The sequence below is a fragment of the Pseudophryne corroboree genome, chromosome 12 (assembly GCF_028390025.1).
Source record: "Pseudophryne corroboree isolate aPseCor3 chromosome 12, aPseCor3.hap2, whole genome shotgun sequence".
NCBI lineage: Eukaryota > Metazoa > Chordata > Amphibia > Anura > Myobatrachidae > Pseudophryne > Pseudophryne corroboree.
The window spans coordinates 31,002,193-31,141,362 of record NC_086455.1 but is presented as its reverse complement, the minus strand read 5'-3'; the positions used below and the strand labels follow the sequence as shown (position 1 = coordinate 31,141,362).

Sequence of the window (139,170 nt, the reverse complement as noted above, 5' to 3'; positions counted from 1 at the left end):
CCAGCATCCATCAAGGCAGACAGTCCTCGTACCAGCATCCATCAAGGCAGACAGTCCTCGTACCAGCATCCATCAAGGCAGACAGTCCTCGTACCAGCATCCATTAAAGCAGACAGTCTTCATTCCAGCATCCTAACTCCAGGTAAGCCACTTTCTGGTAGTCAGGAGACTAAGGCTGGGTTCACACAACGGATTTTGACACAAAATTGGCTGTGGAATTCTGCATCAAAATCCAATTGCATTCCACTTCCCATTAATTTGAAAGGGAAATCTGTAGCATAATGCACATAGTAATCACATTGATTATTAAACCAAGCTTTCTAAAAATCCTTTTTTTTTACATTCCAGCATGGCTTCTGAAATGTCAAAAAATAAAAACAAACACAAAAAAAGAAAAATTATAGATGAAGGAAGAGTGTTCCAAGAAAAGTGGACAGATGAATACTTTTTTGTTGAGTCCAATAGTAAGGCAATCTGCTTAATTTGCAAAGAATTAGTGCCAGTTTTCAAAGACTACAATTTGAAAAGGCATTACATGACAAGACATGCTGAGAAATTTGCTGTGTATGAAGGAATGTGTCGTAAAGACAAAATCGCTGAACTGAAAAAAAAACTATCATCTCAACAAAATTATTTTAAAAAAGTATTGATTCAATCAGATTCTATTGTCAAAGCCAGTTATGTGGTTGCAAACCTGATAGCCAAAAAATCAAAACCGTATTGCGATGGTGAGTTTATTAAGGAATGCATGGAAACCGTGGCTGATATAATTTGCCCGGATAAAAAAGGGGACTTTTCAAAAATCAGTTTGTCTCACCAGACTGTAGCCAGGCGAATTGAAGATATAGGAAAATCCATCGAAAAAGTTGTGAAGAGTAGAGCTGCTCATTTTAAATTTTATGCTATGGCGATAGACGAAAGTACAGATGCTACAGATACAGCTCAATTGGCAATTTTTATTAGAGGCATTGATGACAAATATAATATCATTGAAGAAATGGCTGCTTTAGTTCCACTGAAAGACACAACTAAAGCAAGAGATTTATATGAAGCTGTGAAAAATACATTACAGCGATTTTCTTTGTCATTTGCTAACATATCTGGCATAGCTACTGATGGTGCCCCTGCAATGATAGGTAACAGAGATGGACTTGTAAAATTGATAGAAGATGATGCAATTGCCTCCCAAAATTTCAGTATGATGAAATATCACTGCATAGTACACCAAGAAAATTTATGTGCAAAAGCTTTAAAGATGGCTAACGTCATGCAGATTGTCATCAAGGCTGTAAATTTCATAAGGTCCAAGGGATTGAATCATCGCCAATTCCAGGAATTCCTAAAATTTATGGATGCTGAGTATGGGGACATCATTTACTTTTCTGAAGTAAGATGGTTAAGTCGAGGGAAAATGCTGGCAAGATTTTATGATCTGAGAAATGAAATCAAGTCATTTATGGAATCTAAAACAAAATGTGTGCCAGAACTTGACGATGAAAACTGGCTCACAGATTTGGCATTTTTAGTCGACTTGACCACTCATTTAAATGAGTTAAACATGCGTCTTCAAGGTGAAAACCAATTGATCAGCACAATGTTTCAAACTATAACAGCGTTCGAAATGAAACTGAAACTATGGCATTCTCAAATGAAGGCAAAAAATTTGATGCATTTTAGCACATTGGCTAAACACGCCTCTGTGAACACGGAAAAATATACAGCCTTGCTTTTCAATTTGGTACAGGAATTTGAGAACAGGTTTCAAGATTTTAGAAAAAATCAGCCATCTTTTCTGATGTTTGCAACTCCATTTTCAGTGGACATTAATATATTACCTGCCAATTTGCAAATGGAATGCATAGAGCTCCAATCTGACATTCAACTGAAAGAAAAATTTGACCATGTCTCTTTAATGGACTTCTATAAGATATATGTTCCCAGAGAAAAATATCCTTCACTTCACAATCATGCCTTATTCATGTCATCGCTATTTGGAAGCACCTACATTTGTGAGCAGCTATTTTCAAGGATGAAGCACACAAAGAATAAAACTAGAACCAAAATATCTGATGAGCACCTTGAGCACTCACTGAGAATTGCAACAAGTTCCATCGAAGCAAATATGGATGCATTGGTGGCTGAGAAACAATGTCAAACATCTCACTAACTTCATTTCCAAGTAAGTTTAATATGTTAACTATGTTTTATATGTTTTTTTTGGATGATCAGGTATCGTTACTGTTATTTTATTTTATGTGCGGCCCAAACCAAATTGTCATCTTCTAATGTGGCCCAGGGAAGGTGAAAGGTTGGACACCCCTGCTATATACCATCGCCCGTCATCCCGGCGGTCAGAATCCTGACCGCGGGATGCCGACAGCAGGGCGAGCGCAGAAAAGCCCCTTGCTGCGCTGCCATCACGGTATTTATTCTCCCTCCAGGGGTGTCGGTATCCCGGCGGTCGGAATCCCGGCGCCGGTATGCTAAGCACCGGTATTCCGACAGCCGGGATACTGAATGCATCCCATATAAAACTTTGCTTTTATTTAGTTTTTTGGTTTATAGCAAAATAAGCAAAAAGCAAGAAATGAAACAATCACGTTTCTTTAGTGGCGCAGCTGGCTAGGGGACACACGTGGGTAGTGCTGGAAGTTTTTTTTTTCCGAAAATGCACCTCAAGCTTCACAGTCCCATCTAAGGCTGTCAGAATGTTTGGAAAGTTTATAGCTGATATCTACAGTCGTTATTGTGGGAATCATTTGTGTCATGTGATGGGTCCTGTTTTATGCAGACATGCAAAGAGACACACAATATATCAGAGTCTTTGCTTTACCAATCATGCCTATAAAAGTATTTAGCAAGGAATGTGAGCTGAAAGCAGAACAGAAGCCTCTAAGTAGAGATAAAAACACCTGCGGACAAATCGTGCTTGACAATGCGTGAGTGGAAGTGTCATAAATCGTCTGCCTGTGAAGAACATTAACAAAGAAATCTTGCAAAAAAGTGTTATCCTAAGGGAATCCGTCCTGAAACATGAGATACGTTCCAGCAGATACACAGGAATATATTTACTAATTGATTTTGGCTTATTTTTTTTGCACAGTTTATTATAATAATAAAGATTGTCCCTTTTACATATCTACAAGTAATAATATTTAATACATTATAAGAAAAGCCAATTTAGATTTTAGGTAGAGATGAGCGCCGGAAATTTTTCGGGTTTTGTGTTTTGGTTTTGGGTTCGGTTCCGCGGCCGTGTTTTGGGTTCGACCGCGTTTTGGCAAAACCTCACCGAATTTTTTTTGTCGGATTCGGGTGTGTTTTGGATTCGGGTGTTTTTTTCAAAAAACCCTAAAAAACAGCTTAAATCATAGAATTTGGGGGTCATTTTGATCCCAAAGTATTATTAACCTCAAAAACCATAATTTACACTCATTTTCAGTCTATTCTGAATACCTCACACCTCACAATATTATTTTTAGTCCTAAAATTTGCACCGAGGTCGCTGTGTGAGTAAGATAAGCGACCCTAGTGGCCGACACAAACACCGGGCCCATCTAGGAGTGGCACTGCAGTGTCACGCAGGATGTCCCTTCCAAAAAACCCTCCCCAAACAGCACATGACGCAAAGAAAAAAAGAGGCGCAATGAGGTAGCTGACTGTGTGAGTAAGATAAGCGACCCTAGTGGCCGACACAAACACCGGGCCCATCTAGGAGTGGCACTGCAGTGTCACGCAGGATGGCCCTTCCAAAAAACCCTCCCCAAACAGCACATGACGCAAAGAAAAAAAGAGGCGCAATGAGGTAGCTGACTGTGTGAGTAAGATAAGCGACCCTAGTGGCCGACACAAACACCGGGCCCATCTAGGAGTGGCACTGCAGTGTCACGCAGGATGGCCCTTCCAAAAAACCCTCCCCAAACAGCACATGACGCAAAGAAAAAAAGAGGCGCAATGAGGTAGCTGACTGTGTGAGTAAGATAAGCGACCCTAGTGGCCGACACAAACACCGGGCCCATCTAGGAGTGGCACTGCAGTGTCACGCAGGATGGCCCTTCCAAAAAACCCTCCCCAAACAGCACATGACGCAAAGAAAAATAAAAGAAAAAAGAGGTGCAAGATGGAATTGTCCTTGGGCCCTCCCACCCACCCTTATGTTGTATAAACAGGACATGCACACTTTAACCAACCCATCATTTCAGTGACAGGGTCTGCCACTCGACTGTGACTGATATGACGGGTTGGTTTGGACCCCCCCCCAAAAAAAGAAGCAATTAATCTCTCCTTGCACAAACTGGCTCTACAGAGGCAAGATGTCCACCTCATCATCATCCTCCGATATATCACCGTGTACATCCCCCTCCTCACAGATTATCAATTCGTCCCCACTGGAATCCACCATCTCAGCTCCCTGTGTACTTTGTGGAGGCAATTGCTGCTGGTCAATGTCTCCGCGGAGGAATTGATTATAATTCATTTTAATGAACATCATCTTCTCCATATTTTCTGGATGTAACCTCGTACGCCGATTGCTGACAAGGTGAGCGGCGGCACTAAACACTCTTTCGGAGTACACACTTGTGGGAGGGCAACTTAGGTAGAATAAAGCCAGTTTGTGCAAGGGCCTCCAAATTGCCTCTTTTTCCTGCCAGTATAAGTACGGACTGTGTGACGTGCCTACTTGGATGCGGTCACTCATATAATCCTCCACCATTCTTTCAATGTTGAGAGAATCATATGCAGTGACAGTAGACGACATGTCCGTAATCGTTGTCAGGTCCTTCAGTCCGGACCAGATGTCAGCATCAGCAGTCGCTCCAGACTGCCCTGCATCACCGCCAGCGGGTGGGCTCGGAATTCTGAGCCTTTTCCTCGCACCCCCAGTTGCGGGAGAATGTGAAGGAGGAGATGTTGACAGGTCGCGTTCCGCTTGACTTGACAATTTTCTCACCAGCAGGTCTTTCAACCCCAGCAGACTTGTGTCTGCCGGAAAGAGAGATCCAAGGTAGGCTTTAAATCTAGGATCGAGCATGGTGGCCAAAATGTAGTGCTCTGATTTCAACAGATTGACCACCCGTGAATCCTTGTTAAGCGAATTAAGGGCTCCATCCACAAGTCCCACATGCCTAGCGGAATCGCTCCGTGTTAGCTCCTCCTTGAATGTCTCCAGCTTCTTCTGCAAAAGCCTGATGAGGGGAATGACCTGACTCAGGCTGGCAGTGTCTGAACTGACTTCCCGTGTGGCAAGTTCAAAGGGCATCAGAACCTTGCACAACGTTGAAATCATTCTCCACTGCGCTTGAGACAGGTGCATTCCACCTCCTATATCGTGCTCAATTGTATAGGCTTGAATGGCCTTTTGCTGCTCCTCCAACCTCTGAAGCATATAGAGGGTTGAATTCCACCTCGTTACCACTTCTTGCTTCAGATGATGGCAGGGCAGGTTCAGTAGTTTTTGGTGGTGCTCCAGTCTTCTGTACGTGGTGCCTGTACGCCGAAAGTGTCCCGCAATTCTTCTGGCCACCGACAGCATCTCTTGCACGCCCCTGTCGTTTTTTAAAAAATTCTGCACCACCAAATTCAAGGTATGTGCAAAACATGGGACGTGCTGGAATTTGCCCATATTTAATGCACACACAATATTGCTGGCGTTGTCCGATGCCACAAATCCACAGGAGAGTCCAATTGGGGTAAGCCATTCCGCGATGATCTTCCTCAGTTGCCGTAAGAGGTTTTCAGCTGTGTGCGTATTCTGGAAACCGGTGATACAAAGCGTAGCCTGCCTAGGAAAGAGTTGGCGTTTGCGAGATGCTGCTACTGGTGCCGCCGCTGCTGTTCTTGCGGCGGGAGTCCATACATCTACCCAGTGGGCTGTCACAGTCATATAGTCCTGACCCTGCCCTGCTCCACTTGTCCACATGTCCGTGGTTAAGTGGACATTGGGTACAGCTGCATTTTTTAGGACACTGGTGACTCTTTTTCTGAGGTCTGTGTACATTTTCGGTATCGCCTGCCTAGAGAAATGGAACCTAGATGGTATTTGGTACCGGGGACACAGTACCTCCAACAAGTCTCTAGTTGGCTCTGCAGTAATGATGGATAACGGAACCACGTTTCTCACAACCCAGGATGCCAAGGCCTCAGTTATCCGCTTTGCTGTAGGATGACTGCTGTGATATTTCATCTTCCTCGCAAAGGACTGTTGGACAGTCAATTGCTTGGTGGAAGTAGTAAAAGTGGTCTTACGACTTCCCCTCTGGGATGACCATCGACTCCCAGCAGCAACAACAGCAGCGCCAGCAGCAGTAGGCGTTACACGCAAGGATGCATCGGAGGAATCCCAGGCAGGAGAGGAATCGTCAGAATTGCCAGTGACATGGCCTGCAGGACTATTGGCATTCCTGGGGAAGGAGGAAATTGACACTGAGGGAGTTGGTGGGGTGGTTTGCGTGAGCTTGGTTACAAGAGGAAGGGATTTACTGGTCAGTGGACTGCTTCCGCTGTCACCCAAAGTTTTTGAACTTGTCACTGACTTATTATGAATGCGCTGCAGGTGACGTATAAGGGAGGATGTTCCGTGGTGGTTAACGTCCTTACCCCTACTTATTACAGCTTGACAAAGGGAACACACGGCTTGACACCTGTTGTCCGCATTTCTGTTGAAATAGTTCCACACCGAAGAGCTGATTTTTTTGGTATTTTCACCAGGCATGTCAACGGCCATATTCCTCCCACGGACAACAGGTGTCTCCCCGGGTGCCTGACTTAAACAAACCACCTCACCATCAGAATCCTCCTGGTCAATTTCCTCCCCAGCGCCAGCAACACCCATATCCTCCTCATCCTGGTGTACTTCAACACTGACATCTTCAATCTGACTATCAGGAACTGGACTGCGGGTGCTCCTTCCAGCACTTGCAGGGGGCGTGCAAATGGTGGAAGGCGCATGCTCTTCACGTCCAGTGTTGGGAAGGTCAGGCATCGCAACCGACACAATTGGACTCTCCTTGTGGATTTGGGATTTTGAAGAACGCACAGTTCTTTGCGGTGCTACTGCTTTTGCCAGCTTGAGTCTTTTCATTTTTCTAGCGAGAGGCTGAGTGCCTCCATCCTCATGTGAAGCTGAACCACTAGCCATGAACATAGGCCAGGGCCTCAGCCGTTCCTTGCCACTCCGTGTGGTAAATGGCATATTGGCAAGTTTACGCTTCTCCTCCGACAATTTTATTTTAGGTTTTGGAGTCCTTTTTTTACTGATATTTGGTGTTTTGGATTTGACATGCTCTGTACTATGACATTGGGCATCGGCCTTGGCAGACGACGTTGCTGGCATTTCATCGTCTCGGCCATGACTAGTGGTAGCAGCTTCAGCACGAGGTGGAAGTGGATCTTGATCTTTCCCTAATTTTGGAACCTCAACATTTTTGTTCTCCATATTTTAATAGGCACAACTAAAAGGCACCTCAGGTAAACAATGGAGATGGATGGATACTAGTATACAATTATGGATGGACTGCCGAGTGCCGACACAGAGGTAGCTACAGCCGTGGACTATTGTACTGTACTGTGTCTGCTGCTAATATAGACTGGATGATAATGAGATGTAGTATGTATGTATAAAGAAGAAAGAAAAAAAAACCACGGGTAGGTGGTATACAATTATGGACGGACTGCCGAGTGCCGACACAGAGGTAGCTACAGCCGTGGACTACCGTACTGTGTCTGCTGCTAATATAGACTGGTTGATAATGAGATGTAGTATGTATGTATAAAGAAGAAAGAAAAAAAAATCACGGGTAGGTGGTATACAATTATGGATGGACTGCCGAGTGCCGACACAGAGGTAGCTACAGCCGTGGACTACCGTACTGTGTCTGCTGCTAATATAGACTGGTTGATAAAGAGATGTAGTATGTATGTATAAAGAAGAAAGAAAAAAAACCACGGGTAGGTGGTATACAATTATGGACGGACTGCCGAGTGCCGACACAGAGGTAGCTACAGCTGTGGACTACCGTACTGTGTCTGCAGCTAATATAGACTGGTTGATAATGAGATGTAGTATGTATAAAGAAGAAAGAAAAAAAAACCACGGGTAGGTGGTATACAATTATGGACGGACTGCCGAGTGCCGACACAGAGGTAGCTACAGCCGTGGACTACCGTACTATACTGTGTCTGCTGCTAATATAGACTGGATGATAATGAGATGTAGTATGTATAAAGAAGAAAGAAAAAAAAAACCACGGGTAGGTGGTATACAATTATGGATGGACTGCCGAGTGCCGACACAGAGGTAGCTACAGCCGTGAACTACCGTACTGTGTCTGCTGCGACTGGATGATAAATAATGATATAAAAAATATATATATATATCACTACTGCAGCCGGACAGGTATATATTATATAATGACGGACCTGCTGGACACTGTCTGTCAGCAGAATGAGTTTTTTATTTTATAGAATAAAAAAACACCACACAAGTCACACGACGTGTGTTTAACTTTTACAGGCAGACATTCACAATACAATATAGTATACTATATACTGGTGGTCAGGTCACTGGTCAGTCACACTGGCAGTGGCACTCCTGCAGAAAAAAAGTGTGCACTGTTTAATTTTAATATGTACTCCTGGCTCCTGCTATAACCTAACTGCTCCCCAGTCTCCCCCACAATTAAGCTGTGTGAGCACAGTCAGATATTATACATAGATGATGCAGCAGCACACTGGGCTGAGCACAGATATGGTATGTGACTGAGTCACTGTGTATCGTTTTTTCAGGCAGAGAACGGATTATATTAAATAATATAAAACTGCACTGGTGGTCACTGGTCAGTCACTAGTATAACTAACTAATACTATCAGCAAAATTCTGCACTCTCTGTCTGAGTACTCCTCCTAAGCTCCAGTAAATGAAGTGTCACTGTCTCACTCTGTCACTAGTATAACTAACTAATACTATCAGCAAAATTCTGCACTCTCTGTCTGAGTACTCCTCCTAAGCTCCAGTAAATGAAGTGTCACTGTCTCACTCTCACTCTCCTATCTATTTCTTCTCTAAACGGAGAGGACGCCAGCCACGTCCTCTCACTATCAATCTCAATGCACGTGTAAAATGGCGGCGACGCGCGGCTCCTTATATAGAATCCGAGTCTCGCGATAGAATCCGAGCCTCGCGAGAATCCGACAGCGTCATGATGACGTTCGGGCGCGCTCGGGTTTACCGAGCAAAGCGGGAAGATCCGAGTCGCTCGGATCCGTGTAAAAAAAGCTGAAGTTCGGGCGGGTTCGGATTCCGAGGAACCGAACCCGCTCATCACTAATTTTAGGTATATTAAAAAGTAATGTTAGCTGATGCAATCTTGCTATGGGGCTGATATATCAATTTGCACATATTTCCCCATTAAATATGCTTCTTATCACTGTACTACACTTCCATCACCATTGGGCCATGCATATGCAAGGGATGATTACATGAGATGGATCCCAAAGAAAAATTGTAATATTATATCCTTCAGGATACAATGGCTAATGGCCGGATTGTAACAAATGCTGTGTGGCAGAGGGGCCGAAATGGCTCCATGCCCGCTTGCTTGCCCACCAGCTAATTGCAGCAGAATGCGTGTACATAGGGGGTCATTCCGAGTTGATCGCTAGCTGCCGTTGTTCACAGCGCAGCGATCAGGCTAAAAATCAGCATTTCTGCGCATGCGTATGCAACGCAATGCGCATGCAACGCAATGCGCATGCTCGAAATACGGGTACAAAGTCCTTTGTGGTTTTGCACAGGTTCTAGCGAACCTTTCAGTCGCACGGCTGAACGCAGGAAGATTGATATGAAGTGGGCGTTCTGGGTGTCAACCGACCATTTTCAGGGAGTGCTTAGAAAAACGCAGGCGTGTCGGGAAAAACGCAGGTGTGGCTGGGCGAATGCTGGGCGGGTGTGTGACGTCAAAAGCCGTCCCTCCGTCATTAGAATCAACGCACACGAAGAGTAACTACAGGCAGTGGCGGATCTAGACTTAACTTTTAGGGGGGGCGGTTTAAGAATTATGACTCCTCCCCCTAATCATAGCCCCTCCCACTTAGTAATGCCCTTCCCGTTCGCTTCTAAAATTTCCTATTGTTGCCATTACTAATAAAATGTTGCCAGTAAGTGGAGAGAACCCTGCGCACTGGTGATACAGACTGCCAAATCGCCATTCCTTCCATCAGGGGTGGTAGAGGATAAGACAGTAGGGCAATTTAAACATGCATGGGATAGACATTAGGATATTCTTACAAAGAAATTCAACATTGAAGCACACTGTATGAGCTGAAATTCACATTATAGCACACTGTATGAGCCAACGTTATAGCACACTGTATGAGCCAAAATTCACTTTATAGCACACTGTATGAGCCAACGTTATAGCACACTGTATGAGCCAAAATTCACTTTATAGCACACTGTATGAGCCAAAATTCACTTTATAGCACACTGTATGAGCCAAAATTCACTTTATAGCACACTGTATGAGCCAAAATTCACTTTATAGCACACTGTATGAGCCAAAATTCACTTTATAGCACACTGTATGAGCCAACGTTATAGCACACTGTATGAGCCAATGTTATAGCACACTGTATGAGCCGAAGTGCACATTATAGCACACTGTATGAGCCAAAATTCACTTTATAGCACACTGTATGAGCCAACGTTATAGCACACTGTATGAGCCAAAATTCACTTTATAGCACACTGTATGAGCCAAAATTCACTTTATAGCACACTGTATGAGCCAAAATTCACTTTATAGCACACTGTATGAGCCAACGTTATAGCACACTGTATGAGCCAATGTTATAGCACACTGTATGAGCCAAAATTCACTTTATAGCACACTGTATGAGCCAAAATTCACTTTATAGCACACTGTATGAGCCAACGTTATAGCACACTGTATGAGCCAATGTTATAGCACACTGTATGAGCCAAAATTCACTTTATAGCACACTGTATGAGCCAAAATTCACTTTATAGCACACTGTATGAGCCAAAATTCACTTTATAGCACACTGTATGAGCCAACGTTATAGCACACTGTAAGAGCCAATGTTATAGCACACTGTATGAGCCGAAGTGCACATTATAGCACACTGTATGAGCCAAAATTCACTTTATAGCACACTGTATGAGCCAAAATTCACTTTATAGCACACTGTATGAGCCAAAGTTCACTTTATAGCACACTGTATGAGCCAACGTTATAGCACACTGTATGAGCCAATGTTATAGCACACTGTATGAGCCAAAATTCACTTTATAGCACACTGTATGAGCAAAAATTCACTTTATAGCACACTGTATGAGCCAAAATTCACTTTATAGCACACTGTATGAGCCAACGTTATAGCACACTGTATGAGCCAATGTTATAGCACACTGTATGAGCCGAAGTGCACATTATAGCACACTGTATGAGCCAAAATTCACTTTATAGCACACTGTATGAGCCAAAATTCACTTTATAGCACACTGTATGAGCCAAAATTCACTTTATAGCACACTGTATGAGCCAACGTTATAGCACACTGTATGAGCCAATGTTATAGCACACTGTATGAGCCAAAATTCACTTTATAGCACACTGTATGAGCCAACGTTATAGCACACTGTATGAGCCAATGTTATAGCACACTGTATGAGCCAAAATTCACTTTATAGCACACTGTATGAGCCAAAATACACTTTATAGCACACTGTATGAGCCAAAATTCACTTTATAGCACACTGTATGAGCCAACGTTATAGCACACTGTATGAGCCAATGTTATAGCACACTGTATGAGCCGAAGTGCACATTATAGCACACTGTATGAGCCAAAATTCACTTTATAGCACACTGTATGAGCCAAAATTCACTTTATAGCACACTGTATGAGCCAAAATTCACTTTATAGCACACTGTATGAGCCAACGTTATAGCACACTGTATGAGCCAATGTTATAGCACACTGTATGAGCCAAAATTCACTTTATAGCACACTGTATGAGCCAACGTTATAGCACACTGTATGAGCCAATGTTATAGCACACTGTATGAGCCAAAATTCACTTTATAGCACACTGTATGAGCCAAAATTCACTTTATAGCACACTGTATGAGCCAAAATTCACTTTATAGCACACTGTATGAGCCAACGTTATAGCACAGTGTATGAGCCAATGTTATAGCACACTGTATGAGCCGAAGTGCACAATATAGCACACTGTAAGAGCCAATGTTATAGCACACTGTATGAGCCGAAGTGCACATTATAGCACACTGTATGAGCCAAAATTCACTTTATAGCACACTGTATGAGCCAAAATTCACTTTATAGCACACTGTATGAGCCAAAATTCACTTTATAGCACACTGTATGAGCCAACGTTATAGCACACTGTATGAGCCAATGTTATAGCACACTGTATGAGCCAAAATTCACTTTATAGCACACTGTATGAGCCAAAATTCACTTTATAGCACACTGTATGAGCCAAAATTCACTTTATAGCACACTGTATGAGCCAACGTTATAGCACACTGTATGAGCCAATGTTATAGCACACTGTATGAGCCGAAGTGCACATTATAGCACACTGTATGAGCCAAAATTCACTTTATAGCACACTGTATGAGCCAAAATTCACTTTATAGCACACTGTATGAGCCAAAATTCACTTTATAGCACACTGTATGAGCCAACGTTATAGCACACTGTATGAGCCAATGTTATAGCACACTGTATGAGCCAAAATTCACTTTATAGCACACTGTATGAGCCAACGTTATAGCACACTGTATGAGCCAATGTTATAGCACACTGTATGAGCCAAAATTCACTTTATAGCACACTGTATGAGCCAAAATTCACTTTATAGCACACTGTATGAGCCAAAATTCACTTTATAGCACACTGTATGAGCCAACGTTATAGCACAGTGTATGAGCCAATGTTATAGCACACTGTATGAGCCGAAGTGCACAATATAGCACACTGTAAGAGCCAATGTTATAGCACACTGTATGAGCCGAAGTGCACATTATAGCACACTGTATGAGCCAAAATTCACTTTATAGCACACTGTATGAGCCAAAATTCACTTTATAGCACACTGTATGAGCCAAAATTCACTTTATAGCACACTGTATGAGCCAACGTTATAGCACACTGTATGAGCCAATGTTATAGCACACTGTATGAGCCAAAATTCACTTTATAGCACACTGTATGAGCCAAAATTCACTTTATAGCACACTGTATGAGCCAAAATTCACTTTATAGCACACTGTATGAGCCAACGTTATAGCACACTGTATGAGCCAATGTTATAGCACACTGTATGAGCCGAAGTGCACATTATAGCACACTGTATGAGCCAAAATTCACTTTATAGCACACTGTATGAGCCAAAATTCACTTTATAGCACACTGTATGAGCCAAAATTCACTTTATAGCACACTGTATGAGCCAACGTTATAGCACACTGTATGAGCCAATGTTATAGCACACTGTATGAGCCAAAATTCACTTTATAGCACACTGTATGAGCCAAAATTCACTTTATAGCACACTGTATGAGCCGAAGTGCACAATATAGCACACTGTAAGAGCCAATGTTATAGCACACTGTATGAGCCGAAGTGCACAATATAGCACACTGTATGAGCCAAAATTCACTTTATAGCACATTGTATGAGCCGAAGTGCACATTATAGCACACTGAATGAGGCAACAGAATGCAGGGACACAATGCTGGGAGAAGAGAGGAGGGGGGAGAAATGGGACACACACACACACCTAATCATTGATGGAGGCCGGGTCCCGCCGCGATATTGGGAACGGGTTCCGAGCGGTGCAGCGAGGCGGAGGACGAAGACAGAGAGAGAGCGCCCTGACGCGCGACGCGCGTACAGGAAGGAGGGGGCGTGCTCAGATCAGAGGTCACTGTACGCGCGTCAGGACGCTCCTCTCTCTCCTCGTCCCCCGCCGTGCTGCACCGCTCTCCAACCCGTTCCCAATACCGCAGCGGGACCCGGCCTCCATCCCGCTGCCGGTATATGTAGGGGGGGCGTTCGCCCTGATCGCCCCCCGCTAAATCCGCCACTGACTACAGGGCTGGTCTCGTTTTGCACAAAATGATTTTGCAGGCGCTCTACTGCACAAGTTTTCGCACTTCTGCAAAGCAAAAATACACTCCCCGGTGGGCGGCAACAATGCGTTTGCACGGCTGCTAAAAGTAGCTAGCTAGCGATCAACTCGGAATGACCCCCATAGACATTTGCTAAAGGGTGGTCTGAGTTCCATCCCTTTGTTAGAACTGATGTTACTTTGACAATTTGCCATCCTCTCTCATGACCATTATGCAGTTAAGTTTTCTAGTGTCATCAAACATTTCTGTAGTGCCCACAGCTTAAATGACACACATTGCAGAACCAAGTGGAGGCCAAGGTGGCCCAAGAAGATTTACAGTTTTGATAAGATGAAATTAATTGTAGGTGGGTTTTTTAAACTCTTGTCACCATTTGACAATCAAATATTAGAACACATAAAAAGTAGTTATCTGCTTATATCAGTCTGCTCCACTTTCTCATCTTCCTGAGTGCCTCCCCTCCCCTTTCTCAGCATGTTTCTCCTTTCTTCCTCTCCTCTTCCCCTCACCTCTATCTTTCTGCTATTGTCTATTAGATAAGCTCTTGAAACTCCAGGCATCTGGTCTGAACCCAGTGGTGCAAGTAGAAAAAATGTCCTACATGTACTGTGTGCGCGCGCCGAAGCCGCGCGCGCAAAATAATGGGTGTGACCTAATGCACGTGGGGTGTGGCCAATGAAAATGGGGGCGTGATACACATATGGGGGTAGGGGAAGATACACATATGACCCCAATAGTGCCAGATACACGTTGCCCCACAGTGCCAGATATACATTGCCCCACAGTGCCAGATATACATTGCCCCACAGTGCCAGATATACATTGCCCAACAGTGCCAGATACAGTCACAAATGCCCCCAGAGTGCCAGATATACATTGCCTCGCAGTGCCAGATACACAAATGCCCCCAGAGTGCCAGATATACATTGCCTCACAGTGCCAGATACACATTGCCCCACAGTGTCAGATACACAAATGCCCCCAGAGTGCCAGATATAGATTGCCTTACAGTGCCAGATACACAAATGTCCCCACTGTGTCAGATATACATTGCCCCCCAGTGCCAGATACAGAAATCCCCCCCCCCCCACAGCGCCAGATATGCCCCCAGTGCCGGATACAGAAATGCCCCCAGTGCCAGATACACATGTCCCCCCAGTGCCAGATTTGCCCTCAGTGTCAGATACACATGTCCCCGCAGTGCCAGATATGCCCCCAGTGCCATATATGCACCCAGTGCCAGATATGCTCCCAGTGCCATATACACATGTCCATGCAGTGCCAGATATGCTCCCAGTGCCAGATATGCACCCAGTGCCAGATATGGTCCCAGTGCCAGGTATACATGTCCCCCCAGTGCCAGATATGCCCCCAGTGCCTGATATGCTCCCAGTGCCAGGTATACATGACCCTCAGTGCCAGATATGCTTCCCCAGTGGCAGATACACATGTCCCCCCAGTGCCAGATATGCCCCCAATGCCAGGTATATATGCTTCCCCAGTGCCAGATATGATCCCAGTGCCAGGTATACATGCAACCCCCTCCCCCCCCCCCGCACGCGTGCGCTGCTGCTGCTGTCCTTTGTGTGTGTGTGTGTGTGTGTGTGTGTGTGTGTGTGTGTGTGTGTGTGTGTGTGTGTGAGGGGAGGAGAGCGCAGCCTGCGCCTCTACTTCCCCTCAGTCTCCGGCGGGTGCAGGTGTCTTAGTTCAATTCAGCGCTGATCCGTGAACCAATCTTGGCTGCCGGTCCGCGAGCTCTGATTGGCTCACGGGCGGTGCTGAATTGAATGAAGACACTGAGGGGCAGTAGAGGCACAGGCTGCACTCTCCTCCCCTTACATCAGCGGCGGTGAGCAGCAGAGGGAGGGAGGAACAGAGCGGCGAGGAGCGGCGTCCCGTCGGCATGGGTACAGCGTACCCACGGCTAAATTCTTAAGGGTATGCCATACCCACCCGTACCTGCACACTTGCACCGCTGTCTGAACCCCAGCATGGCGATTGGTCTCCATAGCTGTGACCAATCGCCGCACTGTACATGACCTAGACATACAGCCAGGCCCTCCATCAGGGGGGTGCCGCGGGCACAACTGTCCCAGGCCTGGCCTCTCTAACAGAGAGGGGAGGGCCTGGGCCGCTCATCCCGCTGCCTGCCCGCCGTCGATAGTCCGCCGACACTGCTGTTGATTGCCCAGCCTCGGCGCCCGCAGGCTATTGGAATTGGTCCCCTCTCAAGATGGCCACTGCCTCAGATGAGACAGTTATTAAAGATACTAGAGGAGGCTCTAGTATCTTTAATAACTGTCTCCTCCGAGGTGTCAGACATTTTGGGAGGGACACATTCAATAGTTTTAATTGAAGCAGGCTGCAGAACAGTCTGCTGCGGCGTCGGCGGCAGGGGGGAGGGCGAGCAGAACTCTGGGCTCTGACAACAATACCCCTGAAAATGAGCAGGTACAGGGGCATTATTGTGTGGGGTAGCATAATATGGTGCTGGGGGGTTTGGGTGGCAGTCGGGGGGGGCCATGCCTATTTTGCCAGTCCCGGGCCCCATCATTTCTGATGGCAGCCCTGCATACAACTACCACAATTATATTATGGTTTGTGATGATGGACCCATATATATGTGCACTTGGTTATAACCTCACACCGAGACAGATAAAATATGTGCACCTACAGTAGGAGTGTCAGTACACAGATCTCAGTCATCCCATTTCTTATATTTCCTTTGCAGACATGCTTCATTTTATGTACATGCTATGTATGTGTATAATCATAAGACTGTGTACATGACCTGGGTGTAGTAAGAGATTGGCAGGTGTCCTGGTGCAGAATCATGGATCGTGTAAGGGCCAGGTATTAATCTCCAACCAAGTAAAAGATCTTACAAAAGCGAAAATGGAGGTTGGAGTGCAGGAAACAGATTAACGGCAGGCTTCTACATGGTGAGAGATCCCAGAAGGATGAGATCGCATGGAGACAGACAGGTGACCGACGTCAGGGGTGGCGATTCGCCCGTCACCTGTTGGAGAGATCGGGAAAAGCAGGCATATCATGGTCATTTTAAGGCCCGTCATATGACACTGACATGGCGGTGGTGCCCCTGCCTACGCGGCCAAGCTATTCAATGCGGCATCGCGGGGCGGCACAACACATGCTGGGTGGCCTTGCCCTGTGCTGGGCGGCTCCCAGCATGTGAGTACAGATGGGTCCATGTTTATCTTGACCTTTAATAGGATTAATTGAGACTGGGCAGTCGGACTTAATCCCCTGCTGTAATGACTTAATCCCCTGCTGTATTGTTCTCTGTATTGTATTGCATCTGAGAACAATAGATAAAGGGTTTATGTTAATAAACCATGGTGTGCCTAGACGCAGCAAACTAGCCAAGATAACCGTGGACCCATCTGTATATCGAAGCAGATTTTGCTGCAAGAGCAAAATATGCATCCATCTCTAAATAGCTCCCAATATTCAGAATGTGGACAATGAGAAGGATGACTGTATTACTGTATATCGAAAAATGACAGGTGGACATGATGTGAATGCAATATAAAGCATTGTAAGTGTGTTGGCTTTAAAACTTTAAACATAATGGTATTGCATTTTTTTTACATTTACAGTAAAAGATGACATGGTTACAATGCTTTATGTTGCATTAATGTCATAGTAACATAGAAACATAGAATTTGACGGTAAATGTGAACCACTTGGCCCATCTAGTCTGCCCCTTTTTATTTATCCTTTAGGTATGCAGAATTCAACTTGGGGGTAAGCATCAAAATTTTCTTGCTCTATCTTTAAAAAAAATTGTTGGAATACATACTAAATGGGGTAATATTAGGGGATTCTGTATTGGAAATAGACTTAGGGGTTCACATAGATAACAAATTAAGCAGCAGTACCCTAAGTAGGAGTGCAGCAAAGAAGGCTAATAATATATTAGCATGCATAAAACAGGGAATTGATGCAAGGGACGAGAGTATTATACTCCCATTATATAAATCACTAGTGAGGCCACATGTTGAATACTGTGTGCAATTTTGGGCACCATATTACAAAAAGGATATCCTGGAGCTAGAAAAGGTTCAGAGGCGGGCGACCAAACTAATCAAGGGCATGGAGACGCTGGAATCCGAGGAAAGGCTTGAAAGGCTAGGCATGTTTACATTGGAAAAGAGGAGACTAAGAGGGGACATGATCAACATCTACAAATATATAAGGGTTCAATACACAGAGCTTGGGAGGGACCTGTTTTCTATAAGATCAGCACAGAGAACACGTGGTCACTCGCTTAGGTTAGAGTAGAGGAGTTTCCGCACATTGAGGCGAAAAGGTTTTTTCACAGTAAGGACAATACGTGTTTGGAATTCCCTGACTGAGAGAGTAGTAACGGCGGACTCAGTCAACACCTTTAATAATGGGTTAGATAAATTCCTATTGGATAAAGATATTCAGGGTTATGGTGCGGAGGCACGCATTATAGTTAATATAACTAGTCCTAACATAAAAATAACCAGTCCTATAATAAGACTGCATAGGAGACCACAAATAGGTTGAACTCGATGGACAATTGTCTTTTTTCAACCATAGTTACTATGTTACTATATCAAAGAATTAAAGCAGCAAATAATATACTGTATCTATAGCAATATAAACAGTGGCTAGTTGTATTTCCTTTACAAAGCATACTTTGGTCCTGGTGCTGTGCTCGTTTGCCTTTTACATGTCATGTGACTCATTTTTAAGTAACATTTTCAATTGAGTGACTAGCAGGATGTCAGCAATGACTTTGCAGATAGTACCCCTCCCCCTGACTCTACAGCCCAGTAGATAACAGCCACGCTTTATGTTATGTGAAACACGCGCTTTCCACGGAATTACTAGCAAATTATTGTTGAAGTAGGCACTAATATTTAATGAGGTTACTGAATATCAAATTACCCAGAGGAAGACTATCTTTGTGGATTACTCCCAAAAGAAGTAGCCAGATCTTTAATTAGTCACAATTGAGTTGTTACCTAACAGTCTTCAGACAGCAATTAATACTGTGCTTGTTATTTTAGAATTATGTAAATTATGGAATGATTTCCTTCCTGCAGGCTTGGACTGATGATTGAATGCAAATAAGCAAACAGATGAGAGGAACAGTTTAGGCTTAAATTAAATGATGTTGTACCAAGGCTACTGTGTGCTTGTACTGTACAGTGCCCCAGCCAACTCCCCCTCTATCCAGTCTCCATCTCCATCTCTTGTTGCGGTAGGTAGTCACTATGTCAAAATTCAGAATGTCAACGTCATAGTTTAGACATGTTATAGATGTCGACATTCAATGATGACATGGACATAAAGTTGACATGCTTATCATGCCAACAGCCAGTTTATTTTTAGTGTTGTGGTTATGTGTAGGCAGTGGTTAGGATTAGGGCTAGGGACAAGCTGCTGGTTAAAGTTAGAGGTGGGGTTGGGGCTAAATTTGTCTGACAATGCTATGTCGACATGCCGACTGTTAATATGAACACTGTTAACATTTTGGAAATGATGACATTGTGAATATTGACATCATTCTGAATGTCAACATTTTGTACCACAACCCTTGTCGCTACTCTATGGTTTAACTTCCAACACCATGGGCGTCATTTATGAACGCCTTTCCTCAGATAACGTGTAGAAAAGGCTGTATGGATGACAAGAAGCAGTCAGATGATGTCACTTTTGCAGCACAATATAGCAAATGAAAGCAAAGGTCTGATTGATGACTTTTGGCAACATGGTCTTTTTTTAATTCACTGCTGATCAGTTTTCATAAATGTGGCTCCAGGATCTTCTCTTTATGTTGGAAACAGAGCCGCAATGCTCTGTTTTTGAACTCAGTTACTACAAACAAGCAGAGCTGATCTCCTACACCTTGGAAGAGAAGGGGGATTTCAGTGCATAGAGGAGGGAAGGAAATGGCGCAATACATGACATTGTTTTATTTTGTTTTATTGCTATCTCTTGCTACAGCTTGACTGCCCCTCTGGCCACACATCTCCATAGATGCCACACAAAGCTGCATTCTAGAGGCAAATTTCTCTTTGTCTTTGGCTTCTTTTTTTTTTTTTGGGGGGGGGGTATTTTTCACCAGCCTTTCCATTTTGTTGCAGTAGTTACCCTTGGATATAATTGGATATACCCTTGGATATAATAGTTGCCCTTGGATATAACAAAAAAAGTGTTCAGTGGTTACAATTGCATCAAATTCGCAGGACAGAGGTGATATTATATAGGCACAGCAGACAGAATTATCGAATGATTTCTGTCCAATACAGTAAATAATGGTGGCTCACTAGTTTTAGATGATGTCTGGAATGCAATGCAAGGGACTGGTTACCTGGACAAAACCTTAGAAGAAGCATCTGGGTGCAACTGTTGCAGTATACAGCCAAATGATATCAAACGATAACTAAAGGACACTGCTCAGACAAGATGATAACATCAGAAAAGAGAATACTGTAGATGTCATTCCAAAAAGTAGTTTAGAGATTGATTGAAGAAGGGTGCAATTTTTTATGTCCTGGTGATCATGGATGTGAGTTATGAAAGGCTGGGTGTAATTGACAGATAGCAGAGGGTGATTTTTACAGTATTTCAAGATAAAGTTTAGATGCTGTACCTGCTTACGCTGTAACCACACATGCAGCTGTCTCTAGAGCAAACACAACCTCATTTCACACATCCTCAAAAGTGCTGGAGTTTTAGCATTAGTGTATGATATCAGCAGGGTGCCTTCTTACTCATCGAGGCATACTGTGCTTTATTTTAGAAAATCCACTTTTATTGTGTAGTCCTTGTTTGCTCCCATGACTGGAGGTAATGCATTAAGCATATCTCCTACTTTGTAATACTATAACTTTTGCTCTCTTTTTTTGCTTTTTACACAGTTTTCTCTCTTGGGGGTTTATTAACCTGATACTTCCGATTGTATATATGCCTAAAATGTAAAAGGACATTGCTTTTACAAGATGTATTTTATTAGTACTGGCCTTTTCAATTTCGAACTTAAAAAAAAAACAACGTTCAATAAACTTCTTGGATTCCAGCTGTTGCTTAACTGTTTCCCAACTTATATTATCCAGTGTGTATAGGGGTGATATTGGGGACCGATGAACGATGCGCTCTCCAGCACCTTGTTCGGCGATCTCTAATATTGAGATGACATGCAGCTCAACCCGTCAATGTCGGGCTGCGCTACATGTTCGGGAATGGCGGCGGTGACGTCATTGATCATTTTCATTGAACGATAACGTTCGTTGTGTTTGTGCTATATTGTTGAACAGTGCCGTAACTAGGTGTGTGCGAAGGGGGCAAGGCACACAGCGCAGTTAGGCTGTGGGCGCACCATTCGCACACACTGATTGCTCCCCACCAGCTGCAGCGCTGCCTGCTGTAGTGTAGTGTAATATTAGTAGCGCTGCGCCCGGCACCTTCCCTGCCAGAGGCAGCGCTGCTAATATACATTACATTACAGTCACAGCAGGCAGCGGCGCGCTGTCTGTGAATGTAGACTCTCTCCCCATGATCATTCCCCCTCTGCTTAGTCCGCCCCCCTCCTCCTGCTCTTCTCTGCACTGTGTGCACACACTTCCGGGTTCTGGAGATGACTGCTAGACGGCTGCTGCTGCCTTCACACGAGTGAAGTAATTTTCTTTCTCCTCTCCCTCCCCTCCTGCAGACTCCATAACATGTAGGTACTGTACACCAGTATTTGTATATTAATGTTCTGGCCAGTAAACTAAACAAGATTAAGATAGACTGGCCTTGTGGTTGCTCATCCGGGACTGTATCTCAGCAATTTTAAAAACAAATCACTGTGTAAAATACAGCATAAAGATTTGTTAAAAAAAAAAAACCCTCCAAAAACTGCACATACATTAATCTGTGTTTGTATGTGTTTGTATGTGTGTGTGTGTGTGTGTGTGTGTGTGTGTGTGTGTGTGTGTATATATATATATATATATATGTATATGTATATGTATGTATGTGCATATATATGTATGTGTGTATATATATATATATATATATATATATTATAAGTACTACTGTCTGTGACTATCGGACGCTGCCATGCTGTGTAATGTGACTGACTGATGCTGCCATGCTGTATAATGTAGCCGATGGACGCTACTGTGCTGTATAATGTGGCCGATGGATGCTACCTGGCTACCGCGCTGTGTAATGTGGCTGATGGACACTACCCGGCTACCGTGCTGTGTAATGTGCCCGACAGACGCTGCCATGCTGTGTAATGTGACTTATGGACGCTACCGCGCTGTGTAATGTGATTGACCGAAACTATCGCACTCTGTATTGCGACTAATGGATGCCACCGCTCTGCGTAATGTGACTAATGGACGCTACTGTGTGGTGTAATGTGACTAATGGGTGCCACCGTGTGGTGTAATGTGACTAATGGATGCTACCTTGTGGTGTAATGTGACTAATGGGCGCCACCGTGCAGAGTGATGTGAGTAACAGACGCTACTGTGCGGTGTAGTGTGAGTAAAGGGTGCTACCGTACGGTGTTACATAACTAATAGATGCTCCGTGAAGCCACACCCCTATTTTTTGATGCCCGCAACTTGCGGTGTATGATTGATCGGGGGGGGGGGGGGGGCGCCGATGCTATTTCTTGCACACAGCGCCAAAATGTCTAGTTACGGCACTGTTGTTGAATGCTATATCAATCAACGATTCATCATCGCCGGCATTTCAGCATCACCTACTATGTACCCGGCTTTACTTATCTCACATTTAGCATTTAGCATCTAACTTTTCAATCAGATCTTGGTCAATTCACTGGTTTGTATCACTCTCTTGCATATATCTCTTTGAACTCATGCATTTAATGTAACATACTGGAGGTCATTCCGAGTTGATCGCTCGCTAGCAGTTTTTAGCAGCCGAGCAAACGCATTGTGGCCGCCCACCGGGGAGTGTATTTTCGCTTTGCAGAAGTGCGAACGCCTGTGCAGCAGAGCGCCTGCAAAATCATTTTGTGCAAAACAAGACCAGCCCTGTACTTACTCTTCGTGTGCGTTGAGTCTAATGTTGGAGGGACGGCTTTTGACATCACACACCCGCCCAGCATTTGCCCAGCCACGCCTGCATTTTCCCTGGCACGCCTGCATTTTTCTAAGCACTCCCTGAAAACGGTCAGTTACCACCCAGAAACGCCCCTTTCCTGTCAATCTTCTTACGGACGCCAGTGCGAATGAAAACGTCGCTAGAACCTGTGCAAAACCACAAAGGCTTTTGTACCCTTACGTCGCGAGTGCACAATGCTGTGCATATGCATGCGCAGAAATGCTGATTTTTAGCCTGATCGCTGAGCTGCGAACAACAGCAGCTAGCGATCAACTCGGAATGACCCCCACTATTACAACAGAAAATAACACAGATACATACATATTTGAAACATTTAGCAATTAATTGTTGCAAAGGGGAAGAATAATGTAGCACGCTCTACTAGCACTGGAAATGGTATTCTACCCCCAAATCCTCTGGTTTTAGTGTCCATGACTGGTTAATGGAAAAATAGTTAATTGGGGATTGACAGTTGCAGCTCCTACGTTTTTACGTGAAGGGGGCTGCCCATTTTGCATTCTGGTTGGTGGTCCAGATGGTCAAGGCAAAACTGCTGAACTTTTTATTATCATCTATATTTTTATGGGTCTACCCTACATTACTTGAGACATTTCTACAGTGGATACATCATAAGATTTGCTATATATTGACAATTTGTTAGAGTATTGATTCTTTTTTGTATCTTGATTATAACTCGATAAGCACAATTGACCACTTTTATTATAAGCTCCCCGGAGCATTTTTATTTTGTGTTACAGATTTGTTTAATAAACATATTTTTATTAATACATAGTAACATAGTAACTAAGGTTGAAAAAAGACATTTGTCCATCGAGTTCAACCTATTTGTGGTCTCCTATGCAGTCTAATTATAGGACTATTTTTTTTAATGTTAGGACTAGTTAAATTAACTATAATGCGTGCCTACGCACCATAACCCTGAATACCTTTATCCAAGAGGAATTTTTCTAACCCATTCTTAAAGGTGTTGACTGAGTCCGCCATTACTACTCTCTCAGGCAGGGAATTCCAAACACGTATTGTCCTTACTGTGAAAAAACCTTTTCATCTCAATGTGTGGAAACTCCTCTACTCTAACCTAAGCGAGTGTCCACGTGTTCTCTGTGCTGATCTTATAGAAAACAGGTCCCTCCCAAGCTCTGTGTATTGACCCCTTATATATTTGTAGATGTTGATCATGTCCCCTCTTAGTCTCCTCTTTTCCAATGTAAACATGCCTAGCCTTGCAAGCCTTTCCTCGTATTCCAGCGTCTCCATGCCTTTGATTAGTTTGGTCGCCTGCCTCTGAACCTTTTCTAGCTACAGGATATCCTTTTTGTAATATGATACCCAAAATTGCACACAGTATTCAAGAATTGCACACAGTATTCAAGATTTGCACATAGTATTCAAGAATTGCACACAGTATTCAAGATTTGCACATAGTATTCAAGAATTGCACACAGTATTCAATAATTTATGTGCTGAGATTTTCCCTGTTTAGCTGACAGTGCAGAAGCTATTTTCTCTTTAATTTCTTCATTTGAGGGGAATGCCAACTCCCCTTGCTTCCAGCAGCAGGTGATATTATTGGGATCATCTGATTGTCAGCAAAACCTTAGGCACTCAGTAACTATTCTGTTTCATTCCAGATGGTCATTGTGACTACCAGTCCCATTTCACTTGTACAAAAACAATAACATATTGGGTCTGGGACCAGCAGATGTGCACAAAAACCAACTTTTAGGGACTGCATCAACGATTCCAGCGTGGTCCCGGTGTGCTGCGGCTTCTGAAAGCAGCTCACAGCACGGGTTGTGAGAGAGGAGGTTGCCAGGGATAGCTGTTGAATGCCATGTGGTAGCCAGCACACAGAATACATACACAGGGTATGAGGCTATCCATTCTTAAGTGCTGTGTTTTATTGTATGTCCAAGAATAAATATTTTTATGCACCATGGGGCACCCCCTATCCATTTATTGTTAAAACATGTTGCAGTCCTGTGGGATCCCAGGATTATTCAGAAAGGAAGGGGAGCTGCAGTCCTATAGAAGAGTGGACTTTGGTGTGGTGTCCCTATAGCAATTAGGGACTACAGTATTTGTGGAAACATAATCCATTTTTCCACAGAACATTCAAGCACCCATCCTACATATTGTCATTATACCAGATGACACTGCAGTATAGATGTGATGGATCTGCGGCAAACTCCATGTCTGTATGCATCCATGTTCCAGGTGTGATGGACCTCTATCTAGCCCATAGCAGTTACTCACGGAAAGCAGGGATGCCCTGTGCCCCTCACATATTCTCCCTTACCCTCTTTCTTTCTTTCTTTCTTTCTTTCTTTCTTTCTTTCTTTCTTTCTTTCTTTCTTTCTTTCTTTCTTTCTTTCGTCAGGGAGTTAACACACATAGCAAAATAAAAAATAATTTTCTTTATAACAATTATGAATTGTAATTAATTAAAATGTATTACAAAAATAAAACTGTATTGTTGCAGAGTTTATTATGCTTTCTTGTATTGCTGTCATATACAGTATTCACCTGTACATTGGCTTCTGTGTTATATAGTCAGTCACAACCATGTAACATTTTTTATATATTGGGGATTGTGCGGACAAAGCTCCAATTTTTGTGTCACCTATAATTTAATTTTCATTTAACTCTGTTTTTGCTTCTTCTTCTTTTCATATGACAAAGTATGTTCCAGCTCTGATTTATAGCAATAATCAGTAAGAAGTATGTCTCCCAAAATCTATTCACATTGCTCTCGAACTGTTGCAGTAAATCATTTTATTTCATTGTTTGTTCCACAAAGCATCAATTTTATTTTTAGAAAGAATATGAAAATAATTGACAGATTGTGCTTATATGAAGTTTTCCTGTACAGCCAGGTCTTGTTCTGAAAAGCCCACAATCTCACTCTTGGTGTTCCTGGGAACTAAAATTTATTCTATTTAAGAACCGAAATGGAGCATGAATGGAATGTTAGATTAAGTACTTTACTGTGTATCCAGGAAGCCTTGTAGCTCATTTTTTTTTTAGTAAAGAAAAAGAAAATATTCAGAATAAAATAATGAACTTTGTAAAGCTTTAACAGTACATTGCATATTTTGTTATACAAATGTTTGTTTTGTCACATTGCAAATGCAAGACTATGTAGGCAATGTACACAGTGGTTTAAGCATTAATAGATCGACAGTCAGGGGCGGATTGGAAACAAAAAGTGTCCCTGGAAAAATTTGTACTAGTGGCCCCACATGGGCAGCACCAGAGGTGTAAGGTCTAGCCATGGGCCATGGCAGCAGCACCCTCCCCACAAGACTTTCCAGATAGTGGGCATGTCCAGCATCAAGGGGGAAGTTAAAAATAAATAAAATTAAATATTATGAGCACATTATATGATACACCTTCAGAATTTAGGAAACTATATCATTCTTTAGAAAGATATATTTTCTTGCTTATTACACCAACTATATACCAATCACTATTCACTCAATCTTATATGTCAGCCAAGCAGGCAGACAGAGCATACACTAGATCATCTGCAATCACAGGCTAAGTGGCAAAGTCATTTTCATATATGCAAATTATTTTGCATCTTATTCATTATGTCTATAAAAAGGACCACATGTCCTCACACAAAACAGGCCCCGCGGGTGCGTTGGCCCACCGGGAATCTTCCCTGTAAACCCTATGGCCAATCCGCCTCTGTCGACAGTATGTGTTCATGTAGAGTTTCTTTTTATTTATTTTGTGTTGTGTAAAAAAAAAAAAATATATATATATATATATATATATATATATATATTCCTAATATTTTGTACTGTACAGTACATATATAATGCAGATTTGGCTGTGTCTTACACTTGCAAATCCTTACACAAGTAAAGAATTAGGTAGGTAGACAGACATACAGTAGGTGAAAGGCAGAAAGGGCATTTTTTTTTACAAATTCACTGAGTCAGACCGGTCAGTAGTGTATTTGTAGGGGAGATGTTTCAAGCTTTATAAAGAGTGTACATTTGGACAATTGGACAATCAATCATCTTCTAGATCAGCGGTGGCCAACCAGCGGCTCTCGAGCCGCATGCGGCTCTTTCATCCTCCGCATGCGGCTCAATCCGCACCTGGCCACCGCTGCCCAACACACACTGCCCAGCAGGTCTCCGGTGTGTGAGGGGAGGGGAGGAGAGCGCAGCGTGCGCGTCTCCTGCCCCTCTGACTCCGGCAGCGGTATTTTTAATTCAGCGCTGGCCCATGAGCCAATCAGAGCTCGCGGTCCGGCAGCTAAGGCTCCTGATTGGCTGCCGGACCGCGAGCTCTGATTGACTCACAGGCCGGCACCGAATTGAAGATAAACACCACCGCCGGAGTCAGCGGGGCAGGAGAGGTGCATGCTGCGCTCTCCTCCCCTCCAGCAGAGCAGTGAGCAGCACTTGGGGGGGGGGGAGCTGAGGCACTTTGCGGACATGTGTGTCTGGCACTGGGGGCATGTCTGGCACTGGGGCATATCTGACACTGGGGGCATGTCTGGTACTGGGGCATATCTGGCACTGGGGGCATGTCTGACACTGGAGGCATATCTGACACTGGGGCATATCTAGCACTAGAGGCATGTCTGGCACTGGGGCATATCTGGCACTGGGGCATATCTGGCACTGGGGGCATGTCTGGCACTGGGGCATATCTGGCACTGGGGCATATCTGGCACTGAGGGCATATCTGGGGTATGTGGGGCATGTCTGGCACTGGGGCATATCTGACACTGGGGGCATGTCTGGCACTGGGGCATCTCTGGCACTGGGGGCAAATCTGTCACTGGGGCATATCTGGGGCATGTGGGGCATGTCTGGCACTGGGGCGTATCTGACACTGGGGGCATATCTGGCACTGGGGCATGTCTGGCACTGGGGGCATATCTGGCACTGGGAGCATGTCTGGCACTGGGGGCATATCTGGCACTGTGGGGACATGTGTATCTGGCACTGGGGGCATGTCTGGCACTGGGGCATGTCTGGCACTGTGGAGACATGTGTATCTGGCACTGGGGCATGTCTGGCACTGGGGCATGTCTGGCACTGTGGAGACATATGTATCTGGCACTGGGGGCATAGCTGGCACTGTGGGGACATGTGTATCTGGCACTGGGGGCATAGCTGGCACTGTGGGGACATGTGTATCTGGCACTGGGGGCATGTCTGGCACTGGGGCATGTCTGCCACTGTGGAGACGTATGTATCTGGCACTGGGGGCATAGCTGGTACTGTGGGGACATGTGTATCTGGCACTGGGGGCATAGCTGGCACTGGGGGCATATCAGGCACAGTGGGGGCATGTGTATCTGGCACTCTGGGAACATGTGTATCCGGCACTGTTGGCATATCTGGCACTGTAAGGACATGTGTATCTGGCACTGTGGGGCATATATGTATTTGGCACTGTAGGGCATATATGTATTTGGCACTGTGGGGGCATACATGTATTTGGCACTGTGCGGAATATATGTATTTGGCACTGTGGGGCATGTACCTGGCACTGTGGGAGCATGTATATCTGCTACTGTGGGGACATGTGTATCTGGCACTGGGGGCATATATTTATCTGGCACTGTGGGGACATGTGTGTATCTGGCACTGTGGAGGCACCCATATTTTGGCATTTTTATATGTATGTGGCACTGTACTGGGGCATTATATGTATGTGGCACTGTACAACATGACTAAAAACGGGGTTATGACACAAGGTCATACTCCTACAAATGTGATACCGAAAGGTGTGATCACAAAAATGGGGTGTGGCTTTGCGACAACGAGGCCACGCCCCCATTTTTGCACGCACGCCTACGGCGCGCGCATGATATTGGTTCTTCACCTTTACTGTGGATCTTTTCTGGCTCTTTGCCTATGACTGGTTGGCCACCCCTGTTCTAGATAGCTTTTATTAACTTCATTCTATGGGCGGTATTCAATTCTTTTCATCCCCTTCCACACCTATTCTGTTTCTGCTGACGGACGTGATATCTTCATTTCAGCTCGCTACCCCCTGGGTAGCGAGGGTGACCAACCCTTTATGCAGCTACTCCTGATTACTATGGGTGCGATATGCGCAATAACGGGGATCACTTTAGAAAGTAGATTGGGTGTGATATATCTTTGAATACCACCCAATATATATCCAAAATATGAGCTATACAAAAGAAGATCTACACAAAATCTGCACTGATGATGATGATGAAGAAGAAGATAAGTAGAATTAGATTGCCCTATCTGATTGGCTAATGGTGTCTTTGCCACTTCCTTTCTAGGGGAAAATATATGACACTCTTATAAGTGTAAAACTAATTTTCCTTTTGCTCTTAAGTATATAGATATATTTTTATCCCCCTACTACTTTGGAAAGGAAAAATATATCCCTCTTGAAGGTTAGGTTATTCAGAAAACAGGTCTTTTTTATCTCATGATTATATTCATTACTGTGGGATAGAGAAGAGATAAACAAGTTATCATGTGGCCAGTGTAATATTCAAGTAAATTTATCCTGATTCAAGAAATATTAGTATTAAGAAAAATGCAAATGAACCTAAATCAGCCCATGTATCAAACAATCATTCTGCCAATTTTATATTAACAATGAATGATCATCAGTAGGAGATTTCCAAGAATAAAATAGCACCAGGGTTTTAGAAGGATAACAGACATATAGGAGTAAAATAGATAGGGACTGGAGAGAAAAGAGAGAGGGTGGAGGGTTCAGGCAGATAAGGACTAGGGAGAGAGGAGAGGGGTTGGGGTAGATATGGACTGGGGAGAGAGGAGAGGGGTTGGGGTAGATAGGGACTGGGGAGAGAGGAGAGGGGTTGGGGTAGATAGGGACTGGGGAGAGAGGAGAGGGGTTGGGGTAGATAGGGACTGGGGAGAGAGGAGAGGGGTTGGGGTAGATAAGGACTGGGGGGAGAGGAGAGGGGTTGGGGTAGATAGGGACTGGGGAGAGAGGAGAGGGGTTGGGGTAGATAAGGACTGGGGAGAGAGGAGAGGGGTTGGGGTAGATAGGGACTGGGGAGAGAGGAGAGGGGTTGGGGTAGATAGGGACTGGGGAGAGAGGAGAGGGGTTGGGGTAGATAGGGACTGGGGAGAGAGGAGAGGGGTTGGGGTAGATAGGGACTGGGGAGAGAGGAGAGGGGTTGGGGTAGATAGGGACTGGGGAGAGAGTACAGTGGTATTGGCAGATAGGAACAGTGGAGAGAGAGATGCAGAGTTTTTCAATATAGTCACCTCTCTGTTGTCGCCAAATGCCACTGGAGGGTGCCTGATGGATTTCCGTTTGGGGTCACAGACAGACACACACACACCCTATGTACACTGCACTCCCCACAATATACTGCCCTATATACACTGCACCCTCATCCTCTTTCAAATTCTGTACCCCCCACCATATACTGCCCCTATATACACACTGCACTCCCATACTCCTCCATATAGTGCCCCCTATGTACAGGGCATCTCCCTCCTCCCTATACTGCTCCGGCCATACACCACATACTCTGCACCCCCTCCTCCATATACAACCCCAGATTACTTGCCATCCCAGGACTCAGCAACAAATAGCAGCAGTAACACAGAATCAGATGCAGGAACCACGGTCCCTCAGTGCTCTGAGCACAGGCACCGGGGACACGTGTGGCCACTTACCGACGTTAAGAGATGGTGAATCAGTCCAGCAGGAAGGGGTGAGATCCTGTGTGGGGTGAGCAGTGTGATAACCGGGAGGAGTAGGGGTAGGTGCTGGGGCTGCAGATGATGTGGGTGAGGAGGAGGCAGATAATCGGCTCAGTTGCTTTATATAAACTCTGCGGCAGTGGAGGGCTGGAGTACTGTGCTCACCACTCCAACACCCCACACAGGCCATGCACCTACCCACGGGCCAGCTGCTGGCGGCTACTGTTGTCCTCTACCCCCCAGACTGGCCGGGACCTGTGCTGGGACTGGTGAGCTTACATGTGCCAGTACTGGTCTACAGTATATATTATATATATAAAAGGCTAACACTACACAAACACACACACACACATACACACACACTCACACTCACATACTCTCAGCAAACAGAGCCCCAGCTCCCAGCAGCAGGACTTCCAAAAACCGGTGAGTAGAGATGCTCCCCCTATTATCCGGCCCAGGTGTCCATCGTTTTGACAGTCTTTTAACTAATTAAAAATAATGCACAATGATCTTTTATTTTAAGGTTTAAGGTCTTAATTACATTTATACATGAAGCTATGCTTAATTTTAACAGACACATGTGGGTCCAACATCATTCCTAAAGCAAATGCATAATTTAATCTTCTGGAAACTGTTCAGCAATTTCAGCATTTCTATCAACTTTAATTGGCTTTGCAATTTATAGCAAAAATTATTTATTTATGTTAATACAGTTTCAGATAGGGCCATATTGGTACACCCAAGCAATATCGAATCTGTTCTGTTCATTTAATTACATTCTAAAATGCAATTGCGGTAATAACATTAAAACACATTTTCACTTGATTTTACAGGGCAATATTTTACAAGAAGCATGTTAGTCCAGATCTGTTCATTATGAACACATTACCTTGCAAGTGACCTCGAATGCTACACCACTTTTATTCTATGTCAAGCTATAAATATACTCTGAGACTCATTATTATATTTAAATATAGAAATACAATTTATTGATGCATATACGCGATGTTATGAAAATTGCATGCAGTTCAAAAGAATAATAATCAAACAAGAATCAATACTCAATTTCTATGTGAAAGTTCTTAAGTATGTCCTTCATATCTTCATTCTGCTGAGGGGAATCCTTCACCAAACATGATGCTCAGAATCGATGGTCAGTCATCGCAGATATATGGAACTAAGCACAGGTGTAAAGTATACATTGTGGTGGTTGTTGGTGTAAGACCACTGGGAGTTTAGTGTTTTCACAAGGATAGAAATTAAGAAGCTATATAGATATATATGGATCTGTATATCTTCTTATTTTCTACCCTTGTGGGAACTTTAAGTGCCCAGTGGTCTTACACCAACTACCTCCACTATTACCTTCCACTAAAGATCCATCTGGAGATCCTAGGTATACGGTCAATCCGTGGCAGCTTAGAATAGGTAGTGCTCCAGAACCTGACTATTCTTTTACCACAGATATATATATATATATATATACAGATGAAGCTACGCTCATGATGGGTACTCTGGGCATGGTTAAGAGCGCCCACACCCAGCCGTGCCCAACTGTGGCAATTGCTGCTCCTATTTATGCAAATGAGGTGCATGCACGTCTCAGATGTGCATACGCCCCAGATGTGCATGCGGTTGCGCCGGGCAAGATGTAGCCACGATGAGTGTGACTACATGTGTATCATTTGAATCCCTTAGGTAAATCCCAATAAAACACAGGGAAGACCTCTATCATATACTGTATTTTTGCTTATGGAGGAACTTCCTATAGTTGGTTTTAATTGGTATTTAGACCATAGGCCAAATGTATTAAGCTTTAACAAGAGATAAAGGGGTATATTCAATTGAAGTCAAAAAGCTGCCGTCTGTCGAAAAGACTGCAGTTTTCGACTTTTTTAGGTCAGAAGGGGTTCAGACCTATTCAATCTAACCCCAAATTATTCAACAAGTCGAGGAATTCGACTTGTTGAAAAGCAAGTGGATCAGTGGAATAGCTGGTGATCTGCGTGATTCTGTTGAAAACGGGTCCAAAACCGATAGGTTTTGGCCCCTTTTTCAACCATCTCAATTAGACTTTAAAAAAAGTTGAATTGAGATGCGGGAGCAGAGACAGGGAGAGGAGGAGACGGGGGGAGCCGCAGGCTGACGAGTAGATGTTAGGGTCTCCTGCCCTGTGCTGCCACGTCGTCATGGCAACCGGGAGACAAGTGCTAGTGGAGTAACCTGAGCGCAGCTGATACTCCGGTTCGGGTCTTTTGCTGTGCAGTGGTTATAGGCTCTGTGCACGGCAGGGGATCCGGTGCTGGTTTTTGTGCTCACAGTCTGTGAGGTCTGAGTGGGGCGTGGACAGCACCTGCTTTATAAGGCCTCTTTTCAGGGTAAGCAGATGCTGCTGAATCTTTGTTGGTTAGTCAGTTCATGAACGTTAGCCAGTACTGTGTAGCTTTGTATTTGTTTGTTGCTTACTGCAAATAGGCCTGGGAATTTGGTATTACACTCTGCCAATCCAGACCTAGCAGTAAGACTGGAGTCAGTCGTTTAGCTTGCTGGGGTTCTGTTACTACTCTGTGAACTTAGCAAGTTTGCGGCTGTATTCTAAGACTTGCCTGTCTAATCCTGTCTCACTGTGCTAGGTGTCAGGGGTCAGTTTAGTGGCAGTAAGCTAAAACCTGTGCACTGCAAGTGAGAATTTGGATTGTGGAGATTCTCCTTGTGTCTATCATTCCATCTCAGACCAAGGAGTTTACTGCCACACCCGTTGGTAACCCTTTAGGGTTTTGCTGTTGCCCTTAGCAACAGCATTTCGGGTACTCTACGTATTAAAACACAACATCTTGCTTTTTCCATCTTAGCAGTTCTAATACAAGGGAGATACCCAGTTCCTTAGCCTCTGGGCTTCTCTGTTCACTTTGTGTGTATTTTGTTACCCTATCACCTTCTGTGTACGTTATGTCATATCCCCCAGTTTGTCTGTGAGTCCATCTGTTTTGCATAACAGTTCAAACACCAGTACATTCCTGCAGACACTGGAGTGCATAACAGTTCTGACACCAGTACTTTCCTGCTGGCACTGGTGTGCATAATATATTCATCAGCCTAATACTCCTGTTGAAATTTTGTGGGAATATGGAGCATACCCCTCAAAATACGTTGCAACAGGTGGTCGATCAGGTGCAGGTCCTGACTCGACAATTTAATGATTTGTCCATTAAAATGCACACCTCCCAGGCTGCTGGCGGAGCTCCCGCAGCAGCAGCACCTGCCGGGGTTAAGGAGCCGAAAGTAAATCTCCCGGATCATTTTTCTGGAGATCGCTCGCAGTTCTTTTGTTTCAAGGAGAGCTGCAAGCTATACTTCCGGCTTAGGCCTCAGTCTTCTGGGTCGGAGATTCAGCGGGTGGGCATAGTGATTTCCTTGCTACAAGGAGACCCACAGGTCTGGGCATATGGGTTGCAGCCTGACTGTCCGTCGCTTAAAAGTGTTGATGCTTTTTTTACGGCACTGGGCATGTTGTATGATGACCCTGACAAGACGGCCTCAGGCGAGGCTCAGATTTCGATCCTTAAGCAAGGGCGCAGGCCAGTTGAGGTTTACTGTACGGAGTTTCGGAGGTTGGCCCATGATACCCAGTGGAATGACCCAGCCCTGAGACACCAGTACCGAAGAGGTCTTTCTAACCAGATAAAGGACCAACTGGTACAATATCCCTTGCCTGATAGCTTGGATCAGCTCATGCAGTTATCCATCCGGGTGGATAGACGGCTGAGAGAGCGTAGGCTTGAAAGGGAGACTGAGATTTCCTTCCTTCCCAAGGGAACCTCAGACTCTGAGGAATTTTCTGAGGAGCCTATGCAGATTGGGACTACCCGCCTCTCCACGCGTGAGAAGACGCGGAGGAGACAGCAGGGGTTGTGTTTGTACTGTGGGAATAAAGGTCATGTGGTAGTATCATGCCCAGAAAAGCCGGAAAACTTCAGGGCCTGAGGGTGATGGGAAATATCCTGTCAGGCCAGAAGTCAGAATTTCCCAAGAAGACTTTTATCATTCCGGTGACCTTGAAGATCCTCGGTCAAACTGTCAAGACTGAGGCCTTTGTGGACAGTGGGGCCGACGGGGTTTTATGGACCGCCAATTCGCCCTGAAACACTCTGTTCCCTTAGTACCCTTGGCATCGGAAATTGAGATTTGTGGGTTAAACGGGGAACCATTATCCCAAGGTAAAATTACCTCTTGCACTAGCCAGATTTCTTTGTTTATTGGAGCCACACACTCTGAAAAATTGTCCTTTTATGTGACTGTCTGTACTTTTGCCCCATTGGTGTTGGGGTTACCCTGGTTAAGGGCCCACAATCCTCAATTTGACTGGGTCTCTGGGGAGATTCTTAGTTGGGGTACTGATTGTTTCAGGAGTTGCTTGAGCCTTCCAGTCAGGCTCTCGCAGCTAAGTTTGCCAGGATTGCCAGGGTGTTATGCAGATTTTGCGGACGTGTTCTCCAAAAAAATTGCAGAGGTACTACCTCCCCATCGCCCCTATGACTGTGCCATTGATTTGTTGCCAAATGCTAAGCTTCCCAAGAGCAGGTTGTACTCCCTGTCACGTCCTGAGACTCAGGCTATGGCAGAGTACATTCAGGAGAACTTGGCTAAGGGATTTATCAGACCTTCACAGTCTCCAGTTGGGTCGGGGTTCTTCTTCGTGGGTAAAAAGGACGGTTCGTTGCGACCCTGCATCGACTTCAGGGAATTGAACCGTATCACGATTAAAAACTCATACCCACTGCCTCTCATTTCGGTCTTGTTTGACCAGCTTCGTACTGCCACCATTTTTTCTAAGATTGACCTACGCGGTGCGTACAATCTAATCCGAATAAGAGAGGGGAATGAATGGAAGACTGCCTTTAATACCCACTCAGGGCATTATGAATATTTGGTGATGCCTTTTGGGCTCTGTAATGCCCCGGCAGTCTTCCAGGATTTCATGAATGATGTGCTCAGGGAATATTTGGATAGATTCTTAGTTGTATACTTAGATGACATCCTAATCTTCTCCCATTCCCTGGAGGAACATCGGAAGCATGTACGCTTAGTCCTCCAGAAACTCAGAGACCACCGGCTTGGGGCAAAGCTGGAGAAGTGCGAATTTGAAGTTCAGCAAATCGCATTTCTAGGATATATTATCTCCCCAGAAGGTTTCCAAATGGAGGGTTCCAAGGTACAGGCAGTCCTGGATTGGGTGCAGCCCACTAGTTTGAAGGCGCTTCAGCGTTTCCTGGGCTTTGCGAATTTTTATAGACGATTTATCGCTGGATTTTCATCTATAGTGGCGCCCTTGGTGGCACTCACTAAGAAAGGGGCGGATGTTGCTCACTGGTCTTGTGAGGCTAAAGCGGCTTTTGCCCGTCTCAAAAGGGCATTTGTTTCGGCCAAGGTGCTGCGACACCCAGATCCAGAGCGTCCTTTTGTGGTGGAGGTGGATGCCTCTGAGATGGGTATTGGGGCAGTGCTTTCTCAGATGGGAGTGTCTGATAATCGCCTTCATCCCTGTGCTTACTTTTCCCGTAAATTTTCGCCTGCCGAGATGAATTATGACGTGGGTAACCGGGAATTGTTGGCTATTAAGGATGCACTCGAGGAGTGGAGACACTGGCTTGAGGGGGCTAAGTTTGTGGTCTCAATTCTCACTGACCATAAGAATCTGGCATATTTAGAGTCAGTGAAGCGTCTCAATGCCAGGCAGGCACGATGGGCTTTGTTTTTTGCTCGCTTTAATTTTTTGATAACATATCGCCCTGGGTCAAAAAACATCAAGGCTGATGCGCTCTCGCGGAGTTTTGCTCCAATCCAGGAGACCACCGAGGAGCCGTTGCCCATTGTTTCCCCATCATGTATTAAAGTGGGCATTACCCAGGACCTCTTATCATTAGTCCTTAGAGCACAGGAGCAGGCTCCTCCAGACCTTCCGGTAGGTCTTTTGTTTGTGCCTCCTAGGTTAAGACAGCGAGTGTTCCTGGAATTCCATGCCAAGAAGTCGGCAGGTCACCCGGGTATTGCCAGAACTCGGGAGTTGCTATCTAGGGCGGTGTGGTGGCCCTCGGTGGCTAAGGATGTGGATCAGTGGGTTCGGGCATGTGACATCTGTGCCCGAAATAAGACTCCTAGAGGGGTTCCTGTTGGCCCATTACATTCACTCTCTATCCCATCTAAGCCATGGACCCACATTTCAATGGATTTTGTGGTGGACTTGCCCAAATCCTCGGGGATGACAGCCATCTGGGTTGTCGTTGACAGGTTTTCGAAGATGGCGCACTTCGTTCCACTGGTTGGGCTGCCATCAGCCAGACGCCTGTCTGAATTATTTATGCTGCATGTTGTGCGTCTCCATGGGTTGCCACTTGATGTGGTCTCTGACCGCGGATCCCAGTTTGTGGCCAAATTCTGGAGGGCATTTTGTTCCGATCTCCAGATTTCTGTCAGCTTGTCGTCAGGCTACCATCCGCAGTCTAATGGGCAGACTGAAAGGGTGAACCAGTCCTTGGAGCAGTTCCTCAGGTGTTATGTCTCCAAGTGTTAGACTGACTGGGTTGCTCATCTGTCCATGGCGGAGTTTGCCTATAACAACGCGGCTCACTCTGCTACAGGGATCTCTCCCTTCCTTTGTGTGTATGGGCATCATCCTAAGGCCAATTCTTTTGACCCCGTGGACTCCACGCCTGGTGGTTCCTCTGTGGTTTCGGTCCTTAGAGGTATTTGGCGGAAAGTGAAGAAAGCCCTTGTGTCTGTGTCATTAGTGACCAAAAGGGTTTTTGATAAGCGGAAAAGACCCTGCAGCTTCAAATTAGGAGACTTCGTCTGGTTGTCTACCAAGAATTTGAAGTTGAGACAGCCATCTCATAAGTTAGGGCCCCGGTTCATCGGCCCTTATAAGATCACCAGGGTTATCAATCCGGTGGCATTTCAGTTAGATCTGCCCCGTTCTTTGGGTATCAATAAAACATTTAATTGTTCCCTTTTAAAACGGGCGATTAGTAATCCTTCTACCAGTGGAAGACCTTCCCCTCTTCTGATACGTGGCCAGAGGGAGTTTGTTGTTGAAAGGATTCTTGACTCCAAGGTGGTTCGGGGTCGGCTGTCATTTTTGGTGCACTGGAAGGGGTATGGCCCGGAGGAGCGGTCGTGGGTGCGCAGTTGTGATCTTCATGCCCCCAGACTGATACGCTCTTTCTTCTCGCAGTTCCCCGATAAACCCGGTGGTAGGGGTTCTTTGACCCCTCGTCAGAGTGGGGGTACTGTTAGGGTCTCCTGCCCTGTGCTGCCACGTCGTCATGGCAACCGGGAGACAAGTGCTAGTGGAGTAACCTGAGCGCAGCTGATACTCCGGTTCGGGTCTTTTGCTGTGCAGTGGTTATAGGCTCTGTGCACGGCAGGGGATCCGGTGCTGGTTTTTGTGCTCACAGTCTGTGAGGTCTGAGTGGGGCGTGGACAGCACCTGCTTTATAAGGCCTCTTTTCAGGGTAAGCAGATGCTGCTGAATCTTTGTTGGTTAGTCAGTTCATGAACGTTAGCCAGTACTGTGTAGCTTTGTATTTGTTTGTTGCTTACTGCAAATAGGCCTGGGAATTTGGTATTACACTCTGCCAATCCAGACCTAGCAGTAAGACTGGAGTCAGTCGTTTAGCTTGCTGGGGTTCTGTTACTACTCTGTGAACTTAGCAAGTTTGCGGCTGTATTCTAAGACTTGCCTGTCTAATCCTGTCTCACTGTGCTAGGTGTCAGGGGTCAGTTTAGTGGCAGTAAGCTAAAACCTGTGCACTGCAAGTGAGAATTTGGATTGTGGAGATTTTCCTTGTGTCTATCATTCCATCTCTGACCAAGGAGTTTACTGCCACACCCGTTGGTAACCCTTTAGGGTTTTGCTGTTGCCCTTAGCAACAGCATTTCGGGTACTCTACGTATTAAAACACAACATCTTGCTTTTTCCATCTTAGCAGTTCTAATACAAGGGAGATACCCAGTTCCTTAGCCTCTGGGCTTCTCTGTTCACTTTGTGTGTATTTTGTTACCCTATCACCTTCTGTGTACGTTATGTCATATCCCCCAGTTTGTCTGTGAGTCCATCTGTTTTGCATAACAGTTCAAACACCAGTACATTCCTGCAGACACTGGAGTGCATAACAGTTCTGACACCAGTACTTTCCTGCTGGCACTGGTGTGCATAACAGTAGAGCAGCTCTACAGCAGCGGCTATAGCAGCATAGCTGGAGAATCTGTCACAACCGCCGCTCACAGCAGCGTCCACCCGGCTCCAGCAAGCGAGACCTCGCTTGATGGAGCTGGGTGGATGCTGCCTTGAACGGCGGCTGTGACACATTCTCCGGCTATGCTGCTGTAGTCGCTGCTGTAGCACTGCTCTCCCCTGTCTGCCCGCAGCTCTCCCCCGTCTCAGCTCCCGTATCTCAATTCAACTTTTTTTAAAGTCAAATTGAGATGACATTGTATGAATAGCCCTGGTTGGATCCATTCCGACAAATGAATGTCGGAATGGATCTGACTTCAATTGAATATACCTAAAAGTGGAGATGGATAAAGAGTGATAAATGACCAGTCAATCAGCTCCTAACTGTCATTTTTCAAACACAGCCTGTGACATGGCAGTTAGGAAGCTGATTGGCTGGTCATTTATCACTCTTTATCAGTCTCCACTTTATCTCTTGTTAAAGCTAAATACATTTGAGGCCATAATGCTTAGTGTGCCTACTATGATAAAGACAATACCATAACTCATTGTCTTATCTCCAAGGGCTGTTTACCATTATGACACAAAAATATGGCCTGTAAGGTTTATATACAGATTCCACAAGGCCTCAAGTACTAAAACTGCAAGGGATGGCGGCATGACCTAACAATGTAACAATGGCTAGAGAGACCCTATCTATTATAGGTTTTTCACTGCTACCACCCAAGATGCAACAGTCAATAAACAGTGAGAACATAATTTTTAAAAACTGTAAATCCCATATAGACGGGCTGATGCGGGAGAGATGTGTGCTGAGCGAACCGCTCAGCACACATCTCTCCCGCCGCTCAGCACAGCGCGATCTGTGCTGAGCGTGCGGGGGGAGATGGGGGGTGGGGCGCTCATTTCACCCAGCGGGTGAAGTGAGCGACCCGCTAGATTGGCCTGCATGCAGGCCAATCTAACACCAGCGATAGTGATGCGCGGGGCTGCGCATCGCTATCGCTGTAGGGGGTACACACGGAGCGATAATGCTCAAATTCTAAGCAATCTAGTCAGATTGTTTAGAATATCGCTCCGTGAGTACCCCCCTTAAATCTCACACAGACGCTCACTAGTGTGGCCTCCCTAGTGTGGCTTTTGTTCTTGGACCTCTCCTATTCTCCCTCTATGTCTCCTCTTTCAGCTTTTTTAATCTACAATATTATCTCTATGCTAATGACACTCAGATCTACTTTTCCTCTCCTGACCTGCCCTCCTCTCCCCTCTCTCATATCTCCAACTATCTCTCTGCTATTACTTCCTGAATGTCCCAGCACTATCTTAAACTTAACATGTCTAAGCCTGAGCTGATCATCTTCACACCCTCCGCATAACCTCACCTCCCACAATTACATTATCTATTGACAGCACAACCATCTCATCTAGCCTTCAAGTGTGTTGTCTTGGAGTTATCCTTGACTTCTCCCTCTCCTTCAAACAGCCCATCCAATAACTATCATACCTGCAGCTTCCATCTCAAAAATACTTCTAGGATCAGACCTTTTCTCACCTAGGATGCTACTAAGACCCTCATCCACTCACTGGTTACCTCCAGATTGGATCACTGTAACCTCCTCCTATCTGGCCTCCCTGGCTCCCACTTCAATCCACCCCACTCTGTCCTCAACGCATTTGCTGGCTCATCTTCCTCTCCAAATGTACTATGTCTGCCTCCCCTCTCTACCAAGCCCCATACTGGCTCCCCTTTTCTTCCAGAACCCAATTCAAGCTTCTTACACTCACTCAATCATCTCCCAATTACCTCTCTGACCTTATTTCCCTTTACATTCCCGCCTGCCCTTTTCACTCCTCAAAAGAATGGTTGTGCTGCTCCCTACCTCTAGAATTTTCTCTCTTTCCTTACCAGACTCTCCACCTCTCTACAAAATGCCCAATGGGGTCTCAAGATCCATTTCATCAAAGTCATCCAGCTCTTATCCTAACTCTCTGCCCCATGCTCACTGTCTACCACAACTATGTCATCCCTGTCTGTCTTCCACTCCCCTTTATAATGGGCCCTCTTCCCTGTGCTTTTCCTTCCCTCACTTATACTGTACTATCATCTACTGTACTCCGTACTTGCTATGGCGACATCTAACCCTTAGCTTCTGCCACCCTACTGCTTATCTGAGTGTTATGACTGCTGATGCAGCAATGTTTGTAAACCATGTGCTTCTTGTCCTGCTATGTTCTGTACTTTAAGTCACTATTTTCTTGCTTTACTTGTATGTTTTATGTACTTTGTTAGGTGCAGTGCAACACTTGTTTTGCAATATAAATAAAGGATAATAATAATAATAATAATAATAATAATTGCATGAAGTTGTAGTCATCTGTTTACATTACTTTATTGATAATTGCATTAGAATTAGAATTTTAAAGCAGAAGACATCAGAAACTTTATTAATAATAATAATAATAATAATAATAATAATATTTAAATTGTACTTCATTTTGTATTTGCATTTGTATTTAATAACAATAAGGTATAACTAAAGTCATTCTATACCACAGGTTGTAGCTACAGTACAGTACATTTAGCACCTGACCTAAAAGGTGATAATATAGCAGCAACTACTCTACTAGTTAGGTGTCTGATTAAATAAAATCTTCCAACAAAACCCTATAGTCATTTGTTTGTTTTTTTCAGTTATGGAAATTTAAATTTGGTAATATGCCATTACATGTTTTATACCATGACATTCCTAATGTGATTAACAAGCTCCAAGATATTGAATTTTAGAGATTCTCAAAATTTGAATTTAAAAATTTAAAATACCATAAAATTTAAATATACCATATACTGGCAAAGCACACTGCATAAGTGCATAGCCACATTTAGATATACCTGAAAAGAGAGGCTGTATCTCCTAAACTCACAGGAAATATAAGAGCCTTTTTATTTCAAGAGTTATTGCAGCAATATGTTTTCATGATATTATTGCAGAACAATTCCATATTGAATGAGGACCCGTGTATTTTAGTCCCTATTAAGTTCTAAGTGCATTTTAAATATATCAGAATTGATTTACCAGCTACCCTTTCCATCAGATATTAGTAAATTGGTTTGGTTTGAAACGCACAGATGAGTTAATATTTCAATAGCTCACAGACCATTAAGTGTAATTAGCACAAAATCTTTGCAGATGGCAAATTGAGAAATTAAGTCATTAGGAAGTCAGTCAGAGAACTCCACAAGAACAGTGGGAAGGAATATTTCTCAGTTGTTAAATAGAATGGAATTTTAATGCTATTCTACCATTGAATTTACTTGAAGGTCCATTACTTCCCTATCTTGTCTAGTAAAATAGGAAGTTTTCCTCTCTCATAGCACCACAGAACATAACATAGTCATTTAATATCAATGACTATTCTTTCTGAAGGTCAACCACAGATCAGCCTATCTTCTGTATTTTAAACTAGCTATTAATCAGGAGCGGGAAAATAAATATTTAGTGGTATCTCTTATCAGCCATTAAAAAAATAATATATATATATATATATATATATATATATATATATATATACAGTATATATATTACGTATAATGTGCAAGTAGTGCTAACCTTATATTCTAAAGAACTCAAGTGTAATAGATAACCACTAAAACCTTGTGACTAAGTTAAACGTAAAAACACTCCAAATATATATAGTGGCAGCAGCCAGATTTCAGAGTTTTTTCCCCCTTTGGAAACATTTGACCAACCAGAATGCCGATGTGAACTTGTTATTTAAAACCACCAGGAGTGCTGCACCTCTTGTAAGTATTGTAGCCATAATTTTCATATTTTTGCACATAGCACCATAGCACTTTTTTTGCACCTTTTTTGCATGTTTCTTGCACTTTTTGCATGTAAGCACAATGTCACGTTACATTAGGGACAGTGCACTTTATTGATATATTTTTTTCCATCCTCTACACATGTGTAACATCACGTAACGTCTGGACGACTATAAGAAGAGGTTAATGTTAAGGAGAAGAAAACTGCCTTAAAGATATCTTTTACAAGCCAATAATTCCAGTTGATTCTGGTACGCACATTTGGTTGTTATTTGAGGATATTTTGAACAGATTTTATTTTGAACACTAAAGGCGCAGCTGATTTACCATAATATATATATATATATATATATATATATATATATTTATAACAAACACATAGCAAGTCTGGCTCTCCTTGTAATAAATTCCACGAAGGGTGCCCGCACAATATGGGTACAATACTTACAAGAGGGGCAGCACTCCTGGCGGTTTTAAATAACAAGTTCACATCGGCATTCTGGTTGGTGTGCGTCGAGCTATTTTTCGGGTTTTGTGTTTTTGTATTGGATCTGGATATCTTTCATGTTTTGGATCTTTATCGGTTTTGCCAAAACCATCCTTGCGGGTTTTGGATCTGGATTTTTTAAAAACAAATCATAAAACAGCTAAAATAACAGAATTTGGGGGTATTTTTGTTCCTACAGTGTCATTAACCTCAATTACATTCATTTCCACTCATTTCCAGTCTATTCTGTACACCTTACAGCTCACAATATTGTTTTTATCCAGTTTAGGCCAATCGGTTGCACTAAGGTAGGTGGATGACTAAGCTAAGTGACAGCAGTGGGCAGCAAACATGTGGCAGTTAACAATATATTTTTAAATGCTGAATCATGTTACAATTATTTTAAAATTAGGATCAAGTTCTTCTGTTCCTCAAAGATATCCTTGACATGGAGAAGGTTCGCTAAACATCTGGTAAAAAATATTTTCAAATTAGGATTACGTTCTTAAATTACTCAAAGTTATCTTTGACATGCAGAAGGTTAGTTATATTAATTTAATTTAAATTTAGTTAATGTATTATTATTATTATTATTATTATTAATAATAATAATAATAATATTTATTTGAATTAATCACAGTGTGGTGATAAGAATTATGAAAATCAGTTATAACATACGAATATAAACTACGGACACAGAACCCTGAAATGGACAGAGCACATCTGGATATATACTGGGAGGATACCGCACAAAATATAAAAAAATATATATTTTATTTTGGGTTGACTGACAGAACACCCCTAGATGGATGGAGCAGCTGCAGTCACTGGATGTGTACTGGGATGACACAGCACAAAAAAAAGAATGTATCTTTAAAAATGACGCATTAGGCAAGGCTCAAGATTTCAGTTCACAAAAAGATGAATTAGGCAAAGAATAAAAAAGACAATATTTTAGATGCTGTAATCATGATTTTAATTTGTTTTGGATCAAGTTCTTCTTTTCCTCAAAGATATCTTTGACATGCACAAGGTTAGTTATATTAATTTAATTTAATATACATTTAATTTATATTTATTATCCATAATATTAATTTGAATTAATCACACTGTGGTGATAAGAAGAATTATGAAAATAACATAAGAATATGAGCTATGGACACAGTACCCTGAAATGGATGGATGTATTCTGGATACAGCACAAAATATTTTACGAAAAGATGTCTTTTATTTTGGGTAGACTGACAGAACACCCCTAGATGGACAGAGCAGCTGCAGTCCCTGGATGTATACTGGGATGACACAGCACAAAATAATAATTTAAATAAAAAAAAAAAAATATATATATATATATATATATCTGTGTGTATAAATATATATATATATATACACACATATTGCAGTGTAGAATGGCACTCACAGTTCAGTCGGTTTTGCCACACCTTGATGAAAAAGCCGTGGGCTTTGAAACATCAGTTACAAGGAATAGAATCACTTGATAAAGACCGGACGAGTGCCGCCTCATCCATTCATGTGGAGACCTATATATATATAGGGATGTTAAGTACCCACTGTTTTATTTCATATGCTGCTATCTTCATGTGTGCCATATGCTTGCTGTCATAAATAGCACTTTTTCATTCTGAAATCAGTAAAAAGTTTTTGCATTTAAGCAGTGTGCTGGTCTATCTGAGTTTGATCCCTCTTGGTGGTTACTCTTGGAACTTTCTACATTATTATACTGACCGAGCACCAGCATCAATCATTATAGAAAGTGTGAAGCTGCTTCTTTTGTGGATTTCTATATATATATATATATATATAATTTATATCACACACTACCGTTACAGTGTCTCATAAATGAGTCAAAAATATGTATTATTTTTTACAGCACACACCGGCAGTTACAGTGTCGCACAAATGAGTCAGAAATATGTATTATTATTTTTTAGATCACACACTGTGGTTACAGTTCCGCACAAATGAATCAAATATGTATTTTTTTATATAACACACCGGCAGTTACAGTGTCACACAAATGAGTCAGAAATATATATTATTACACACTGCGGTTTAGCTTCACCAACAGCGTTGCACAATACGTGGATGAGTAGGAAATAATATACTGCGGTCTGACCGGCAGTGTCACAGTACTTATGAAAATAAAATAACGATTTTATAGTACACTGGGGTACAGCACAAACAAAAAAATATATATTTTTATAATTATAATTTTAGGCTTATTGTTTTTAGCTTTTATTATTTTTATTTTACACTGGGGCAGAGCATCTGGATGGGGCAGAGCCTCTGGATGGATCACCCCTTTCAGATACAGCAGATAGAGCACCCCATTTTCAGATACAACAGGCAGAGAGAGCACCCTTTTTTCAGATAGAGCATACAGAGCACTCCTTTCAGATACAGCAGACAGAGACAACACCCCTTTTTCAGATACAGCAGTAAGAGAGAGCACCCCTTTATGATACAGCAGACAGAAAGAGCACCCCTTTCAGATACAGCAGAGAGCGAGAGCACCCCTTTAAGATATAGCAGACAGAGAGAGCACCCCTTTCAGACACAGCAGACAGAGAGAGCACCCCTATCAAATACAGCAGACAGAGCACCCATTTCAGATACAGCAGACAGAGCATGCACCCACGTCCCACGTCAGACAACACAGTACTGAGACGGTCACATCTGTCCAGTAAACTCTCCACAGTCGGAGTGAAGGTGCCGATCACCGGGGACTTATAGAGAATCCAAAACCCGCGAGACTTCGACAGCTGGAAGATGATGTCCGGCCTCGCTTTGGGATCTGAGTAAGGCGGGAAGTCCCGAACCGGACTCAAATCTCAACTTGGATCCCAATGTTCTTCGAGAACCAAACCCGCTCATCTCTAGTTATGGGGAATGGTATTTAGTTTTGTTTTAAGCTTAGTACTGAAGAGTACACTGGATGCATTTGATTGTCACCACTGTTTTGAAAAAATGTGAAACACTGTCTCTAAATACAGTAGGCAATGTCCCCAACTGATGTTATAGCATTTTAACAGAGGTAGACAGTAGAGACTTACTACTGTCTTGATATGCAAAAATAAGTCTATCCAGAACAAATTCAAAGAGGTGCTGTTCATCACCCATTAAAACCGTAAAGCAAAGTACATAAAATCATAAATAGGCACTAGAACATTTTGTTAAAATACAATGCTTTGAATGATATAATACCAAAGAAACTATAGAATGTACTGTATATTTCAAAGCAGCAGATCTTAAATGCAAAGTACTTAAGAATCACTTTAAACCACAAAAAAACCACAACAACCTAGAATGGGCCCACATTCCAGTTACTACACCTTTCGGGTTGGGTATGGGATCCTGACCATCTGGGTGCCGATGGTCAGAATCCCGACAGCAGCATCCTGACGGTCAGAATCCTGACAATTCTTTGTAAGTAACCTACCCTTACTCCTTACCCTTTCCCTAACCCTGTCAGGATGCCAACTACATCCCCACTTATCCAATACAAAGCACAATACAAAATTGAATAACAATAGATGTGATTAATCACCAATACAAGCTAACAGCCCAATGTACTGCAGATGTGTCCTCATACATCCTGGGCAGTTCTCCTAACTCCGGGCATCTTTTTTTGCTGAAAATGCATCTTATTCGCATCGCCATCAACAACTACACAGTACTATATAAATGTTGTAATTGAACTTGAATCGAAACATGGAGTGACTTAATATAACACCAGAACAATTCATAGAAACATCAAACACATTTTGAGGTTGATGTTTTACACTATAGGAAGCTATCATAAATTAGAACTGATTAGGCTTTTTACCTATTTAGAGACAATGTTTACTATGATTTGACAAAAGTGGTGAGAATCAAGTGCATCCAGTGTACTCCTCAGTGTACACACTCAAAGATACCTCAGTTGTTAATTTCTAGCAATTACATGTATATTCAAGCAGAGGTAATTAATATACTACAATATATACTTTGTGGCTACTTCTGAATTGGACGGATATCTGTGCACAGACACAGATGGGCAACTACTCTCCTCATCCTGTCATCATAGCCCACTCGATAGGGGTGGGGCGGTTTGGATGGAGTCCTAGGGTGGAGCTTTCAGCCAGCCTTTCCAACACTGAACCCTTATGAGGGTTATGCATTCTTTTCATTGAGTCTTAACTGAGGGGTCCCCTCAGATGGGCTTCTGGCGGTGCCCTTACATGCAAGATTCTGGTGAGCACATACCTATAATGCCAACTCTGCTAATGTGGGGTTGGCAGGGGGAGGGTGACAGGAGGCTGTCAGCAGGGGCCCACCCCTTTTAGATGTGTCAGTGAGCAAGGGGTTGCTTGTGAAGATTGGAGGTGCTTTGATGTTGTTTCATATACACACAGCGTTGATGGTTCCAGGGCTTCTGTTTCATTCAACATGGCTTTCTGTATTGTACAGTAAGTACAGTTGAGGCCACTGGTTCAGCTTGGTCAGGTTTGTATTCTTAGTGTCTCTGCCTCTGTTTCTCCTCCTTCTATTTATTTCTAGCATCAAGGAAAGGGTTCTGTCCAGCAACCTTTGCCTGCTCCTGAGGCTGCTTATGTGCAAGATTATTTATCTCCTTAGATGGAGAGGTTTCGGAATGACAGACATGCAATGCTCCTGTTTCCGCTGATGTCAGGCATTCCCCTGCTTTCTCTTCAGGTCCTCCTGCCATTGAGTTTTTGTTGCTTGGCCTTGAGGAGTGTCCGATTTCATCTTCTTCTTCCACATATACTGGCAGCTCTTGGCATGCCAAATGTACGCATGCAAAAAAAGACCAATCAGGAGCATTTGGGGGACTCTAATGAGGACCACCAATATTCTGAAAGCAGTAGCAGATTCACAGAAGGTTGGGTGGATTGCTCAAAAATGGCAGTTCTCTGAAGTATGTGTGCTAGTAGGAGGGAGAGAATTCTGAGGTAGAAATAAATAAATGTTTTTACCCTGACATATAACACTAAGAAGGCTTTGGAAGTTGATAGCTCAAGAAATGGTGTTGGAGAGGACTTTTGTGAATTGCAAACCAACTGGTTAAATGGCTCTATGCTATTTGAAAATGTGATTCATTATCTCCATTAAACAAACAGCCTGCTTTAGTCATCAAGAGGTTCCTCGTAACTTCAATATGATGAGGAATTTCAGTGAAGTCAGGACAGTTTAATCTACATGAGTTTGGCTTGATAGATCTTTAGTTTTAGATAGATCTTAAACAGATCCTCATCCTATCTTCATTTTCTCAGCATCCTAATGTGGGTAATACACCTAAAGGCTGCTGTTGTGCTTTAACAGTCGCACATGTAATCAGGAGCATGATGTTGTTTTCAACACCTCTGTTGTGTTGTAGCGCCTCTTACCCTATTATAGATTACTCCAGGGTCACAGAGGAACCCTGTACTCTGCCATTGCCCTGACTCTCAGACATCCTGGGACCCAGGTACATACCTCCCAATGTGACCCTCTCCAGGAGGGACACAATGCTCTGCTTCTGGACTTTTTTCTTAATTTATGAATGCCGGCACCTGTGTTGAACAGGTTAATGGATAAGAAAGGTGTTTCAGTACAGGTGATGGCAATCATACAGTAAGAGGGAAGTCCAGGAGCAGAGTATTCTGTCCCTCCTAGAGAGGGTCATGTTGGGAGGTATGCAGGTATCTAAGTAAGGTTCAGTCCCCTGTTAACATGGACGCTATGTCTAATCTGTATCCTTTGTGTGAAGATCCTGAATTTTTGCATTAAGGATTCTTCAAAAATTTCCACTCCCTGATTCAAGCATTGTTCTTTCCACTTATTCTTGGAAGTTATGGCCTGTGGATGACTTGTCCCAAGTAAACAGTACAGTATTGCAGGCTACAGTCCTCAATGTGTCACAGGGGGAGATGTACTCAGTGGTGCCGAGAGGAGGAGGGGGAGATACTAATTACCGGGGCCCAGGTCTGATGGAGAGGCCCAGTGGGGGCCGAGGTCCTCCACCCCTTACATAGCAGCAGCTGCTGCATCTCTTGTGGCCAGGGAGGTGCTTATAATACAATTTTCTCTATATTTTGTTTTGAAGGGTGCACGATCATGTCTCCTGTGATTAGGCAATGCCCCCCTGAAATGTACCTGGGCCCAGCCAGGCTCTCTGCTGCCCTGGATGTACTAAGCCTTGGAGAGCGTTAAAGTGGCGATTGATAAAGTACCCGCCAATCAGCTGCTAAATGCCATGTTACAAGCTATGTTTAAAAAAATGACAAGAGCTGATTGGTAGTTTGGGGCTAATTCAGACTGGATCGCTGCAGCAGCGATCGCAGTCTGAATCCTTTTGTGGAGTGCGCATGCGCAGTGGCCGCACTGCACATGCCCCCTCCCCAACCCCCCGGGAGACCAGTGAGATGTTAAAAGCATCTCAGGGCAGTTGCTGGGCAGGAGGGGGCATGCTAACGGCATTAGAATGCCGTTGGTGGTGCGCAGTCCAAACAACGGTGGCATGTTCAGACCGCTGTGGGGGCGGGTCATGGTGGCTGCATGATGTCACACGCAACCGCTGCGACCTGGGATGTGGCGGGTAGCCCCCTGCAGTTGCGTAGGAGCTGCGCAGGCAGGGAGCTACTCGCCGTGTGCAAAAGCATGCTGCCTTGCAATGCTTTTTCACCCTTGTGGGAAGGGGGGATGGTCAGAGCCAGACATGCTGGACGGACTAGCCCTGTGCTGCGTGTCCCCCGCATGTCTGAGTAAATGATCGAAGATATGCTAAATTTAGCACATCTATGATCAGATCTGAATTACCCCCTTTATCTCTCTTCATCACTCTTCAAGGCTTAAGGGCCCTACTCATCCTTTTAGAAAGATATAAAAGATATCATGAAAAAATTAATGATATATCATTCATATCGTTCAGTGTGGAGGCACCGACGATGAATGATGCGCATCCCCACAGTCGTTCATCATTAGTCTATCATCGTTTATCATTGCAAGCCAATTTGGACGATATTGATGTTTGCAATGTCAATTCGTTCATATCGTTCATACTAATCGTTCAGTGTGTTTGCAAAAAAATAGTTACTGAAAAATCATTCATGGGGGGTCATTTTGAGTTGTTCGCTCGTTAGTTTTTTTCGCTACGGAGCGATTAGTCGCAAACTGCACATGCTCAATGTTCACAGTGTGCCTGCGCCAAGTAAATTAGCACAAAAGTTTGGTATTTTACTCACGGCCTAACGAAGATTTTTCATCGTTCTGATGAGCGTAGTGTGATTGACAGGAAGTGGGTGTGTCTGGGCGGAAACTTGCTGTTTTATGGGAGTGTGCGGAAAGACGTTGGCATTTGTGGGGAAAATGCGGGAGTGTCTGAAGAAACGGGGGAGTGTCTGGGCGAACGCTGGGTGTGTTTGTGACATCAAACCAGGAACGAAACTGACTGAACTGATCGCAGTGTAGGAGTAAGTCTGGAGCTACTCAGAAACTGCTAAGAAATTTATATTCGCAATTCTGCTAATCTTTCGTTCGCAATTCTGCTAAGCTAAGATACACTCCCAGAGGGCGTCGGCTTAGAGTGTGCAATACTGCTAAAAGCAGCTAGCGAGCGAACAACTCGGAATGAGGGCCATTGTTCATATCATTCATCGTTCTAATCGCACAGTGTGTAGGGCCCTTCAGTACATGTGCTTCACAGACTCCGGGGGGTAAATTTACTAACATGGGAGTTCTATTTAAGATGGGATGTTGCCCATAGCAACCAATCAGATTCTACTTCTCATTTATCTAGCACCTTCTAGAAGATAATACCTGAAATCTGATTGGTTGCTATGCAACATCCCATCTTAAATAGAACTCCCAATTTAGTAAATTTACCCCCAAGTCAGTAAATTTATTGCACATAAAATTTGAAATTTGAGTGTTGAATTTTTAAAACTGTTGTTTGTGCATACTACTGTATAACCTTACTGAATTACCAACGCATCTGTGTGACTGTAGACCTATCAGATTTTAGGATTGCACACCTGCCCGAGCTCAATACAGTGCCATCTCCATCTACAGCTGTCATCAACAATGTGATAGCGCTATCATACTGTACATGTTTATGGCAGTGCTGCTGATATTACAGCCTGCCATTAGCGCTAGCATGCAGAAGAAATTGAAATCCCTTTAACCCCTTCGGTGGAATGCACGGAAGTCTTCCGGGCTAGCCAACGCTGACAGCCCATACTACCTCCGTGCATACTACCTCCTCATTCTATGTGGACAGCCGTGAAGCATTCTCCATTATGGTTTTAAGCACACCCCCTGGACTCCTATTGGACAGGAGGCGGGCTTAGCTATATAACGGCTTATGCTACAAAAGGCAAAAAGGCAGCCGGGAATCGGGGCTGGGGCTGGCAATCACCACGGGCATTCGCCAGGCGATAACCTTGCCCTGCCCTGTCACTCGCCTCACCTACGCCCCCCCCCCCCGATACCATGCCAATTTAAAATTTTAAAATCACCCCCCCAGGTGTGTTTTTAAATGGAAAACTTACGACTGATGGGGTTAATGCATATCTAAAAAAAACCGCATTACATACATGGTAGCATGGAAAAGTTGCCTCTTTGGGTCAATAAAACATGTACAAATGTCAGCTTGACTGGATAATATCTTCTGTCGCAGGCAGAGGCCTGAACTTTGGAAATTTTTGTAAAAAAACACCACAAAAATTGCAGTGTTTACCGAGGTGCTGGTTTTCACTGTTTCTGCCATCAGTAGGGTTATTTGTGCTTTAAATGAGAGGTGAATGCCTTGTTCTTTTAAAGAAAATAATTAATGAATAAAGTAATTAGTTGATCAGCAAATATTCCAGAGCATTGACTAGCAGCTGAGACTGCGACTTGAGGCATACTCAATCATACAGTACCATTACAACAGCTTCTTGGGATATTCTTGGAGGGTGAGTCTCCACTGATCGCCATAGAGTAGCTATATACCCTTTGTTATATAAGATGCCTATGATTATCTAACAGCCGTGCTGGACAATATAGATATAAGATTACTAATCATAGTTTTGTTAACGGTTATTGATTAAGAGGGTCATTCAGACCCTGATGCTAATGCGGCTCGCTGTGCAGTGGCAGCATTGCGCTGCCAGGGATAAACCCTAGATCCGATGTTTTCGCAATTAGATTGCGGACGCATCGGGAGGCAGCCCCACACATGCTGGGCGACACTCTGCATTCTCAGAGATGAAAGCAGATCTGGCTGCATATGCAGTCACCTGCGTTCATCTCTGAATAGCCCCCTAAGTACAGTATGGTACATTTTCTCTTATGATGATTTAATTATTTTTTTTCTCTAAGGTGGATATGTGATTTTTGAATGTCATGGTGTTGTATTTTAGTATTCTGTATATGTACTGTACAATATTAAGTAATGTGTATGTTTTATTATTTTAATAATTCAGATTCATATTCTGATCATATTGCAGCACTGTGTTTTTTAAAAATTATTTTTTTATGACGTTGGATACCAACAGTACACAGCTGAATATTGATCGTAGAACCTCCTTCCTCTCAGCACCGTGGGTTTTTCTTTGTATTTGGAATAAACCATGCAAGGGGTACAAATACGTCTGTTAATTTTGCATAAAGGGTAAGTACCGACTACTCTTAAAAGCAGCCCACAAATGCTGGACAGCTTTATTTTCACACTGCAATTTAGACCTTAGTTTGTACACACCCCTATTAAATTTAAATCTGCCCCACCAGCAGTGCAGCATGGTTTTGCCAAGAACAAGCCCCTATCGCTCTGTAGTTCAGTGTGCATTAATTTTTCATTTTTGAAATGTGTATTGTCATCCCCTATATACTGTGCATTGCTGTGGCCGCTTTGGGGTTCCTAAGTAAAAGAAGAAGACGAAGAAGAGGAAGAAGAGGAAGATGAGGAAGAAGACGAAGAAGAAGAGGAAGAAGACGAGGAAGTAGACGAGGAAGAAGAAGAGGAAGAAGAAGAGGAAGAAGAATAAGAAGAAGAAGAAGAAGAAGAAGAAGAAAGCAAGTTTACTGTTTTATTTCATGTGACCACTGGATGCAGTGATTCAATGGAATAGATGGCTTATGTTATAATATACCAGCAGAATATAGACAGGATCACAATATTTATATTTATATACATCAATGTATATTTTCTCCTGTATCCTGTTACTGAGGTTAAGTACAGTACAATATAAAGGTCATGGCATATTTCCTCAAACCCTGTAGTCATTAATATTTGTAAGGCAACATGTCAGTAAGAGGTTTATGGGGTCAGGAAAGTGGTGAGGTCTTTGCTAATTTTATTCCATTTCTTTGTACAACTGAGCCCGTTTCCAGCAAGAAAGCAAGCTAAGATAAACAATTATGCTAATGTATGAAAATTACAGAAGGGAGTCTTTAACCTTGGGTCTCTTCTTCGTGGCTAATTTAGTAGGTACGGCATTATTGAATGTATTTACATTTTTTTATCTAACAGCTGGCTCCACATACCATGAAGGACCGTAGAGTCACCCTGGAGCAAAACGTAGCCCTTGCTTCAAATTGTACATACAGTATGTTGTATGATCGTCATGATAATACATTTTATGGAAGTTAATTTAATTTAATTCAACAATAACAACTCAGTTTCACCAAAGGGAGATTAAGAGATAGCGAGGAAACTGTTTAGTTGGAGGCACCTTTCCAATACAATACAGGGTAACCAGACAAGCCATAAAATAAGCCACTATGAATCAAAAATATATCTGTGCCATTCCACATAGGAGAGTGTAGGGTGAGGTTGTCACAACTGACTGGAAATTAATGTTATTCATGTTAACAATTAAATAGGAAAAAAAACAGATACAGGTATAAGTTACTGTACATAATTTTAGAGGTTTTTTTTTTATCAATTTGTAAAGAAATCCAGATCCAAAACAATTAAAGATGGTTTTGTCAAAACTAAAATGATAATTTAAAACCAAAACTAAAACACGGGGTCTTCGCACATCTCTAATAATCAGTAAGTAATGTATTGTGGGTAGAGATGAGCAGTCCATATTATTCCAAAGTGAGGGCGGGACCGTGATGATGACATTCACCGCAAATTGTGTCATAAGCCTCCCTAGACCGGCCACTTTCACGGGTGCTTCGGGGAGGAGCGGTAAGTTGCGGCCAGCTCCAGGAGGCTTGCCTACCTTTGCCTAGGGAGGTGGAGGGGGAAGGAGGAAGAGGGGGGTAGGAGCACTACCTGATTTTCGGGAGCCTCCTGGCTACTACAGGAGAGTAGGCAAATATGGTTTAGCTGCACATGAAGTACATTATCATTTGTACCATTTGCGATAAAATGTTGCAAATTGCAGATCCACGAGTAGGGGGCAGGGATAAAACTATGCAATTTTGCATCATTTGACCCCACCCCCTCACTACTGTGTTGCAATTCCAGTTATTATCTCCTTGTCCTGTCTGCTTCATTAGGACCTGCCTATTCCTACGTGGGTAGCGGGGGACTACCTAAAAAAATCATGATTCTGCTGCAACTTCTGGGAGAGTAAACAAAATAACTGATGCTTGTAGATTCTAGATAGCTTTTGAGTTTTTTCATTACCGAAATAAATGAGAACGACAATCTGGACATATCTTGGTTTTCAGTTTTGTTCATTTAGTGTGTGAAATGAAATTATGAAATCAGTACTTAATAAATATTTAATAAATGAAAGTATTAGATATTATCATTTATTTATACAGCACCAGCATATATGTAGCAGGGGCATTCTAATTATTTAAGGGGACCAGATGCATTTTTTTTGTTTGAGCAACCCCCCTCCCCCTCCAAGAAAGTACTGCACATACAACTGCACAAAAGATAGCATACCATTTAAATCTTTCTATGACTTAAGAGGATACTCCCTCTTACCATGTATTGAGAGGGGTGCAGGAAACTGTGCCCCACACCCACATTACACCAATTCATACCTCCCAACCATCCCAATTTCAGTGGGACTGTCCCATGAACACTATTCCGCTATCCCTCCGCAGGCTGCAGGGTCCCACAGGCAATGGGGAAGGTTCGGGGGACAGAAGATGATTACTGGATAAATGCTGTGCTCACGACATCGAAATGATACAGGTAGGAGAGCCTGGGAGCTATAGACATGCTTAACAAGAAAGGGAGGGAATATCGCTCAGGATATAGTAAATATAAGTGAGTGATATTCTAAAACCAAAATCAAATGATTGCAAGAAAACAATGTTTTCTAATTCTGATATTGCTTGGTGGTGCACCCTGAGTCAGTATGAGAACATAGGACAATAAGGAGAAAAGAAGACTCTTTTGTGGGCGCACTCTTAACTTTAAATGAATATAGGAATTAGTCAGAATAGATTAAAAATTCAAATTTTAATAATTCAACAGAATTAAGATGATCAGTGGTTCATAAAGAAAATAATGATCAAAAAGATAATAATATATTCAAATAGCACAGAGTGCTGATACAAGATGGAAACTGAATTCCGGCTGACGGAAGAGATTCTGAATGTTTGTAAACAAATAGTTTAAATTTTAGACGGTACGTTCTACTGATAAACAAAACACTGTTTTATGTTCCCTGTCAGGGTATAATTAATACAAATAATACAGTCTGGATACTGGTTATACTTATAGGTAGTATAAGGGTGGAAAGTAAGATGGCAGTGTGAATCTTCTGTCAGTGTTAGACACTGTGTATGCTAAACCAATAAGCTCTACTAAACTGAGTATTCCTCAATGGTCACCCACTTGAGTACTGACCCAGCCCAACACTGATTAGCTTCCGAGATCAGACGGCTTCGAGCGTTTCCAGTGTGGTATGATAATAGAGAGAATGAACAATAATTGGAAGCTCTGGAATCACTGATGAGAGTTCACGAATTTACATAGTTATTCAGGACAGATATCAGAGATAGAGGAAACCAGATGGATCTGCTGCCAATGTTAGACAGGGACGTGGCCCTGAATCAATGGTGAGAGTCCACGAAATAAAGAAAAGAAAGAAATAAGTAAGCAATGCTTGTAATTTTGGCAATAATGGAATGAATTGTTGGATTTTTACAGTCTCTGAGTGCCGCTGTTTTGCCACATTGCGTTTCTACATATATATCATTTTAAATGGCAGATTTCAGAGGGTGCTTTTTATCTCAATGTTTAGGGCCTATGTGCCTGTCGTCAGGAAGACATATTACAAGTGACATCAAGATAGAGGTTATATACACATACATATAATCAAAAAATGACCTGATTTGCCGGACGTGATTTCACCTTCCGTTCGAGCATCCCCGTTTGGCCATGCAGCGAGAGAGTGCCTCCCATCAGGAAGCGCTCATTCACCAGGCCAATCAGGTGTTTTGTGTGCCATCACCTTGACAACATACTGTACTACGATCTGTAACAGACAAATCCATAATAAAAACATTAACTACAAAGTATTTGAAAACAGTTACTCTGTGCAAACAGTGTAACAAACTCGGAACTTGGTTTGCTAGTATCCTAAGTTTAGATTAATGAATGGGAAATAAAACGTTTATTCAAAATGCTATTGCACTAAATTCTCCTTAAATATTAGATTACTATTACACTAAGTTCTCTTCAAATAGCTAATCTGGATTAATTTTAGAGGAAAAACACTGTAGCCCCAAGGAGTCATTCCGACCTTTAGGTGTTTATGTCTTCAGCTGAAAAATCTATCTGCTTTCTAATTGAAGCATTATTTTTCGCCTGTTGCCACCCCTGATGCTCGGTGGGACATGTGCTATAATTTTAGTCTAGTAATTCTATGCTTAGCCTGTGTACACAGGGCTGTCTTTTTGTATGGGCTCAATGGGCACTTGCCCAAGGGCCCCAGGAGTATAAGGGCACTAGGCTGATAGCTGAGGGTCCCCTCTTTCCAGTGGTACCAGATTTTTGAAAATCGTCCCTGGGGAACAAGAGAGATCCGACTTGTAAGCAGTGGTCCCCATCCAAGCCTGTTAATTGTTCTTCCCAGCTAGATATCTCAGGTTCTGTCTGATTTACAGTTTTTCTGAGGCTATAATCCAAAAGCTGGGACTCTCCCCCTTTTGGAGGACACTGGCTGATTGTCTCTGCTATGCCCAGAACCAGAGATATCAGCCTTCCAGCAGCTGGTCCTGCTCCAGCTTCACACACCTGGTATGCAGTTTTATATTTTCGTTGGTGGATTGCTCCAGCTCCTGAACTCTGATCCTCAAGTTCACAGTACCTCCTGAAATGTGGGACTCTCTAATGTTGTACCCCATTGAAAGCTAAGAAATCTATTTCCAAGAACTGGAGATATCTGCAGTCAAGCAAGCTGCCTTCCCACCAGAAAATGATGAATATTAAGCCCACTCCACTATCCACCCCTCTCCTGTTTATTAAACACCACCTTCCACCCTGCAAGTAATGTACCGGCACCCCTTCATTCAGACCAATGCCCCCTTCTATAGTTCTCCCTTCTGCCCCATCTCCCGCCATCTGTGCGGTAAAAGAGTAATTAGCAGAAATTACTGTGCCAGGTCCTACATGCTGAGCGGAAATAGAACACATCCTACCGCCCACGGGACATCAAAGCATCTGCTGATAGCACCCCCCAACCCTACCGCTGCAGGATTGTAGGGGCCCCAGTGCACTGCTTTACTCAGGAGCCTACACTGCTGTTAAGATGGCTCTGTGTGTACAGTGTCGTGTCACTGGCTGATCACTCTGTCCTGTCTCCAGGCAGCCCTTATGGCAGATCTATGACCCACCATCAATACCTTGAACTGAGGAAACACCTCCCAATATGACTGCCTGTAGTGTCTCTGAGTGGCAGGTAGGGCTTCCAATAGGAAGTCACTGCCAGTCACAGTGAAGCCAGTGCAGTCTCATTGACTGCATCTGGTTTCACTGACTCTGAGTTGAGGTGGCAGATTTTGCCAGGAGCTGCAGCCCATAGGTAAAATCCGCCACTGACTGCCTCTCTGTTTTGCCCACGTAGTTTAGCTCACATGGGCAAGACAGAATATATATAACACATTTAGTGGTACAGGTTAGTGTTTATTTGATGGTGTATTTCCTCCCTGAGTATGGATGAAAAAAATGTATCTCCTGGTATGAGTGATCTGCAAGTAAAACATCCCAAACTGCGGTAACATCCAGCTTTGTGCATTGGAAAATGTTGTGGTTGTCCCTGTTTTTTGAGACTAGTGATGTCTCTTTTAATCAGTTGGTCACCTAGATTGCACCCCCTAGTATAGCAAGGCAATAGTTTAGTGCAGGGGTACTACCAACAGTTAACGTTTTTCAGGTCTCCTCACAGAATCCAACTGTGGATCTTTTAAAACGTGTCAGTTAGTAATGACTGCACCTGTGCACCTGCTAGGTGAGCTGGAAAACATGAACTGTTGGTAGCTCTCGAGGACCAGGGTTGGCTACCACTGGTTTAGTGCCTAGTAGTGAAGGTAAAGTTTTATCTGTATTAATGATTGGCCAGAATTTTTCTAAAACCATGTTGGTGACCTGGCTTCTGCCGTTAAACCTGTTGAGGGAGGTTGTTTGGGGGTCCCTAGTGAATACTAAAGTGTCCTTCCCTGGAAAATGTGAAATTCTGCCTACATTTTTCCTATACATTTAATTTATATTTATAAGACAACATTTTCTAAACGCTGTGTAATTGGTATGCAGCGCAACAAGGGTTCTTGAAATACTAATGACAAGTTCAGTGACTCTCAGCAGAATTCTCTGGGGAACTAGATGCTCTAAATAAGGATAGTAATCTTTACTTGCTTAAATGAACAAAAACATATGGTCCCTTAAAGTCTGTGCAATTCAAGCATTGCAATAGATATGAAAGAAACATTTTGACAATTCTCCAGTTTCTATTAATTTTTCGTTGTCATTGAGTCAAGGTCAGTAATACAATTCCCACAGGTTGTGCTAAAAATATAAAACCCTGTATTTTAAAATGTCATCTTTGAACAATAAATTCCATAACAACCATCAAAAAAAACAGCACATTGAACAAATGTTTATCAGAGCCATTATTTTAAACCTTGAAACCATGTTTTCAAGTTACATCCATTGAACCAGTAATAAAATATGTATTCATTCATTTGGTGGGCATACTGTTTGTTCAATACTGCAAATTGATCCTTAAACCACATTGACTCTATGGTAATTGTATTAATAACCCTTTATCTGACAGTGCAGGTGGTCGCTTTCATGAGCTAACTGAAAAGTCACATGTTAATATCCAGTGGTACTTCTATGTGTCTTTTACCCTATGGATTGCATAGAACCCAACATTAGGGTTACTGTGCTAGATTTTATTTATTAATTAAACAGTAAGAAGAGAACCAAGAAATAATTTTCTGGACTTTAGTCAGATTTGATATAGAAAAATATACTTATTTTAGATTATCACAAATTATTATATTTATGATCAATTAAAATCAAACTATAGGCCATGATTGGACTGGTCAGGCATAACAAAGTTACTTCATAATTGTTTTTTGTCTTGTATAAAAAATTTTATGAGGCTTGTTGCTATGCTATGTAAATAAACCGGAGAGCGCTGTACATATCTACTGTTTCCTATATACCTACCCACTAACAGTTACTCAATGCAGCCATGCATGGGAGAAGACTAGGGGACAGTTAAGGCATACAAGCACGGTTATAAGCTTAATCATTACCATATGACATGGAACAGTAAGTGCGAATTATGAAACAGTAAGTGCGTACCTTGATCAGGATAAGGAGGTGGATGTAATCTTTTTAGACTTTGCCAAAGCTTTCGACACAGTACCACACATGCGACTTATCTACAAGAAAAAACCCCTGTTAACTACAAGAAATAGGACTAGGGAGCACAATATGCACTTGGGTCAGAAATTGGTTAGATAATAGGGAGCAGCGTGTTGTGGTTAATGGATCATTTTCAAATTGGACTGAAGTGCTAAATGGTGTGCCACCAGGGTCTGTACTTGGACCACTATTGTTCAACATTTTCATTAACAACCTAACAGTAGGTCTAGAGAGCATGGAGTAAATTTTTGCAGACGATACCAAATTGCGTAAGGTTATAAATACAGTGGGGGATGCAGAGTCTCTTCAGAATGATTTGGTTAAACTAGAAGCATGGGCAGCTAAATGGAGAATGAGCTTCAATACAGACAAGTGTAAGGTAATGCACTGTGGTAGCAAGAACAAAAATAACACCTACATACTAAATGGGGTAATATTAGTGGATTCTGTACTGGAAAAAACCTTAGGTGTTCACATAGATAGCAAACTAAGCAGCAGTACCCAAAGTAGGAGTGCAGCAAAGAAGGCTAATAAGATATTAGCATGCATAAAACGGGGAATTGATGCAAGGGATGAGAGTGTTATACTCCCATTATATAAATCACTAGTGAGGCCACATCTTGAATACTCTGTACAATTTTGAGCACCATAATACAAAAAGGATATCCTGGAGCTAGAAAAGGTTCAGAGGCGGGCGACCAAACTAATTAAGGGCATGGAGAAGCTGGAATACAAGGAAAGGCTTGTAAGGCTAGGCATGTTTACACTGGAAAAGAGGAGACTAAGAGGGGACATGATCAACATCTACAAATATATAAGGGGACAATACACAGAGCTTGCGCAGGAACTGTTTTTGGTAAAATCAGCACAGAGGACACGTGCACACTCGCTTAGGTTAGAGGAGAGGAGATTCTGCACAAAGTGGCGAAAAGGTTTTTTCAAAGTAAGGACAATATGTATTTGGAATTCCCTGCCTGAGAGAGTTGTAATGGAGGACCTAGTCAACACCTTTAAGAATGGGTTAGAAAAATTCCTAATGGATAAGGATATCCAGGGTTATGATGCGTAGTCACGCACTACAGTTATTAAAAAAAGAGGAATAAAACACAATGGCTGACATCAGCATCAGACAAAATTTAGTCCAAAAATAATACTGTATAGGAGACCGCAAAGAGGTTGAACTTGATGGACAAATTTTCTTTATTCAACCTTAGATACTATGTTACTACATTACTATGTGACATGTCCACAACTCCCTAATATGTGCCTATATCTTTCTCCACATCAGAAGTGGTGGAAGTCAGAAGGGTTCCTTTTTGTGAGGCATGTAATTACCAAATATTACATGTGGTGATGCTATGCTGTGAAAATGGAGAACACAGAAGGTCTATGAACATTAGTACATTATCACTTTCTACCTCTAGTATAGACTGAAAGTGACAGAAAGAAGTTCTGATATCTGCTCTTCTTTTATTAATTATCTCCTCTTTCCTATATGATGGTCTGGACAGTATCCAATAAGTTTCTCCCACTGTTAATGTAATTTATGAAGTGGTGAGTTAATGGCTATCCCAGACTGTCAGTTCTATTCATTCAGAAGCATCAGTTAATGTGTGTCCACAGGGTCAGCTGATACTGTGCTGTATGTCACCATAACCTAATGGTAAAAGTGGAATTTTACCCTCATGTCCTGATCATCCATCTTTACTTTGACAGACCTCAGGAAAATGACAGCTTATGAAGTGCAGCAATATCACAAAGTATTAGAGCACATAATAGTATAATAAGCTAGAACAATTATATAGAATATAAAAATGAAAGTAGTTTCAATAAATATTATAGATAAAATAAGGTCACTATGGAGGTGGAAGAAATGAACAAGGGACATTGCTCTCCTAAAAGGGACAAATGACATTTGAGTTCCAACTGACCCGATGAATCAATGGGGAATTTTGCAACAAAATGAGTAGCTATTCCAATAATCATTTTTATTTTTTTTATTTTTGCTTGGGTGAGTTATTAATCCACTGTCAATAACTGAAGAGTCTATGTACTAATCCTTGGAGAAAGATAAAGTAGACGGAGATAAAGTACCAACTAATCAGCTTCGTACTGTCATTTTTCAAACAGCCTGTAAAATGGCAGTTAGGAGCTGATTGGCTGATACGTTATCTCCGTTTACATTATTTCTGTCTGAGGCTTAGTACAGTACACGGACCCCTTAGAGGCTGATTCTAAGTTGCATGCAACGTCGATATTCATGCAAATGGTAGATGTTCTTCAATTGCGCATGCGTTTAGCTTGCTAAAAATTCATACAGCGCGTGTCCCATGGTGTGTTCATGTGCAGAGGCACAGCTGTGATTGTGTCAGCAATGTGTTAGAAATCTGCAGGGCATCCCTGGGTGGTGACTGGGATGTGGCTATTCAGGTGCATGGAGATGGCGTATCTTATGCTTGTGTTATGGAAGAGTTGCTGGCATGATGCTGAACTGGATGCAATCTCAGATGCTTAATGGCTCACATTGGAGGTCATCAGAGCCGTATCTAGACTTTTTGGTGACCCGTGGCAGAAAGAGAACTGCCCCCCCCCCCCCCCCCTTTTATCCAATAGGGACATAGGGCACATGCCCTTGTGTGTGGGGAAGGGGCAAGATAAAATTGATCCCACGGAGAGCGAGAGCCCATGTCATTATGTCCCTTCCCACATTATATATATATATATATATATATATATATATATACACACACACATATACAGGTTGAGTATCCCATATCCAAATATTCTGAAATACGGAATATTCCGAAATACGGACTTTTTTGAGTGAGAGTGAGATAGTGAAACTTTTTTGTTTTCTGATGGCTCAATGTACACAAATTTTGTTTAATACACAAAGTTATTCAAAATATTGTATTAAATGACCTTCAGGCTGTGTGTATAAGGTGTATATGAAACATAAATGAATTGTGTGAATGTAGACACACTTTGTTTAATGCACAAAGTTATAAAAAATATTGGCTAAAATTACCTCCAGGCTGTGTGTATAAGGTGTATATGTAACATAAATGCATTCTGTGCTTAGACTTAGGTCCCATCACCTTGATATCTCATTATGGTATGCAATTATTCCAAAATACGGAAAAATCCCATATCCAAAATACCTCTGGTCCCAAGCATTTTGGATAAGGGATACTCAACCTGTATATATATATGTGTGTGTACCAAAGGAGCTAGCAGCGCCACAGATATAGTATCTAGGTTAAAACGACAGTATGGGAAAATTTGTGTTCTAAAATGATTATCAAAATATGACCTGGTGGACACTCCCTTAAGTATTAGGGCGTCAGCTTATAAACCTCAAAAAAGTAGATAGGCACTGGTATATATGCCTAGAAGTGCAAAATGGTGTGGGGGGATGAGGTGTTAGCAAGCGACCAAGGTGTCACCCTGATTATACCTCAACCACTGAAGTTAAGCTACCTTCCCATATTTTTTTACCTTTTTACCTCTTTTATCATATACTGTTTACATTTTATACCTTATCTCTTATGTGTTTTTTACCTTTTATGTACTTCGACATTCATGTCTCTGAATTTTTTAAAAGCTCTGCCTTTGTTTTTTTAAAAATACTCTGAATTAGGCTTTTTTAATTTTTAATTGCTATTATCCCATTATTACCCCCTTTTTAGTGCTTTGTATTTTTGAATAAATTTTATGTTTTCATAATACCTGGTTTTACAATATTAATTTGACACCTTGGTCGCTTGCTAACACCTCATCCCCCCACATCATATATATATATATATATATATATACACACACACACACACATATATATATATATATATATACACACATATATATATATATAATCCAGAAATAAATTGCACCCACTTTGTAGTCTAATATCATGTGTGTGTGTGTGTGTGTGTGTGTGTGTGTGTGTGTGTGTGTGTGTGTGTGTGTGTGTGTGTGTGTGTGTGTGTGTGTATATATTATACATATATATATATAGAGAGAGAGAGAGAGAGAGATAATCCAGAAATAAATCACACACACTTTGTAGTCTAATATCATGGGTGCCAGGTCAAATACATTTAGATACTGTACAGTCCATTCCTTGCATATTCCACCAAGGTCTAATACAAGGAGACCAGCACACCACCAAATAGCAAAAAAAGTGAAAAAGAGTTTAATGCAATAGCAGCATAGTCAGGCCTTTAGAATAAGTTGATTATACTCATCAGGATTATGTGAGATAAAGTCCATAGGTAAATTCACAGCCATCCCTACAGCCCGTTTCGGTTGTCAAACCTTCATCATGGGGCCAACTGCTAGAGCGCCATGGTTGAGGTGGATATTATTATTTTTTTCTTATTTTATCTTCTTCCCAAAAGTTCATTCCCACTACAGAGAAGCAAGATTCCCTATATTCCATCTTTATGTGTATGTGTTTATTTCCCTTAGCTAAGCTCTGTTGTTTAGGGTTGTATCCATATTGCCAAATATTACAGCACCTCTTTTAGGCAGAGAAAAGGACTCTGTAATTTTCTGTGTGAAAGGGTAAACCCGAGTCAAAATTCCCAGGACTAGAACTCTGGTCATGGCTGAAGTCGAAGTCCCGGAAAGTGCGACCCTTTCACATAGCAGAAGGATCCAAGTTGATATGGAAAATCACCAGGTCCAAATGCTCAACCTGCAATTTGATCTTCTGTCTGAAAGGGGGTACTGAGATAGAACCGGGAACCAAGCCGTGCTCCAAAAGCCGGGTCAGAGCCCTGATGTCTGTGTAAAAACGGTATAAGTAAACTCAAGGGGCGATATTCAATTCTTTTCATCCCCTTCCACACCTGTTCTGTTTCTGCTGGCGGGAGTAGTATAATCACTTCAGCTCGCTACCCCCGGGGTAGGAAGGGCGCCCAACCCTTTATGCAGCTAAACCTGGTTACTATGGGTGAGATATGCGCATTAACAGGGATCACTTTAGAAAGGAGATTGGGCGTGATATATTATTTGAATAGCGCCCAATGTGTACTAATCACTGTTATACTCTAAGAACACTTTCCAAGCCAATATTATGTTCTTAGCATAGGTCAAACATTCGGCGGGATGTAAGGGAATCTGATATCACCAGAGGTGCAGGATGCCGGACGATATCTGACTTTTTTTTAAAAGGGTCAATCACTTCAAGGGCAAAACCATGAATTGTAGGTAATTGCCCCTTTAAAAAAATGTCTGAGATCGGCTGACATCCAACAGTGATGTCGGGCTCCATTTCATTCTGCCATTTATTTTTATTTTACAGGAACACTTAACTTGATCTCCTTCCAGATCCCTTCCAAAGTAGAGTGTGTAATTTCATATTAAACAATTCAAAAATTTTATTTTAAACTGTAAACAATTTAAAAATTGTGTAGTACACAATTTAAATATAATGTTTTGCAGAACTCAGGGCCAGTGCACAGTTACTCGGCCCCCTAGGTAAAACTTCAACCTTCTGCCCCTACGACTACCAATACCCTCTTCCCAGAGCTTCAAATGAAAGTGTGACTAATACCCCGTTCACATTGCCATTGCCGAGTCACACCCGGGAATTGGATACGGGTCCTTCTTGGGTGTGACCAGGCACTGGACATGTGCAATGTGAATGGGTTGGCTTCCTGACCCAGCAATACGCCGGGTTGGGTTGCCATCCGGGGGCAGGGCCAGAGGCAGCATCGGGGGCGGGGCAGAGGCGGCGCTGGGGATGACACCAGCGGATAACCCCTCTTTATTACCTGGGAATAACCCTTCTTTATTCCCGGGTTGAATTACCGAGTCAGGCGACCTGGGAATTCAGCAGTGATCCGTTCACACTGCACTACGACCCGTGTCGACCTGGAAAATACCGGGTTGATATTATAAGTTCCACAGCCACCACTTGCCTTTAGTACAACAAGGATGTCTTTCAGAGACAACCTTACTGTTGTGATAGGCAGACTCATTCCTTCCCCCCGATCCCAGCACCCTAGACAGCTGCCTAAATCTGCCCAATGGTAGAGCAAGCCCAGGCAGAACTGTATTTATTTGCTTTTCAAATTACATTTCTCAACAAACCTCTATCTATCTATCTATCTATCTATCTATCTATCTATATAAGCAAAATACTATTTACTAAGTCAAGGTGTAAAATAACAACATAAGAATAAGCAGTACAACATACACAATAAATGTACACATTACTGGACTCTACATTAATACCTCTATTTTCATCACTTTATATAGGGGGTAATTCCAAGTAGATCGCAGCAGGATTTTTGATAGCAATTGGGCAAAACCATGTGCACTGCAGGGGAGGCAGATATAACATGTGCAGAAAGAGTTAGATTTGGGTGGGTTATTTTATTTCTGTGCAGGGTAAATACTGGCTGCTTTATTTTTACACTGCAAATTAGATTGCAGATTGAACACACCCCACCCAAATCTAACTCTCTCTGCACATGTTATATCTGCCCCCCCTGCAGTGCACATGGTTTTGCCCAATTGCTAACAAAAATCCTGCTGCGATCAACTTGGAATTACCCCCATAGTTCATATTTTACACTGCAGTAATAATTTCAAATCCAATTATATGTTCCTCAGAGACGCAATCTAGGTTATAACCTCAATAGTGCAAAAATCTTTTCCTCTGGTTTTTTTATACTTGTGATAATTTCCTAAAATGATAATAATTACTGAAATTTTATAAAATCTGGAGTTTGCACAGGTTTGTGAGGTAATTGTTTCTCCTTCCTGTATGTCAGCCTGACAATAGGGTTTCTCACATGCCGTGGCACTAAGAGGTGGTTGTGTGGGTGTGTGGAGAGGGTACTAAGTACCTGCACCCAGTCTTTTTGGAGGGGATCTGCATCCACCCCCTTACCCCCCACCCACCCTTCTTACCTGAGCGTCATCTGTATCCTCTCTCCTCAGCCCAGCACACGCCGCTGTGTCAGAGCTGTCTTAACAGCAGTGTAGGCCCCTGGGCACAGCAATGCACCGGGGCCCCTACCCACCCATCAGCGGTAGGGGTGGGGGGTGCTATCAGCGGCAGCTTTGATGTCCCGCGTGGGGGGTAGGGGGGTTCTATCTTTCGCTCAGCATGTAGGGCCTGGAGAATTAATTTCTGCTAATTACTCCTTTACTGCACAAATGGGGCAGGAAGGAGAACAATAAACTGTAGAAGGGGACATTGTGCTGAATGAAGGGGCCCTGGTACATGACTTCCAGGGTGGTAGGGGGTGTTTAATACACAGGGGAGGGGTGGATAGTGGAATGGGCTTAATAGTCATCATTTTCCGGGGGTCAGGGCAGCTTGTTTTACTGCAGATCTCTCCAGTTCCTGAAAATAGATTTCTTAGCTTTAATGGGATCAAAAAAAACCAGAGAGTCCCACCTGTCAGGAGGTACTGGGGACTAGGGGATCAGTCTTCAGGAGCCAGAGCAATCCACCAACAAAAATATAAAACTGCATATTAGGCGTGTGGAGCTGGAGCAGGGACCGGCTGCTTGAAGGCTGATATCTCTGGTTCTGGGCATAGTAGAGACAAACTGCCAGTGTCCACTGAAAGGGAAGAGTCCCAGCTTTTGGAGTATATCCTCAGAAAAACTCTAAGTCAGACAGAACCTGAGATATCTGGCTGGGAAGAACAATTAACAGGCTTGGATGGGGACCATTGCTTTGATGTAGGATATCTCTGGTTCCCCAGGGCCGATTTTCAAAAATCTGGTACCCCTGGAAAGAGGGGACCCTTAGCTATCATCCTAGGGCCCCTTTACGCCTGGGGCCCTTGGGCAAGAGCCCATTGAGCCCATACGAAAAGACGGCCCTGCGCTGTGTGCTAGGCTGTGGAATGTCCAGGGAGGCTACTGTCACTGAGTGCAGTGGCCTTCTATGCCTGCAGGGGGGTTAGCGACCACACAGATTGCATCCCCCTGTGTCTGCCCCTCCGCTGCACATAAATAATTATTTTTTTCATGGGTTTTTATAAAAGGCATTGTGTACACACATCTATGATTAGGCCACCCCCCCCCCAACTTTACCAGGGTCCGGGCAGTCTGCTCACATGGTGTTCCATGAAGAAATATGTGCTATGTGAAATGATGAATAATCCAGTATAAAAGCTATTTGTTGCCCACACATCACTGCTGTGCGGTATGACCCAGCAACACCCCGACTTATTACAGCAGTGCTTGTTATCTTCCTAACCGGGGCACTGAAACACTAGGCAGTAGGAGGGAGAAACTAGTCACACAGGCTGCTGAGAGACTGTCTTAACTGAATGTCTGTAACTGTTGAACAGTCATGTTGTCCCAATACAGTTACTGTTTACCTTTAAACTACAAAATCCGGGCACTAAGTCAATAAGTAATAATGCCGTTATATACACTCTCCTCTTGGTGTGTGAGCAGTGACGTAACTACCAATGGAGCGGGGAGTGCAGCTGCTTTGGGGCCCTGGTTGCTTCCAGGGCCCGCAGCTCTCCCTGCACCCTGCTGCTGGGTACCGCTGAGGCCCGGCCGCAGCTCCCCCTTCACCCCCGGCTGCTCTCCCCCTTTGTCTACCTGGCCGTCAGCAGGGACTGCAGTGCAGCGATTCACGGGCTTTTAGGGAGCAGGGCCTAATGCTGATAAGTGCCTGCCCCATCAGAGGCCTGTGCAGAAACCAGAAAATGTCTCTCTTACTAATACCCACTCCCCCTCTCTCTCCCACCTCTCTCTCCTGCTCACTCCCTCTCTTCTCTTTCTCTCCTGCTCCCTTACTCTCCTGCTCCCTTCTACTCTATCTCTCTCTCTCCCTCTCTCTCTCTCTCTCTCTCTCTCTCTCTCTCCTGCTCACTCCCCCTCCCTCTACCCCTCTAACTTCTGCTCACTCCCACTTCCTGTCTCCCCCCCCTCTCTCCTGCTCACCCCTCCCTCTCTCCTCTGTCTCTGCTGCTCACTCCCCCTCCTTCTCCACCTCTCTCCTGCTCACTCCCACTTTTTCTTTCACTCTCCCCTTCTCTTTTTCTCCTCACTCCCTGCTCCCATTCTCCCCTCTCTCTCTCCTGCTCACTTCCTCTCTCTTCCCATTTCTCTCCTGCTCACTCCACCTCCCTCTCTCCTCTCTCTCCCTCTGCTGCTCACTCCCCCTTCATCTCCCCTGTCTCTCCTACTCACTTCCCCCTCCCTCTCCCCCTCTCTCCTCCTGCTCACTCCCACTTCCTCCCTCTCTCGCTTCCATTCTCTCTTCTGCTCACTCACTCTCTCTCACCCTCCCTCTCTCTCTCACTGTGTCCCTGACACTCTCTCACTCTCTCCCTGACATTCTCTCTCTCTCTCTCCTTATCTCTCTCTCGATGATGATGCTGCCTCTCTATCTCTCTCTCTGACACTTTCTCTATTTATCTCCCTGACACACACTCTCTCTGCCTGACACTCCCTCTCTCTCTCTCCCTCTGTCTCTCCCTGACACACTCTCTCTCTCTCTTGTTCCCCTCTCCTTCTCTCCCTTTCTCCCACTCGCTCCCCTCCCTCTCTCTCTCTCTTGCTCCTCCATCCCTCTCTCTCTCTGTGACAGTGTCTCTTTCTCTCTCTCTACCCCTGACACTGTCTCTCCGTCTCTCAGTACCTGACACTATCTCTCCCTTGCTCTCTTACTGACACTGTATTTCTCTCTCGCGCGCACACTATTTCTCTCTCTCTCCTTGACACTGTAATTACATCTCTCTCTCCCTGACATTCTCTCTGCCTGACAACCACCTCTTTCTCATACTTATTCTCTCCTTGACACCCTTTATTTCTCATGCTCTCTCTCTCTCAATGACGCTCTCACTCTCTCATTCCCCCTCTCTTTCTGTTTCCCGCCCTCCCTAACACACTAACTCTCTCTCTCACTCCACTTGCTCCCCACCCTCTCTCTATTACTCTTCCCACCTCTCTCTCACACACACCCTCTCTCTCCCTGATGCCATCTCTTCCCTCTCATCCCTTTTTTTCTGTCTCCCTGAAAAACTCTCTCTCTCTCTCTCTCTCTCTCTCTTTCTCTTTCTCTTGCTTACTTGCTCCTCTATCTCCTTCTCCCCCTTGCACTCTTTCTCCCCTTAGCAGTATTGTAGTGTCAAGGGAAGGGGGGGTCCTTTCAAGATTTTAGGCCCACCCAGTTCTATTTACGCCCCTGTGTGTGAGTTTATTTCAAATGCTAGCTCATTACTTGGATAGTTACTCTAGCTGCTTTTTAGCCTCTTTCCTTTTTTTCCTTTTTTTTCCTCTTCATCTTTACTGAAACAAAGGGCCTGAATTTGAGTTTGGAAAGAGCAAACACAATAACTGTGCACCTGGGAAGAACCATGCTGCACTGCATTTGTGGCAGATGTAACATGTGCAGAGAGATATAGATGTGAGGGGTTCTAGTGTGCCTAATGTTACTTAGAATGCCAGCAGACAGAAGACCAGAGCCAGAATCCCAAAACTCATCAGAATCCCGGCAGCTGAAATCCCGAATGTAAGTTTGCCATGAAGGTTTATGGTTAGGCTGTGGGGGAAAGAGTGTTGGCTTTAGACTAGGGGGTTGATTGGAGTTAGGCTGCAGGAAGGGGGTGTTAGGGTTAGCTGCAGGGAGGGAGGTTAAGGTTATGCTGCAAGAAGGGATGATTAGGCTGCGGATAGGGAGGTTTAGGAATAGAGTGGGGAGAGGGTTAGTATCCTCACCCACCAGGTGTCAGGATGCCGTTGACGGTCATGTGACCAGTTGCATTCTAAGAGCCGGGAACCCGTACCCAACCAAATTTGAGAGTGGCGTGTCCAAACTCAGATGCAAATTGTAGTGTAAAAATAAAGCTTTTGGGGGTTACATGCACAAGAGGCCAGTATACACCCTGCATGCTCAATTTTTCCCATATTGTGTATGGTACCAGTTGTGTGGCAGTATTAATGCCATATATGTATGCAAAACAGAAATAGTTTGGCTATCTGCACAATAATATAATATATAATATAATAATAATAATACTGCAAACACCCTAAGAGTTTCTCTGACACTCCGTGCCCCTCACTATGAACTGAATCACCCCCTAAGAGCTATTTATGTTCCACAAAGTCAATTCTTGATTTTTAGACAAATGCGCCTCGTGTCCATGAAGCACATTAAGATGCACTTATGCACCTATGGTAAGCCGCTTTTTGGATCCATTTATTTCTCCGGGTAAGACAATGCCATCTTGGCTCATAGTTCCATGATCATTGTTAAAAAAACACTAGGATGAAATGCGCCATCTAGTCATGTGACAGCACAAAAGAGCATTTGTTATACAATTTGAAAATAACTTTTTGTTCATTTGTGTAAGTTATCCTTATAATAAAACGTTAGAATAACACTGCATTATTACTAGTGATGAGCGGGTTCGGTTCCTCGGAAACCGAACCCCACCGAACTTCACCCATTTTACACGGGTCCGAGGCATACTCGGATTCTCCCGTATGGCTCGGTTAATCCAAGCGCGCCCGAACGTCATCATCCTGCTGTCGGATTCTCGCGAGATTCGAATTCTATATAAGCAGCCGCGCGTCGCCGCCATTTTCACTCGTGCATTGGAAATGTTAGGGAGAGGACGTGGCTGGCGTCCTCTCCGTTTATTAATAATATTTGTGCTGCAGTGCTTATTGCTTAATTGTGGGGAATGGGGAGCAGCTGTATTATATAGGAGGAGTACAGTGCAGAGTTTTGCTGACCAGTGACCACCAGTATACGTTGTCTGCCTGAAAAACACTCTATATCTGTGCTCAGTGTGCTGCATATATCTGTGCTCACACTGCTTAATTGTGGGGACTGGGGAGCAGCTGTATTAAATAGGAGGAGTACAGTGCAGAGTAGAGATGAGCGGGTTCGGTTTCTCTGAATCCGAACCCGCCCGAACTTCATGTTTTTTTACACGGGTCCGAGCGACTCGGATCTTCCCGCCTTGCTCGGTTAACCCGAGCGCGCCCGAACGTCATCATCACGCTGTCGGATTCTCGCGAGGCTCGGATTCTATCGCGAGACTCGGATTCTATATAAGGAGCCGCGCGTCGCGGCCATTTTCACACGTGCATTGAGATTGATAGGGAGAGGACGTGGCTGGCGTCCTCTCCGTTTAGAAATTAAAATAGATAGGAGAGTGAGAGTGAGACACTTCATTTACTTACTGGAGCTTAGGAGGAGTTATACTAGTGACTGATGACCAGTGACCTGACCACCAGTGCAGTTTTATAATTTATTATTATTTAATAATCCGTTCTGTTCTTGTTCTCTGCCTGAAAAAAACGATACACAGTGACTCAGTCACACTCACATACCATATCTGTGCTCAGCCCAGTGTGCTGCATCATCTATGTATAATATCTGACTGTGCTCACACAGCTTAATTGTGGGGGAGACTGGGGAGCAGTTATAGGTTATAGCAGGAGCCAGGAGTACATATTAAACAGTGCACACTTTTGCTGCCAGAGTGCCACTGCCAGTGTGACTGACCACTGACCACTGTGACCAGTGACCTGACCACACTGACCACCAGTATAGTATATTGTGATTGAATGTCTGCCTGAAAAAGTACACTCGTCGTGTGACTTGTGTGGTGTTTTTTTATTCTATAAAAATTAAAAAACTCATTCTGCTGACAGACAGTGTCCAGCACGTCCGTCATTATATAATATATACCTGTCCGGCTGCAGTAGTGATATATATATATTTTTTATATCATTATTTATCATCCAGTCTATACTAGCAGCAGACACAGTACGGTAGTTCACGGCTGTAGCTACCTCTGTGTCGGCACTCGGCAGTCCATCCATAATTGTATACCACCTACCCGTGGTTTTTTTTTTCTTTCTTCTTTATACATACTACATCTCATTATCATCCAGTCTATATTAGCAGCAGACACAGTACAGTACGGTAGTCCACGGCTGTAGCTACCTCTGTGTCGGCACTCGGCAGTCCATCCATAATTGTATACCACCTACCCGTGGTTTTTTTTTCTTTCTTCTTTATACATACTACATCTCATTATCATCCAGTCTATATTAGCAGCAGACACAGTACAGTACGGTAGTCCACGGCTGTAGCTACCTCTGTGTCAGCACTCGGCAGTCCATCCATAATTGTATACCACCTACCCGTGTTTTTTTTTTTCTTTCTTCTTTATACATACTACATCTCATTATCATCCAGTCTATATTAGCAGCAGACACAGTACAGTACGGTAGTCCACGGCTGTAGCTATCTCTGTGTCGGCACTCGGCAGTCCATCCATAATTGTATACCACCTACCCGTGATTTTTTTTTTCTTTCTTCTTTATACATACTACATCTCATTATCAACCAGTCTATATTAGCAGCAGACACAGTACAGTACGGTAGTCCACGGCTGTAGCTACCTCTGTGTCGGCACTCGGCAGTCCATCCATAATTGTATACCACCTACCCGTGGTTTTTTTTTTCTTTCTTCTTTATACATACTACATCTCATTATCAACCAGTCTATATTAGCAGCAGACACAGTACGGTAGTTCACGGCTGTAGCTACCTCTGTGTCGGCACTCGGCAGTCCATCCATAATTGTATACCACCTACCCGTGGGTTTTTTTTTCTTTCTTCTTTATACATACTACATCTCATTATCATCCAGTCTATATTAGCAGCAGACACAGTACAGTACGGTAGTCCACGGCTGTAGCTACCTCTGTGTCGGCACTCGGCAGTCCATCCATAATTGTATACCACCTACCCGTGGTTTTTTTTTCTTTCTTCTTTATACATACTACATCTCATTATCATCCAGTCTATATTAGCAGCAGAAACAGTACAGTACGGTAGTCCACGGCTGTAGCTACCTCTGTCGGCACTCGGCAGTCCATCCATAATTGTATACCACCTACCCGTGGTTTTTTTTTCTTTCTTCTTTATACATACTACATCTCATTATCATCCAGTCTATATTAGCAGCAGACACAGTACTGTACGGTAGTCCACGGCTGTAGCTATCTCTGTGTCGGCACTCGGCAGTCCATCCATAATTGTATACCACCTACCCGTGGTTTTTTTTTTCTTTCTTCTTTATACATACTACATCTCATTATCAACCAGTCTATATTAGCAGCAGACACAGTACAGTACGGTAGTCCATGGCTGTAGCTACCTCTGTGTCGGCACTCGGCAGTCCATCCATAATTGTATACCACCTACCCGTGGTTTTTTTTTTCTTTCTTCTTTATACATACTACATCTCATTATCATCCAGTCTATATTAGCAGCAGACACAGTACAGTACGGTAGTCCACGGCTGTAGCTACCTCTGTGTCGGCACTCGGCAGTCCATCCATAATTGTATACCACCTACCCGTGGTTTTTTTTTTCTTTCTTCTTTATACATACTACATCTCATTATCAACCAGTCTATATTAGCAGCAGACACAGTACAGTACGATAGTCCACGGCTGTAGCTACCTCTGTGTCGGCACTCGGCAGTCCATCCATAATTGTATACCACCTAGTCCTACCCGTGGTTTTTTTTTTCTTTCTTCTTTATACATACTACATCTCATTATCATCCAGTCTATATTAGCAGCAGACACAGTACAGTACGGTAGTCCACGGCTGTAGCTACCTCTGTGTCGGCACTCGGCAGTCCATCCATAATTGTATACCACCTACCCGTGGTTTTTTTTTCTTTCTTCTTTATACATACTACATCTCATTATTAACCAGTCTATATTAGCAGCAGACACAGTACAGTACGGTAGTCCACGGCTGTAGCTACCTCTGTGTCGGCACTCGGCAGTCCATCCATAATTGTATACTAGTATCCATCCATCTCCATTGTTTACCTGAGGTGCCTTTTAGTTGTGCCTATTAAAATATGGAGAACAAAAATGTTGAGGTTCCAAAATTAGGGAAAGATCAAGATCCACTTCCACCTCGTGCTGAAGCTGCTGCCACTAGTCATGGCCGAGACGATGAAATGCCAGCAACGTCGTCTGCCAAGGCCGATGCCCAATGTCATAGTACAGAGCATGTCAAATCCAAAACACCAAATATCAGTAAAAAAAGGACTCCAAAACCTAAAATAAAATTGTCGGAGGAGAAGCGTAAACTTGCCAATATGCCATTTACCACACGGAGTGGCAAGGAACGGCTGAGGCCCTGGCCTATGTTCATGGCTAGTGGTTCAGCTTCACATGAGGATGGAAGCACTCAGCCTCTCGCTAGAAAACTGAAAAGACTCAAGCTGGCAAAAGCACCGCAAAGAACTGTGCGTTCTTCGAAATCCCAAATCCACAAGGAGAGTCCAATTGTGTCGGTTGCGATGCCTGACCTTCCCAACACTGGACGTGAAGAGCATGCGCCTTCCACCATTTGCACGCCCCCTGCAAGTGCTGGAAGGAGCACCCGCAGTCCAGTTCCTGATAGTCAGATTGAAGATGTCAGTGTTGAAGTACACCAGGATGAGGAGGATATGGGTGTTGCTGGCGCTGGGGAGGAAATTGACCAGGAGGATTCTGATGGTGAGGTGGTTTGTTTAAGTCAGGCACCCGGGGAGACACCTGTTGTCCGTGGGAGGAATATGGCCACTGACATGCCTGGTGAAAATACCAAAAAAATCAGCTCTTCGGTGTGGAAGTATTTCAACAGAAATGCGGACAACAGGTGTCAAGCCGTGTGTTGCCTTTGTCAAGCTGTAATAAGTAGGGGTAAGGACGTTAACCACCTCAGAACATCCTCCCTTATACGTCACCTGCAGCGCATTCATAATAAGTCAGTGACAAGTTCAAAAACTTTGGGCGACAGCGGAAGCAGTCCACTGACCAGTAAATCCCTTCCTCTTGTAACCAAGCTCACGCAAACCACCCCACCAACTCCCTCAGTGTCAATTTCCTCCTTCCCCAGGAATGCCAATAGTCCTGCAGGCCATGTCACTGGCAATTCTGACGAGTCCTCTCCTGCCTGGGATTCCTCCGATGCATCCTTGCGTGTAACGCCTACTGCTGCTGGCGCTGCTGTTGTTGCTGCTGGGAGTCGATGGTCATCCCAGAGGGGAAGTCGTAAGCCCACTTGTACTACTTCCAGTAAGCAATTGACTGTTCAACAGTCCTTTGCGAGGAAGATGAAATAGCACAGCAGTCATCCTGCTGCAAAGCGGATAACTGAGGCCTTGACAACTATGTTGGTGTTAGACGTGCGTCCGGTATCCGCCGTTAGTTCACAGGGAACTAGACAATTTATTGAGGCAGTGTGCCCCCGTTACCAAATACCATCTAGGTTCCACTTCTCTAGGCAGGCGATACCGAGAATGTACACGGACGTCAGAAAAAGACTCACCAGTGTACTAAAAAATGCAGTTGTACCCAATGTCCACTTAACCACGGACATGTGGACAAGTGGAGCAGGGCAGGGTCAGGACTATATGACTGTGACAGCCCACTGGGTAGATGTATGGACTCCCGCCGCAAGAACAGCAGTGGCGGCACCAGTAGCAGCATCTCGCAAACGCCAACTCTTTCCTAGGCAGGCTACGCTTTGTATCACCGGTTTCCAGAATACGCACACAGCTGAAAACCTCTTACGGCAACTGAGGAAGATCATCGCGGAATGGCTTACCCCAATTGGACTCTCCTGTGGATTTGTGGCATCGGACAACGCCAGCAATATTGTGTGTGCATTAAATATGGGCAAATTCCAGCACGTCCCATATTTTGCACATACCTTGAATTTGGTGGTGCAGAATTTTTTAAAAAACGACAGGGGCGTGCAAGAGATGCTGTCGGTGGCCAGAAGAATTACGGGACACTTTCGGCGTACAGGCACCACGTACAGAAGACTGGAGCACCACCAAAAACTACTGAACCTGCCCTGCCATCATCTGTAGCAAGAAGTGGTAACGAGGTGGAATTCAACCCTCTATATGCTTCAGAGGTTGGAGGAGCAGCAAAAGGCCATTCAAGCCTATACAATTGAGCACGATATAGGAGGTGGAATGCACCTGTCTCAAGCGCAGTGGAGAATGATTTCAACGTTGTGCAAGGTTCTGATGCCCTTTGAACTTGCCACACGTGAAGTCAGTTCAGACACTGCCAGCCTGAGTCAGGTCATTCCCCTCATCAGGCTTTTGCAGAAGAAGCTGGAGACATTGAAGGAGGAGCTAACACGGAGCGATTCCGCTAGGCATGTGGGACTTGTGGATGGAGCCCTTAATTCGCTTAACAAGGATTCACGGGTGGTCAATCTGTTGAAATCAGAGCACTACATTTTGGCCACCGTGCTCGATCCTAGATTTAAAGCCTACCTTGGATCTCTCTTTCCGGCAGACACAAGTCTGCTGGGGTTGAAAGACCTGCTGGTGAGAAAATTGTCAAGTCAAGCGGAACGCGACCTGTCAACATCTCCTCCTTCACATTCTCCCGCAACTGGGGGTGCGGGGAAAAGGCTCAGAATTCCGAGCCCACCCGCTGGCGGTGATGCAGGGCAGTCTGGAGCGACTGCTGATGCTGACATCTGGTCCGGACTGAAGGACCTGACAACGATTACGGACATGTCGTCTACTGTCACTGCATATGATTCTCTCAACATTGAAAGAATGGTGGAGGATTATATGAGTGACCGCATCCAAGTAGGCACGTCACACAGTCCGTACTTATACTGGCAGGAAAAAGAGGCAATTTGGAGGCCCTTGCACAAACTGGCTTTATTCTACCTAAGTTGCCCTCCCACAAGTGTGTACTCCGAAAGAGTGTTTAGTGCCGCCGCTCACCTTGTCAGCAATCGGCGTACGAGGTTACATCCAGAAAATGTGGAGAAGATGATGTTCATTAAAATGAATTATAATCAATTCCTCCGCGGAGACATTGACCAGCAGCAATTGCCTCCACAAAGTACACAGGGAGCTGAGATGGTGGATTCCAGTGGGGACGAATTGATAATCTGTGAGGAGGGGGATGTACACGGTGATATATCGGAGGATGATGATGAGGTGGACATCTTGCCTCTGTAGAGCCAGTTTGTGCAAGGAGAGATTAATTGCTTCTTTTTTGGTGGGGGTCCAAACCAACCCGTCATATCAGTCACAGTCGTGTGGCAGACCCTGTCACTGAAATGATGGGTTGGTTAAAGTGTGCATGTCCTGTTTATACAACATAAGGGTGGGTGGGAGGGCCCAAGGACAATTCCATCTTGCACCTCTTTTTTCTTTAATTTTTCTTTGCGTCATGTGCTGTTTGGGGAGGGTTTTTTGGAAGGGACATCCTGCGTGACACTGCAGTGACACTCCTAGATGGGCCCGGTGTTTGTGTCGGCCACTAGGGTCGCTTATCTTACTCACACAGCTACCTCATTGCGCCTCTTTTTTTCTTTGCGTCATGTGCTGTTTGGGGAGGGTTTTTTGGAAGGGACATCCTGCGTGACACTGCAGTGCCACTCCTAGATGGGCCCGGTGTTTGTGTCGGCCACTAGGGTCGCTTATCTTACTCACACAGCTACCTCATTGCGCCTCTTTTTTTCTTTGCGTCATGTGCTGTTTGGGGAGGGTTTTTTGGAAGGGACATCCTGCGTGACACTGCAGTGACACTCCTAGATGGGCCCGGTGTTTGTGTCGGCCACTAGGGTCGCTTATCTTACTCACACAGCTACCTCATTGCGCCTCTTTTTTTCTTTGCGTCATGTGCTGTTTGGGGAGGGTTTTTTGGAAGGGACATCCTGCGTGACACTGCAGTGCCACTCCTAGATGGGCCCGGTGTTTGTGTCGGCCACTAGGGTCGCTTATCTTACTCACACAGCTACCTCATTGCGCCTCTTTTTTTCTTTGCGTCATGTGCTGTTTGGGGAGGGTTTTTTGGAAGGGACATCCTGCGTGACACTGCAGTGACACTCCTAGATGGGCCCGGTGTTTGTGTCGGCCACTAGGGTCGCTTATCTTACTCACACAGCTACCTCATTGCGCCTCTTTTTTTCTTTGCGTCATGTGCTGTTTGGGGAGGGTTTTTTGGAAGGGACATCCTGCGTGACACTGCAGTGACACTCCTAGATGGGCCCGGTGTTTGTGTCGGCCACTAGGGTCGCTTATCTTACTCACACAGCTACCTCATTGCGCCTCTTTTTTTCTTTGCGTCATGTGCTGTTTGGGGAGGGTTTTTTGGAAGGGACATCCTGCGTGACACTGCAGTGACACTCCTAGATGGGCCCGGTGTTTGTGTCGGCCACTAGGGTCGCTAATCTTACTCACACAGCTACCTCATTGCGCCTCTTTTTTTCTTTGCGTCATGTGCTGTTTGGGGAGGGTTTTTTGGAAGGGACATCCTGCGTGACACTGCAGTGCCACTCCTAGATGGGCCCGGTGTTTGTGTCGGCCACTAGGGTCGCTTATCTTACTCACACAGCTACCTCATTGCGCCTCTTTTTTTCTTTGCGTCATGTGCTGTTTGGGGAGGGTTTTTTGGAAGGGACATCCTGCGTGACACTGCAGTGACACTCCTAGATGGGCCCGGTGTTTCTGTCGGCCACTAGGGTCGCTTATCTTACTCACACAGCTACCTCATTGCGCCTCTTTTTTTCTTTGCGTCATGTGCTGTTTGGGGAGGGTTTTTTGGAAGGGACATCCTGCGTGACACTGCAGTGCCACTCCTAGATGGGCCCGGTGTTTGTGTCGGCCACTAAGGTCGCTTATCTTACACAGCTACCTCATTGCGCCTCTTTTTTTCTTTGCGTCATGTGCTGTTTGGGGAGGGTTTTTTGGAAGGGACATCCTGCGTGACACTGCAGTGCCACTCCTAGATGGGCCCGGTGTTTGTGTCGGCCACTAGGGTCGCTTATCTTACTCACACAGCTACCTCATTGCGCCTCTTTTTTTCTTTGCGTCATGTGCTGTTTGGGGAGGGTTTTTTGGAAGGGACATCCTGCGTGACACTGCAGTGACACTCCTAGATGGGCCCGGTGTTTGTGTCGGCCACTAGGGTCGCTTATCTTACTCACACAGCTACCTCATTGCGCCTCTTTTTTTCTTTGCGTCATGTGCTGTTTGGGGAGGGTTTTTTGGAAGGGACATCCTGCGTGACACTGCAGTGCCACTCCTAGATGGGCCAGGTGTTTGTGTCGGCCACTAGGGTCGCTTAGCTTAGTCATCCAGCGACCTCGGTGCAAATTTTAGGACTAAAAATAATATTGTGAGGTGTGAGGTATTCAGAATAGACTGAAAATGAGTGGAAATGATGGTTTTTGAGGTTAATAATACTTTGGGATCAAAATGACCCCCAAATTCTATGATTTAAGCTGTTTTTGAGGGTTTTTTGGAAAAAAACACCCGAATCCAAAACACACCCGAATCCGACAAAAAAAATTCGGTTAGGTTTTGCCAAAACGCGGTCGAACCCAAAACACGGCCGCGGAACCGAACCCAAAACCAAAACACAAAACCCGAAAAATTTCCGGCGCTCAGAGTTTTGCTGACCAGTGACCACCAGTATACGTTGTCTGCCTGAAAAACACTCCATATCTGTGCTCAGTGTGCTGCATATATCTGTGCTCACACTGCTTTATTGTGGGGACTGGGGAGCAGCTGTATTATATAGGAGGAGTACAGTGCAGAGTTTTGCTGACCAGTGACCACCAGTATACATTGTCTGCCAGAAAAACACTCCATATCTGTGCTCAGTGTGCTGCATATATCTGTGCTCACACTGCTTTATTGTGGGGACTGGGGACCACCAGTATATTATATAGGAGGAGTACAGTGCAGAGTTTTGCTGACCAGTGACCACTAGTATTATACGTTGTCTGCCTGAAAAACGCTCCATATCTGTGCTCAGTGTGCTGCATATATCTGTGCTCACACAGCTTTATTGTGGGGACTGGGGACAGAAGGCCACTGCTCTACCTACCTCTGTGTCGTCAAGTATACTATCCATCTAGATTCTATACCTGTGGTGCATTTTAGTTTTGCAGTTTGCTGACAGTGACCACCAGTATATATAGCAGTACGGAAAGGAAGGCCACTGCTCTACCTACCTCTGTGTCTTCAAGTATACTATCCATCCATACCTGTGGTGCATTTCAGTTGTGCGCAGTATATATAGTAGTAGGCCATTGCTATTGATACTGGCATATAATTCCACACATTAAAAAATGGAGAACAAAAATGTGGAGGGTAAAATAGGGAAAGATCAAGATCCACTTCCACCTCGTGCTGAAGCTGCTGCCACTAGTCATGGCCGAGACGATGAAATGCCATCAACGTCGTCTGCCAAGGCCGATGCCAAATGTCATAGTAGAGAGCATGTAAAATCCAAAAAACAAAAGTTCAGTAAAATGACCCAAAAATCAAAATTAAAAGCGTCTGAGGAGAAGCGTAAACTTGCCAATATGCCATTTACGACACGGAGTGGCAAGGAACGGCTGAGGCCCTGGCCTATGTTCATGGCTAGTGGTTCATCTTCACATGAGGATGGAAGCACTCATCCTCTCTCTAGAAAACTGCAGTGCCACTCCTAGATGGGCCTGGTGTTTGTGTCGGCAACTTGTGTCGCTTAGCTTAGTCACACAGCGACTTTGGTGCGCCTCTTTTTTTCTTTGCATCATGTGCTGTTTGGGGACTATTTTTTTGAAGTGCCATCCTGCCTGACACTGCAGTGCCACTACTAGATGCGCCAGGTGTTTGTGTCGGCCACTTGGGTCGCTTAGCTTAGTCACACAGCTACCTCATTGAGCCTCTTTTTTTCTTTGCATCATGTGCTGTTTGGGGACTATTTTTTTGAAGTGCCATCCTGTCTGACACTGCAGTGCCACTCCCAGATGGGCCAGGTGTTTGCGTCGGCAACTTGGGTCTTTGTGTCGGTCACTTGGGTCACTTAGCTTAGTCACACAGCAACCTCATTGCACCTCTTTTTTTCTTTGCATCATGTGCTGTTTGGGGACTATTTTTTTGAAGTGCCATCCTGCCTGACACTGCAGTGCCACTCCTAAATGGGCCAGGTGTTTGTGTCGGCCACTTGTGTTGCTTAGCTTAGCCATCCAGCGACCTCGGTGCAAATTTTAGGACTAAAAATAATATTGTGAGGTGTGAGGTGTTCAGAATAGACTGAAAATGAGTGGAAATTATGGTTAGTGAGGTTAATAATACTATGGGATCAAAATGACCCCCAAATTCCATGATTTAAGCTGTTTTTGAGGGTTTTTTGTAAAAAAACACCCGAATCCAAAACACACCCGAATCCGACAAAAAAATTTCAGGGAGGTTTTGCCAAAACGCGTCCGAATCCAAAACACGGCCGCGGAACCGAATCCAAAACACAAAACCCGAAAATTTTCCGGTGCACATCACTAATTATTACATTCACTTAAGTTAGTTTATGTACAGTATGTATGTACAGACATCCAAACATTTTATAAATAAGGATAAAAACATTTCCAGTACTGTGTTTTTAAAGATTTTTTTTTTACCCTGCGAACCAACATCCAAGTAATTTGAGGGTGCTGTATTTTCTGATAAATGAGTACTTCTAAAATAATTCAACTGTTGTGTAAACATGATCCATCCATTTGCTGAAGATGTCTTATCATTGCTGTGTACAAAGCAGAACAGAGGCAGACAGCATGAAATTAAGGTCACAGTGCGATGTGGAACTGGAGGCGTAAGATAAAGGCTCAGTAAAAATGTACAGGGGGTGAGTTTGTCATGAGTCGTTGCGTTTTATGCGATAGGATTTATGCTGCGTACAACTTTTCAGTCCTATATTTAGAAGATGAGAATATGCTTTTTAATAAGCCACGGCAAGTTGTGTTTGCAGGATGTTTGTGTGTGTGTGTGTGTGTGTGTGTGTGTGTGTGTGTGTGTGTGTGTGTGTATACATGTCAATTTCTAGGAGCTTGAAGTTGAAGTTATTGTGTATTTTTTTATGACTATTATATTTCATGCCGCTACTCTATTGAAAGATGATGGAGGCCCCACCCATCTCATCATGAGCTCCATTATGATCACCAATAATGGGCCCATAAGTGAGGTTGTAAATGTATCACTTTTTTTACTGCTCCTGTGTGAAGTAGTAGACACAGGTGCACTAATGTTTAAGACACAGGTGCACTAATGATTGATATGAGGCTTCTAAATTTCCAAGCTCAGTGTGAGCAATAATACCTTCACTAATACCACTTTTCCACCAAAAACCCAGGTCCAACCCAGGTTTCCAGACATGATTCCAACCCAGGTCAGACCCTGGCCAGACCGCGTTTACACTGCACTTTGGACTAAGGATATTCCTGGGTCAGCCCCATTTATAATAATGAATCTGAGGATAAGTGTACAGATCGAACCATGCTCATCCATCCTCCAACTCAGCCACACGGGCACCCGTGTCACAGTGCAGGTGCGACTTAGTATGCCTGGCTGCGGCTTAGTATTTCCTATGGACACGCGTACTTAGACGTACGCATCCTGGTCGCAGGCAAAAATGCTGCGCCGTGTTTGTCACGAATACGCCAAGCTGCAGGCTGGATGTATATGGACACATCTGTATTATAAGTAGAGATGAGCATGTTCGGGTCTCAGAGAACCAAACCGTACCGAACTTCACCATTCGAGACCGGTTCCGAGCCAGGCTCGGGTTTTCCCGCCTGACTCGGAAACCAGAACGAGGCAAAACTTCATCATCCCGCTGTCGGATTCTCGCGGGATTTGGATTCCATATAAGGAACCGTGCGTCCCCGCCATTTTCACTCTGGCATTGGAGAGTGTACAGTTCAGTGGTGGTGTGTTGTGCTGCATCAGTCACAGTGGTGGTGTGTTGTGCTGCATCAGTCACAGTGGTGGTGTTCTCTACTGCCATATGTCCAGTGCTGTCCAGTGGTGGTGTGTTGTGCTGCATCAGTCACAGTGGTGGTGTTCTCTACTGCCATATGTCCAGTGCTGTCCAGTGGTGGTGTGTTGTGCTGCATCAGTCACAGTGGTGGTGTTCTCTACTGCCATATGTCCAGTGCTGTCCAGTGGTGGTGTGTTGTGCTGCATCAGTCACAGTGGTGGTGTTCTCTACTGCCATATGTCCAGTGCTGTCCAGTGGTGGTGTGTTGTGCTGCATCAGTCCAGTGGTGGTGTGTTGTGCTGCATCAGTCCAGTGGTGGTGTGTTGTGCTGCATCAGTCCAGTGGTGGTGTCCTTTGCTGCCATATGTCCAGTGCTGCAGTATAATCAGTCCCTTACAGTGTTGCTGTGTTGTTCTGCATCAGACCAGTGGTAGTGTCCTGGGCATCAGTCATTCCAGTGACCAGGCAGTCACAGTGGTATATGCTGCTGCTATATGTCCACTGCTACAGTATTATAATAATAATAATAATAATAATAATAATAATAACAACAAGTCCCTTACAGTGTTGCTGTGTTGTGCTGCATCAGACCAGTGGTAGTGTCCTGGCCATCAGCCATCAGCCATTCCTGTGCCTCATATTGTGTTATATAACTCCAGAAACATAATGAAGAACAAAAATTTGGAGGATAAAATAGGGAAAGATCAAGAACCACTTCCTCCTAGTGCTGAAGCTGCTGCCACTAGCCATGACATAGATGATGAAATGCCATCGTCGTCTGCCAAGGCCGATGCCCAATGTGACAGTAGAGGGCATGTAAAAGCCAAAGTTCAGTAAAAAGACCCTAAAAAAGAAATTAAAATGGTCTGAGGAGAAACGTAAACTTGCCAATACACCATTTACGACACGGAGTGGCAAGGAACGGCTCAGGCCCTGGCCTATGTTCATGACTAGTGGTTCAGCTTCACATGACAATGGAAGCCCTCATAACTGAAGCCTTGACACTTATGTTGGTGTTAGGCGTGCGTCCGGTATCCGCCATTAGTGCAGTGGGATTTAGACAATTGATGGAGGTATTGTGTGCCCAGTACCAAATCCCATCTAGATTCCACTTCACTAGGCAGGCAATACCGAGATTTTGCCATTTAATTCCAGTGATTTGGACATATAATTATTAATTACAGTGATCTTGACAATTAATTCCAGTGATTTGGATGTATAATTACAGTGATTTTGCCAATTAATTCCAGTGATTTGGTTGTATAATTATTAATTACAGTGATCTTGCCAATTGATTCCAGTGATTTGGACGTATAATTACTAATTACAGTGATCTTGCCAATTAATTCCAGTGATTTGGACGTATAATTACAGTGATTTTGCCAATTAATTCCAGTGATTTGGTTGTATAATTATTAATTACAGTGATCTTGCCAATTTATTCCAGTGATTTGGACGTATAATTACTAATTACAGTGATCTTGCCAATTAATTCCAGTGATTTGGACGTATAATTATTGTGATTTTACCAATTATTTCCAGTGATTTAGACGTATAATTCGAGTGATTTGGACATATAATTCCAGTTGAAATTGTTTGTGTCGCTTGGCTTAGTCATACAGCTACCTCATTGCACCTTTTTGACATCTTTGCATGAGGTGATGTTTGGGGCCTAGTTTTTGAAAAGTGCCATCCTGTCTGACACTGCCGTATGAGTCCAGGAGTACTGCTGTATTAGTCCTGGGGTACTGCCGTATAAGTTCTCCAATTTTTTAAAAGTGACTGGAGCGTGCTGAAGATGTTGTCAGTGGACTGAACAATTGCAGCCCACTCTCAACATTCAGCCACTGCGTGACACTACTAGATGTGGTGGTTGTGTCGCTTAGCTTAGTCATACAGCAACCTCAGTGCACCTTTTTTTCTTCTTTGCATCATGTGCTGTTAGGGGCCTTTTTTTTATATCTGTCCTCATGTCTGCCACTGCAGTGCCACGCCTAGATGGGCCAATTGTTTGTGTCGCTTGGCTTAGTCATACAACTACCTCATTGCAATTCTTTTTCTTCTTTTCATGATGTGCTGTTTGGAGCCTTTTTTTTTATATCTGCCCTCCTGTCTGAGACTGCAGTGCCACTTCTAGATGGGCCAAGTGTTTGTGCCGCACACTTGTGTCGCTTGGCTTAGTCATCCAGCAACCTTGGTTGGTGCAACCTTTTGGCCTAAAAACAATATTGTGAGGTGTGAAGTGTTCAGAATAGACTGGAAATGAGTGGAAATGATTGTTATTGAGGTTATTGATACTATGGGATCAAAATTACCCCCAAATTATGTGATTTTAGCTGTTTTTATGTTTTTTTCAAAAATCATCCAGATCCAAAACCAAAACACGAAAGGGAGGTTTTGGCAAAACCAAGCCAAAACCAAAACACGAAAGTGGAATTAGAACCAAAACCTAAACACAAAACACGAAAAAGTGCCAGCCGCACATCTCTAATTAAAAGGTTTCTGAGCTCCAAGCAGCTGTTTTGTGCCTACAACCACAAGTATATATTGGTGCAAGGTTTAAACAATATCGTTAAAAGGTGAGTACAGAACATTGTGCCCACATTCCCAATTTAATCTTCAAATACAATATAGTATTCTCTTTTACTGTTCTGAATTCTACCATGAGACACACTCAGGAGTCAGACCGGAACATACTGAACCAGATTGAATATTACCTTCTGCATCAGGAATCAGGCCAGTATACCTTTGTATTTCCTAGGTCTTTTAAAGAGCAAGTAATACCCCTTTCTGACATAAGCCCCGGGAAATACATGGGTATGACTCAGGTTTATCAACCCAGGAATTTCCCAGGTCTCAAGCTGAGACCTCCGTCCACACTAAGCCAAAAACCCGGGAAATCCTCTCTCCCCCCCCCCCCCCCCTTCCCCCGACCAACAGACCCCATCCCCTCATCAGACTGCACCTCCATTAGGGCTGCTTCCATAAATTTCCCGGGCTGGTTTTCCATCCCAATCCACCCCATGTAATAGTCTATTGTAAATAACTACTGTATCCATCCAATCTGGGTTATGTTACAGCCATTAGCTGAACAGCCAATCAGACACTTTTCTTCCAGTTTGTGTTTAAAATCCCGGTTTGGATCCATTTACACTAAAGAAGACCCGGGGGAAAAATTGGTATAGAGCAGGGTTGTGGACCAGGGACTTCAACCTGGATCGTTTCTTTTCACACATAGCTAAAACCTGGGTTGATGAGTGTTCATAGACAAAAACCTAGGGTTAAAAAGGGGTATTATTAGCTCTTTTAATTATGTCACATTCATGGGAACACGACCTCTGTACAGAGAATATTTATGCATTTATTTCAGTCCCGGTCCCACTGGAGTCTAAGGGGAATATGTACTAAGCACTGATAAAAGTGGAGAAGTGAGCCAGTGGAGAAGTTGCCCATGGCAACCAATCAGCATTGATGTAACATTTATAATTTGCATACTATAAACATATACAGAGCAGCTGATTGGTTGCCATGGGCAACTTCTCCACTGGCTCACTTCTCTACTTTTATTACTGCTTAGTACATGTCCCCCTAAATTCACTAACACATGAGAGCATACACACATATAATAGGGTTAATTTTTGTAAGAATCCAATACTCTATCAGAAATACAGATAAAATAGAAAATAACAGTAATCTGTATTACAGTATGTATGTATTTCCTATTCAGCCACCACAATGTGGACCTGGATTTCCAATTTACTATGAAAACACTATAGTAATAGTAAATGGCAGCACTCATACACGGCTGCTTGTTTGAATCCAGTAAAAATTATTTATTCAGAAATCATTCTCATTAAAGCATATTAAGAACATAGAATATCCACAGGTAAGCAGGTGGGCAAAATATCAATAGGTCATGACCTAAAATAATTAAATGTCACACGGATCCAGCTACAAAAATCTTCATATGATATAAATATAAATGCAGAGTTGCAGTTCGTCAGGTCATAAAAACATAGAATGTTTTAGCAGCAAACCAGCTGGTAAACAGTAAATTCACAGCTATACAATAGATTTGCTCTGCAGCTTGTTGTTCCAAATGCAAATATAATGATGTTCCAATGATGTCAAGTCTTTACGTCTACCCTGCATACAGGAAGATATCGGATAATTCTTACCAATAGTAGTGTTCATACTTATTCTACATTAGCGCCAATGTGGAATAGCTTGATGGACTGGGGGTGTGAAGAGACGTAAGCATATCCTCCAACAGTACCTTTTTGGCTGGCACAGTAACGTTTTTTTATGGTCTGTACCGGCCAAAAAGGGGCTTTGTACCGGATTCAGTATCTCCCTATTCCTATAGACTCCTATGGCAGTATGCAGGGATACGCGGGGACACCCCTTAACCTCTGACTCAATGCAAGGGTCTACTTCACTGCCGGAGAGAAGCAATCCCAATCAGAGACTGCACCCGGGCCCCCTTCTCTCTTAGGCCCTCATTCCGAGTTGATCGCTCGCTAGCTGCTTTTAGCAGCAATGCAAACGCTAAGCCGCCGCCCTCTGGGAGTGTATCTTAGCTTAGCAGAATAGCAACCGAAAGATTAGCAGAACTGCTCCAAAATATTTTCATGCAGTTCCTGAGTAGCTGCAGACCTACTGCTAGCTTGCGATCACATCAGACTATTTAGTTCCTGTTTTATACGTCACGAACACGCCCTGCGTTCGGCCAGCCACTCCCCCCGTTTCCCCCGGCACACCTGCGTTTTCATCTGACATGCCTGCGTTTTTTAGCACACTCCAGGAAAAGGGTCAGTTACCTCCCAGAAATGCCCCATTCATGTCAATGACTCACCGATCAGTAGAGCGACTGAAAAGAGTCGCTCGACCTTGTGTGAAACTGCATAGTTGTTTGTGTAAGTACGTCGCGCGTGCGCACTGCGGGCCATACGCATGCGCAGAAATGCAGATTTTTAGCCTGATTGCTGTGCAGCGAACAACGGCAGCTAGCGATCAACTCGGAATGACCCCCTTAATGCGCCGCTGCTGCAGTGAAATACTACCCTACTGTATATTTTTAACCAGACACTGTAGACTGGTTTGCTGCCAGTACATTATATGTTTATTTGACCTAGCGAACTGCAACTCTGCATCTATATTTATATCATATTGACTTTTTTTTTTTTAGCTGGATCTGTGCAATATTTTTTTTTTAGGTCATGACTTATCGATATTGATATATTGTCCACTTGCTTACCTGGGGACATTCTATGTTCTTCTTACTGTGTTTTAATGAGAATGATTTATGAATAAATATGTTTTACTGCATCCAAGCAAACAGCCTTGTATGAGCGCTGCCCAGTGGCGTAAATTCATCACAGTCGCCCAGAGGCAAGTTCATACCAGTTGCCCCCCCTTATATTTAAATAAATATATGTATGTATGTGTGCGTGTGTGTGTGTGTGTGTGTGTGTGTGTGTGTGTGTGTGTGTGTGTGTGTGTGTGTGTGTATGGAGTGTTCTGATTTTTTTTTCTATATACTGTATATATACATTTCATTGTCTTTTATTTTGAATCACACATTTCTTAGCAGTCATACCCAGGATTAGAACCCCATGACCTGTTATACTGACAGCAGACACTTTACTGATGGAGCTATTTGCTCCAGTACAGGAAGCATGAGAATTGTAACTATATGAAGTTATGTGTAATTGTCAGAGAAGTAACTTCATATAGTGAAAAGATAGCGGCAGCCATCAATTAACTTACTTGAATGGTGTCACAGAATGGGAGGAGAAGAGCCCCCCTTCAGAGCAGGAGCCCGGCGGCAGATGACTCCGTTGCCTCCCAGAGTTCTGCCTCTGGCGCTGCCATGTATTGTCAATTACTCTACCAGTATGTATTTTGGAGTGCGAGAGGAAACCTAAAGAAACACATGGGGGACATACAAACTCTGCACAGATAAGACGCTGGTCCAGAATTGAACGCCAGTGCTGTGTTAAAGATAAATCAAAGTGTTTCTGACTTTCTGTATTGTCGTATTAATTATGTATGTCTGTATGTCAGTTCAGATTAAACTATCTTTATCTAATACTTGCACTGACTAAAATAATTTGTAAAACAGGTCTTGCAATCTGTTCAGTGCTCAGAATTCTAGGTGATTTCTCAATGTACTTACTTCACATTAATCTGCACAGTGCAGTGGTGAGGTCTCTGTAAATAAATGAATATCTGCTTTTTCACAAATTGATTGAAAAGAGAAATGACTTAACAGTTGTGAAGTGGCAATGCTAACCATTATGCCATCTTGCTGCATCTATCTATGGGGGTCATTCCGAGTTGATCGCTCGCTAGCTAGTTTTAGCAGCCGTGCAAACGCTATGCCGCCGCCCACTGGGGAGTGTATTTTAGCTTAGCAGAAGTGCGAACGCCTGTGCAGCCGAGCTCTGCAAAAACAGTTTGTGCAGTTTCAGAGTAGCTCCTGAACCTACTCAGCGCTTGAGATCACTTCAGCCTATTCGTGTCCGGATTTGACGTCATACACCCGCCCAGAGAACGCCCAGCCACACCTGCGTTTTTTCAGACACAGTGAACAACTGCAGCTAGCGATCAACTCGGAATAACCCCCATATGTATTATCATTATCATCATGCAGGTGATATTTCTTGGTGCAAGAGATTCATCTGAGAAGAGATGAATCTCTGTGTACACAGATCTCTGCAAAGTTCACAGTACACAATTCGCTGAAAAGTTCAGTTTGGTGTATAAGCTTTTACTAAGCTTATACAACATTGTAAAACATTAAACACAAGTGTTGCATGAAAGCTACTGTATGTGTTTAGAACAACAAGTCTCCATGTTGGAGCCAGAAGTAGAACCAGAAGTAAACAGGTACTGTATTAAGGTCCAAATCCATGGTCCTTACTGTACTCTTTTATATGGAAGGCCAAATGGTAGTTGACTGGACTGAACATTCCTTGTATAAGCAATGGCTGGTCTGTAGCAGGGTTATAATGTGCCCAGTGGCGGCCCTGCCAGAGCATGTGACATCATGATGTCACAATGAGGTGGGCAGGGCTTCTTGAGCAGGAAAAAGTTTAGAGGGCTTGGAGCATCCCACTGATGCTCCTGACAACTTTGTGGTGGCCACAGGGACTGGTGAGTAGCTGAGCATTTTAAGGAAAGTACTTGTGGCTCTGCAGTGAATTGCTGTCAGGAGTACAGAGAGGCTGAGTGCCTGGAGCTCTGCTTTCTATGTTACATGCCAAATACTTGTGCCTCCAGGCAGTGACAGTGCCACCAGTGGTGGTACTAGCAACGGTGTAGTCTATTCATTGAATCAGGGCTCACCACAATTAAGGTGCCCACAGCCTCTGGCACTATACTGATTCAGACTGACTCATTATAGCACGCCTACACAATCTGTCTGTAGCAAATAAGGGATGTCGTCTGGTAGGAAGACAGGAGGAGGAGGGTCCCACCATCCCCCTTCCTGCCTTCACCCAGAATCCTCAGTGCATTCCTCTTTCTCTGTCAATGAGTGTGCTCTCTTGCTTCCGGCATCAGATCTAACCATCCCCGGCATGAAAATTCAAGGAGGAGTTATCCTCCATGCACTGCCTTTCTCTGTTACCCTCTGCCTGTCACCCACTGCCTCCCCTGTCACCCATTGTCTCTCCCTGTCACCCACTCCTTTCACCCGTTGCCTCTCCCTGGTACCCTCTGCCTATCAACCACTGCCTCTGCCCATCAACCTCTAACTCTCCATATCACTCTCTGCCTCTCACTGACACCCTCCGCCTTTGCCTGTCACCCTCTGACTCTCCTAATCTCCTTCTGCCTGTCACCCTCTGCCTCTCCCTATCAAACACTCCCTCTACCGGTCATCCACTGTCTGTCACCCAATGCCTCTCCCTGTCACCTGCTGACAATCACCACTGCCTCTGCCAGTCACCCTCTGTCTCACACTGCCAGCCTCTGCCTATCCACATCACACACTCTCTTTCCCTGTCACCCACTGCCTGTCACCCAGTGACTCTCCCTGTATCCTTCTCCCTGTCAATCTCTGCCCATCACCCATTGCCTTAGTCCACCACCCTCTGCTTATCAACCACTACCTCTCACTTTCACTTGCTGTTCTGTCCTTCACCTGCTGCTTCTCCCCATGACACACTGCCTCTTCCTATCACTCAGTGCCTCTCCTTGTTAACCTCTGGCCATCATCCTCTGCCACTGCCTGTCACCTTCTGGCCATCACCTACCGACTCTCCGTGTGACTCTCTGCTTCTGCCCATCAAACTCTGCCTTTCACCAGGGATATGGTCATTAGGTCACAGTCATTAGGTCGACCAGTATTGGTGGACATGCATTAGGTCAACATGGTCATTAGGTCGACATGTACTAGGTCGACAGTTCAAACATGAGTTTTTCACATTTTTTTTTCAATGTTTTGACTTTTTTTCATACTTTATGATCCACGTGGATTACAATTGGGATAGGTAACCTGAGCCGAGCGCAGTGGTAGCAGAGTGAGGCACCTTGCCAAAGCATGGCGCATGAAGCGAGCTATGTGAGGGGACATGGTGCACTAATTGGGGTTCCCAGTCACTTTACTAAGAAAACGACACCAAAAAAAGTTAAAAAACCCCTCATGTCGACCTTTTGACCTGTCGACCTAATGACCATGTCGACATAATGACCCTGTCAACCTAATGCATGTTGACCCAATAGTGGTCAACCTAATGAATGTCGACCTATTGACTGTCGACCCAACGACCCATACCCCTTTCACCATCACCCTCTAACTCTCCCTGTCACTCACTGCTTCTGCAAATCAACCTCTGTTGATCCTCGCTGCCTCTGCAGTCACCCACTGTCTTTCTCTCTATCTCTCTGCCTCTATTTGCCTCTCTCCATTACACTCTATCTCTCCCTGTCACACCTGTCACCCTCTGCCTCTCACCATCACCCTCTTCCTTTCACCCTCTGCCTCTCACCATCACCTTCTACTGCATCCTATCACCCTCTACCTCACCCCATCATCCACTGCCTCTCCCTGAATCCTTCTGTCACCTATGGCCTCAACCCATTACCCTCTGCTCATCATCCTCTGTATCTCCCCATCACCCACTGCTTCTCCCTGTCAGCCTCTTTTTGTCACCCACTGCCTCTCCCTTTTACCCTCTGCCTGTCACCAACTGTCTCTCCTTGTCATCCTCTGCCAGTTATCAACTGCCACTCCCTGTTACCCTCTGCCTGTCAGCCACTGCCTCTCCCCATCAACCTATGCCCATCATCCTTTGCCTCTCTCTGTCACTGTTTGCCTTTCCATGTCAACCTCTGCTCATCACCCACTGCCTCTGCCCATAACCCACTGACTCTGTCCATTAGCCTCACCCTGTCACACTCTCCCTCTCCCCATCACCCACTGCCTTTCCCTGTCACTCTCTACATATCCCTGTCACACACTGCCATGAGGTATATTGTTAACTTAGGGAGGAGTGGAGGATCATGTATTTGCCCCTTGACCCACCAATCAAAAGTTCTGCCACTAAGTGCTGCAACCTAGATCCTGTCCCCCAGGTGAGAGAACCACTCACCCACCCTTTGTATATAGCCCAGAGTCATAGATCTATATGCAATATATAGAATTATTTATCAGCGACCTTGACTTTCCTTACCTGTCCTTATAGTCATTGTGTATAGAAGTAGGCTAGTCAGGGCTCTACTAATTTACAGCTATTCAAATTATAATTAGAAATAACAGTTTTGCCAACACGTACCCTCTACGTCTCTCTTTCGAACCGAGAAAACTAGTGGAGGGTCCATCATTTCTTGAATCATGTATGGTTGGCGGAGCATGGTGCCTCCTTTCTGTTACTACAAAATCATTCTCACAAACAGTGGGACAGCATAAGTGGTGTCTCCTGGACCATTTGATGAATCCTGCTAAGCTCATTGTCCTCTGTTTTGGAAACACAGGAAAGTTTATTTTGCACTGGCAGTTTTACTCTACATATTTAGTGTATATTTATTGCCAGTTCAATCAATCAATTCTTCCATCAGCAAGAACCTATAATCATACAGCTTAATAAGGCTGGGTAATTGGCCACAAATGGCAATTTGGCTTGCTGTCAAAATATTTTATGGAGTTTTGAGGATGTTCTAGATTAGCATGGATGTGCCATATTTTATTGTATTATTTTTATTTTAGGTACAGGTAGATACAGTAAATTTCTTTCTTCTCTTCGATTACATATTTGTTGTCTGAATCTATGAAAACGTTATTTGAAAAGCTTTTATTTCTATTATGCTCCCACATCTTTTAAATACATTGTTGCTTGTACAGTAGCTCTATGAAACAAAACACATTTCATTTAAATGTTTTTGTACTTTTAGCCCATTAAAATCACATAAACCACAGCTTGTGTAAGAGGAAATTATATGACAGGTACTGGAAGTGTAACTGTGTGTGATTCCAGCCCAGAAATTATAAATATCTCCTCTCTTGAATGCAATTATCATATTTCTTTATGCATCTACCAAAATAAAAAGACTCAGAAATTAGTATAAGCACAATATAATTTACTTTAATCACTTTGTAATAGCATACAATTGCTGTTGTTTTTTTCCCTCATTTAATCTAACTTTTAATTAGGTCTTCTTCAAACTTTTTTAATGCCTGTGTTATCACTATGTACATGCAATGTTTTTTCAAAGAACAATATTACAGTGTTAATACACACCTCTAATCTCAGTGATTGCTGGGGAGATGTATCAAATATTGGAGAGGAATAAAGTGGAAGAGAGGTAAAGTACCAGCAAATCAGCTTCTACCTGCCAAGTTTCAAGATGTGCTTGAGAAATGACAGGAGCGTAATTTATCTCTCTCCACTAAAAGACTTGAGAAAACATCTCCTTCCATATATGTTAAAATCAAAGTTAACCTGTTGCCAGAGTCTGTGCAAACACTGAGTTAGCCTGCTACCATGGCCGTATTAAGAGAGGGGCAAAAGGGGCAGTATCCCGGGGCCCCCACACATTGCATACCTCCCAGCTGTCCCGAAAACCCACCCGTGGGCTGCAGTGTCCCACGGACGGGGCGGGATTTTGGGCAGGATGCTTTGAGTCTGATACTGCTACTTTGCATTGCAAAGCAGCGCAAATGTATGGCGGGCGCATGCGGCTCCGGGAGTGTGGGACAAGCCGCCAGCATGAGGAAAATACGGGTGTGAATCTCCAGCTCTGTATCACGCCTGTAGACCATGCCCCCTTGTCTCCAAGCTATGCTCCAATACTCCGGCATGCTGCCTCTCTGCAATAGTAGGGCCCCCCACTATTGTAGGGCCCCCCACTGCAGTCCCTTGTTCCCTTGACTGATTTCCCATTCAGCTTGTGTGAAGAAAGTACAAGTAGCTAAAATTTCAAGTGGCTTTAGACTTGTAAATGATGGATCAGTTTATGGAACAAGAGAATACCAGAACTAGTAGTGATAATAGTTGTAGTACTTCTGTAATCTCTAATATTGTAGTCTGGGAAAGAAATGTAAGAATGTAGGTCCCAACAAAAACATGAGAGTGTCAAAAACCATCAGCTCTTGATTTAAGTATTAGGAAAAAAGTTACTGCTCCAGTTAAACATACTGCAATGTCCAGTTCAAAAGTATGTGTTCAACATGGCCATGCAACTTCTGTAACTTCATATGTGCTGAAATACTGCCTAGTGCGTCTTTGTAAGCACCATCAGAAGCATCATTGAAACGTGCACCATCAGAAGTCCTGAAGGACGAAACGCGTTGGACATTCCATGACCTTTCCCAGACTGACCTCCTGTACCTAAGATAAGCACTTTATACACATATACTACAAATTGATGTGTACCTTGTACTTTTATTTTTTTTTAGTCTCGACTTTCTCCATTTTTTTATGAATTTTTATGCTCTAGCATTTTTCTTTTTTAACAAAAGCGTACTATTATATCTTATATTTTGTAAAATAAATATGCATCTTATATAAAAAAATATTTTATGTTCCTTCACAACAGACACCATTGGTCGCTTGTGCCCATATTCCTGGTTTTTATAACACTTTTACAGCAGCTTACCACTGCTGTTTTATTTAGGGGCCTGCTGACACCCTTTGTACCAAGGGAGTGTAATTTTGGACATATATTTTATATACTTGCTTTGACGGATAAATTACCACAAGTGGCACTGTTTTTTCTTCTCTATTACATATTAGAGATGAGCGGGTTCGGTTTCTCTGAATCCGAACCCGCACGAACTTCATGTTTTTTTTCACGGGTCCGAGCGGCTCGGATCTTCCCGCCTTGCTCGGTTAACCCGAGCGCGCCCGAACGTCATCATGACGCTGTCGGATTCTCGCGAGGCTCGGATTCTATCGCGAGACTCGGATTCTATATAAGGAGCCGCGCGTCGCCGCCATTTTCACACGTGCATTGAGATTGATAGGGAGAGGACGTGGCTGGCGTCCTCTCCGTTATAGTAGAAAAGAGTAAAGACTGAGTGACTTAGTTATAATTGTGGGGAGGATTGGGGATGGGGAGCAGCTGTTAGGGAGTACAGTGATTTAGATTAGGAGAGAGAGAGAGAGATTGACCTGATTTACTGGAGCTTAGGAGTACTGTAGAAGAGAGTGCAGAGTTTACTAGTGACTGACCACAGTGACCACCAGACAGTGCAGTTTTATTTAATATATCCGTTCTCTGCCTGAAAAAAACGATACACACAGTGACTCAGTCACATACCATATCTGTGTGCACTGCTCAGCCCAGTGTGCTGCATCATCTATGTATATATTATATATCTGACTGTGCTCAGCTCACACAGCTTATAATTGTGGGGGAGACTGGGGAGCACTGCAGTGCCAGTTATAGGTTATAGCAGGAGCCAGTAGTACAAGACAGTCACATACCATATCTGTGTGCACTGCTCAGCCCAGTGTGCTGCATCATCTATGTATATATTATATATCTGACTGTGCTCAGCTCACACAGCTTATAATTGTGGGGGAGACTGGGGAGCACTGCAGTGCCAGTTATAGGTTATAGCAGGAGCCAGGAGTACATATTATATTAAAATTAAACAGTGCACACTTTTGCTGCAGGAGTGCCACTGCCAGTGTGACTGACCAGTGACCTGACCACACTGACCACCAGTATAGTTAGTAGTATACTATATTGTGATTGCCTGAAAAAGTTAAACACTCGTCGTGTGACTTCACTTGTGTGGTGTTTTTTTTTTTATTCTATAAAAAACTCATTCTGCTGACAGACAGTGTCCAGCAGGTCCGTCATTATATAATATATATACCTGTCCGGCTGCAGTAGTGATATATATATATTTTTTATATCATTATTTATCATCCAGTCGCAGCAGACACAGTACGGTAGTTCACGGCTGTAGCTACCTCTGTGTCGGCACTCGGCAGTCCGTCCATAATTGTATACCACCTAACCGTGGTTTTTTTTTTCTTTCTTCTTTATACGTACATACTACGACATCTCTTTATCAACCAGTCTATATTAGCAGCAGACACAGTACAGTACGGTAGTTCACGGCTGTGGCTACCTCTGTGTCGGCACTCGGCAGTCCGTCCATAATTGTATACCACCTAACCGTGGTTTTTTTTTCTTTCTTCTTTATACATACATACTACGACATCTCTTTATCAACCAGTCTACATTAGCAGCAGACACAGTACAGTACGGTAGTTCACGGCTGTGGCTACCTCTGTGTCGGAACTCGGCAGTCCGTCCATAATTGTATACCACCTAACCGTGGTTTTTTTTTCTTTCTTCTTTATACATACATACTACGACATCTCTTTATCAACCAGTCTATATTAGCAGCAGACACAGTACAGTACGGTAGTTCACGGCTGTGGCTACCTCTGTGTCGGCACTCGGCAGTCCGTCCATAATTGTATACCACCTAACCGTGGTTTTTTTTTCTTTCTTCTTTATACATACATACTACGACATCTCTTTATCAACCAGTCTATATTAGCAGCAGACACAGTACAGTACGGTAGTTCACGGCTGTGGCTACCTCTGTGTCGGCACTCGGCAGTCCGTCCATAATTGTATACTAGTATCCATCCATCTCCATTGTTTACCTGAGGTGCCTTTTAGTTGTGCCTATTAAAATATGGAGAACAAAAATGTTGAGGTTCCAAAATTAGGGAAAGATCAAGATCCACTTCCACCTCGTGCTGAAGCTGCTGCCACTAGTCATGGCCGAGACAATGAAATGCCAGCAACGTCGTCTGCCAAGGCCGATGCCCAATGTCATAGTACAGAGCATGTCAAATCCAAAACACCAAATATCAGTAAAAAAAGGACTCCAAAACCTAAAATAAAATTGTCGGAGGAGAAGCGTAAACTTGCCAATATGCCATTTACCACACGGAGTGGCAAGGAACGGCTGAGGCCCTGGCCTATGTTCATGGCTAGTGGTTCAGCTTCACATGAGGATGGAAGCACTCATCCTCTCGCTAGAAAAAAGACAAGACTTGCGGCAAAAGCACAGCAAAGAACTGTGCGTTCTTCGAAATCACAAATCCCAAAGGAGAGTCCAATTGTGTCGGTTGCGATGCCTGACCTTCCCAACACTGGACGGGAAGAGCTTGCGCCTCTTTTTTTCTTTGCGTCATGTGCTGTTTGGGGAGTATTTTTTGGAAGGGCCATCCTGCGTGACACTGCAGTGCCACTCCTAGATGGGCCAGGTGTTTGTGTCGGCCACTAGGGTCGCTAATCTTACTCACACAGCTACCTCATTGCGCCTCTTTTTTTCTTTGCGTCATGTGCTGATTGGGGAGGGTTTTTTGGAAGGGACATCCTGCGTGACACTGCAGTGCCACTCCTAAATGGGCCCGGTGTTTGTGTCGGCCACTAGGGTCGCTAATCTTACTCACACAGCTACCTCATTGCGCCTCTTTTTTTCTTTGCGTCATGTGCTGATTGGGGAGGGTTTTTTGGAAGGGACATCCTGCGTGACACTGCAGTGCCACTCCTAAATGGGCCCGGTGTTTGTGTCGGCCACTAGGGTCGCTAATCTTACTCACACAGCTACCTCATTGCGCCTCTTTTTTTCTTTGCGTCATGTGCTGATTGGGGAGGGTTTTTTGGAAGGGACATCCTGCGTGACACTGCAGTGCCACTCCTAAATGGGCCCGGTGTTTGTGTCGGCCACTAGGGTCGCTTATCTTACTCACACAGTCAGCTACCTCATTGCGCCTCTTTTATTCTTTGCGTCATGTGCTGTTTGGGGAGGGTTTTTTGGAAGGGACATCCTGCGTGACACTGCAGTGCCACTCCTAGATGGGCCAGGTGTTTGTGTCGGCCACTAGGGTCGCTTAGCTTAGTCATCCAGCGACCTCGGTGCAAATTTTAGGACTAAAAATAATATTGTGAGGTGTGAGGTATTCAGAATAGACTGAAAATGAGTGGAAATTATGGTTTTTGAGGTTAATAATAATATGGGATCAAAATGACCCCCAAATTCTATGATTTAAGCTGTTTTTTAGGGTTTTTTGAAAAAAACACCCGAATCCAAAACACACCCGAATCCGACAAAAAAAATTCGGTGAGGTTTTGCCAAAACGCGGTCGAACCCAAAACACGGCCGCGGAACCGAACCCAAAACCAAAACACAAAACCCGAAAAATTTCAGGCGCTCATCTCTATTACATATATATATATATATATATATATATATATATATAAGTATATGTATATATTAAGCCATCTATAAATTTATTGTGCTTGACATTAACTATAAACTTTAAGCTAGCTTATCAACTAAAATAAAGACACGGACACAACTGCGTTGGATTAAATGGTCATTGAATGTATTAATTGGAATGACCTCACTCGTAGTGGGTGGCCAGGAAGACGCTACCACTAACCAGCTCTAGTCACGATCTTACAAAATGGCGGCGACTAAACGCCCCAACTGTCATGGGTGCGACTGAAATGCCCTATCTATAAATATCAGCATAACCTGTGTTGTGAAGGTCTCACCGCCCCTTCCTATAGCAGAGTGAGGACGCTCCCCGAGGAAGCGCCCCTCGCCCCCACACACACACAATGGCAGGGCACACTCGCCGTCCTTCAAAAGGGGTAAGTGCCCCACAACACCACTTATGCTACGAGTGACCGCTGGCCAGTAGCGCCTTCCCGCCCGCTAAGTCTGAAAGAAAGATAATAGTAAGCCAAATTGAAAAGAGACAAATTAGATAGCCATTAGGGCGGGTGGGTGGGCTTCCAACCGACAAGAGGAAGCAAATCTGGAAGTTTCTACCCTTCATGCACTAAATCACCTCCCCTACACTCACCGATAGGCTGGCCCTAACAAATTACAACTCACTCAAAACTCTGATCTGCTTAGCAACAAAGACATCTTCAACCAATCACAAAAATGTAAGACTCTTATATAGATTTCGTGCCTAGCCAGGCACTCTCCTTATCCTTTTGCATTCTTTACCATCCACGTGGACTACAATTAGACGAGACATGTAATGTGATACAGTGCACTAATTGGGGTTCCTGATTGTTACTCAAAAAAACAACACCAAAAAAGTTTAAGAATTTCACATCAACTTTTTTTGTGTCGACATGTCCCACACAAACCATTTTAATGCGTTGACATTTCCCTGTGTCGACCATATCAATGTCGACCATTAGTGGTTGACCTATTGACTGTCGACGTAATCCAGGTCGACTCATTAATCCATAACCGTGTGAGCGTAGTGTTTGTGTTGAAAGCAAAATTATTTTGATAATTAAATCATTAATTTATTGCCACTGAAAGGAGATATACCAAAACTTGCTTATCTTTAAGTTCTGAAATTATTATTTGGGGGTTTGTGGGGCTCTGGGGGTTCAGCCTATCTTGTGTTAAAGCTCTTTGTATATATGTTATGGAGATACAAGCTAAAATACTGTAGCTAAAAGCAGTCAATTTAAGAAAAAGATACAATGAGGTTAGACTATATTTGACAACTAATTTGATTAAAACTTTGCAATGCATTTAATGAGCTATTTGAAGCCATGTTACAAGAGATTGCTAAGTGAAGTTAGTTCAAAGAACAGCAGCCTTCTGAGATCGATGGTAGTCTGGTAATGGAGGTGCTCATCTTCAAAGCGCACTGTCAATGGCTCAAGCTCACAGTTCTGGATAAAAATAGCAGAGAGACTTTCACGTGGCAAGAGTGCTTTAAGCAAAATGTATGCATCCCTGTAAAAAGGGAAATTCTATTATTCTGTTGTCCTTGTATGAACTTACAAGACTATATAATATTCTTAAGGCACATATGGGACCATGTCTGGTCCCCAGATCCCTATCTGGTCTTACATTGTGTGTTACTGTCTGTTGTGATATATGTATAAAATTGGTAAAATAATAATAAACTATGGGGGTCATTCCGAGTTGATCGCTCGTTGCCGATTTTCGCAGCGCAGCGATTAAGTGAAAAAACGGCAATTCTGCGCATGCGCATGGTACGCAGCATTAAGTACTTTCACACAAAAGTTTGTAGTTTTACTCAAGCGCGAGCGACGTTTTTCAGTCGCTCGAGTGATCGTAGTATGATTGACAGGAAGTGGGTGTTTCTGCGTGGCAACTCGGCGTTTTCAGGGAGTGTGCTAAAAAAAAACGCAGGCGTGCCAGGCAAAAACGCGGGAGTGGCTGGAGAAACGGGGGAGTGGCTGGCCGAACGCAGGGCGTGTTTGTGACGTCAAACCAAGAACTAAACGGCCTGAGCTGATCGCAATCTAGGAGTAGGTCTGGAGCTACTCAGAAACTGCAGGGAATTATTTAGTAGCAATTCTGCTAATCTTTTATTCGCTATTCTGCTAAACTAAGATACACTCCCAGAGGGCGGCGGCCTAGCGTGTGCAATGCTGCAAAAAGCAGCTAGCGAGCGAACAACTCGGAATGACCACCCATGTTTACTTTATATCAATTTTAAATATATGAATCTGTTAAAATAAACTGAATGCAAGTAGTGTACTTGTAGAACCAAAACAAAAGAGAATAGGGATTTAAAACTGAATAAGTTGCCTAGATGACAATCTGTAGGGTGTATCTATCTTACCAACATATTGACATAAAGGAGGAGATGTACTGTATCAAACCTTGGAGAGAGAAAATGTGGAGAGAGATGTAGTACCAATATAATGATTTCTTACCATCCTCAGAATATCATCTGTGGTTCAGAACTGCATACTGTATGCGCAGATGAAAGTAGATCACCAATGCACAACCATTTATGGTTTATGGCCATCTGAACACCTTCCATTTGCTAGGGTTAGAATCAGGGTGGCACTGTCCCTTTGAGAGGTTGGAAAGCAGGTCTTCGTACAGTCTACTAAGCTTAAGTGTAACAGAAGATGCTGTCTACAACTAAGTATTGCAATAAACAATTTATTAAAAAACTGTCTTCAAGTGGGCATGCACTGGCAGGCAACCCTAGTAGACATGTCCTGCATGGGCTCCTGACTGGCGTCTACTCCTTGCCCTAATTGCTGGCTTATTATTAATATTAGGGGCTTTCCTTTGATCCTGCATTGTTACTGATCCTTAGTGCTACAGGGGAGTATAGTTCATGGAGTTGGAGAGATGCTTTCTCTGTCCCTGTGGGTCACGGCCAATCTGCCGTTCTGCAGCCTCGGGCTCGAGTTCCCTCCTGGGCCAGGGGTGAGTTCCTGCCTCTCTGTGAGTCTCTGGTCCCGGCCTCTGACTCTATACAGCTGTGGTTTCCGCACCCTCCCTGAGCTTTCCGGATCCTGGTGAAACCCATGCCTTCCTCTATCTGTAGTGGGGTGACCCCAGTGTGGTGATCCTGACACCCTCCATCTGCCTCTAGTCATGGCATTCCATGACCGCCGCTGCACGTTGGCCTGCTGCTGAGATCCAGTCTGCAGTGCTGCACTCAGATCCCCAGGTACTCAGCTGTGTGGCCGCTTGCACCAGACCTTTCAGGCTCACTGGTTATAAGTTTGCCTGTGGTCTGCATCTGGTGCATCAGCCCATAGCGCTGTGTCTCTATCTATCTAAAAGGTCATTCGGGCACTGGAGGTAAATAGAGGGATAAACTGAGTGGCAATACTCTCTGGGGACATTTGTGAGGTGGAATAAACTGGGATTTACCTGTCAGCTCATGAACACTGTTCAGTGGATCCCCTGTCAGCCTGTTAAACAGTTCTGGGGTGCTTGTTTTATGACTCTTCCATAGAGTGGGCAAAGTGGTTGTTCCTGTTATGAATTTTAATATGTTTTATACAGATGGGTCCATGTTTATCTTGACCTTTAATAGGATTAACTGAGACTGGGCAGTTGGACGTAATCCCTTGCTGTAATGACTTAATCCCCTGCTGTATTGTTCTCTGTATTGTATTGCAGCTGAGAACAATAGATGAAGGGTTTATGTTAATAAACCATGTTGTGCCTAGGTGCAGCAAACTAGCCAAGATAACCGTGGACCAATCTGTATGTCTTCGCCCCATTTTCTTTGAGAACACCATAGTCGGCTGCTGCTGCTGCTATAACACTTCTGTAATTACACTATAGCCTTGCACACAACAGTTCACTGCAAGTTCTCTTGTTGATTTGCCATCTGAGTTGCTGAGCAGTCTGCTTGTGGGTAATTTCCTTCTTAGATCTTCTTCACTACCTTCTAGAGCAGACTTACCCAGAGATCTGGTGACCTGTTCCATGGTGAGGTGCAATAATTCTGAGAAGCCTACTGCCACCCTGGCCAAATCCATCTCAACGGCAGCTTTTCATTGTTAGATGAGTCCACCCCTGGGTCCGTACCATCTGACCATGCTTTCCCCCTATGGTCTCTGGAAATTCTGAAGGGGGTTCTACTCCTGAGTCTCACTCCAATCCTCTGCCATCTCTGTCCCTGGCTGGAAGTGCTGACATCAGTGAAATCTTGAAATCTTGATCTCTCCCGACCCGACAGGATATACAGCAGGAAATACAATTTATGAGCAGAGGGTATAGGATTCTATCTAGGCTCATATTTCTTCTTTAAAGACTTACCTCACTCAGGTGGCAGATAGGGTGGTGCTGCTTGAGAACCACAGAGAGGAGACGGATCCTTAACGATACCATCTCATGTCTGTCTTGCTCGAAGATTGATATGAAGCGGAGAGTGGGTGATACTGACAACGGATGGTGCAGGAATAATTTGAGGATCAAAGGAATTTCTAAAGATGTGCCCCCACAAGGTATTGAACTAAATTCCCAGATTATGTTCAACAGAGCTCACAGAGCTTTGCGCCTCACAGGCACATCCTCAGAATGTACCTGGGATATTGGCCCTCATTCCGAGTTGTTCGCTCGCAAGCTGCTTTTAGCAGCTTTGCACACGCTAAGCCGCCGCCTACTGGGAGTGAATCTTAGCATAGTAGATTTGCGAACGAAAGATTAGCAGATTTGCGAATAGACAGTTCTTAGCAGTTTCTGAGTAGCTCGAGACTTACTCTGCCACTGCGATCAGTTCAGTCAGTTTCGTTCCTGGCTTGACGTCACAAACACACCCAGCGTTCACCCAGACACTCCCCCGTTTCTTCAGACACTCCCGTGTTTTTCCCAGAAACGGCAGTGTTTTTTCACACACACCCATAAAACGGCCAGTTTCCGCCCAGAAACACCCACTTCCTGTCAATCACACTACGATCACCAGAACGAAGAAAAAACCTTGTAATGCCGTGAGTAAAATACCTAACTTAATAGCAAATTTACTTGGCGCAGTCGCACTGTGGACATTGCGCATGCGCATTAGCGACTAATCGCTCCATTGCGAAAAAAAATAACGAGCGATCAACTCGGAATGACCACCATTATTTGTTGTCTCTATTACTTTACAGTGAAAGAAGAGATCTTGTGGAAGGCCATAAAAATTGCAGAGATTGACTTTAATTGTCATCAAATACAAATCTACCAGGATCTCTCATGGAAGATCTACATAAGAGGTGCTTGATCCACTCACCGATGATATTATGAAACATGATATAAACTTTTACTGTATCTTCCACCTTAGTATCCAGGTAGTTCTTGAGGGGACTCTCTGCATGCACCAAGATTATGAGAATGTCCGGAAATTCTGCTCTTCTTTGGGTTTGCCATCCCTCACACTTCCGAATTGGCTGGACTCCCATGAGTGGTCTACACCATCTCAGCCCCTGAAGGAAACATACACAAGGTTCAGAATTACAGATGGCAACAAAGCAGCAGCTCAGAGACTTCTTCTTCTGCAGTCACTTGAACAAGGACTCTGTTTCTTATAATCAGACATGTGAGTTTGATTCATTAATCTACTATGCAGTCTGTTTTAAAAAAAAACAAAATTATTACTACTGGATCACCTGCTCTGGCAGATCATCTAGACTCCTTTACTTGTTTCTTATTGTCACATGTTTTTTTGTTGGTAGTTTTCTGAAGGTGACATTATCCTGAGCTAAATCATTTACAGTACTTTCCTGCTGTTGTTATTGTCCTGGTCCTGGGTTAAACCAGTATGCTTTTAAAGTTCTTGTATAGGGATACTATTTTACCCTAAATTTTTCTTTCTTTTAAGTTGCTAATTACTTGGTGTCATGTTCACCAGTACCTTCAGAGTCCCACTTCTCTGCTGTACATAAATTGACTATGGGACACTCCTTGGCTTTTCATGCAGAGTATATACTGTATGCTTGTATTTGTTTTCTACACTCTATTTTTACAATTTGAGATAAGATATTGCATTATTGTACTTGATATTGTCCCTCTGTGTGTCTGTTCTTTCATTGTAACCCTCATGTCTCTTTCCTTCCTCTCTTCTCTACCCATTCATATTTCAATGAATGGGTAGAGAGGCTTGAGGGATGGTGTATTCTATTTGGTAAACACCTTAGGCTTACTGATGTTATGGAGGTGTCAATAGGTAATTGTAGGGGGTTACTAGTTAAAGCAACTATTGCACACTAAAAATTTATAATTGTTAACTTGCACCTTCCTAATCAATGCCAGTCCCACTTTCACTGTGAATCTCTGGAATTGAGTTACACATACGGGGAGCAGGGAGTCCTAATGGTACAGTAGGTGGGGATTTTAATTGGGCACTGGAACCCCCGCTTGGCACTACACTGGGGCATTTAGGACCTGGCTTAAAGCGGCCAGGTGATTTTGATCGATTCTCCAGGATTTTCAGCTAGTGTATACCTGGTAATTACTACACTCCGTAGAGAGGGACTTCATATTTTACTCACCCCCGATAACTAATCTTTCCATATAGAGTGTTTTTGTGTGAACCATTTCTACTTAGACCTGCTTTCAGATGCAGCCATCGACCAGATCACAGGCTCTGACCATGCTCCTATCACCCTTTCCTAGTATCTCCGACACCCCCACCTCGTCATTGGTGCTGAAGATTTAATGAACAACTCCTTTGGGACTCGATATGACAACCACAACTCGTGGAGGCCATAGGTGAGTATATCTCCTTCAATGCCTCTGAAGATGTTTTACTGGTCACGGCTTGGGAGGCACACAAATGTATCATCAGGGGCAGGTGTATTAAGCTGGGGTTTTTTTTCAAGAAACAAAAGGCTGAATGCAGAAATGCACTGCTCTCAAAAATGTAAGTCCTTGAAATGTCCCATAAAAGTACCTTGCATCTGACACATATGTAGTGCTTCAAAATGTGATGGCTTTCCTGAATACCTTTCTTGGGATCCAGTGAGTTTACCACTGCTGCTGTCACAAATATCACTGGTGGCGCAACAAACCTAGCAGGAGAGCCCTTAGTGTTCAGGGGTCACTCATGTATAATTCCAAACTTAAGGATCTCACTGGTGCTCTTTGTGTTACAGATAGGGTGATTACCAGGGATTTTCATGCATATTATTTGCAATTATATAATCTGACCTTGGCTCAAATAGAAAGAGAATGGGGTTGTACTGGTAAGGTGCACAGGGGATAAATTAAAACATAACTTTTATTGTCACATTAAGAGGCCGTAAACCGGTCAGCATAGCGAAATATATGGTTAAAATTACGTATAGAAAAAGAATAAGGTGCTCTAAGATAGAAAAATAGTGAAATTAAAAATATCTCCACTTCGATGATTGCAAAAACTATCGATGGAAGTTGATTGGAATACTAATGAATTCACAAATAAATCTGTAATGTATACTATGAATAAATCAAGCCCACAATTGATGGCTACAGAAAACTTCCAAATCCCAGTGTCCGCTATGGTATGTGTATATTCTTATAGATCCTTTGTATGTCTCACACACACTACGACCAACAGCCCATATGTGTCAATAAATTATTTCCTTTTCTCAACTTTGTAGTAGAACAAGGAGTTGGTGTTTAAACGGATTTGTATGCCCTGGATTTGCTATCCTATACCGCTCGAGCGTTCACTCCTAATGTATACACACAGCCGTATCGCCAGTGGTGTAAAGTGAATAAGGTGTATTGATCAATGAAACTGAGCGATGTTTCATAAGGTGTGTGTCATTATGCTCATTGGGAATTAAAGAGACAACTTTATTGCGAAATTGACTAAATTGCGAGTGTGTTCTTCTATCACATAAACACTTCAATCACAAAAGTTACTTGTTTCTACCCCACTGTAACAGCAAAATAACTGTATCTGGATGGGGTTAATTAGAATGCTGATATTAAATGTGCGAGCAAGGGTTGGCACATTCGTTTGTGCCGTCAGATTAGATACCCTCAGTATTGATATTCATTATGATCCTGAAATGGCCAATTCAGGATCATAATGAATATCAATACTGAGGGTATCTAATCTGACGGCACAAACGAATGTGCCAACCCTTGCTCGCACATTTAATATCAGCATTCTAATTAACCCCATCCAGATACAGTTATTTTGCTGTTACAGTGGGGTAGAAACAAGTAACTTTTGTGATTGAAGTGTTTATGTGATAGAAGAACACACTCGCAATTTAGTCAATTTCGCAATAAAGTTGTCTCTTTAATTCCCAATGAGCATAATGACACACGCCTTATGAAACATCGCTCAGTTTCATTGATCAATACACCTTATTCACTTTACACCACTGGCGATACGGCTGTGTGTATACATTAGGAGTGAACGCTCGAGCGGTATAGGATAGCAAATCCAGGGCATACAAATCCGTTTAAACACCAACTCCTTGTTCTACTACAAAGTTGAGAAAAGGAAATAATTTATTGACACATATGGGCTGTTGGTCGTAGTGTGTGTGAGACATACAAAGGATCTATAAGAATATACACATACCATAGCGGACACTGGGATTTGGAAGTTTTCTGTAGACATCAATTGTGGGCTTGATTTATTCATAGTATACATTACAGATTTATTTGTGAATTCATTAGTATTCCAATCAACTTCCATCGATAGTTTTTGCAATCATCGAAGTGGAGATATTTTTAATTTCACTATTTTTCTATCTTAGAGCACCTTATTCTTTTTCTATACGTAATTTTAACCATATATTTCGCTATGCTGACCGGTTTACGGCCTCTTAATGTGACAATAAAAGTTATGTTTTAATTTATCCCCTGTGCACCTTACCAGTACAACCCCATTCTCTTTCTTCCATATCATGTGTTGCTCATTGGTTGTCTTAGGTAGCACCCCCAAGATTGATGTATATTAAATCTTTAATTTTTGTATTGGGGTTATTAGAAGTGATTTATTTCACTTTACTATTTCTTAATATGAAATTTGAGAGTGCAGATCTTTTTTCCTAGTTCTTGTTCTTGGCTCAAATAGAATCTGAACATGTAGCTCATGAATTAGCAGTTGCAAAATTCTTGGAGAAGGTCAAATTCCCTACTCTCCCTGAGGTGGTGACACAAAACCTGGATGCACCATTCACAGAAGACAAGCTGACAGAAAGGCAAGGGATAACAATATGAAAGTGATTGACTTGATAGCCCATGATCAGGGTACATATGTAACAATGATGCTTCTCTCTACAGATGCTGAGAAGGCTTTCCATCGGGTGAACTGGGGCTTTATGGCAGTGATCCTGAGGCAGTTGGGTCTGGGTGAGGTGTTCTTACAGAAGATTCTCTCTTTATATCAGGAACCATCAGCACAGGTTAGAGTAAATATGACATTATCCGAAAAGATCAAAATCTCTACTTGCCACTGGTTTTCGTATTATATATGGAGTCCTTGGCAAGAGCAATCAGCAGCAACCCGAACATCACTGGGATAAGAGATGGTGCTAGAGATCACCACTTGGCTCTTTTTGCTGATGATTTGTTGATGATTATTACCAATTTGGTGACATCGCTGCATAACCTCATGGAGGCATTTGACCGAAATCCACTGCATAAAATCCATAGCATTAAATGTTACTGCCTTGGTGAAGACTGTTTTGTACCTTGACTGCATCCTTCCTGTTTGCCTACCACCCCCCTCCCATATTAAGTATTTATGTATACACATGCCAAAAAGTCGTCATACAATTGTGGCCCTAAACCATATACCTCTTTTAAGTAAAATACAACAGGAGCTGACACAATGGTTCACACAAACATTTTCTTGGTTGATGAAAATAAATATAGTTAAAATGAATGTACTCCTCAGGTTCCTGTACCTCTTCCATGCTATACCCCTGAAGCTCACCCACCATACCATTTTCTATCAGAGGCACACATGGTTATCCCATGAAAAGCACAGGGTGGCCAGCAAATGCCCGTGATTTCATCCTACTACCAGGCTTTAGTCTTACATAGGGTTTAGGACTGGTCCAGGGGCCTAGAGGGGAAGCAGTGGGTGGAATTGCAGTCCTCCTCTACGAATCTTCACCTGGACACCCTGCCATGTGGTTCTAAAGTTGAAGGCTTGGATCACCTGATGGTAGGCCCCACTCTGTCATTGTGTAGAGTAAGCTATGCCTTAAGCCAGGTATCTCCTCAGAGATATATCCACTTACACCTATTCTTGATAATCCCTTTTTTCCCTACTGGGACATTAGGCAGGATGGCATCCTTATGGAGGAAGGCAGATATTACCAGACTGGGTTATTTGGTTACTTATGGGGTGTTAAGGTTATTCTCAGGACTATGTGTGTCTGCTGGTATTCCTGCATGAGATTACTGCTTTTATTTTCACTCTGCCTCCTCTCACAGGGGGATTTCTCAATTCAACTGGGACCTTATCCCATTTTGAGAGTATGTGTTCATATCCCACAGACACCTCTCATGTCATGTCTGGTATTTATCAAAACATTTTACATTGACACTTTTCTGCTGCCCCTCCATTCTGTAAAGCATGGGGTGGTGACCTTGTACACCATGGTATACTGTGCACATAAACTGGGAGAAAGTTTGTCAAATTACTTCTGCATGCTCCTCTAGCTAGAGCTTCCTGAAACTCAATATAACCTTCTGACAAGGTGGTACATGTGTCTGTTACATACATTTTTTCCCACTGTGGCCCCTCGATGCTGGAGATGTGGCAAAGATCTAGGTATGCTGATCCAAATATGGTGGGATTGCCTCTGATTAACCAATTTTAGGCCAGAATGATAGTGCTATAATCCAAAATCCTGGTTTATCAAGTAACAACTGGTAAAGACTTTTGGTTACTTTTATACTCAGACATCCCTATCTCCAAGTATAAAATATCCCTTCTTGGACATATGAACAAAGCAGCAAGAGTAATTGTCCCAGTTTGTTGGCGTTCATTGCTGGCCACTTCAATATGGGACTGGTGTCAGCAAGTAGACTTTTATATGAACATGAAGATGTATTTCACGCAACAAAGCACTCATACTGTACTTTTTTGCAAGTTGGTTTTTATGGATGGAGTTAAAGTCTTCTTCTTCTTCATATAAAGCCCTGGTGCCTCAGCACCAGGTATAGATATATTTTATCTAGTGCCAACCCTCCTTACCCATTGTACTTTATCTGTTTGCTACTATTTTGCATACCCCTCAGTTTTCCTTGGTCCCCAATTTTCCAATCACCTCCTCCCTTTGTCTCATCTTCCCCTTCTCCTTTAACTTGGTTTGTTGTTTATGCTGATTTTGTTGATGCTTTGTGTGTAAACTTGATTATATATTATGTTTTCAGTAAGTGTATACTTGGGTTTTACAAATGAATGGTTACTTTTTATATTCTACCTATGATTTTGTAATGTAACTGCTCTTATTTGTTGTGTACTTTTTCAAACTTCAAAAATAAAGACTTTATAGAAAAAAAAAGTCTTCAAAAGTCTTCAAGATCTCTTCTATCAACAGTATCAAGAAGGAAATACAAGACATTTCCTGCAGCATTGCCAAGTTGAAACATTTTAACAAAGTTGTGGTTTAATAAAATGATCATAACCTGTATCCTTTATTAATGAGTTATTATTCACAGTATTATCAAAGTGACACAGTATCACTTATGGAAATAGGATCTAATTGTCCTTTGATTGAGTAACATGTCATAAGTAATTAGTAGAATTACTCATGTATCTACATATCAAGAGTTTGTTTCACTTTAGTTAAAAGGCATCTTATAATGAGATTTAAAAAAAAAGTTGCTCATCTTTTTGAAGCAAGTTAATTGTAATAGTCTGGTTTGGAGGACTGTTTCCATAGAATAGGATTCACCATTGCTGAAACTGCTATACTTTTATCTTTACTTTGACTAGATGAGTAATACCGATGACTAATGTGAAATGTAAAGTTTTAATGAATCAGTTCACAATTGCAAGCTCAATAAAGATTTAATTTAGAACAAAATTACCCAATGATACATTATTATTATTATTCTTACCAGGATTTTTTTCGCACTTTAATCACTGGAAGCATTTTGTACAGCAGTAGCCAAATCCATTTTCATGTATTTATTATGAATCAGGTTTTGCAAAGAAGTTTTAGCATTTTTACCTTACATTAAATACTTTATTTATTTCCCTTTTCTTTTTACATTCAGTAGTCACAAGACATTCCAGATGGCCTATTCAATTCCAGCACATATAGATTCAATGTAAATTAAATACAATTGTAACCGGCAAGCCTCACTGCTTCTGGATCGCCAAACAGGGATTGAATCTAACTGCAAGGTGTAACAGGAAAGAAAAGATGTGGATGAAATAGAGAAAGACAGCGCCTGATAGAAAATTATTTTTTATAGAATTGTAAAAAGTAGAAACGTTTCCAGTGTTGTTGTCTTGCTATGAATTTGCCAAGTTAATTTGGAAGCCCAGGAGATATATAAGAAGCAGAGAAAGCCAGACACCCTGCCCCTAGAAGGAGAAATGAAGAACCTGAACCATTAGTATGGGCTTTGCTTATCATGATATGTCTACTTTTTAGAAAATTACCATTTACTGTATTACTGCTATGAAAAAAAAAATGTATTATTATTATTCCAAAATGGAAATACAGTATTATGAGAAGGTAACATCTCATAGGCTTATGTCAATTTCAGTTTCCAAACTATGGAGGTTATTCATGTTTTTAATAGCAAACCAAAAAAGCACGCTAATGGGCAAAACCATGTTGCACTGCAGGTGGGGCAGATGTAACATGTGCAGAGAGAGTTAGATTTGGGTGGGTTATATTGTTTCTATGCAAGGTAAATACTGACTGCTTTATTTTTACACTGCAATTTAGATTTCAGTTTGAACACACCCCACCCAAATCTAACTCTCTCTGCACATGTTACATCTGCCCCACCTGTAGTGCAACACGGTTTTGCCCATTAGCCCGCAGCGCACAGCCGCCCACAGAGGAGAAGAGCAGCGGCACGGACGGGGGAAGGAGGAGGACGGAGGTGAAGGAGGGAGCCGCAGCAGCGCTGTGTTATTGGTGGAGGCGCTGCTGCTGCTGCCCCCCTGCTTCACTATAGGCTGTTCTTGGAAGACAGCCTATAGTGAAGCAGAGGGGCAGCAGCAGCAGCGCCTCCACCAGTAACAAAGCGCTGCTGCGGCTCCCTCCTTCACCTCCGTCCTCCTCCTTCCCCCGTCCGTGCCGCTGCTCTTCTCCTCTGTGGGCGGCTGTGCGCTGCGGGCAGCGGTTGCCCGCAGCGCACAGCGGCATGTAATGAGTCAGTTTGACTCATTACATGCTTGGGCCCCTGGACAGAGGCGGGCCCCAGTGCAACGCACTGCTTGCCCTGCCGGTAGTTCCGCCTCTGCGGCCTATATATCTACATGACGGGGCACTTGTTTCACTGCAACAAATAGAAAACTACTGGCTACCTACAGTAATTATAACACTCAATTAGCTCAGTCACTTTTATTAGCAGTACGTTTCCATATATGAAGCAGGCAATTACCCATGAAACGTGTAAGACTTTGGAAACTGAGATGACATAGGCCTATAAGATTTTTCCTACTGTACATACAATACCTCCATTCTGAAATAAATATATTGTTTTGTCAGATATGCACCTTTGGTGAAACCATTGACTCTCATTTTTTCCCACTATTGGACTATTAGTACTAATAGAGTGACAGATATCATGAACACTGATAATCAATAAAGACTCATCTATCCAACTTACACACACACACCCACAGTGACACACACACACACACACACACACACACACACACACAAACAGCACTCGCAGCATACTAGAGATACGGGGCAGGAACTTTAACCACACATTAATATATTTTAAACACATCGAAAGGTGTAAATTAAGCATAATTGAACTTGGCATGAGAAAAAGCAGCAGCCTCTGCATTATAGCACTTCATATACAGATTCGGTATTATTTCCATGCACACAATGCAAATTGATCAGCGTAATCTATCAATGTTGTTTTATCTGTGGGAATAAGATGCACATTTGGGGCCCTATTCAGATGTGGTTGCAATGCCAATGTAGCAGCGATTCTTTTTGGTGACAGAACTGCGAGGCAATGCAAGTGTAGCGGCCGCCCACAAGTGAATAGGGAAGCCCACTGAAGCCATCACAACATGTTCAGAAACTGTGTACTACATCGTATTAGCGACACAGATAGAAGGAACATTGACTCCCTCAGTGCCTCCATAGCTGAGCAGAATGGCCAAGGGAGCTGATGCCATATTTTATACGTACAAGATCGCTGTTGCACGCCAAGACATGCCCTGAAAATGGTGGAAAAAAACAAAGAACTAAATAATAGGTAAGATAAAACATACCTTCCAACTGTCCCGATTTTGGCAAAACAGTCGCGTTTTCAGGCACTGTCCCACCCTCCCACCTGTAGGCAACAGTGTCCTATGGTGGGAGGAGGAGTTGGAGGCACCATCTCACTTGCTGCACTGCTTACAGTGGTGAAAAGATACAGTGTATATGCGCACAGCATCTATTCATGGAAGAGAGGGACTGGGGCATGTCAGCAGCTCCCAGAATGCTGGGTATGCCCCCACAGTGACGGAAAATGGGGGCATTTCCCTTATGGCCATGCCCCTTAGCTGCAGAAGCACACTTATTTTGTTCAGATGCAAATTAAGTGCAGATATCCCACTTTATGCCACAAGGGAGTTGGGAGGTAAAATAAACGAGGAGCACAACACGCTCCTCCAATCTTACGTCATTACGCCTCAGCGTCATTTTTTAAATTCAAAATGGCCACCACAAGCCAATCATGGCTCGCTGCATCATCGCCCTGCCCCCTCTGGCTGACTTATATGAATCAGCGCGAGGGAGCTGCTGTCAGTCCAATGGCGGAGGAGGAGCAATGAAGAGCTCCTGAAGAAAGAAGATGCCGTGGAAGTCCTGGATGGGCAGCGGCCATGCAAAAGAGCTGAAAAGCCGCCGCCTCCCAGGTGAAGATGCCGGAAGCCCTGGGAAGGTGGCGGCCTTTCATCTCTTTTCCATGGCCCTGTATAATAAAAGGGAAAAAAATGTTTTGTGTTTATTTTAATATTTGCTTTACAGGAGGACTACAGGTGCCAGTAGGCCCATAATGTCCGGGCATGCTAGCACTTGTGGTTCTCCAAGTGCCTGCATGCTGGGGCAGGCTTGCTGTGACCTGTAGGCCACCTGTAAAGAACAACATTATCATACCATGAATTCCGCACCCACTGCAACCAGGGGTGTGGGCAATAGCACTGTGCTGGTTGTAGCTCGGGAGGGGGGACCCCATTTTTATTTTGTGGGGTCCCCACTTTCCATGGAATTCCATCCCTGAGCTGACTGATTTGGGGGGTGTTTAATGTGATGGCAGGGGGACCCCACACTGGCATTATACCCCTGGCTGGTTTTAGTTAAATAAGGGGGACTGTACGTTGTTGTTTTTTTCTGGGGAGGGGGGGTTATCAGGCAGTGCCTCCCCAGCCACAGACCTCACCGCACGTCACTGGTACATTGTGCATATCAGATATCTGTATCCTTGTGTTCAATAAACAAATTCTGTTTACCAAATATGTGAGCAGATCTTATTAAACCTTCAAGTTTCCATCACACAGCCTCCAGCCATATGGAGAGAGAATTGACAGCATAGGAAAGGAATGAGTTAAACATCTTGTGAGGGGTGGACCTAGCTGGAAGGAAAGTACAGCCCTTTGGGAAAAGGGGAGGGTTAGTATATATAGGGAAGGATAGACATTTTGTCTCTCTCTTGTTGGTGAAATTGCCTTCCCGCCCTCCCGCCCTGTTGGTAAAGGTTCTGGCACGGAGTGCCTTGGCATTAAATTGTTTGGCTGGTTTTATCGTTGGCTATTTATTGGCGGAAAAGAACGGCAGTTGGTGGTTGTATGGTAAGCTGTAGTGATTTACAGTTTGATTTGGTTTAGGTGCACTCACCTCCATCGACTTATTGGCCGCTTGACCACCCATCCGGGAAGGCAGCGGCAGGGCACCCAGGAGCGGTGGGTAGTCACTGTGGGGGTGGAGTTGTCACCTATTACCGGCTTTTGATAGTTGTAGTAAAATTAGGATGGTTTCGAATTTTTTGTATTTTACGGTTAATTTAGGTTAGTAGAGCCGTTCTTTTTGCTGCCACCATATGCCGGCTGTATCGGCATCTTAACAAAGTTTTCATTTACAGGTTTGCTATGGTTAGGGTCAAATAAATAGCTAGCAATTTTTCTGCCAAATTCAAGTCTCCGTGTCTTTATTTATTGGGTTTAGAGGTAACGAATGCTGTACTTGGAATGAACGGGTCCACCAAATGTCACTAGGATGTTTAATCAATTTCGGGTTCTACTTCGGATGCAGAGCAATCACAGACAGTGAAAGCTTCAGCTCACATACAGTACATTCCCATATCAGTCCAAGGATCCAGTATGATAAACCGGCAGATGCGATGCCGGCTCTGAGTATAGCGGCAGCGGCATCCCATCTGTCGGAATCCCAGCAGCGAGTCTGCATGTCCCCTTTGCGGGCTCGATGCACTTGCCACGCTTCTGTTCCCACTCTGTCTCTTTGGCGTTGATCTACCAACCGTGTGGGAATTCAGGGCGGGTGTCTGGATTCCGGCCGCCAGTTTAATGTCGGCTGTTGGGATTCTAGCATCGGAATCCTGAACTCCGGGATCCCAATAGACGGCATTTTAACAGCATCACCAGTCCAATTTCTCAGTATTGGTTGCTATGTAATGGTGTTAAATTGTAAATTTGTCTATTATTATTAGAAACAGCAAGAGGTGATCTGTAAAGAGGAACTTTAATGATCTGGATCAAATTACATTATAGGTCAATATGTTTGGTTCTAGTAGGAAAATAATCCACTGTTCTTGCACCCCAGGCAATCACTGGTCTTGTATGAACCATGCCATGAAACAAGTGCAGAACAGATAAAGCATAAAAGCAGATAACCCGCTATAAGGTCATATTATGTTGTGTTCAACAAACCTTTTCTCTGCTCAGAATGAAAAAGCTGAGCGTGTAAAATGGATTATATATAAGGGGAGATTGCAGAAGTCCTACACATTGTACAGTCTGGGATCATTATATACGGCATTTCAAGGTAGACAAAGATAATCTACAGGGGGAAATTGTAAACTAAGCAATCTGATCAGAAGGGAATGTTTCAGGAAGGATGTGCCCACAGTATTATCTCCGTGTTTAAACATCTGATGCAATTATTCAGCGGAAGCGGCACTGAAGCATATAAAGGTATTCTCCATACAAACATTCTTTGTGTGTGGTGCATCTAAGTAGCATAGAAAAGAAAAATAATCCCAAAGCTTCACATGTGCTAAAGTATCATATGTAATAAAGGCTCGAAGGCCCTGCATTCGCCTCAGAGTTATAACTGAGGCTGGATAAGTGTATTGTGGAAGAAAAAAAGTTTTATTTGATTAAAGAGATAATTCTATTTTATCCTATTCTAACTAGCTCCTATTGTCTCAGTATGTCCTCTCCCTTTACATCAATTGCCCTGGCCCTCACAATGCTGGCACAAATCTGTATCTTCTGGGTTAAATTGGTACAGTATGTACAGTACTAGTCTTGATTTTATGTGTGTGTTGCATACCATGTCTCGATTTTTGCAGGACAGACCCGTTTTTTTGAGATTATCCTGCGGTCCCACCTGCAGTCCACAGTGTACCACTGTGATGGAGGGGAGGGCCAGTTGGGAGGCTCCTGACACTCACTTTGCAGCAGTGAATAGATGCTGTGCACATGCACAAAGTGTCTATTCACGGGAAACAGAGAGACTGTGGGCGTAAATGGGATCGCGGAACTCCCACGAAAATGAGTAAGATAAATGTATTTAGCTTAAGCAGTGTCAGCCATTTTGTTAAGTAGCAGCCATGATGTAGTGAAGTAGAAGTATGCTTTGCTGGTTAAATCATAATAATGCTGACATTTCACAGTTAGTACGTTCTGTGCGAAGCAAGGTCGTAGCTGTAAGTCTTGAAATCATGTTATTAGACAGTCTCTTGTGTTTAGACTTCTTGTGAAGGACACGTAGGAGAGTGTCAGCCTGAGAGGAGTTATGAGAAGAGATGCATTATTGTTTTTGAAATGTGTAGTGTATCAAGTGTTCATATAAGTACCTTTTTTCTCTATACAATGTCATGCTAAATAAAGTAGAGCCAGTCTCATTTGGTGGACATAACTGTGTGTGTTGTCTGCTTCCTGGGATTCTCAATGCATTGGTAACCAATCGGTATCATACAGACGATTGAAGGGACTTGCTAGAGGAGGCTTATCTCCAACAAAGCCATGCTCCCTTTTCCATAAGCCACACCCCAATTTCGGCCATGCGAGAGAGTCCCACAGCCACAGCTGAAGATGTTGAGAGGTATGGTTTTTATATTTGTACTGTTTTTGTTATCAGTGGCAGCTGCTGCCCTTGGGCTGCAGCGTAAACTACACATAGCATGGGGGTGTGTGGGGGGGATAACACATATTTATACATGTAATGTTGTATGTAATAGATGTCCTGGTTGCCTTACCATCATTAGCATCACTGCGCCAGTGAAACACAGCGGCGTTGCTAATCCCATAGGTCAGGCAGCCAGCACGTATGTTAAATGTGTTAGCTGCCTCACCACTGTTTATTATACGGAATGTCTCAAATAGTTGATTATTATAGGAAATGGACTTTGATGTGACAATTGCACTTTTATACTGTGTTCCTCTTTAGATATTTCTATCGTCACACCTATATGCAGGTCTAGGTGATGACTTTGAATTGGGAGCAAGTAACTTTGCACCTGGACAAACTACGCTACACTGCTGGTGGGGCAGATGTAACACGTGCAGAGAGATTAGATGTGAGAGAGGTATGTTCAAACTCAAATCTAAATTCAGTGTAAAAATAAACTTGTCCAGCATTTGTGGGCTACATGTATAAGCAGCTAGTGTTTAGGGTCGGACTGGCCCACAGGGGTACCAGGGAAACCACCGGTAGGCCCCACTGCATAGCGCGCCACCGTGCCCGCAGCGTGGCGAGCGCAGCAAGCCCACAAGGGGCTCTTTTGTGCTTGCCCAGCTGTTGGTATGCCGGCGGTCGAGATTCCAGTGCCGGTATGCTGGTCGCCGGGAGCCCGGCCGCCGGCATACCCTACCACACCCGTATACAGGGGCACACAGCACGTTTCTGTATGCCATGCTATACTCTGCTGTATTAGCTGTGCTGTGTCCACAAGTGGCTCTGCTCTATATTGACTGTATATAGGGGCACACTTCTGTATGCTGCATTGTACTTTGCTATAAATTGTACTGTTTGGTGCGCTATATCAGGGACGTGCGGTGAGCTAAATTGCTCAGGAGGCACTGGCTTGCACCACAGCTAGATTTACACACAATATATGAGCCAAAGGGTACATGGGGGCATTATACACAGGTGCAGCAGTATAAACTACTGAACATTTTGTGATTTTGGATTAGAGATGTGCTGAAAAGTTAGGCAGATGAGGCACTGCCTCACCTGCCATAGACTTTTTACTCCACAGTTTAGGCTATAAAAATGTTTAGAATAATGCAAAGAAGATATTTCAAACATTCTTTGTATTTTTCATATACTAAATACAGTAAAAACTCTAGCACAAACGTTAGTATGACAGGAAAGGCTCTGCCTCACCTGCCTTACCCCACCGCACATCACTGCGCTATACTCTAGTGCGCTTTGTTCACGTGCATCTCTAAACCCTGTGATCCACATGGTTTGAACAAAGCTGCAAGTTAAAAAACAGAAAAATAATTAACATAATATATCTCTATTGTTTGTACTGTTTGGTGCACTTTACCCTAGTGTGCTTTGTTCACGTGCATCTATAAGCCCTGTGATCAATGCAGTTTGAACCGAGCTTCAAGTTAAAAAACAGAAAAATAAATATATATATATCCATTGTGCGCTTTACCCTAGTGTGCTTTGTTCACGTGCATCCATAAGCCCTGTGATCAACGCAGTTTGAACCGAGATGCAAGTTAAAAAACAGAAATATATATATATATATATATATATATATATATATATATATATACCATCCAAACAAGAACGGCACTGGAGGCGTTGTGAAGATGCAAAAAATCTGTATTATGGACTACAGCTATTTCAGGGCATCAGCCCTTTCCTCAGGCCCCCGAACAGACGACAAAACTTGTTCATACTGTACTTTGCAATCACTTCCGGATAATCGTACATTTGGCCCTCTTATGTCACAGCATAAACCTTGTTTGACCAAATGTTGCACATTGATGTGTGGCTTGCATTGCGTGAATGATAATGCCCAAAGCAACAAAATACAAAAACGACAGCGAAAGCCCTCACTCACTCACTCACTCACTCACTCACTCACTCACTCACTCACTCATCACTAATTCTCTTACTTCCCGATATGCTAGGAAGCTGAAATGTAACATAGGTATTCTGCAGGTGGGAAATAGGGAAACTACATAATTAGAATTTTAAAAAACCTCCCCTAAGGGTATGAAAAGGGGATTGACATAATTACATTATTACCGATGCGTGGCTTGCGTTTCGTGAACAATAACGCCCAAACTGACAATCAGATCAAAATTTGGATTGCACCTCCAGTGTGTGCAATTTAAAAAAGTACAAAAATGGTCTTGATACTTTTTACCATATGTGCTACAGGTGTTCCTCGGGTAACGCTGAGAACCATGGATTAATATTTACTTACATTAAGACGTCTCAGATTTATAACTCTACAGATTTACCAAATTTCTAACACTGATTTATATTTACAACCGTGAAAATCAGAAACACCCGTGCAAAGAATGGATAGAGCAGCTAGTGTATTGGATACAGTTAATAAATGTGTTTTATTTCAACTGAGAAGCTTCATGTATTGAATCAGAATGCAGATACTGCATTTTAAGTATCAATAAAACATTTTTTAATGAATAAGGTTTTAAAAATAAAAGTTTGCAGGTGGGGCAGATGTAACATGTGCAGAGAGAGTTAGATTTGGGTGTGGTGTGTTCAAACTGAAATATAATTTGCAGTGTAAAAATAAAGCAGCCAGTATTTACTGCACAGAAACAAAAGAACCCACCCAAATCTAACTCTCTCTGCACATGTTATATCTGCCCCACCTGCACTGCACATGGTTTTGCCCATTAAACATTTTTTTGGCTGATATACAAATATTTTATCTCTATTTTTTAAATATTTTGAATGAATAACAATATCAAAATATCAATTTTGAGGTATGAGTTTTGAGTATGAGGTAAATTTATTAGTTTTGCTTTGAATAATTTTGCTTAAACAAGAAGGTATGTCACTTGCAAGCTCCTGCTTAGTAATATTACTCCTATGTTTAAGAATAATTCTATTATACAGTATATAGCGGATACGAGCTTACACTTACTTGTACTTCTTTTTCTTGATAATTTGATAGAAAATGACCTAAAAATTCCATCTATCCAGTCTAAGGGCGAGATGCATTTAACTTTAATGATTAAAGCCAAAAATGTAGTCACACCTCAGATAATGCTGTTTTCAGCGGTTTGGCCGCATTTCTCACGTATCAAGCTCTGGAGAGCTGTCCTTTGTGATTTTATTAAAGCATGTGGTGTTTAATAATCGTCGTTATGCTTGTAATTATTGGTGAGATGCATTGCATGCAAAATGTGATGCTCAATACATCCCGCGCTTAGGGGGTCATCCCGAGTTGTTCGCTCGTTATTTTTTTGTCGCAACGGAGCGATTAGTCGCTAATGCGCATGCGCAATGTCCGCAGTGCGACTGCGCCAAGTAAATTTGCTATGCAGTTAGGTATTTTACTCACGGCATTACGAGGTTTTTTCTTCGTTCTGGTGATCGTAATGTGATTGACAGGAAGTGGGTGTTTCTGGGCGGAAACTGGCCGTTTTATGGGTGTGTGCGAAAAAACGCTACCGTTTCTGGGAAAAATGCTGGAGTGGCTGGAGAAACGGAGGAGTGTCTGGCCGAACGCTGGGTGTGTTTGTGACGTCAAACCAGGAACGAAACTGACTGAACTGATCGCAGATGCCGAGTAAGTGTGGAGCTACTCAGAAACTGCTAAGAAGTGTCTATTCGCAATTTTGCTAATCTTTCGTTCGCAATTTTGATAAGCTAAGATTCACTCCCAGTAGGCGGCGGCTTAGCGTGTTCAAAGCTGCTAAAAGCAGCTTGCGAGCGAACAATTCGGAATGAGGGCCTTAATCTGAACAAAATTGGACCAGACCCCTATTTATGCAGATCATAACTCCACTTCATCAATTCCAGCCCTAGTCCGCCACAAAATGCCCACTTTCTATTGAAGCCCCTGACCCCACATCCTTCCAGATTATTATTATTGTTATTATTATCCTTTATTTATATGGCGCCACAAGGGATCCGCAGCGCCCAATCACAGATATGTGAATTTTTATTATTAGGAGGTATCTATATTATAATTCTACAAGGTCTGTCTGAGTCAGATATGTGCAGTGGGAACATGTACAGTATGACTCTTGTCAGTGTCATACTGTACATGTTCCCACTGCACATATCTGTGTCTGGTCTGTGTCTGGTTGCACCGTCATACTAATGGCTTCCCATGCATGGTGATGGAGAGTAGAGATTGCGGGAAAGTGAAGATGGGGCAAGTGTAGGGGTAAAATTCAAATATGGAACCCTCAATGGGGTCCAGTATGCTGCTACAATTAATTACCTATCTGAATTGTTCTAAATACTGACATCACTGACGGTATAATCGTTAACTAAGGTTCAAAAAGGGTTGAACTTGAAGTCAAGTGAATCTTATCTGCCATCAAATTATATGTTTTTATGTAACATTACAGCCTCACAGCACAGAGGTCATGGGTTTCCTACGGGTACTCCGGTTTCCTTATGCAATCCAAAAATATTCTGGTAGGTTAACTGGCTCCCAACAAAAATATTAACTCTAGCATGAATGTGTGTGCATGTACATGTGGTAGGGACAGGGCTGGTACTAGCCCTTGTGGCGCCCCGGGCAAAAATAGGGGCGTGGCTTCATACAGGGGTGTGGTCAGTTATGCCCTCTGTAAAGTTGTGCCCCCATTTGTGCCCCCTATAGAGTTGTGCCCCCATTTGTGCCCCCTGTAGAGTTGTGCCCTTATTTGTGCCCCCTGTAGAGTAGCGCCGCTTAAAAAAAAAAAAAATTAATACTTACTATCCCCGCTCCTGCTTCCCGACCGCTGCTGACCTCCGCGCGCCACTCCTCGGATCTATGGGAGAGACATCATGACGTCTCTCCCATAGTACAGCATAGACACTAGAGGTCAGTTATGACCCCTAGCGTCTATTTGCCAGTCCCACAATGCTGTGCGATGCACGATGACGTCATCGCGCACCGCACAGCAAAGGTCCTCAACACGAAGGGAAACTAGACGGGTAGCGTCTACCCATCTAGTTTCCTTCACAGTTCCGCACAGTACCGGAGGGCACTGACAAACAGTAGTGGATCTTGCCATGGCGCGACGCCCTCCAGATGGCGCCGGCGCCCTCTGGAAGGCGGCGCCACGGGCAAAAATCCTGTGTGCCCGTAGCAAGATCCACTACTGGGTAGGGAGTATAGAGTGTAAGCTCCACTGGGGCAGGGACAAATATTCTCTGTAACGCACTTTGGAATATGTGTGTTATATGAATACCTGATGGTAATATTATTATTATTATTATTATTATTATTATTAATAATAATAATAATAATAATAAAAAACACATTTCAATAATGTTGTTGTCAAGTTAGGAGATTCTTGTGAATCCAAGCGCAACACTGACGATGATTCAGTAGTGGGTGTAAATGTAAGTGCAGGATACTTGGAGGCTGAATGTAGCTGTCTTGTGCATAAGGTTATACATGACTGGACACCAGAGGCGTAACAAGGGTAGGGCGAGTGGGGCACGTGCCCTGGGCGCCTTGACAGGCCCAGGAGAGGGGGGCGCCGGCGGCGGCAGGGCATCATGCCCCACTCGCCCCCATCACGCCGAAATGTGAGGGGAGGAGAGCGCAGCGTCTCTCCCTCCCCTCACCGCCGCCAGAGCACTAGCAGCACTACCAGCAGCGCTGCGTGTGTCCGGTCTCCGGCGATAGCCAATCAGAGCTTGCGGAACGGCTCCTGATTGGCTGCCGGTCCGCGAGCTCTGATTGGCTGGCGAACCGGCGCCACACAGCCGCCGGAGACCGGGAGCCGTGAGGGGAAGGAGAGGCGCTGCACTGCGCTCTCCTCCCCTCACAGACACAACAGGCGGTGAGTGACCGGGGGGGGGCGCACATTGCGGCATGTATCTGGCACAGTGGGGCATGTATCTGGCACAGTGGGGCATGTATCTGGCACAGTGGGGCATGTATCTGGCACAGTGGGGCATGTATCTGGCACAGTGGGGCACAGTGGGGCATGTATCTGGCACAGTGGGGCATGTATCTGGCACAGTGGGGCATGTATCTGGCACAGTGGGGCACAGTGGGGCATGTATCTGGCACAGTGGGGCATGTATCTGGCACAGTGGGGCATGTATCTGGCACAGTGGGGCACAGTGGGGCATGTATCTGGCACAGTGGGGCATGTATCTGGCACAGTGGGGCATGTATCTGGCACAGTGAGGCACAGTGGGGCATGTATCTGGCACAGTGGGCATGTATCTGGCACAGTGGGGCATGTATCTGGCACAGTGGGGCATGTATCTGGCACAGTGGGGCATGTATCTGGCACAGTGGGGCTCAGTGGGGCATGTATCTGGCACAGTGGGGCACAGTGAGGCATGTATCTGGCACAGTGGGGCATGTATCTGGCACAGTGGGGCATGTATCTGGCACAGTGGGGCATGTATCTGGCACAGTGGGGCAATATATCTGGCACAGTGGGGCAATGTATCTGGCACAGTGGGGCAATGTATCTGGCACAGTGGGGCAATGTATCTGGCACTGTGGGGCATGTAACTGGCACTGTGGGGCAATGTAACTGGCACTGTGGGGCAATGTACCTGGCACTGTGGGGCAATGTACCTGGCACAGTGGGGCATGTATCTGGCACTGTGGGGCAATGTATCTGGCACTGTGGGGTATTGTATGGGGGCAATGTATTTGGCACTGTGGGGCAATGTATCTTGCAATGTAACTGGCACTGTGGGGCAACGTATCTGGCACTGTGGGGCATGTATCTGGCACAGTGGGGCATGTATCTGGCACAGTGGGGCATGTATCTGGCACAGTGGGGCAATGTATCTGACACAGTGGGGCACAGTGGGGCATGTATCTGGCACAGTGGGGCATGTATCTGGCACAGTGGGGCATGTATCTGGCACAGTGGGGCACAGTGGGGCATGTATCTGGCACAGTGGGGCATGTAACTGGCACTGTGGGACAATGTACCTGGCACAGTGGGGCATGTATCTGGCACAGTGGGGCATGTATCTGGCACAGTGAGGCACAGTGGGGCATGTATCTGGCACAGTGGGGCATGTATCTGGCACAGTAGGGGATGTATCTGGCACAGTGGGGCATGTAACTGGCACAGTGGGGCATGTATCTGGCACAGTGGGGCATGTATCTGGCACAGTGGGGCACAGTGGGGCATGTATCTGGCACAGTGGGGCATGTAACTGGCACTGTGGGGCAATGTACCTGGCACAGTGGGGCATGTATCTGGCACTGTGGGGCAATGTATCTGGCACTGTGGGGCATTGTATGGGGCAATGTATCTGGCACTGTGGGGCAATGTAACTGGCACTGTGGGGCAATGTATCTTGCAATGTAACTGGCACTGTGGGGCAATGAAATTGGCACTGTGGGGCAACGTATCTGGCACTGTGGGGCATGTTTCTGGCACTGTGGGGCATGTATCTGGCACTGTGGGGCATGTATCTGGCACTGTGGGGCATGTATCTGGCACAGTGGGGCATGTATCTGGCACAGTGGGGCATGTATCTGGCACAGTGGGGCAATGTATCTGACACAGTGGGGCACAGTGTGGCATGTATCTGGCACAGTGGGGCATGTATCTGGCACAGTGGGGCATGTATCTGGCACAGTGGGGCACAGTGGGGCATGTATCTGGCACAGTGGGGCATGTATCTGGCACAGTGGGGCATGTATCTGGCACAGTGAGGCACAGTGGAGCATGTATCTGGCACAGTGGGGCATGTATCTGGCACAGTGGGGCACAGTGGGGCATGTATCTGGCACAGTGGGGCATGTATCTGGCACAGTGGGGCATGTATCTGGCACAGTGAGGCACAGTGGGGCATGTATCTGGCACAGTGGGGCAATGTAACTGGCACTGTGGGGCAATGTATCTGGCACTGTGGGGCATGTATCTGGTACTGTGGGGCATGTATCTGGCACTGTGGGGCAATGTACCTGGCACAGTGGGGCATGTATCTGGCACTGTGGGGCAATGTATCTGGCACAGTGGGGCAATGTATCTGGCACTGTGGGGCAATGTATCTGGCACTGTGGGGCATGTATCTGGTACTGTGGGGCATGTATCTGGCACTGTGGGGCAATGTACCTGGCACAGTGGGGCATGTATCTGGCACTGTGGGGCAATGTATCTGGCACTGTGGGGCAATGTATGGGGCAATGTATCTGGCACTGTGGGGCAATGTAACTGGCACTGTAGGGCAATGTATCTTGCAATGTAACTGGCACTGTGGGGCAATGTAAATGGCACTGTGGGGCATGTATCTGGCACTGTGGGGCATGTATCTGGCACTGTGGGGCATTGTATCTGGCACTGTGGGGCAATGTAACTGGCACTGAGGGCCATTTTCTGTGGCCACACCCCTTATGGGGTGTGACCACGCCCTTTTTTGCGCACGCGCCTTTGGCACGCGCACATGCTTCCTTTGCTGTTTGGTTTTTTTTTTGTTTTTTGGGAGGGGGGCGCCATTTTCCATCTTGCCCTGGGCTCCAAAAACCCTAGCTACGCCTCTGCTGGACACAGAACTGGAAGCAGAGCTGAATGCTGTTGAAATCTGTTTAGGAGAGCTATGATAGTATCAGCAGCTGAGGAGAATACTTGAGTCAGCTTGGTTCTAGGAGAACTGGAACTCGAACCAGGCTGGGACTGGCTTAGCACTTAAGCCAAACTGTAAATGGCAGAACAGGAACTGGAACCCGGCTGGAAATGGGAATGCACTTGAACCAGACTGAAACCAACAGGACAGGAATTGGAATAAGGCTGGATCTGGCAATGCACTTGGACTAAACTGGGACCCACAAAACAGGAAATGGAATCAGGCAGGAACTAACAAATGCACTTGAACCCCACAGGAACTGGCAGAACAGGAAATGGAGTCAGGCTGGAACTGAGAATGTATTTGGACTGGAACTGGCAGAACAGGAACTGGAGTAAGGCTGGAACTGATAATGCAGATGAACCAGACTAGAACTGTCAGAACAGAAACTAGGAAGCAGGATTCCCAGCAGTATACTTAGAGTGCAGACTAGTTGGTAGAATTGAACATTTTTAGTAATAACTGCACAGAAGATATAGGCTTTATGCAGGAGCAAGTTGAAACCTATAGTTCGCTGATGTAAACAATACAGAGCTAATGGGAATAGGTACAGAACTCGCTAGTCTGGAGCCTAGGGACGCAGCTGATATAGCAATGTTGTTCTGGGTATCTTGATAGGACTTTGGAAAGTCCTTTTATTCCCACTGCTGCATTGTGACTGGTGGAGAGGGTCAACTGACTGAATCGGAACTTGTGGTTGGTGGAGCAGTAGACAGCTGGTCACAGGCAACATGGCCGCACCCATCAGCCAGAGATGGCGGGAAAGTAAATCGAGCAACCCCAATGACTGCAGCGAGACAGAGATAGTGATAGCAGGATCGCCCGCAGGACATCCAGAGGCAGGCTGACCCGCGTGCCGGTAAGAAATGGAGCGCTGGATTCCACACAGTGTTGTACAATTTCCTCTATGGTCAAGTAATAACAGGAGAACAAAAATACTGTGCGGAGAATATTCAAGCTGAGAATAGAGGCAATAAAACCTTTTCTGCTCGTTGCATCTGTCATGTAACTGTGTAATAGCAATGACAGTGAGCGCTGTATACTATTGATAGCAGCTTGAATCACAACTGTACATAAAAATGAACACTATAATACCTGTTTTTTCTAGTGATGTGCACCGGACATATTTCGGGTTTTGTGTTTTGGTTTTGGATTCGGTTCCGCGGCCGTGTTTTGGATTCGGACGCGTTTTGGCAAAACCTCCCTGAAAATTTTATGTCGGATTCGGGTGTGTTTTGGATTCGGTTTTTTTTTACAAAAAACCCTCAAAACAGCTTAAATCATAGAATTTGGGGGTCATTTTGATCCCATAGTATTATTAACCTCAATAACCATAATTTACACTCATTTTCAGTCTATTCTGAACACCTCACAATATTATTTTTAGTCCTAAAATTTGCACCAAGGTCGCTGGATGGCTAAGCTAAGCGACACAAGTGGCCGACACAAACACCTGGCCCATCTAGGAGTGGCACTGCAGTGTCAGGCAGGATGGCACTTCAAAAAAATTGTCCCCAGACAGCACATGATGTAAAGAAAAATGAAAGAAAAAAGAGGTGCAAGATGGAATTGTCCTTGGGCCCTCCCACCCACCCTTATGTTGCATAAACAGGACATGCACACTTTAACGAACCCATCATTTCAGCGACAGGGTCTGCCACACGACTGTGACTGAAATGACTGGTTGGTTTGGGCCCCCACCAAAAAAAGAAGCAATCAATCTCTCCTTGCACAAACTGGCTCTACAGAGGCAAGATGTCCACCTCATCATCATCCTCCGATTCCTCACCCCTTTCACTGTGTACATCCCCCTCCTCACAGATTATTAATTCGTCCCCACTGGAATCCACCATCTCAGGTCCCTGTGTACTTTCTGGAGGCAATTGCAGCTGGTGAATGTCTCCACGGAGGAATTGATTATAATTCATTTTGATGAACATCATCTTCTCCACGTTTTCTGGAAGTAACCTCGTATGCTGATTGCTGACAAGATGAGCGGCTGCACTAAACACTTTTTCGGAGTACACACTGGAGGGAGGGCAACTTAGGTAGAATAAAGCCAGTTTGTGCAAGGGCATCCAAATTGCCTCTTTTTCCTGCCAGTATACGTACGGACTGTCTGACGTGCCTACTTGGATGCGGTCACTCATATAATCCTCCACCATTCTTTCAATGGTGAGAGAATCATATGCAGTGACAGTAGACGACATGTCAGTAATCGTTGGCAGGTCCTTCAGTCCGGACTAGATGTCAGCACTCGCTCCAGACTGCCCTGCATCACCGCCAGCGGGTGGGCTCGGAATTCTTAGCCTTTTCCTCGCACCCCCTGTTGCGGGAGAATGTGAAGGAGGAGCTGTTGACGGGTCACGTTCCGCTTGACTTGACAATTTTCTCACCAGCAGGTCTGCAGACTTGTGTTTGCCGGAAAGAGAGATACAATGTAGGTTTTAAATCTAGGATCGAGCACGGTGGCCAAAATGTAGTGCTCTGATTTCAACAGATTGACCACCCGTGAATCCTGGTTAAGTGAATTAAGGGCTCCATCCACAAGTCCCACATGCCTAGCGGAATCGCTCTGTTTTAGCTTCTCCTTCAATGTCTCCAGCTTCTTCTGCAAAAGCCTGATGAGGGGAAGGACCTGACTCAGGCTGGCAGTGTCAGAACTGACTTCACGTGTGGCAAGTTCAAAGGGTTGCAGAACCTTGCACAACGTTGAAATCATTCTCCACTGCGCTTGAGTCAGGTGCATTCCCCCTCCTTTGCCTATATCATGGGCAGATGTATAGGCTTGAATGGCCTTTTGCTGCTCCTCCATCCTCTGAAGCATATAGAGGGTTTAATTCCACCTCGTTACCACCTCTTGCTTCAGATGATGGCAGGGCAGGTTCAGGACTGTTTGGTGGTGCTCCAGTCTTCGGCACGCGGTGGCTGAATGCCGAAAGTGGCCCGCAATTCTTCGGGCCACCAACAGCATATCTTGCACGCCCCTGTCGTTTTTTAAATAATTCTGCACCACCAAATTCAATGTATGTGCAAAACATGGGACGTGCTGGAATTTGTCCAGATGTAATGCATGCACAATATTGGTGGCGTTGTCCGATATCACAAATCCTCAGGAGAGTCCAATTGGGGTAAGCCATTCGGCGATGATGTTCCTCAGTTTCCGTAAGAGGTTGTCAGCTGTGTGCCTCTTCTGGAAAGCGGTGATACAAAGCGTAGCCTGCCTAGGAACGAGTTGGCGTTTGCGAGATGCTGCTACTGGTGCCGCCACTGCTGTTCTTGCTGCGGGAGGCAATACATCTATCCAGTGGGCTGTCACAGTCATATAGTCCTGAGTCTGCCCTGCTCCACTTGTCCACATGTCCGTGGTTAAGTGGACATTGGGTACAACTGCATTTTTTAGGACACTGGTGACTCTTTTTCTGAGGTCTGTGTACATTTTCGGTATCGCCTGTCTAGAGAAATGGAACCTAGATGGTATTTGGTACCGGGGACACAGTACCTCAATCAAGTCTCTAGTTGCTTCTGAATTAACGGTGGATACCGGTACCACGTTTCTCACCGTCCAGGCTGCCAAGGCCTGAGTTATCCGCTTTGCAGCAGGATGACTGCTGTACTATTTCATCTTCCTCGCAAAGGACTGTAGGACAGTCAATTGCTTACTGGAAGTAGTACAAGTGGTCTTCCGACTTCCCCTCTGGGATGACGATCGACTCCCAGCAGCAACAACAGCAGCACCAGCAGCAGTAGGCGTTACACTCAAGGATGCATCAAAGGAATCCCAGGCAGGAGAGGACTCGTCAGACTTGCCAGTAACATGGCCTGCAGGACTATTGGCTTTCCTGTGTAAGGAGGAAATTGACACTGAGGGAGTTGGTGGTGTGATTTGCAGGAGCTTGGTTACAAGAGGAAGGGATTTAGTTGTGAGTGGACTGCTTCCGCAGTCACCCAAAGTTTTTGAACTTGTCACTGACTTCTGATGAATGCGGTCCAGGTGACGTATAAGGGAGGATGTTCCTAGGTGGTTAACGTCCTTACCCCTATTTATTACAGCTTGACAAAGGCAACACACGGCTTGACACCTGTTGTCCGCATTTGTGTTGAAATAATTCCACACCGAAGAGCTGGGGTTTTATTGTATTTTGACCAGGCATGTCAATGGCAATATTCGTCCCACGGACAACAGGTGTCTCCCCGGGTGCCTGACTTAAACAAACCACCTCACCATCAGAATCCTCCTTGTCAATTTCCTCCCCAGCGCCAGCAACACCCATATCCTCATCCTGGTGTACTTCAACAGTGACATCTTCAATTTGACTATCAGGAACTGGACTGCGGGTGCTCCTTCCAGCACTTGCAGGGGGCGTGCAAATGGTGGAAGGCGCAAGCTCTTCCCGTCCAGTGTTGGGAAGGTCAGGCATCGCAACCGACACAATTGGACTCTCCTTGGGGATTTGTGATTTAGAAGAACGCACAGTTCTTTGCTGTGCTTTTGCCAGCTTAAGTCTTTTCATTTTTCTAGCGAGAGGATGAGTGCTTCCATCCTCATGTGAATCTGAACCACTAGCCATGAACATAGGCCAGGGCCTCAGCCGTTCCTTGCCACTCCGTGTCGTAAATGGCATATTGGCAAGTTTACGCTTCTCCTCAGACGCTTTCAATTTTGATTTTTGGGTCATTTTACTGAACTTTTGTTTTTTTTTATTTTACATGCTCTCTACTATGACATTGGACATCGGCCTTGGCAGACGACGTTGATGGCATTTCATCGTCTCGGCCATGACTAGTGGCAGCAGCTTCAGCACGAGGTGGAAGTGGATCTTGATCTTTCCCTATTTTAACCTCCACATTTTTGTTCTCCATTTTTTAATGTGTGGAATTATATGTCAGTATCAATAGCAATGGCCTACTACTATATATACTGCGCACAACTGAAATGCACCACAGGTATGGATGGATAGTATACTTGACGACACAGAGGTAGGTACAGCAGTGGCCTACTATACCGTACTGCTATATATTATATACTGGTGGTCAGCAAACTGTGCAAAACTGAAATGCACCACAGGTATGGATGGATAGTATACTTGACGACACAGAGGTAGGTACAGCAGTGGCCTACTGTACCGTAATACTATATATTATATACTGGTGGTCAGCAAACTGTGCAAAACTGAAATGCACCACAGGTATGGATGGATAGTATACTTGACGACACAGAGGTAGGTACAGTAGTGGCCTACTGTACCGTACTGCTATATGTTATATACTGGTGGTCAGCAAACTGTGCAAATCTGAAATGCACCACAGGTATGGATGGATAGTATACTTGACGACACAGAGGTAGGTACAGCAGTGGCCTACTGTACCGTAATACTATATATTATATACTGGTGGTCAGCAAACTGTGCAAAACTGAAATGCACCACAGGTATGGATGGATAGTATACTTGACGACACAGAGGTAGGTGCAGCAGTGGCCTACTGTACCGTAATGCTATATATTATATACTGGTGGTCAGCAAACTGTGCAAAACTGAAATGCACCACAGGTATGGATGGATAGTATACTTGATGACACAGAGGTAGGTACAGCAGTGGCCTACTGTACCGTACTGCTATATATATTATATACTGGTGGTCAGCAAACTGTGCAAAAATGAAATGCACCACAGGTATGGATGGATAGTTGGGAGGTATGGCCTACTGTACCATACCTCCCAACATGACCCTCTCCAGGAGGGACACAATGCTCTGCTTCTGGATTTTTTCTCAATAAATGATTATCTGCACCTGTGTTGAACAGGTTAATGGATAAGAAAGGTGTTTCAGCACAGGTGATGGCAATCATAAATTAAGAGAAAAGTCCAGGAGCAGAGCATTCTGTCCCTCCTGGAGAGGGTCATGTTGGGAGGTATGCTGTACCGTACTGCTATATATTATTATATACTGGTGGTCAGCAAACTGTGCAAAACTGAAATGCACCACAGATATGGATGGATAGTATACTTGACGACACAGAGGTAGGTACAGCAGTGGCCTTCTGTACCGTACTCCTATATATTATATACTGGTGGTCAGCAAAATTATGCACTGTACTCCTACTATATACTGTCTACAATGCAGCACAGATATGGAGTGTTTTTCAGGCAGACAACGTATACTGGTGGTCACTGGTCAGCAAAACTCTGCACTGTACTCCTCCTATATAATATTATACTGGTGGTCCCCAGTCCCCACAATAAAGCAGCACACTGAGCACAGATATGGAGTGTTTTTCAGGCAGACAACGTATACTGGTGGTCACTGTCAGCAAAACTCTGCACTGTACTCCTGCTATATAATACAGCTGCTCCCCAGTCCCCACAATTAAGCAGTGTGAGCACAGATATATGCAGCACACTGAGCACAGATAAGGAGCGTTTTTTTCAGGCAGAGAACGGATAAAACTGGTGGTCACTGATCAGCAAAACTCTGCACTGTACTCCTCCTATATTATACAGCTGCTCCCAGTCCTCCCCACAATTAAGCAATAAAGCACAATCAAGTTCAACAATAAACGGAGAGGACACCAGCCACGTCCTCTCCCTAACATTTCCAATGCACGAGTGAAAATGGCGGCGACGCGCGGCTGCTTATATAGAATCCGAATCTCGCGAGAATCCGACAGCGGGATGATGACGTTCGGGCGCGCTCGGGTTAACTGAGCCGTACGGGAGACTCCGAGTATGCCTCGGACCCGTGTAAAATGGGTGAAGTTCGGGTGGGTTCGGTTTCCGAGGAACCGAACCCGCTCATCACTAGTTTTTTCATGTTTGTTTATTACTTTTATTTAAAGGGCTTTAAAGGTGATTGAAGGATGAAGGATGAATTATTTCCTCCATGAAGATAACATATTACCATAGATTCAAGATGATAATGAATAAAATGATTATTTCATGATATAAAATAAATGCTTTTAGCTATGACATTTACCTTGAAACTTACATATGTAGAGTCATATCTAGTATTTTATATTTTTAAATGAATGTCCTGGGGACGTCATTTGCTGTTGTCTTCTATCAAGGGCAATCTCCAGAATGATGAAATATTAGGCCCAAAAAAATATTTTCTCTGAGGATCCCTTGTAGCATGATTTTTAATTTGTATGGATTAAATTGCCTGACCAATCAGTGGCATGTGATTGACATTTATGGCCTTGAGCTGTTAGCACAATATCACATCCCCCGAACAAATGATTGCAAAATAAAATCAATGCAATCGCCACACAGGTGTAGCTTAGATTTCTTTTATGCATTTCCTCCTGGCCTCTGGAAGCCCCCTGTTAACACACATGCAAAAAATATAAATCTATACAAACATTAAAGTAACAGATCCAGACCGTATACACTTTGCAGAAGAGAACAATGGGGGTCATTCTAAGTTGATCTAAGCTGTGCTAAATTTAGCACAGCTACGATCAATCACACTGACATGCGGGGGGACACCCAGCACAGGGCTAGTCCGCCCCGCATGTCAGTCCCCCCCCTCCCCGCAGAAGTGCAAAGGCATCGCACAGCGGCGATGCCTTTGCACATCAAGAGTAGCTCCCAGCCAGGGCAGCTTTAGCGTGCTGGCTGGGAGCTACTCATCGCTCCCCGGCCCGCAGGTGCTGCGTGTGACGTCACACAGCCGCTGCGGCCCACCCACCCGTTTGGTCCAACCCCGCCTGCATTGGCCAGACCGCTCCCACGAAACGGCGTCCAAACGCCGCCGTTCCGCCCCCTCCCGCCCAGCGACCACCTCTGCCTGTCAATCAGGCAGAGTCGATCGCATCCCTGCTACGCCCTTCGGCCGTCTGGCATCTGGCATGCGCCGGTGCACTACGGCGCCGGCACATGCGCAGTAGGGACCCGTGCGCTCGTCTGCGACAAAAAGCAGCGAGCGAACAGGTCAGAATGACCCCCCATGCTAGATTGAATGAGAGCTACTGTATTAAAATGACACATCCTGTATATAAATATAGTTAATTGCCAATTTTCTTTCCTTAGCCGCTAAGATTTATCGCATTGTACAGACATGTTTAACTTAACAAAACTGTTTATAGTAAAACGCAGCCATTAGGAGTTACCTCTTTCACTGCAGCAACTTGCAACTCACCACTGTCACTGTCTAGTTTCAAGTCACTTATGGCTTTATAACGGGTGTAGTATGGTATGCCGGCAGCTGGGCTCCCGACGGCCAGCATACCGTCGCTGGAATCCCGACCATGAGCGCAAATGAGCCCCTTGCAGGCTCACTGCGCTTGCCACGCTGCGGGCACAGTGGCGCGCTACGCGTGCCACTCTAGTCTCACGCCAGGGGGTTGTGGACCCCCAAGAGGGAGAAAAGGTGTCAGTATGCTGGTTGTCGGGATTCCGGCACTGGTATACTGTGCACTGGGATCCCGACAGCCAGCAAACTGAAGACCACCCCTTTATAACATGCCACTGGAAAACTACTTATCATGTTACATTACTCTTAACATTTGGATGTGTCTAGGAGGAACACCATGGCGCCGCGCCAGCCAGATAAGGAGGTGTGGCGCACTGAAAAGGTGAGGGGCTTTGCGAAGCGCAACGATCGCGAGCCACGTCCCCATTTTCCATCACTATGGGGGCATGGCCAGCACTCTGTGAGCTGCTGGCATGCCCCCAGTCCCTCTGACTCCCATGAATAGACGCTGTGTGCATGTGCGCAGCGTTTATTCACCGCTGCTCTGCTAGGCAGAGCAGTGACTACAGGAGCCTCCCAACTGCGCCCCCCACCATGGGACACTGCGACCCGCAGGTGGGATAGTGGGACAGTGCCAAAAAAAACAACTGTCCCACGAAAAATTGGGACAGTTTTGAGGTATGATGTTAGTACCATGGGCCTTTTTCAGCTTCAGTTGCAGTTTTGCTAAAAGAGCAAAACTGCTAGGCAGAGCTACCAAAGGTATTGCCAAAACACTAACGACGATTATGGGTAATTTTTACTACATATAGAAAATGATGCCCCTAGCACAAGGGGAAATACTTATCTTAATTGTATGTATGTAAACGAAAGAAGCCTTACAGGTAAAAAGGGAGAACTAGAAGTCCTTGCAGCAAGCAAACAGTATGATATTATAGACATTACTGAAACTTGGTGGGATGAATCTCATGACTGGACAGTCAATCTAGAGGGTTATACGCTAGAGTGGAGGGGTATGTCTCTACGTAAAGCCATTTTTAAAACCTGTTATATGGCAAGATATTCAGGAGGGGACTGTAAATACTGTTGAGACATTATGGGTAGAAATTGCAAGCGGGTGAAAGGTAACAAAAAAGCAGGGCTGTTTCTAGCCAATTTGGCTCCCAGTGCGAGATTTAAAAATGCGCCCCCCCATGACATTAAAAAATGTGCCCCCCCCCACACACACACACACACCTAGATGAAGAAAAAAAAATTGTGTGCGCACCCGGCAAGGGGGCGTGGCCTCATTTAAATGGGCATGGCCTCGTCTGAAAAGACTACCTCACAATCCAGTTTTTGACCCTGCTCCAACAGATCACGACCACCACAGGAAAAAAAATTCTACCATATTAAGCCCCATACAGTAATGCCCCCTGCACCATATTATGCCACACACCGCAATGCCCTTGATACATTAAATCCCCACACTACGGCAGGCAAGAGTCCCAATTTCACACATTACGGCAGGTGTCCCCATTTTACACATTGAGAGAGAGAGATTGAATACTTACAGAGGTGATTACCGCTCTTCGGCCCGCCTCACCAGTCGCTCCTCGCGCCGGCCTCTCCCTATTCCTAACTTGGATCCCCCTCTGTACTCCGCTCGGGGGGTGGGGGAGTTTCGCGGAGTGACGGGGTTTGCCTCGTGACGCAACGATGCAACCGCATCATTCCGTGAAACTCCACCCCCCGAGTGGGTTACTCGGGGAGAAATAGGAGGGGGAAGCAGGGAGCCACAGTTAGTGCTGCAGTTAGTGCTGCAGTTAGTGCTGCGGTGGGCGCCCAGTGCGGTTGCACTGCTTGCCTGCCCCAAGAAACAGCCCTGCAAAAAAGATAGTATTGGGGCTATGCCACAAGCCACCTGGTATTAATGTATCTGATGAGGAAATGTAACTGAAGCAAATTGAAAAAGCAGCAGGAGTAGGATAAGTAATAGTGATGGGAGATAAATTGGACAAATGATTCATGTGATACTGCTAAGGGTAAAATGTTTTTAAACACTACTTACTTCAACTAAACGAGGAACCAACAAGGTACAATACAATCTTAGACCTGGTATTAACTAACAATGGGGTATTGATATCAAATATTATAGTAGGAGAGCCCATGGGAAACAGCAACCAGAATATGGTCGCATTCAATATCAGTTTTCATAAGCAGTCCTATTTTGGTTCGACTAGGACTCTAAACTTTAGCAAAGCCAACTCTGACGTGATGAGGGAAGCTTTAAGGGACATTGAATGGGAAATTTTGTTTCAATGAAAAAATACTATGGAGAAATGGGAGGTATTAAAATCACTGCTCATTAATAATACTCACAAATGTATCCCATGGGCAGCAATCAAAGGACTAAAAATTTCAAACCAATGTGGCTTAACAAAAAGATTAAGGAACTAATGGGCAAAAAAAGGGGAGCATTCAAAAATACAAATCAGACGGGAATGCGGAGTCATTCCAGCACTATAAGGATTGTAACAAAATATGCAAAAAAGAAATAAGAGCTGCTAAAGTAGAAACTGAAAACCTAGTAGCAAAGAAAACCAAACCAAACATCATTTTTTTTTTTAAATATATCAACAGCAAAAGATTAAAGAAGGAGAGTATAGGCTCTTTAATGGACAAGCAGGGAGTCTTAATCAAAATGATAATGACATAGCGGATAAATGAAATTAGTTTTTCTCATCTGTATTTACAAGAGAGGACCAGATGCACGAATTACCACACAATCTCAACAAAGTTAATGTCCACTGCTAAGTGCTTATTTAAGTGAGGAGGTAGTCTGTGACCGATTAAAAAAAAATTAAGATTAATAAATCGCCTGGTCCCAACGGAATTCACCCAAGGGTTCTCATGGAGCTTCACTCTGAACTAGCAAGACCGCTATTTTTTAACTTCAATGACTCAATTACATCAGCATGGTTCCCAAAGACTGGCATATAGCAGAAGTAGTGCCGATATTCAAAAAGGGAAATAAAGCTGAAACGGGTAATTATAGACCAGTTAGTCTTACGTTATAGTGGGGAAAGTACTGGAAGGTATTCTAAGGGATAGTATACAGAAGTTCCTTGAAGTCAATAAGGTTATTAATAGAAACCAACATGGATTTGTGAAGGATAGATCATGTCAAACAAACTTACTAGTCTTTTATGAAACAGTTAGTGTGAACCTTGATCAGGGTAAGGAGGTGGATGTAATCTTTTTAGACTTTGCTAAAGCATTCGACACAGTACTGTACCTCACATGAGACTTATCTATAAGTAACAAGAACTAGGGCTGGGGAGCACAATATGCACTTGGGTCAGAAATTGGTTAGATAATAGGGAGCAGTACGTTGTGGTAAATGGAACTTTCTCAAATTGGACTGAAGTACTAAGTAGTGTGCCACAAGGGTCTGTACTTGGACCACTATTGTTCAACATTTTTATTAACAATCTAGCAATAGATCTAGAGAGCATGGTGTCAATTTTTGCAGACGATACCAAATTGTGTAAGGTTATAAATACGGAGGGGGATGCTGAATCTCTTCAGAACGACTTGGTTAAACTGGAAGCATGGGCAGCAAAATGGAGAATGAGCTTCAATACAGACAAGTGTAAGGTAATACACTTTGGTATCAGGAACAAAAATAACACCTACATACTAAATGGGGTAAAATTAGGGGATTCTGTACTGGAAAAAGACTTAGGTGTTCACATAGATAGCAAACTAAGCAGCAGTACCCAAAGTAGGATTGTGGCAAAGGAAGCTAACAAGGTAGCATGCATAAAGCGGGGAATTGATGCAAGGGATGAGAGTGTTATACTCCCATTATATAAATCAC

At 44.0% G+C, this 139,170-nt stretch overlaps 1 long non-coding RNA gene and 1 pseudogene across 1 annotated transcript; one reads left to right on the top strand and one right to left on the bottom strand.

Annotated features, from left to right (window-relative positions):
- Window positions 1-21,807: 21,807 nt before the first annotated feature.
- On the top strand, window positions 21,808-112,728 carry LOC134979891 (uncharacterized). The gene is made up of 5 exons (XR_010190293.1): window positions 21,808-21,906; window positions 105,114-105,541; window positions 106,618-106,713; window positions 109,231-109,352; window positions 112,186-112,728. It is a non-coding gene; the product is annotated as an uncharacterized LOC134979891 (long non-coding RNA).
- LOC134981732 (5S ribosomal RNA) lies at window positions 56,327-56,445 on the bottom strand (annotated as a pseudogene).
- Window positions 112,729-139,170: the final 26,442 nt, after the last annotated feature.